This window comes from Sebastes umbrosus, chromosome 2 (assembly GCF_015220745.1).
Source record: "Sebastes umbrosus isolate fSebUmb1 chromosome 2, fSebUmb1.pri, whole genome shotgun sequence".
In the NCBI taxonomy this organism is placed as follows: domain Eukaryota; kingdom Metazoa; phylum Chordata; class Actinopteri; order Perciformes; family Sebastidae; genus Sebastes; species Sebastes umbrosus.
Window position 1 is genome coordinate 35611442 of NC_051270.1, and position 108099 is coordinate 35719540.

The following is a 108099-nucleotide window of genomic DNA, read 5'->3' on the forward strand; positions in this document are numbered from 1 at the left end:
CTCATTAGAAATCTCACTCAAGGTAAACGTTTCTCAAAGTGTTAATTACTTGAGTCACACTTGAGTCTAAGGAAATGTCTTTTGATTTATTAACCCTAGAATGCACAAAGGTGGGTATGTGTTTTTGTATTAACATTAAAAGCTGCAACGATTAGTTGTTAACTATTAAATTAATCGTCAACCATCTTCGATCGATTAACAGGTTTGAGTCATTTTTAAAGGAAAAAAAAGACAAAATTCTTTGATTCAAGCTTCTTTAATGTGAATATTTTCTGGTTTCTTTACTCCTCTGTGAGAGTAAACTGAATTTCTTTGAGATGCTAACAAAACAAGACATTTGAGGACGTCATCTTGGGCTTTGGGAAACACTGATCGACATTTTTCACCATTTTATAGACCAAACATCTAATCGATTAATCAAGAAAATAATCAGCAGATTAATCATTAATGAAAATAATCCTTAGTTACAGCCCAACATGTCATGAAAAACATTGTACTGTATTCCTTTATATTCTGTATTCCACTGTGAAGTCCCTAGTGCCCTTCCTGATGCTCATATGTATCTCACTACCCACACATATCTATAAAGAAGGTCAAAATGACCCATGTTCATCTCCCATGTAATTTCGACATATTTTCTGCCATTTTCCTTTATGTGTGTAAAGAATTTTAAAATCAACTTTAATAATTTCCTTTGGTTTTTTTTTTTTTTACCACCAGCTGATGTTCTTTTGCAAAATATTCTTGATAAAAACAGCACACTTTACTTCATGTGCTATGTATTCCTCCACTATTTTTAAAAAAATTCTGTCCTACGTCTGTCCTCCCACCACTCGTCTGTCTTCTTCCACTTACAGCAGCTGTTGCTAGGCAACAGCTCACGGCTGCATTAGAATATCAATATTTACATAAAAACAATATTCAATAGTCGTTGAATAAAGACTATTAGATATAAGTTGCATCACGGAGTGATTCAGTTGAATTTCAATGGGTAATGCAGGCAAGGACATTTCCACCAGTGCATTAATACCCAAACTATTACAGAAATCTGTTGCACTGCTTTTACCAGGAAATGCAGTGTTATTACAGTTACATATTTTTTAGTAAGGTGTTACTCTGAATATAGAAAAGTAATCACTGTGCAGGATTACAGCACTCAGTTTTTCAAATTAAACTGTCTTGATCATGGAAATAATACACTGCTAAAGAAATGAGAAATCTCCTAAATCCCTAATTTTCTTCTAAAAATGATAACAAACTAAAAAACAAATAATAGCCTATAGACCCTTTAATGCGGTACCCAAGGCTTGTGTTTAAGTTTATCAGTCCCTGAAGTTAAATATGTGAAGCCAGATCAACTTGCTAAAAAAGCTGATTCAGCCAAGTTTCTTTTAACAACCCAGGAACATTGCACAGTTATGTTTTATCTTTGCAATGTTTGACATCCAACGTGGCTTTATGTCATCTTGTCTTAACTTGTGTAATCCTCTGTTCTCCATCCCCCCTGCTGTAGCACAGCAGTGGATTGTGCAGCATGAACTTCACAGCACCATATTACCAGTATCCTGCGTTTGAACACTAGCCGTCTGTCAGGTTTTTGAATTGATTTTTTCTCGATTTCACAGAAGTCTCAGACATTTCTCAAATGTTTTAATTCCTTTAAAAGACAGTCTGCGTTCTTAGATTCTCAAGCAGAGGCCCTCCTGGACATATTTCCTGGCATAAGTCCGTGCACAGTGCGGATGATTGGGCCTTTGTCATCAGTGCCAAACTGGAAAAAACACCTTCAGATTTGAACAGATGAATTTGATGAATGTATTTCAATCCTTTTAATTTCCTTTTCCTTATTTTTTTCTTTTATAGTTTTAGCTATTTTGCATTTTTAATTTTAATCTTAAAGTGGCAATAGACAACTCCCTCCGCCCCCCCCAAGCGATTCCAAGTGGTATTATTGTTGGTGCTGCTGTCACAAATGAATGCAAATTTAGATCATCAATATGCAAATGGTCGTATGACATTGTCTGGTGACTTTTGGAGCTAGTGCTAGCTACTTTCATTGGAAAAATGCAATGCTGCACAGAATGCACTGCATTTTGTTTTACACAGTTAGTTTGGTTGTTCCACCATCTACCATTATTGCTACTCGGGATAGTAACGGCGAATAACTAGTAACTGGGGATAGCTACCAATTGCTACCAGGGAAAACAAAAGTGCTATCCCCTTTCTTTTTTTGGTTGTGCAATGGTTGACGCACTTTCTTTGTACCGTAAATCGAGCCTTCCTTTTACCAGGAGATTGGATTGGATCCGGTGGCCAACTTGATTTCATGGGAAGGCGAATAAAAAGCACGCCATTTAAAGGACACTCCGCATGTCATGATAACACAATTCAAGCTTTTCGCGTGAGATTTCACACCAAGGGGTTAACGTTGTGAAGCGGATTTTGTTTAGCCAACAAAACTACAGTGACGGCCACAGTTATGTTTAGGAAACAAAACCACTTAGTTAGGTTTAGGAACAAACTTATGGTTGGGTTTAAAATAAGTATGTAAACTAAGTAAAATACGTATGTAAACAATGTAAAATAAGTACGGAAAACACGTCACTAACGTCATTAACGTAACTTGAAAATAATTCAACAACACTTTGGGACATGAACGGTCTCTCCTGGTTTAAAGTCCTGTTTGTTGGACCAATCCACCTCCCGCCCCACCCACCATTAGCAGTCTTTCTCACTTTATATATTACGTCACTTTCTCTTCCTCACTTGCTCTGAGCGTAGCATATTCATGCGGATGCATTTATATCGCAGTCAATACAGACTACATGGCGTGAAATGACACGCCAAAAGCAAGAACGGCGTTGTGATTGCACGCAAAATGATCTAATCTAAACACAGATGGTGTCATCACTCCGTGGTCATTACATTGTGCAATCAACATTTACTTCACAATGACAAGTCAAAGCAAAGAACTTGTCTATTGACTCTTAATAACTTAATACTTCGTATATATAAGTGTGGTTTATATTACACAATTATGTGTTGTTTCCTGTGGATCTTTCATGTTCTAATGCCATCCATGACCATTCATATTTGGGCCTTACAAATGTTATTAATATTAATACTGAATAGTAACTTGAACAAGTGGACCCCTGCCTTAGACAGTTGAGCTACTGCAGACCATGCCTCTGGTCAGGGAGGACTGTAAGTCAGTGTTTCTATCATTCTGTTGCTAACCCAGCATGTGACCTATTGGTGTACAGTTTACTGAGCCAATAGTCTGGCATTCATCAAGTATGTAAGAGCAGAAGTGCTGATCGATAATTCATTTTGGCTTCGCCGTCATAACGACATAAAAAATCGGGGGGGGGGGGGGGCGATGTGGTCGTTGGCGGCTAGATTAGAGCTCTTACATTAGAGGTGCCAGAGCGAAGCAGCAGACCGTCATTTGAACGGCTGAACAGTCGGGTAGTCGGCTGCCAGCTCATCAAAGCGCGGAAAAGGGCAGAGAATATTGCTGTCACTGCCAACCGTGTCTGCCAACGCAGGTAAACACATGTTTAGCATAAGACACTTCTGGTGCATTTGAGCTCACTGCAGCAGCGGTCACACTCCCCTGCTGACTGTGTAAGACTCTTAAAATCACAGCCATATACAGTCTCACACATTTGCCCTAATACACGCCTAAGGATGTCAATAACAATTAATGTTTATCTGTCAATTAATCAATTAATCTCCAAAATATTGAGGTTACATTGATATCAAACAGAGAAGAGTTGCAAATCCACATTTAACAAGCTGGAACCAGAGTGTTTTTTGGCTTTTTGTTTTTGGCTGATAAAGGTAACAGTGAATCAGCTCTACACCTACAGTACATACACAGTGGTTATATTTGCTCATAGTGCTCTCCTCTGCAGCTTTTCTTATATGTCAACCTAGATGCACAGTGCAGGTTTATGACTATGTCAGCACTGCTTGAAACTATGCCAGGGCTGCAACACCAGCACGGTGAGACTTAAGGCCTGGCCCACACTAAAAAAGATTTTTTCAAATCTTAACAGATGTTGAAAATGTGAGAGAGACCCCACACATAACCACGTGTTCTGCAACGATTTCGCTCAAACATCACAGCACACACTAACAGATTCCTTTCATAAACAACAAGAGTCCTGACTCAAGAAAACGGAAATCTTGCGAAATCTCTTGCGTTCAGAGGTGACTTTAGTGTAAACAAACATGGTGGACGACAGGCAGGAAGAATTAGCGATGTTAGTTTTTGCACTACTTTATACTGACAATTCACAAAGAAGAAAGAAAAAATAATGGATGAAATCACGGAGACATGTTAGACACTCGTGTTGTTGCCACTAATCAACAAATTGGTCCTCCATTTCTGAGGTCAGTGTTACAACTACTTTAGTTTATTTTTTGCAGTAGCCCATACATTAGCCCGTACATTAGTCGCGGTGGTCGTCCTCCTTCTTCAGTCAGGTTGATTCTCAATTGGCTATCATTTTTCCCACATCGGCTGTCTTCGGGGTTCCCCACACACAACAGGAGATCCGATCGTAAATATTGAACATGTTTAATATTTTGAAACCGGTGCGGCCATGATGGACTTCCGAGCTGAGCGAGATGTAAAAACATTGTTAACATACCTCAGACCACAGGAATATCTGGAAAGTAGGGATGCATCGATACCACTTTTTTTCAGACCGAGTACAAGTACAAGTACTTACATTTGGGTACTCGTCGATACCAAGTACCGGTACGAGTACTTCACTGTGCCAAAAGACCCTCGTTAACAGCCAGCTGGAGGGTGTGAGCGACACATGGCAGACTGGGGAGTCCCGCGTACGAGGCGGTGCGCCGCGACCGGCCCCAACCGCGTTGGGCCGCCAGATTGGGGCTCAGCCCACGTAAAAGGCGTCAGGGGTCTGCGGCGATGTCGGCAACCCACCCGACCCGTCTTGAAACACGGACCAAGGAGTCTAACGCATGCGCGAGTCAGAGCAGAGGGTGCAAGCAAAACCCCGTGGCGCAATGAAAGTGAGGGCTGGTGCGCGCCGGCTGAGGTGGGATCCCGGCCCAGCGGGGTCGGGCGCACCACCGTAAAGTGGTATCGGTGCCGTTGTATTGGAGCTGTTTTGCGCGTACGAGTATGAGTACAGTATCGGACCCAATATCCGATACTGGTATCGGTATAGGTGCATCCCTACTGGAAAGATAATCTTTAGAACCATAGAAAAATTGGGGCTTTGCTGACCATTTTGGGGAGGGGTGAATCAAGCCCAAAATCTGCTTGATTCTTGTGTATTGTGTGCCCTGCATTAACTTCAGTCTTCATCATACAGACTTCTTGATGTGTTTACATATAATCTGCTACTTGACGCTACTTGTCTGCACAACATGTGAGGTCCTGTTTTAGTTTGTCCTCCACCGAATGTTGTCAATCTTGTCTTGTGTAACTCGCTTCCAATTTGTCAGCGCCAATTAGCCAGGCCGCATTCCTTCTGCTCCCTCGCACTCTCAAATAAAGCAATTTTGATTGCGATACAAGCCAGGGAAAATAATTGCCAACGTGTGCTCCATAGGCCATTTAACATTATGCATTGTTTGTTTTGTTGGTTTGCATATAAATACAGCTGAGGAGTAGCTCGGATACGGAGAAAACGAGTAGCACAATATCTCTAATGTGAAATATTCTTTCAATTCCTTTGGAGTTCACTTTATGCTTATCTCTTGAAAAGTCCTAAATAAATAAAATTATTATTATTTTTTTATCAGATGATACTCCGCTTGTCAGATTTTGCCTGCTAGTGTTTTTTTGTAGCAACAACCACACAGACTACTAGAGATTAAGGGAAGCAGATGTCTTCTCCCACCCCAAAGGGCAACATTGGCATCAGCATGTCGCTTTTAAGCTCCCTCTTTCAAGGAGAGCTAATTTCTGGAGCTGCGACACATATTTTAGATTTTCAGCCCACATGAGTCGCACAGGCATGTTGAGTGTGTATCACTTTCAGGCAGCAGCCACATGCCTCTGCTGCTGCTGCCAGTTTGCACAAATCTCCTCTTGGATCGTTTGCTGTTGCGCCGGATGTCTTGTAGTAGGTGGAACTGGGATTGGCTGCTGTCAAGGCAACATGCAGCCATTTCTTTTTTGCCTCCTAATTGCTGTTCCATAGGGACAACTGCCATGATCCGGTCTTATCTGCCATTATAGACCCACATATGTTCCAATGTTGAGGTCTGAAAGTTGTTTCCACTCAGCGGTATCTGTGGTAACAGAAAACATCTAGCTCCTATTCAGCTGTAACTGAACAAAACTTTTAAACGCAGCATAAAAGCTGTACAACTCAAAATCTCTGCTGTGACAGACGCCTTTAAAGTTGGAATGCTGTTACCTTTAATCTACTTTTTTTTTAGCACTGTTTTTTACACTGTTTTTTAGCTGTTTGCTTCTGTCGGATACTGTAATGAATTATCCATTATCTAGCATATTAATCAAACCAAATAAAAAAAGCATCTGGTACCTTACACACACACACACACACACAACTACACACATACCCGTACTGAGCGAGCATTGAGGCCACATGAATGTTTTCCTCTTCTCCATAAAATCATAATACACTTGGCTCCCTCTCTTATCCAGTCTGTGCAGACAAATGTGTGCAGCTACTTTGGGCGTAAAAGCTGCCAAAACTGTGAGAGATGCCAAACTATATTGAGAGGCAACTATCAGCGCCTGGAAACACAGTTTTAGGCCTTGGCCTACATCTGTTTCACATTGACTCCTACTGATAGAATGGTGGCAACTTCAGTTACTGAATACACAACTAGATTTTTCAGTTTATTATCTTCTTATTGCATTTTCTTTTGTATCTCTTTTTCTCTTCTTTATAAGATTATATATTATTCCCAGTGAAAGGTCATGTAACTTGTATTTCTCTCATAAAACAGGATGCATAAAAAAGAGCATTTGAAAGCACGCTATAAAAATCTTATTGGGCAGCCTCATGCCCCCTGATTCCATTATATTCCTTTCAAACTTTTGTTGAAGTTTCTGTTTCATTGGATAATTTATTGTGAAAATAGAGGAGGGATGCAACAAGCATCCCAGCTTCCAAGCCTGATTACAACCAAGATGATGCAGTTACATGGTTTGTGCCTTAGGCCAGTGGCTCTCAGCCAGCGGTCTGGGGAACCCTAGGGGTCCTTGAGGGAGTTCCAGGGGCAGAGTTATTCTAATACCGATACCAGTATTGGAAATGCGTCTGACACTGCCCCAAATTCAGTATCTGGTATTGGTAAATACGTCAGTCTATGTACTGAACCGATACCATAATTTAATAACCCAGAGAAAATGACCTTGTTTAACTTGTTTAACCGGAAATCAATTGTTCTTGAACTGATTGAAAGTAGTTTGTCACGTGACGATAGCAAACAACAACAGTGAGGTGCTGGTGGAGAGTGTAACAGTAGTCAGAGCGGGGCAAATGTCATCCATTTGGCAATATTTCACAGTGTAAAATCCAAAAAACAAAAACAGCGAAATGTCCAGTATATAAGGCTTCTGTTTCAATGGGTAGCACAAGTGTTGCCAATTTCAACACCAGCAATCTTATAAAATTTGCATCACGTGAAAGAGCACAATGACTTCACCAAGGCAAACGGGGAAAAAAGGACAAATCGCAGCAAAGAAGCGACGAAGACAACCGTGAAAATTGTGGAATAAATTGTTCTAAAATGTGTGATTTCGCCGCTTAATGGAGCATTTGGAGCCAGGGTACAGTTTGCCAGGTTGCAAATACATCTCTGAAACGTCCGTCCCTAAACTATACGGGACAGTGAGGGAACGCATTTCATGTAGGTTATGCAGCCAATTAGCTTCAGAAGTGACATTTGGAGCTCCGATGTGTGCCGTGTGTGGTATCAGATCGGTGCTCAGTATCGGCAAATACCACAAGTTCAGGTATCGTAATCGATATCAGGAAAGAAAAATGGTATCGTAACATCTCTATCCAGGCGGTTGACTAGTTTATTTTCACTGTTTAATTACCTCCACCAAGGCCGAAGGCCTAGGAAGAAGATTATCTTTTCACCGGCGTTAGTTTGTTGGTTTGTTGGTTTGTTTGTTTTTTTGTTTGGCCGTTAGCAGGATTACTCCAAAAGTCTGCGATGGATTTGAATTCATTTTTTTGGAGGGGTGGGGTGTGGCACATTGAACAATCCATTAGATTTTGGTGGCGATCCGGATTCAGGATTTTTTTTAAGAATTCCGATCAGCCTGAGCATTTAGACCACAGAGTATAACACATGCGCAGTGTAACTGATGACGCGTTGATGACGCATGGCCCCGCCTTCATCCTCCTTCTTCGAGCAGAGAGATACGTGTGTGGATCTTAATACATCCATGGTGTGGATGTGTGTGCGGGAGCTGCTGGCCGTCCGCGGTGATAAAGAACAAAGCTGTAGATGACGGGATGACAGACAACGTAGTGTAACGTTATACAGACATAACAAGGCTGCTGAATGACAGAGGCATCCGCCGACACGTTACACGGAAACACACCGTGTTAATAATAAGCCGACCACCTCACGTAACCGCCAGCTGTGAGCTGTGATCTGTTTTTAAAGGTCTGCGCTCTCCAAGTGCAATTCTAGTTAACTATAGAAGTGAGCCCAATGTGAGAAAGAGTCATAAGAGTGACTATTTTAATCATAGGTTTCACTTCCTCCATGGTTCTCTCCTCAACCGTAGTCGACAACTATAGAATTCTGGTCTTAGTCATCTAACAACCACGATATTTTCAGATGGCGGTCCCTGAAGAGAAATCTTATCAAATGGGGTTCCATGACCTAATGTGTACCAATGTAAGGGTCCTTGAAACGAAAAAGGTTGAGAACCATGGCCTTAGGCAACTAAGCCACCAACACAGTCCAGAGGTTACAGTATTTTTCTACCCCACACCTTTCAGTATGTGCATGCCACTGGTTGGCAACCTCACCTCCTCTCTCTGTGTCCACCTGTCTTATGTGTAACAGGTGTTATTCTTGATTATATACTATAACAGCAGTCAAGTGATACCATCTGTTTCACAGCTTGCTGGTGGTCCATTTAACCTGGCTGCCTTCTCTTAGAGCAGAGCTATTCTAAAGGGGGCATTTGCACTTAACAGGCATAAAAATCATAGTGTCTGGTTTGGGTATCACGTCTGTTTTAAATACAATAGAATGCAATTTAACAAAAGAGTAAGCAGCAGCAAATAGGTGGTGTATAGAGTACTCCTGGCTACAGAATGATGAATTATCCCTTTCTTCTTCAAGGGACCTTTAAAACAATGTCCAAGCAATATGACCATGCAGCACAATCTCACGGCAAAGCGTGCAATAGACCCGTCTGTCCACCAGAAGAAAGCCTGTCAGTGTCACGTTATATGTCGCCGAGACGTGAATATTACATGCCTGCATGAATTATTTTGTAGTGATGGTTTTCACGTGACGTTTGTCATGTAATGTGTAGTGATGGAAGTCTAATGTCAGAGGTAGTTACATAGTACGTGTGTATAGTATATAAAGTGAGTGAGAAAGAGCGGGTGGGCAGGTGGATAGGTCCAACAAACACATGACTTTTGTAGGACTTTCAAGCGGGATATCTGTGTTGGAGACCGGTGTTTTGTTACGTTAATGGCGTTTGTCACGTTTGTCACGTGTTGTGACGGTTTTCACATTTCTCGTACTGGTGTTACGTTGTTTTCATTCGTGTTTTACTTATTTTAAGACCAACCATGACTTTTTCCCTTAACTTAACTAAGTGGTTTTGATACCTAATCCTAAATGAGTGGCTTTGTTGCCCCCTGCTGGTACTGCACGCTAATACAGGCGTGCAATATTCACGTCTCTGCGAGGCAAAAAGTGACACCGACACGCTGTCCTCTGGTGGACAGGCGGGTCTATTACACGATTTGGCTTGATATCGGGTTGAACTGTGTTTTTGCTGCTTTAAGGGGCTTGACAACTTGGCAAGGTACTGTATAAACCATGTGATATTTTAAAGTTTGATAAGCCTTCAAACTGGACTTACTAGTTTGTATAGCAATATGGCCACAATAACGCAGCAGTTTTTACTACCAAGTCTGTGGCCTTACGACATATTCCCTTAAAGGTATAATATGTAGCTGTTGTCGGTTGCTATTTATCAAAACACCGCATTCAAAGTTGGCCTCCTCTTAGGCTCAACGAGCAAAGGAGGGAGAGAGAGCATCGATGGTAGAGTGAGCTATAGAGTGAATGAAGACGGGGAGCGGCGTTAGTGAGAACAAAGCAGTGAATCAGAGAAATAGTTTCTGATTGTTTCCCGGCAATTACGTTTGAAAAAACACAAATAAACACACAACTAACTCCAAACACCTATGCGGTCGTGTCTAGAAGGTAACCGGCAAACTGCGAAATCTGATCTGAGATCTGCAAAAACTCTTGTGAGACTCGCTGCCTGACGACCTATCCTAACCTTAACTATTTGAGATCAATGCCTAACCATAACTATTCAAGATGAATGCCTAACCATAACCATCTCGCGAGAGTTTCCCCAACTTGGGGGTCCCTTCTAGACACTAGATACTACCCACCTCCGCACAACCCTGCGGGAAGGTGCCAACTCCGAGTTGCTAGATTTTGAATGAATGCAGCCGAAGGACAGGCTATCCTATCTGCTGTTGCTCAGCGCTGCTCTCGCTCAAACTACTGACACACACCGATCCAGCAGCACCCTGCACAACGGACGAGACAACGGACGAGAGATGTAGGAACACAGCGATGTAACAAATCCGTGAAATACGGCCGCTTTGTATCTGACAGAGCTAAATGGGGACTTGTGCTTCGATATCAGACGCCGAGGGGCGTGACAAAGCATCGGTATTTGACAACCTGAACGGGCTGTGCGCCGATATTGGCTGGGATTTACACCCCCATGTGGGGACACAAAGCCACTTTGCAGACGTGCAGAAGAGTCCCGAACACTGCAAAATAAGAAGAAAAGAGAAAATCCAGGGCAGGGTCTCTGTAGATAAAGACACCATCACACACTTCTTGTGGGGCATAAGTGATGATTGAGAGGGATTATTTGTGTATCAGTCTATACATTGTTTTTAGGAAAGTCTTGCATATTAAACCTTTAAGCTACGTGCTCCAGAATAACGCAGTGAAGCTATTAAGTATAAACTGACCTTTGTCATCATTAAAATAGCCCCTAAACACCATTAGTATTGACCAGTATTGAAGTCCTTTTTGCAAAAAAATGATATTAATGCTTTTATCTAAAGACCTTAGACATTTTCTGTTTGTAAGTTGCCCCCTCCTTCTTCTTCTTCACGCATATTGATGACTTCTAGTCTATTAGCATCTGTTATCTGTTAATGGATGTACACAAGGTAAGGCGGCTTTCACTCTCTGCAGCAGAAAAGGCAGGCTCCCTTTCAATGAGAACCGCCGGTAATGTTGCTGATGGCTCATGTTTGTATAAACCTCCACGCAGTATCTTGGTATTTAATGAACCTCAAGTGGACTTGCTGTCTCCTATTTCAGATTATGTTGTTTACCTGTTCCCTGTAGCAACACGGTCACATTAACGCAGCCTCTTGTGTTGTTTTGTTTTACGTCTGAATACCCCTGTTTTCCTTTTATCTGGTTGAAAAGGTCCACTGCAGGCTGCTCTGTGCCTTGCTGACACTTGTTGTGTTGTTGTACATTCATGTGCCACAGGAGCCTCCAACATCTAAGACCTGACTGATAGATAAGTCTGTTTAATGAAAAATAACAAAACAACAAAACTCAGAATATCCTTGAGGCATATGGACCATGCTGTTTTTCTCAGAATAATCTATGAATGCTTTAGATGACCAGTGCTTCACTCCAGCACATGAATGCACCACACACAGCCTCACAGTCACGGAGGAGCAGCCGGGGCTCTGTATTTTTTTTTCCTTTTCTTCTCTCCTTGTCAGATTACGCTCACAAGTACTGAGACTTGCCCTTTCTGGATACAGAGCTGCATCCGAGTGTGACGTACAAACACTGCAGGCTGTTCTCATACACTGTTTGTAGCTATACCTACAAAAGGTAACGCACCTACAAAAGGTAACGCTCTCTATTTAAATATTTAAATAAATAAATAAACTCTAATTGGTATATATTAATTCATATGTAACCCACGCAATTGTAGTATAAAGAGCGATAAAGAATGCTTAGGGAGGAGCTCAGGGTGGATGGTCTGGTCTAAGATGGTCTGGTCTCATACACTGTTCATAGCTATACCTACGAAAGGTAATGCACTGTAATGTGTATATATATCCCACAAAATCAATTTGTGTGTAATTCACGTAATTGTGAACAAAGCGAACGCCGCATAGGGAGGAGTTCGAGGTTGATGGGTGGGTCCAAAAAATACCAGACTTTAGCCCAGGAGTCCGGCGTTTGTGTCTCCTGTGAAACCAGAAGTCAATGTTTATTTCAAAATCATCTTTTCCTTAACCTAATTTAGTAGTTCTGTTGCCTAATCCTAACCAAGTTGATCTTTTCCTAAGCCTAACTAAGTGGTTTTCTTGCCTTAACCTTTTTTTCCTGTGAAGACGGAAGTTTATTTTGAAAAGACTGTATACCTGTAACAATCGGAAACAGACACGAGTTGCTGTACATTTGTAGGAGAATGAACAAAAAGGAGGAATAACTTTTTTGTAAGATATCATACGGATCATTGTGGAATATGTTGTTGAAAAACACTGGACTTTCACTCAGGAGACCGCTATGTCACGTGTGAAACCAGAAATTAACGTTGAATTATTTGTCACGTAACTTCCCAACTGAAGTAACGCCACTCCCGCATTTATTTTAACCCAAACCACAATCTTTTCCAAAACCTAACCAAGTAGTTTTGATGCCTAAACTCTGCGGGGGCTCGTGCAGGTGCATTGATCGCTCCTGTTGGTGGGCATTCGTAGGAAAACGCACAAAGAATAATTAAATAACTTTTTGTAAGATATACAAACCATTGTATCCAGTTCTCATGGAAAGGCGTCTGAATGACACGATAATTTGCAAGGCATTTAGCGTGCAATGAGAACGCCTTTCTTGCTTTTGGCAATTTCCATTTGTACGCCATGTAGTCTGCACTTACTGCGATGTAAACGCATCCGCGTAAATATGCTAAGCTTATAGTTAGTGACGTAGAATAAAAAGTGAGAAAAAACGCTTATGGTAGGCTTTGTTTTGGAAGTTACGTTACTGACGTTTGTGACATGTTTTCCGTACTTATGTTACATTGTTTCCGTGCGTATTTGACTTATTTTACATGCTTATTTTAAAGCCCAACCATGACGTTTTTTTCTTAGATCTAACTAACTGGTTTTGTTGCCTAAACCTAATTGAGTGGTTTTGTTGCCTCAACCTAACTGCAGACGTTACTGTAGTTTTGTTGCGTGGCGTGCAAATAACACGCAAAAAGCCTAAAATGCATCCTTGTGACAATGTCGTGCTATTTATACGTCTTCCTGTGAGTCCTGGTTGGTTGTGAGGATACATCGAACACTGAAATAAGCACTAGAAAATAAAGGAGTGTGAAATAACGTTCACATCCAATTCTAAACCCAGAGAAAATAAACGATCATCTGATTCACTGCATGTGAAAACACTTCCGTCTCCCACATACAGTATAGGCGACGTATAACTGCCTGGAAATGAATGAGATTACTGTTCAGTTTCTGAATTGGATCCGGCATCATTTCATCTCCTGAATAAATTGTTATCAGTTAGCGGATGAATTAATGATCCTTTTGTTGGAATAGACATTCCAGCATTCGAGACTGACCATACATACAGTGAAGTGTCTGAATGAAGCCTGCACCAATTGCCTCACAACATTTTGCTGGGCAGCCATCAAGTACTCTGTGAATGAAATGGAGCAATCCCAAAGGCAATTGTGACTGTGAGCCATTTTGTGCTATTTGAGTAGTGGGGATGTCATAATGAAAAGCAGTCTCTTCACTGAAGTGTTGTATTTTTTTGTTGTTGTTTTTTTACACACATTGTGATTGTTTCCAGCAGAGATTCAGTTTAATTGATTGAATATTAAATGAATTTTGAAAAGCCAGTGAGAGTAGTGTAGGCTGGTATTTTTTTGACTGTAACAATGTTCTCCAAAGTTTTGTGAGGTTCTTTGTTCGACATATTGAGTCAGCGGGGAGAGCAGGAAAAGCCTATTGTGCTATTGGTTATGAAATTCTCAAATTTGCCGGCATGAATCGAACGATTCTGTCAGACAGATGGAGTGATTCAAATAAGATAAAGGAATCCGACTTCCCATGTTTGATACAGAAAGATCACTTCCTTTTCCTCTCGGAGAGATCCACTTCCCTCCTCTGACCTCATAAAATAAGCTACAGTTCATTTCTTCACAGCACATTCTTCTCAGTTCAGCATTCTGGGAGCTGCTTAGTAATCCTTTTTTCGTTTGAATGTTTCTATACAAGTGTTCATGTGCAAATAGGACAAAGGCGGCGAAATGGTGACAACGTCTCTGTGAATAATACATATCTATGAAATCTATTGGAAAAAAAAGAATTGCATTTTTTATTTGTATTCATGTACAGTATGAACTACAATCTCAGGTATCAATAATTGAACATCATCCTCAGAGAAATTAGTTGGACTCCTTACAAGCACAGTCTCTTGTTTTTTTTTTCTTTTTTTTCTTTTTGTTTTTCTTTTTTGTCTTTTTTTAACAATTGAAGCACATGTAAAATTATGATCTGAAGATCTTTTTTTTTTTGCATTATGTTTTTGAAAATATTTTTTTTTTGTAGAAATTTAACCATTTGATGATTATCCTCTCCAAAAATGAGAGAGAATACTCCCACATACAGTAACCCTCCCTATACATAGACAGTTGGCAGAATAACACACAAGAATTTGATCACCTTGGCTTGGGGGGGGGGTTTGCACAAAAAAATCAAGCTCACTCTGCTGGTATTTTCAAGTCCAACATTCTGCAGGTCAGTCTTAATTTCATTCTGGCATTCAGATATCTCTCCACATAAAGCCATCCTGCCCAAGCAAATACCAACACAGAGATGTTCCATTCATTCTGAAGAACTCACAACCCTCATCCCCAAATATATATATAAAAAATCTCAACCTTTTTTTCACTGTAGCCAGCGTCAACATTGAATCATTAAGCCACCAAAAGCATTGAAAAGGAACTGAGCATTGAAAAAGAAAACAGTGGAAAGGGAAAGAATGGTTCACTCCATGACGTTACCGTTGACTGTACTATTCTCGTCATTGATAGCGCTCAATGAAAGGCTGACGATGAATAGGTTTCTGTTTCAATTGTTCCTGCTCCACTTACAGTTTCATCTGTCTCTAAATGTATAGTTTGCTTCCACTATCTTTGTTCACCATTACTGTATAAAATGAAAGAATACATTTAGGGGAACTGATAAGAAGCATATGATTGTGCGTGAGTGATGGTGCTTTATTATGCTCATACTTCAAGCTATATGGTACTGAGATGAAAATCAATAAGGCGAGTAGAGCTGCTTTACAGTCATGTTACATTTCAACATCATTTAAACAACTGAACCAGCGAGTTGCTCTGCAAAGGTGACATCGTATGGTTGTCGATAATGTGTCGCATTTGTGAAATCGCCAGTGGGAAATTAAAATATGCTTGTTGCACGGAGAGACCAAAGCGAAAGGCATATCTACCTCTTCTTACTTTCTGCACAAGGTCACTGTTTCCATGGCGACAGTCTGATGGCTAGTTTTGCCTCCTTATTCCTTATCTTTTTTCAGTCCTCTCCCTTCATATCTGCAATATATCTGTTTGAAGACCCCTCATGACCGTCGTGGGTCTGTCTCCCCCCTTCCCCACCCACTGTTCTTCACTTTTCATCCCTGCCTCCCTCTTCCTTAAGCCTTCCTCTTTGAAAGACTAAATGAAAAAGCAAAGCGTAAACAGGCTACAGGAGAGACAATGTTTTGATGGTCTATAAATGATGCAACATCAAAGTGCGTGCGTTTTTTCCCTGACAAAAATGAGACTGAGCAGGGGTTGCTTCAATATCAAAGGCCTCTACCCCCCGTTAGATGTTGGGCACAGGGAGAGTGGAAAAGTCTCACGCTGTTTTGTTATCAGCTTTTCCTCGGTTCGTCTGCAAATGAACTGCTGATACAGATTAATGAGCTATAACCCATCTCCCCTTATTTTGTTGCAGGTTCCTAACTGCTTCACTGAGTATGTTAGCCCCGTCTGCGTTAGTCTGACAGGGTCACACTACATTACAAAGCAGCCTCATTTGCCTCTTTATCTGTATAACAGATGGACTATCAGCGCCCGAGCACGTGTGACCCTGGGGTGATGGCAAGGTAACGCGACACTGAGTGGACGTAGATCATTACTGGGTTAACAGGGAGGCTACAGACTGCAGCCTTATGCTCCCCTTCATTTTCCCGAGCAATATTCCGCCGTCGTGCCGCACATGCCGACGGATAAAGCGAGACAAATGAGACGTGGCGAGGGGTGAGGAACGTGACTGAGCTAGGTGACAGAGAGACAATCAAAGAAGCAAGAGGACACGGGGGAAAGGAGAGAGCAGAGAGGGAGTAGACAGGGAAGATGGAGAACTCAGACGGAGGAGTTGAAGGAGAGAATAAGTAAAGGTTGAAGTGTAAAGAATAAGGTAGGAGGAGGAGTGGGAGCAAGAAACCTAATCTTAATTAAAGTGAAGGATGTATGGCTGTTGTTTAGGAGCCACGGGGGAAATGCACGGTTACTAATTTGGCTGCTCTGCTCCTCAGGCATGCTGGCTTCACTGTGATATCATCCAGAGCTGCGTCATTAAAAGATCTCATTTGGGTTTGAGTGACAGCGAGAATACGATGGCAATGGAAATAACCCCATTTTAGGTTTCGTCTCTCACAAACCTCCGCCGAATTGGACACGGTATGCTGAATGACTTGCAAATAAATGCTCATGAATACTAAAGCAGTGCCCTTCAACAAAACATATTATTATCAGGTGAAATCAAAATATTAAATCAATGCATTTCTTTTAGTTTAAGGCCAATTTCTACAGTGGTTTCAAATGAGGTGCATTTAATACATTCCATATTCACTTTTTTTGTAAACCATTCTTTCCCTTGTGCAGTATTACACAGAGAGAGAGAGAGAGAGAGAAATAAAATGAGCTAAAAAGCTATCACAAAATGTTTTTCTTCATTTAGCCACTAGACATACTTTTAATAAATAATCTTTGTTTTTGTAAAGACACTTGTTAAAGTATCATATGTCGTCCCTTTTGCCAAATGCTGATTCATCGCCATTATCGACATCAACTCTGTCAAGTCAATGTCATTTTGACTTCTTTTATCTTCACGTTTTGGTCCATTTGTACTCCCAAGTATGAAACTGCTGATACTGGATGTCAAATTCAAAGATCAGATTTGGGTCTCTTGTACATTGTCTTTTGAGCAGGCTTGAATCAGTAAAGGTTCCTGTGTGGCTGAGCTGTGTATGGTACTGAGCATGGGAGCGTGGTGGTACGTGTTCTTGTAGGTGTTGTAGTGGTTGTAGTGCTCCAGAGGGGGCAGCGATAGGTGTCTCTCCATGGCGGCGACACCTGCGAGCTCTTCTTCGACTGTAATGACCTCCATGGAGGAGGCAGGGCCGTCAGGGTCCTGCTGGTTATGCTGCTTCCTCATCTTGTAGAAAATAACCAGCAGAACTGCAGCCATGAGCGTGATGGCCACGAAGCAGCCAATTATAATCTTGGTGGTTTTCATCACCTCATCCAGGCCATTGAGGGCTCCCTCTCCGTCCAGATCAAGGACCGGAATTGTGTAAGTCCGCTCTGTGGTCCTTGTTGAAACAGGAGTACCTTTTGTTGTAGAGGAGGACACCCAGCCAAATGGGGGAAGTGGCGTTTGGCTATCATCCCCCGGGGTCTCAATGGTCTCCACGGTGACTGTGGTAAAATAGGTCACCCCGCTGTTTTCCACAGAAGTGACATTAAGCACAGCAGAGGCAGAAATGTTGCCTGCTGTGTTGCTCACCATACAGGTGTAAGTCCCAGTGTCCTGCATTGTGACGCTAGTAAAGTTCAGTGTCCCGTCATTGAGTACAGCCAAACGCACCTTATAAGCCCCGTGTGTCACCAACGAGCCGTTTGGTGTGAGCCAGCTGATGGATGTCAGCGAGCTCGTACGACATTTAAGCTCCGCAGCCATGCCTTCTGTCACATTCAAGTCACTGGGTGGCTCCACAATGACGGGAACATCACACTGGAAGTAGCTGTGGTCCAATTCCCCAATGTAGCGACCTTTAAAGACTGCAGGAGAATGGCAACGGGCGCAGCAGCTCGTATTGGCGGGGACCGTCTCCTTCAGCCACCAGCTGAGCCACAAGATATCACAGTTGCAGTTCCAAGGGTTGTGATGGAGGTGGACCCGCTCCAGGCGATGCAACGGTGTGAAGAGGTCATGTGGTAGAAAGGTAAGGTTGTTGTGAGCCAGGTTGAGCTCCACCAGTGACTGAAGGTCATCAAAGGAATTCCTCTCGATTGTTTGAATCTGGGCGTGCATCATCCACAGCTTCTGGAGGTTCACCAATCCTAAAAACGAGCTGGGCTTGACAACGGAGAGCTGGTTTCCTGACATTTCTAGCTCTTCAAGCCTGACCAAAGGTAAGATGTTGGGGATCTCCTTGAGGTTGCACATCCCCAGGTTCAGGTAGCGCAGGTTGCTCAAGTCCTTGAAGGCTCCGTCAGAAATGTAGGAGAGGCGTTTGAGCTCACCTAGATCCAGCCTTCGAAGTGAGGGGACCCGGTTGAAGGCATAAGATGGTATACTTTCGATGGGGTTGTTCCGCAACCACAATTCTTTCAGCTTGGACAGGTACTCAAATGCTCCATTGGGGATTGTCGTGAGCCGATTATCAAAGAGCTCCAAAGTGTTGAGACTGGCCAGTCCATTGAAGGCGCCGATTTCAATGCTGCGGATGTGGTTTTTGCTCAGCTGCAGGATCTCCAGATGGCGCAGGTGTTTGAAACTGTCCACCTTGATGACCTGGATGAGGTTGTCCTGGAGGTTCAGGTAGCGAGTGTTGGTGGAAATGCCATCTGGGACGTCCCGTAGACTGCGGCGGGTGCATATGACTTTGCTGAACTGGTTACTGCATGAGCAGACGGAAGGACAGGTCTGAGCGCGAACCAGCCCAGCCACCACCAGGATCTGGAGGGCCAAAAGCAGCACAAAGAGGGGGTTGGACAGCGCCCCCTTCAGCCTACGACCTCTCATTGTCTGGCGCTGGAGGGAGGAGATCATTGTGTTCAGCATTCATAGTTCATCCGCTGTTTGTGTTCTCTGCAACAAGAAGAAAAGAAGAGAGAATGATATTTAGTAACCACATAAAGCAGCAAGGAATACATTGTTGGTGTTGCTGTTGAGTCATAGCGATCAATGGCTCAATACAATATCTTTTTTAGTGCTGGATTGATTAGTTGGTCGAAAATTAACTGACAAAAAAAACAATTTGAAGATACAACTTGGAGATCTGGGAAATCATAATGGGTGTTTTTTTTACCATTCTTTTTACATATAGTCTGAATGATTCATCACAAAATTCTCAGCAGATTAACTGATAATGGAAATAGTCATTACTTTCAGCCCTAATCTACTTATACAGTACAATATGCACAGCATGTTGAAAGAACAAGAGCAAGATGAATTGACAGCTTCAGTTAATTGTCATATACTGCCCATATGTGGAATATAACAAGCCTTTTGTTAGCTCTCTAACCCTGGATTGTCCCAGATTTCCAGACTTCACAGACGCTGATGCATCTGCACTGGAGAGCGAAAATGAAAAACGAGAACTTAGCATTTTGATCAATTTCTTGTAAGCGCTTTACTCATTGGAATCCCAAGCCTGGAATTATTTAACACACAGTCATGAACATTTTTACATTACAATTTTGGCATTGCACTCAATGAATATGGCCCTGCACTGTCACAAAAACAGAATATATATTCATGCTAAAAACAATGCAAAAAGCAATGCAACCTGTGAAATGCATGCATACACTTGGAAGCTTGCAAGAGGAAGCCCAGCTATTCTTGCCTGAAATAGTGCTATTGCTTATATCTTGATATAAAACACATCCCGTGACAAAACAATGAGGGGTATTTTTCATTATTTTGCATTTTTACTAAATTATTATACAGCCTTTTTATTGCCTTTGAAATTATTTATCTGTGTTTCATTTCCTGGGGTTTTGAAAAACAACATTTTTCATTGATTCATGATTAATGCTTGTTTTTATTCAAAGCATTATTGCAGCCCTGTTTACTTTTCATTACGATCCAATTTATTGTCACACCAAAATCCCTCACAAATAGCGTGATTCAATAGTGTGAAGAGGCCTGATATTGCCCTAGCGTAACTATAGCGACATTTATTATCTCCCACGAATCAAGTGACTAACAAGAAACTCGTTACTCTGTTATCTCAGATTAGATTAAATTAGATTAGATTAGTGCATTCAGCCAAAGTGTCTAAGAATATGCCTGAGTGTGCTCGAGATAAAAATAGACCAAGACATTCATACACATACAGTACAGCCTGTACCTCCCACTTCCACACAGCAGTGTTGATGTGCTGCTATCACCCCTTATTATCTCCTGCCCACAAAGATGGTAACCTACGAATAAATCAATACACGCTGCATTTCAAACATATCATACATGCTGTGAAATTATAAAATGTGACAGCATTGTGTCAAGCTGTGCTATTAAGTGATGCAGACGATGCTCTTCAGTGCAGTTGATGCCTTTGCCAAGAGCAAAGCAGTCTTGCCTGGTGAAAAAAGCATTAACCCCGCCAACTGGGTCCTTATATTTAAGTATTCTCCTCGTCTCTTCCCAACTCAAGTTATCTGTTAATCATCTCTTTTCATCAACCCGCGAGCAAGAAGAATCAAGTATATTATGACAGGTGTTTTCTAAACTGTAAAAAATGTTAACTGAGGTGGAAATGTTCTCCGGTGAGGATGAGTGGCTGGCTTAATCGGTAGAAATGAGCCTACATGTGGCTCGGTTTTGCACCAGCCAGGCTGCCGCGCCAGCCGAGGTGTAGGGGAGGCTGCGGAGAGACGAGCCTCTGCTGGGGAATCAGATCGAATGAGGCCTCCCACTGGCAGGAGCTCATTTTGTCTGGCTGGAATTACAACAACCCTGCGATGCCACCTAAGAGAAGAAAATGTCAGACACGGCAAACACACGGGTGGAGAATATCAATAAAACATCTCTCTCTTAGCATTTCCACTGGAATGCTTTAAGAAAAAAATGATAAATCCAGCAATGAGCATGTTGATCTATCGCTCATAGAGTAATTATAGCCTTGGCCACATGCCTTCTTCATAAAACATTTTATCTGAATACATTTTATCAGCACAGAATATGCCTCATTACATAAAAGGATTGCAGAAGAAAAAAAAAATTGCCTCAAACATACTTCCTCCCTTTGTTGCTGCAACACTGAGTGGATTAATTCCATCTAGGCGCGCTCAACATGTATTCATAGCCACTGAAAGCAGTAGCTGCTTACATCTAAAATCCTGCCAGCAACATAAAAACACACCCACCCTTACTTTTCTGCTCCTGCACCAGCCGCCACTGGCATTATGTCTGACACCACTGGGATTTGCCAAATTTGTTTGTTTCTAATGAGTTTGTTGGAAGAAGTGCTCAGGTAACTTATCAATCAGGGTGTGCATAGCAAGGAGACTAAGCAAAGTCTGAGCACTTAAACTACAATGTCAGATGATTAGAGTCTTGTCAGTGTCGTGCACTGAAAGCAACATCATTCCACTCCAACCAGTCAAATGTGTTACTTTGGACATTCCCACACACCATGGAAGCAAGCTTGGCAGTCTATTATGCGAATAACCGAGTGTCTACCACTCAAGAAATTAGGTAACACCTCCACAAAAAAATGATCTCTGTTTCATACAAGCTTGCCAACCCTCCCTATTTTTGCAGGAAACTCCCGTTTTTCATTGCCGTCTCCAGGTTTCCTCCCGGGATCACAATTCTCACGCATTTCTCCCGATTTATGCCAATTTTTCACACCTTTTTTCATTATCTCAACATGTTTCTGGCTCCTTACGGCGTGTATAAGCCCTACTGTCTGCACCCGGACGGCAATAGAGCTACACCAAATGTCTTCCCAGTGAAGGAGAGCTGCTCGCGATACCACGGCACGATTTGAGCTGCGCTCGCTGCACATCACAGCATCACAGAAAAGCTGGCGTGGCGTGGCGCTATCCATTGGAAATAACGGATTTCAGAGCGCAGTGGTGCCGTTGTCGCATTGTGTCTGAAAGGACCTTCAGTGAGTGAGAGAAGGAGAGAGAAATGGAGAGTACTAAGAGAAAGAAATACTCAAGCAGGATCAAACAAATGAATGAATGAAAATAATGAATATCAGCCTAATTTTCTACCAGAGATTCACACTTATTCACACCAGAGGGGCGAATTATTCAGTTTCCTTTCCTGAGAATTAAAAGCAGCAAAAAATGAAGTTGCAAAGTAATTATTATTTTGTTATTTTCATTCTTTAGAAGTCAACAGAATTCAGGAAACAAAGTCTCTGAAACTCAAATTTGGTTTTCAAATCTCCTCTATTTTTGAGGTCTCAAGGTTGGGAAGTATGGTTTCATAGTCTCATCATGGTATGAATATGAGAAAAAAATATGTTAATACTGCTCCACACAAGTCAAATTGACGAGGATGGTACATTTATGAGGATGAAACGTAACAAGACATGTTGCATTATTGAACAACTTGCTTTGTAGTCCCTTTTTGATTTTGATGTTTGTCTTAGCTTGTTAGCATATTAAACATTTCCCCTCAGAGTTCTACGTGGGGATTTGGACTGTTTTATGTACAATGAGATTATTCCCACCAAGCGACACAATGACAAACATCTCAATTTGCACTGTTACTATTTCATGTGTTGGCACGAGACATCTAAACAAAGGCCAAATGAATGAAATCACGTTGTTTATTAGACAATTACTGATCAGTCGTTTGCAGTTGATGCGGTGGGTGGGAAACTGATAGAGAGGGTAAAATATGACGGGATATGAAATGTGGCAAGTGTCTCATCAGGATGGAGAAAGGAGCCTGTGGCCACTTAGAGGGCTGTCTGTTGAACTGAATGTCATTTTGCTAATTCATTCAACACATTACCGATTCATTACATTTGCATACGTTTGTAGCATATCTCGCTTTAAGCTTGTTTGTGCCGATGTTGTAACCTCACGGGCCATCTGGGATTTTACAAGACCTGTGCACAGACAAGCAAGGCGCCTAGGAGGTACAGACGAATAACAGGTTTGTTGTGTCAGTGTTTGAAATTATGACATAATGAATGCTAATGAATATGTTAGCATATGCAGTATATACAATAAATAATGGCCTAAGCTACCTGACAAACAACGTAATACGAGAGGCTGTTAAAGGATAAGGCGGGTGATATTCAACATTTTTCTCATTGTAAGCAAATCCCAGGAAGACACCAAAACCAACGCTGAGTTAGTCCATTTGTCAATACCTACCAACTTTTCCTACTGTGTCTGTGGCAGCTGTGGCAGCCCAAAGCCTATTCGTTGCTATTGAACACTTGCATCTTTAGAAACAGGTCACAAATGCACGCTTTTGTTTTGTTAAAAAGGCTCAATACTGTAGTTGACTCCAGCAGGAGTAAGTAGTGCATTTATAGGGGACTATTTCTGGCTGCAGATTAATACACATTTGGTGTACTAGTGAGTAGAATTGACTCAAAATAAACTACCCATGTTCGTTGTTATGAAAGAATGTGTCACCCAGTACAATACTGTGACTCATTTAGTCGTTTTTGGACAGTAGTGGAGCTCTGTGGCTCAGAGGAACAAGATATATCACACTTTGGCAACAGCAGAAAATACTTTTCAGTAGGATCAATTCATTGTTTGGTCTTTTCAGGGGATGTGCTGACCAAAAGAAGTACAGGAATAATATAGAACAGTGCCAGCATTATCGACTTCAAAATGGTTTGGAGTAAATCAAAATGAAGCTTAAACAAATAGTCAACGAATTGATTAGCTGATCAACAGACAATTAATCAGCATCTATTTTCCTAATTGATGATTCATTTAACTAATTTTTCAAGCAAAAAGTGAGCATTTTCTCTTTTTCTTTGTCCCATGTGGCAGTAAACTGAACATCTTTGGGTTTTGGACTCTTTGTCAGATAAAAGACACAATTTGAATACATCAACTTGGGCTCTTTGTTATAGACAAAGTGATTAATTCATTCATTTGGAAAACAATTTTCAGATTAATTGATAATGGAAATAAACATTAATAACAGCCTTACAAAACAAAGAAAAGTTTTTTTCAGATCAGATGCAGCAGATTAAAGCTCGCGTTGGTAACATTGCAGAAACCAACAAGAGTACGCTAGATTTAAAAAAAAAAAAATGATCCAACTGAAAAACCCAGCCCAGTGTTGCCAACTCTTTTCCAATGAAAGTAGCTAGCAGCACTAGCTCCAAAAGTCTCAAAATCTAGCGAGAAAATCGCCAAGTCGGCTACACTGACAGTCCATACCTCCACAACCATGTCCCCAAAATTATCGTTAGGAACGTGAACAACGAACATGACTATTGTTAGTACTCACAGCTGTCAAGAAGCTTGTGAAAGACTCTGGTGACGTGTAATAAGCATGAGCAGAGTGCGCACAAGTAGACAGGCAGGTAGACAGGCTTATTACAGTCCTGCGACTGCCACCGATTGGGATGTAAAGAGAGTTTCAGCAATATATCATGCCTGTTTGCACGAAAAGGTGTATGAATTACCTGATAATGCGCAGGGCATTTATCGTGCAATAACAATGCCTTTCTTGCTTTTGGCTTGTCATTTGTACGCCATGTAGTCTGTACTGACTGTAACGTAAACACATCCGCATAAGTATGCCATGCTCAGAACTAGTGACGTAGAATAAAAAAGCGAGAAAGACCGCTTATGGCGGGCGGGTAGGGAGGTGGATGGGTCCAACAATCACAGGACTTTTAACTAGGAAACCGGTGTTTTGTTTTGTAACTTACATTATGTTTGTGACACCATGTGTTTTTTAGTGATGTTGTTTTACATTGGTCCTGTACGTATTTTACTTAGCTTACGTACTTATTTTATGCCCAACCATGACAGTTTTCCTAAACCTAACTAAGTGGTTTTGTTGCTTAAACCTAATTGAGTGGCCCGAACCGAACTGCATGAGTTACCGTAGTTTTGTTGCGTGGCGTACAAATGACCTGCAAAAAGCCTTTAATGCATCCTCATAACTGTTGGATCGTCCATGTAATGCCGTGCTATTTATACGTCTTCCCGGGAGACCGGGTTGATCAAAAACAATTTCTAAATCACCCACCCTAGCTTTAAACTAGCATGTACATTGTATTTCAGTTTTCATGTAAGTTTACAATTGTCTTACATTTAGAATGTTAAATGCTAAATGTGGCCCAGTATGATGAATGGAATTTCATATTTTGTTTTTTTCCATGACCGATTAATACAGTGTAATTATTAAGATTAAGCAAATCCAGTAATAAGCAGTTGAATAAAACACAACAGCTGCATTGCTATTAGCTTACAATACAATGTGTGTTGCGGTTCAGAATCTGTGTGCAGCTTTATGTCTGATGTTGGGGGGGTGGAGGTTTTAAAATCTTGCACTGGGGCCCATCATAAAGAGCGGCCACCACTGCTGCTGTCTCATTCTGACATGCAGACCGAGAGTGCTTCACTCTCCGGCTCTGCTCCACCTGAAAAAAAAAGAAGCAATTCCCCTCCCCCACCTTGGCCTCAGTACGCAGAGTGCTGGTGTTAGGGAAATAAATCCAGCAGGCTGTTGGGTGCTGCTGACTTATCAGCCAAACTCTATTCTTTTAACAGGAACAGAAATGATGGCCCTTTCGTTGACTGGACGAGTCTCAGAACAGCAAAAACAGTGTATTTTCTTGAACATTTTTCACTCTCTCGGGATGGTGTTATCCAACAAATATTTATTTATTTTTTTCAGTATTGTCACTGGCTTGCTTGCTGCAGCCAATTTTAAACTGTGCCTGTAACTAGGGTAAGGCCAGGCTGTTTAGACTATACAGACCTTACTGCAGCTGTCGTATGAATCACAATGCTTGTTATATTGTCACGTTTAATGGTTATGGTATAATCACAGATGTAATTTCCTCTCCCCGATACATATTTTTTTATTTGCCTTATCTTTTATCATCTGGTTTGGTTGGGCCAGTTGTTGTAGGAACAAAAGATTTTTAACACTCGTCACATTTAGTGAGTGTTTTAAACGAGATCTGCTGGCAATGCAGCCTCTCTTTGCTCCGGTCCCCTTTGAGAATAGAATTGCAGGCCACTGCTGCAGTGCACTGTAGTCTAGGTCCCCAAAAAAAAGGGATGATGCAAACCACGTTTTTGTCGTTGTTTATTTCTTCAGATGCATCCTGTGTGGAATATTACTTTACTTAGTGGGATGCCCAAAAGAGGAAAGGAGAAATCATTATTTCAGCTCCGAATGGAACCCGAAATTAAACAATTTCTACGCCTTCAATCTGATGATTCAAAGTACAATTGACGGCAGCCACAATATTTCATTTTCAAGGTAATGAAAGTAACAAGAGCGTCCCGACAAAATTACTCCAGTACAACTGTCTGGAGCCACAGTATTTCATGTTCAGTACGTTCAAGGTAACATCATCGTGATTGCACGGGAGATACAATGCATGAAACGTTCTATAACGCCTTGTTGAAAGATGGCTCTGCTATGAAGTGGAAAAAAAATAACATATAGGCAAGGTCATAGGAGCGGGTCACGCTGAAGTGTTTTTTCCCCATCTGTGTGGAGATAAAGTGCTTCATGGATGGATGGATGCCAACGGGGGTCGGTGAAAGGTGGAATGCTAAGCTACACAATGCGGGATGCTTTACGACGATACTCCACATTTCATAAAGCTGATCAAACAAAAAGTGTTTACTCAGTTGATCACACTTCATCACAGAGCCAGAATGTGTTCAAATGACTTAAACATGCAATTCTTAGTCATTTTGGACAGTTCAATAGAACATTGGGTAACATTTTATAATAACCATCATTTATAAATGGTGAATTGATAGTTAATTAAATGTAGTTAATCATTATTTTCATTAGTTTGTGTAATGTGAATACATTATATAATATATCATAGCTGTTAAGAAACGATAACAATTACATTCTGATTACATTAGTAAACTATTTATTATCAGTTTATTGTTACACACATTGTAACATTTTATATACTATATAAAGTACTTGTTAATGATTTGTAAACCTTTAAGAAATCGTTTGTAAAACATTTATAAACATTACATAGATAGATGGACCACAAACCAATTATTAACCATTAGCAAAGTATTAACTATCTATGTAAATAATGCTTATAGATGCTTTACAAAGCGTTTATTAACCATTTAACAAGGTATTATAATCATCAGTAGCAACTTTATAATAGCCATCCAAATAATCTTTATGGCTGTTTACATAGCAGTTATTAACCATTAATAATGTTTTACAAATACCTGTCTATGTAATGTTTATAGATGTTTAACAAACTATTTCTTTAAGTTTTAAAAATAATATCTTAATCATTAACAAATACTTATATATATATATACATATATATATATACTGTATATAAATTGTTATATGTGCAACAATAAACTGTTAAAATAACAATTTATAGCATTAAAAATAATAAGTAAACATTATTAATTATCATTTAGTTGTTTGTGAACAGTAAAATAACTATTGACTAAGTTTAGTTAACTATCAATTTACCGTTTATAAATGACGGTTATTGTAAAGTGTTACCGAACATTGTAACAGAACAGTGTAATTGGATTTTCTCAATGCTTTCACATACAACCCCCTTTGGCTCCTTTAATTTTAAAGCTGCATTAATCGATTTTTGGACACTGGGGGGTACACAACCATGAAAACAAGCTGACTGTATACAGGCCATACAGTTCTAAACAATGAGCCAAAAGAGGCTTAAAAGCTTTGCAGAACTGCAGGGTTGGCTGACACTACTACTGATATCGGCACAATGAGCAACCACTTTCATTTAATACAGTCGTTTGATTTAATGTTATTATAAATTATATGTATTAATTAAGCTTTAGGGTGACATCAGGGTTTATGCTCAGAGTTCAAGATCAAAGCCCAATAAAGGCGTATGGATCATAAATATAGTATGTATAGAAAACTCATCCATCCATTTTCACACCCACTTATCCTGTGAAGGTTCACAGAGGACTAGACTCTACCCAACCAAAATTGCTGCCAGGCATTGCTCTGCTGAATGTGAGGTAAAAAGGGTTTATAACCAGACAAGCTTTGTTTTCTCTGACCAACAAAAGAGAGCAGCCCCTAATCTAGGTCTCTTCATCATGAACTATGAGAGAAAAGGTGGTGTGGTTGACCTTCGGACCTGAGCTGAACCTCCACCGTCCCCTCAGGGCAGCAGCGCTTCCAGATGGCACGATCGCATTATTGAAAATCATCACAATTTTAGATGACCAGGCTCATTTTCTCCCGTCTGTGATGGAACGAGATTAAATTTAAAAGAAAGGCAAAATTGAGAGCAATCAAACTGCCATCTGGAATTATGGTCAGACAGACAATCACTGCGAGAACAAAAACCTATAGACACATTTTAATTTGCTATCAGGCAGTATGCTATGGCATTATGTCTGAAAACGGTACAAAGGACATTAGTTTTAATCAATCTCTTGTTTCTGATGAGTAATGCAATATTATTATCAGCCATCCAGCCACTCAAACCTGATCATGATCCCTTGCTGTTGAATTCTGATGGGTGTATTTTGTTTGCTTTTGTTTATTAAATGGCTTTGAAACTGCCATGACACATACTTCAAACTTTGGAGAAGAGTGTGGAAAGCCAAGTAGTGAGTGGACAACTTGGCAGCATTTTTTATGGAACTGTTAAATGACATCTGGTCTGACGTCATACCACTGTGTAAAAGGTTCTCTGAGGATTTAAATAGAAGAGATGACTAATGTAGAAACAATGCAACTCATTGGCTTTGAATCATGACAAGAGCAAGTGAAATTCATTATACATTGGTAAATCAGTGATGTAGTCAAGACCACCTAAACAGAGACCAAGTCATGACCATAGACTGTATATAAGAAGTGGATGTAGTCACCGTGACGCCACCCATTGGTTTGTGAACTGCCGTTTTGAAGCCTTGAGTTCTGCATTTTGGCCGTCGCCATCTTGGTATTTTGCAACCAGAAGTGACAGGAGAGGGTGGAGATAAGTACGCTGAATACAACATTTTTAGGCTACCAAAATGTTACAATTAATTTTCATGAACTGAAAACACACTATGAAAGGGTTAAAGTTGTAGAACGTGGACAACTCCCACACAGGACAACGTCGTGGTAGCGACCTGTCAATCGCAAGGTAGCCACACCCTAAAGCCCTAAAGCCCTAAAGCATCCCCTGCTTTATGGTCTACTTGACTCTAAATGGGACCATAATTTACTAAATGAACATCATGCTGTATTGAGGAAGACTTGAAGCTAGCGATTGAAACCATAAACTCATGTTTACAATGTCTACTGAGGTAATAAATCAAGTGAGAAGTAGGCTCATTTTCTCATAGACTTCTTTACAATCAGACTTTTTGCAACGACAGGAGTCGCCCCCTGCTGGCTATTAGAAACAATACAAGTTTAAGTCACTTCCGCATTGGCTTCACTTTTCAGAACCACCAGCGGGTATCGAGACCGTGACAAGATCAAGACTTTGAGGGGTTGAAACCAAGTCAAGACCAAGGCAGGGACCAAGTCAAACCCAAGACCAGACCAGTGTGAGTCCCACACTGCATGACACACTTGCAATAAAATGTGGAACATGCAAACCAGATATCCCTGGAGTCGTGGCTTTGACCAGTCTTGAAATAAGATCGAGACAAGGCAGAGTAAAAATGTTGTCAACTCCGAGACGAGTTCTTCAAAAAGTGTTTTCGAGGCCGGTCTCGAGACCAAGAGCAATCTTGAGTACTACAACACCGCAGTGAATTCTAGAAATTGGAGTTATATTAAACCATGTTGAGTAGGTACAGCTAGTGTCAAACACAAATACCTTCGGTGCAGCTGTTTTTCAGGGAATTGCACTTGCATTAGCTCTTGTGTAATGGTGTTAACAGCATCACATTATAGAACGCTCTGAGTCCCTGTATGTTATTTTGTGTGCTTTAATTTCAGGCAAGTAGAGGAGTGTTGCTATCTTGTGCCAATACTGGAGCGAGAGAGTAAAGAGACACCTTTCAAGTGATAATTCAATTCCTATTCACGTATTACCGTATGCTGCCTCCATTATGATAATTGCACAGGCTAAATAATCTGCAGGGACCTCCATGTTCAAATGCACTCTGCCAAGGCTCTGTCTGGTCTCTGCGAAGGGATTAAGACAGGATGCCCTGGGTGGCAGACTGACTGAATGCGCGGGCGCTCTTAGTATTCGTGTCACTTGTCTAGCCCACCAATCTGCTCCCATGACTGCGTTCCTAAAAGGAGATCTGCGAGATCGGCCAATTGTAGGTGGAAGGGTGTCGTGGTGGAGTCGAGGCTGATTGGACTAAATGAAAACATGGCACAGTAAAGTATGTTAGCATGACTCATGGCTGTGGGGACAATCTTGGTAATTGGTTGCACAGATATAAACTAAAGCTCTCACTGACAAACATTTGGGTTTCCATGATCAGAAAACTGTGGAAACACCTGCAGTGCAAAGAAGCAGGTGGCAGCCCGGGTTTAGGTAGGGGAGCACACACAGCCAGCAGCAGTGGCAGAATAATGAGCTGCACAGACCCCCATAAGCTGCCTTCTTACGGTAGTTAAACATATCACTGCTTTAGCAGAGGATTTGTGTGATTGGAGAAGGAGGTGAACACGCAGCTGAGGACCAACGTTGTACTGCTGGAAAAAAAGAAATTCTGAATGAACTTGTGACACTCATTTTGTTTGAAAGATGAATTATTAAATATTTAATTTAAAAAGGTTCCACATCACAGTGATGCCCTTGTTACATTTTATGCCTCATCAGTGGAACTTGGCTCCCTCCAAATGTGTTAATAACATATTGAATGCGATTTCTCTCAGGTTCAGAAGCTGTAGAAAGCGGGCCAGGGAGTTGTGGTTTCATGATGTAACACGCACATTTCGAATTGTCATGGCCAAGGATAAAAACTAGAGCTGTCAATTGATTAAATTATTTAATCGCGATTAATCGCATGATTGTCCATAGTTAGTCGCACATTTTTTTTATCTGGTCAAAATGTACAATAAAGAGAGATTTGTGAAGTATTTAATACTCTTATCAACATGGGAGTGGGCAAATATGCTGCTTTATGGAAATGTATGTATATACTTATTATTGGAACTCAATTAACAACACAGAACAATGACAAATATTGTCCAGGAACCCTCACAGGTACTGCATTTAGCATTAAATAATATGCTCAAATCATAACATGGCAAATTGCAGCCCAACAGGCAACAACAGCTGTCAGTGTGTCAGTGTGCTGACTTGACTATGACTTGCCCCAAACTGCATGTGATTATCATAAAGTGGGCCCGTCTGTAAAGGGGAGACTCGTGGGTACCCATAGAACCCATTTTCATTCACATATCTTGAGGTGACACGTCAAGGGACCCCTTTGAAAATCGCCATGCCAGTTTGGAGTGTCTAGGTATTATGACATGTTTGGTGTCAATGCATTCTTTAGGTTTTCTAGTTTCATATGACGCCAGTCTCTTCAATCTAGCTTTAAAATTGGTCTGCTACAACCTCCGAGAGATCGGCGACCCGTCACATTTTTAAGGGGTCAATAAAAAATTGCAAATTGCATTAATGCATTAAAGAAATTAGTGCCGTTAAAACGATTTTGCATTAACGCGTTATTATCATGTTAACTTCAACAGCCCTAATAAAAACTAAAAAAGGCACTCGGAGAGCGCAGACCTCCGCCAAGGTGCGGGACCTTAAAAACAGATCACAGCTCACAGCTGGCGGTACCGTGAGCTGGTCAGCTTGTTATTAACACGGTGTGTTTCCGTGTATAACGTATCGGCGGATGCCTCTCTCATTCAGCAGCCTTGTTATGTCTGTATAACGTTACACTACGTTGTCTCTCATCCTGTCATCTACTGCTATTTTCTCTCTCACCGCGGACGGACAGCAGCTCCTGCACACACATCCACACACGTATCTCTCTGCTCTCAGAAGGAGGAAGAAGGCGTGGTCATGCGTCAGCAACGCGTCATCAGTAACACTGCGCATGTGTTATAACCTGTGGTCTTAATGCACAGGTAGATCGGAATTCTTAAAAAAATTCCTGAATCCGGATCATGATCCGGATCCCCACCAAAATCAAATGGATTGTTCCCAGACAGACATACAGACAAACCAACACCGGTGAAAACAATACCTCCTTCCAAGGTCTTTGGCCTTGGCGGAGGTAACTATTTTAGTTTGCAATTTATAGGAACCGTTTAGATTTCTCCCTTCCTTTCGCCTATCACTGGTGCAGTGGAAATACTTCCAAAAAAAACAACATACAGTCAGTCATTGTTGGTGCTGAGAAAGACAAAAGTGTTGCATTAAAAATAACACAATAGCAATGTAGCTTCAATAGCCATCTTGGCAGGTTGCCGCTCCCTGCAAAAACGCAGAGTGCTCGGAGGGATTAGTTCACTGAAGTGTCCCCTGTTCAGTCACAGCTATTTGCCAATGAATTCCGGCCATTCTAGTTTGCAAATTGACTGAATAGGGGAAGTTGGAGGCGGTTCTCTCTGGAGCTTTTGTGCTCACATTGGGGTGACAGGATACAGACAACAGATGGCACCATACGTGGTGCAGTCTTTTGTTCTTTTGTATAAGATTGCTGCCCGCCAACGTGCCACTGGCTCTCGGACATCCTTTCTCTGGATTCTTCTACCCTATAGCTATCAGTATGGGAGAAGTCATTCACACGTCTCTAATAAGTGCAATGCTGAGACTACGTATGCAGTCGCATGGCTGACACACCGCTGGAATGTAGTCGCAAAGTTTCACACAATTTCTGAAACAAATTAGATGTGTGAATGTGAATAATATTTAGGTTACGTTTATAATGTATAATTATAGTAATACATTGTGTTAGTCTTGTAAGAAGGTAGGTGATGGGGAAATAGCTCGGTGTAGCTTTAAGGTTCTGTAAAGATTTGCAAAGCTTTTGGCTTTTAGCAGTGGTTGCTATTACTAAAAAAAGAGGGCTTTAGTTCAGTCCTCAAGGTCGATAAAATAAAAACAGAAGTGTACACTCACACACCCACAAACATCCGATCAATACACCTAAACAGGTATAGCAAGACTAAAAAGATGAAAGCTGAAGCCTTTGCATATGATGCCTCCTTTTCTCCCAATCCAAAATGAAACTGGCGGAACATCCTGCTTTGCTTTGTCTGTTGGTTTGACGGGGTTTTAACTTGATATGACCAAATGTCACAGCAAGCAGAGTAAACTAAAGATATCTTTATTTTGGAGAGGACAATGTAGAAATCACAGAAATAAGATGCTCTTCCTGACTTGCCCTATCTGACTGGGTACTTCTGACTGTACTGTAATTATTAATATGTTATGGTGAGCAGAGCTTCTTTCAAAATTTAAAAGTGGATGTTACTGTTCTGATGCAACAGTGATGATTTACGAGGGCTGAGAAGTCTAGTTGGGGTGTATCCACTCTGAGGCCAGACTGCAGCACTCATAATCATGTTTGGAGTCTTAAAGAAATGCCCAAGATGAAAGCTGAGGAAACGGCTTCTGTATAGTTAATGGGCTCCACCATATGAATTGGCCTATATAGTGTAAAAAAGCACTAGCTTTCATAAAGAGCACACAGTGTTTACCTGTGAGACCATAAGGCTGTTTATGCATAATTACCTTCATGCAGACATCAACAAAAAGCATTAAATATTGCACTGAAATCTAAAATTCAGCGAGAAACATTAATATGCCATTAGAGTTTTTCCCCGAGGTTGACTGCTTTGGCCTGGCGGAAATTCACTTCTCAAATTTAACACTTAAAAGTTCCTTTAAAGTTTCTTTAAATATTTATCAGTCACTTTTCAAAATCCACATGAAACACTCTTCACATCGGCATAAATTAGAAAATATGTCATTTTGAAAGGTTGTTCGCCTGTTACTCCTGTTAAGTGGAGTTTTTATTAAAACAACATTTGGTGTGTTAACTGCATGCCAAATTAATCAGAGCACACAAGGCCAAATTGCCAAAAATTACCATATGGCCGGTTGCTGACAAACAATGTAGCATTTAAACAGAGTTTGGCGCAGTGCTCCCTCCACATAAAACACACCGGGGCTACGTAACATCACTTCTACAATGAGGGCAAGTCAGCATCACCAATCTGTTTTAACCGAATATTCTCTGGTCGAGCTCAGCTAAAAATACAAAAACTCAGAATCCGTCAGCATATCATTCACTACCGTGCCTGTTTGTAACCGGTAGGTTACACAAAACATTATCTTCACTTCACTTGTTCAACTGACTTTAGCAGTCTAGGTTACAGACACTCAACTGTCCTGCTGTTATTACATATGTGAACTACGCACAGGCACTTGCCTCATTCAGGGACTCACGGCCAGTGGGAAACCTCTAGGACTGAAAAGTGAAGCCAATGCAGGAGTGCCTTAAAACTTGCATTCTTCCTAACAGCCACCAGGGGGTGACTCCTCTGGTTGCAAAAAGAAGTCTGATTGTATAGAAGTCTATGAGAAAATGAGCCTACTTCTCACTTGATTTATTACCTCAGTAAACATTGTAAACATGAGTTTATGGTCTCAATCGCTAGTTTCAAGTCTTCTTCAACACAGCATGATGTTCATTTAGTAAATTATGGTCCCATTTAGAGTCAAATAGACCATAAAGCAGGGGACACTTTAGGGCGTACCTTGTGATTGTGGCGGGCAGTTTAAGTATCGTCCATGTTTCCGTCCTAGAACTTTAACCCCCTTTTACAGTGTATTTTCAGTTCATAAAAGTTAATTGTAACATTTTGGTCACCTAAAAAAATGTCTTATTCAGTGTTCGGTTGTACTTAGCTCCAACCTCTCGTGTGACTTCTGGTTGCAAAAAAAAAACCAAGTTGTCAACGACCAAAATGCCGAACTTGAGGCTTCAAAATGGTAGTCATCAAACCAATGGGTGACATCAAGCTGACTATGTCCACTTCTTATATACAGTTTTATACAGTCTATGCTCACGGCAGTGCGACACTGCAGAATGACTATAGATGAAACACAGGAATGGATATTTGGAGTTATTTTGGGCATTAAAGAAAAAGATCTTCTGGTGGCCCGCCAGGCCTGTACAATTATCACTGCATTATGCTTTTTCATAGAGCATAAAGAGGTGGATTCTTTGATATTCTGCAACTCAAGATGGAACTAATAATCACCAACTTTTGCTGTGAAATGAAGCCTTCATATCTTGGTCAAGGATTAAATGCAAGCTAAACCCCTTCTGTCCCCAATTGCTTGAAAAAGTGATAAGGGTGTGATACTTCTATTGATCCCTGCAGTGAAACGCTCTTTTCACTTGGCTCCCTCCAGGGAGGTCAGAGCGTAGGGTCATCTTCACATAGAGCGCCCCAGGAGCTGGCAGCGAGTCAGCAGGGAATCACTGTCTTGCTCAAGGGCAGGACAAGAATGGCGTGTACATTACAAGCTCTTTCCCGTGCGGCTACAATGGCAAGATCTTAAATCTCTCCCACTTGGAATATCTTCAAAAGAAACTCCCAACATAAGACACAAAGCTTCTCGAAGTAGATTTTCATTTGAAGTGAATATTAGGAGAGCGCCATTAGACTGTCCTACTTCGAAGGCAATCTATTCACCTAGTCCTCTATGTAGAACAAAAAGAACAACGGGTACTTCTCAACTATTCTACTTAAAGTATATCCCTGCCATGTTGTATTATAAGAAGATCTGATGCCACTAGTGCTAATTAGTATCTCACAATTACCCAAGTTACATATGTGTTGTCATCAATGTGCCGTCTAAGGACACTATAAAGTCCTTTCATAAAGCAACCAGTCTATCCCACTGCAACGATTCACAGCCTGGAAATTAAATTCCCTTCGACCAGATTACTATAATTATCTACCTCACGGTGAAGGGTGAGCAGAGGATTAAGGTCTGTTTAAAAATAACCACCATCAAATATATTTGGACTCAATAAATGAAAGCTGCAGAGCAGACATTTTCTCACTGGTGTGATTTAGATTTTTTTTTTCTCTCTCCCCTCTCCTCTCCTCTCCTCTCCTCTTCTCTTCTCCCTCCTCTTTTCTTTTCTCTCTGTTAATCTGCTTTGATAATTCAGCAGCGAATGCATGACGCTCGGTGGGACACCGTCTTAAAGTCAGTCAGAAATCAAAGCGGGAAAAATGCAATTATTCAAGTGGCAGTCAACATTTTTTTTGTAAAAGATGGATGCACACTAAACAAACAGTCTGTCTCGTAGAGGCTCAGATCTACCAAGAGGATCACAAATCACCACCGCGAGCCGCGTCGTCGTTCTGCTTGTGCAAGGTCATTTGGTCGGCCGGGGATTTGTTGTTTTGTTGCAACACAAACATCATGTGCCTTTTTAAACTGCAATGTACGCTGATGGCGATGATGATCATTACCTCGCGTTATTATGTTTTATGATCGACCCAAAACCAGCTGCTGAACCGACTAGCTGAGGTTGTGCTAGGCAAGGCACTGTGCTAGTTTTCTCACTGCTGATGGCTGATTGATTGTGTGTAGCCAGTGTTGACAGCATGCAGTAGGTAGTCCGTCTTGTTTTTCCTGCATTATTTGTTCATGGTGACAACTCTCAGCTGGCATGCTAATAAGATGTTAAGGATTGGTGTTGTGCTAGAATTTATATCACCCCCAAAAATGGGTTTCCCGGTTCACTTGTCCTTGTTTGTCCTTGGTGTTTGTTGTTTCTTTTGTGTGTGTTTTTGTATTCTTTTGACATTTCACATGACATTATCATACATGACAACTAAATTAATGTGTAACATATAGAGCTGTCAATCAATTAAAATATTAAACGCGATTAACGGCATGATTGTTGATAGATAATCGTGATTAATTGCACCGTTTTTACCTGTTCAAAAAGTACCTTAAAGGGACTGCATTTAGCATAAAAAATATGCTCAAATCATAACATGGCAAACTGCAGCCCAACAGACAACAACAGCTGTCAGTGTGTCAGTGTGCTGACTTGACTATGACTTGTCCAAAACTGCATGTGATTATTAAAAAGAGGGCATGTCTGTAAAGGGGAGACTCGTGGGTACCCATAGAACCCATTTTCATTCACATATCTGGAGGTCAGAGGTCAAGGGACGGTTTTCTAGTTTCATATGATGCCAGTATCTTCACTCTAAGCTGCTACCGTCAAAAGATCGATTGTGTTAAAGAAATTAGTGACGTTAAACAAATGTGCGTTAACGCGTCATTATGAACTTTGACAGCTCTAGTTGTATTCCATAGTGTGATCTCTGTTCACTACAATAGGCCACTTCCAGTCTTTAAAATCCTACGATTTCTTTTTAAATTTCTGTTCATTATTGACCATTTCAAAAGACTGATATGAATTTAATCCACAAAGATGCAAAAGAGAAAAAAAAAAAACATGCTGATGTAATTATTGCACATCATGCCATGGGGGAAGCAACTTTTATCCCAACTCCTGCAACAGCTTCTCTAAAATGCAACTGTTAGATTTTCTAAATAACTTTGTAAATTGAGCATGCCTTCGCAGTACTTTAGTTTTGTGATATATTATATAGTGGTACTGTAAAGTTAATATACATAACTCTGCTACTCAGCATGGTTATGATGAGGGCGTTTGTATATGAAGTTAAGACACTAATTGTGTCTTTGACATTCATTTAACCTTTGTGAATCACGCTGCTGTTGTTGATCGGCATAAATCCAATGCTCTACGGTCCAAACATCATGTTACACTACATGTGTCTTTAACCTGCTAACCTTGGGCTTTAATCCTGATTTAACATTACCCAGGGTTATCTTTACACATTTGACACTGTTTATATTTAATCCTGGTTAGCCCGGGGCGAAGCTGCCCTGCTGCGGTGGTGCTGATTATTGTTCATCTGTGGTGGCTTGTTTTTCTCCCCTTTCATGTGTGGTTGTTCGATTCAAGCATGTAGCTTGCATGACCCCCAAGCCGGGTATTTGTTCCAGCCTTGTCTCCTAAAAATCACGTTTCCATAAAAGAAGACTGATGGTCAATTACATTTTGAGGGATACGAATTTTCTCCCAGATTACGTTTGTTTTTGACGAATCACAAATCCGTTTCTAATCAGTCCGCCAAAGGAGGAGGTCGGGGCGGATGGGTCAAACAAACACAGGACTTCCACCCAGGACACCATAGTTAATGTTTCGTGTGAAACCAAAAGTCAACGTTGACTAATTTGAATTTACGTCCGTAACATTAATAATGTAACAAACATACTTATTTTAAGCCAATCCATGATGTTTTACTAAACCTAACCAAGTAGTTTTGTTGCTTTTTGTTTTGATTTGTTTAAATTTACAACGTTAACCACGTGTTTAAAACTGTTTAAAACTGCGACCGTAATCCTGGAGAAAATTTGTTTCTCTCGAAACGTAATGCAGTTAGGTTGTATGGGAACATATTACATTTTGTAGGAAACAGGGTTGGATTGTTCACAAATGTGCACTTCAGTATACATATATTTTTTTGGCTAAAGCTAATGTCAGTCAGCTATAGTGCTTAAGTTACCATATATATCATGATGCATGCCACATTATGTCAATCTCTGTTGGTTTTATGAATGGATTATGCCATTTCAAACTGATACTATGTAAAGGGACGTGTAGCATTTAAATTTATCTGAAAATCACCACATTTGGATTTTATTGTTAAATACGTGAAACATAACTCAGCAGAAGAGATGCTATGAAAACAGCACTGATACAAATGATCACCTTTAAAATTGATATGGCAATTTTGTTTGAAAATGGTATGTTGTGTTTCTGGACTCTGATGAATATAACTCAAATATTCCACCTCCCCTTATCTGTTTTTGGTCTCCACCAACAACTGCGATAAATATCTAGCTATTTAGCTGCTAAATGCTGCACCACGTTTACCATACTGCTGTGTGGTGCTGGGCAGGAAGTACAGTGGGTTTTTCTAGCTATTTTGCTGAAAACAATGTGATGTTAAAGAGGGCGGTTACATTTAACTGAAACACTAAAGTCGGAAAACCAACACAATGAGCTGAAAGATGCTGAAATGCTCCAAAGAGCTGAGAGGAACTGCAGAGTTGGGTGATAATTCATCACTACGAGTTACACCTTTCACATTACACGTTGTCATTTGAGTAATTGTTAATATAAAAAAATGGAGATTATAGCAGTTTTAAAAGATTAGATATACTTTAAAATGCTTACATTACAGTTAAACTGTCAGCAAATTCCATCCTTCCATTTTCTATATCACTTGTTGCCTTCATTGCCTTTGGGGGCTGCAGCCTCTCCCATCATGCACTGGGTGATAACCACCCTGGACAGGTTGCCATGTCTATCACAGCTCTAACACATATAGACAGACAAACACATTCACACCTACAGGCGTTTCCGAGTCTCCACTTCATATAACCTGCATGAGGAAACTGGAGCACAAATAGACGCAGACATGTGGATGATATGTAAAAAAAAGAAATCCACACAGAGGCTATGTGTTTACGATCCCCCCTGCATGTATGACATATATTTTCCTATACTTGTAGATGCGTGTTTGTAGTTTATTTTCTCTAGACTCCATGGAATCTGAAGTTCTGCACATTGAGCACATAGATTACATTGTCTCTTCTGCGTCTCTCTCTGCATGTCTGCAGCTCCACTGCACTTTAATCCTCCAGCTTTTTCACTCTCTTTCCTCGAAGCACCTATCTCCTTCTCCCTCACTCCCCCGAGAACCGCTATCTGTCTCCCCTCTATCCTGGAGCCTTTCTCTAACTCCGTCTCATTCTCTACTCTCATCACTAAATAATTCCTTACAGAGGAAAATCTAATCAAATCTGAGTGAGAGTGAGAAAAGCAGAGGTGGGAAGAAATTGTGTGTGTGAATCAGACTTGGAGAGGAGACTAAAAAAAAAAAAAAAAAGACAGAATCAGAAAGCAGCAACATTGGCAGTGTGTGAGGGGGTAGTGAGAGAATTGCAAGTGCATTAGCAGTCAGAGCACTTAGTGTGAGGAATCCATTCATTATTCATTAGCTAATTCACCATGTATAGTAATTAAAATCAGGGCCTGCTCCAAAATGGAAAGAGCTATGATAGACTGGTTTTCTATGTACAATATTTAAGAGGGCTGTTTTTCAGTACTCGTGCTCTAGGGTTTTATAAATCATGTTTACCTGTTCAAAGGGTTCAACTTGCTGTCAAGACACTTCGAGTGAACTAGGGTGACATCTTTCTGACACGAGAATGAACCCAAAATAGAAATATGCAAATGTGCAACGTGACCTATAAATAACAAACAAACCGTGACCTATTTATCATACAGTATAGCTGAGGAAATGGCTAATTAAAAGAACACAACATGTCAAGATACATTTAACAATCAAAAGTATTTGTCAAATGATTAAGATGTTATTTGTAAAATAGATTGTTTGTAAAACCTATAAACATAACATAGATAGATATTTGTAACACTTTGTTAATGGTTAATATTTAGTTTGTAAACCGTCTATAAACATTGTTTGGATGGCTATTATAAAGATGCAACTGATGATTATAATACCTTGTTATTTTTTTAATAAATACGTTGCAAAGCATCTATAAACATTATATAGATAGATAGTTAATACATTGTCAATGGTTAATAGTTGGTCTCTGGTCCATCTGTCTATGTAATGTTTATAGATGTTTTACAAACAATTTCTTAAAGGTTTACAAATCATCTGGTCATCATTAACAAATACTTTATATATTATTTAAAATATGATTGTGTGCAACAATAAACTGTTAATAAATAGTTTACTAAAGTATTCCAAACGTAATTGTTATTGTCAGCTATGATACAATATACAATTTATAAACAAATTATTTCATATTACACACACTAATGGTAAAATAACAGAAATTATAGCATTACTATTAATTAGTAAACATCATTAATTATCATTTCATTGTTTGTTAATGGTAAAATAACTATTAACTAGGTTTAATTAAACCTGTAGTAGGCAGAATGTTTTTGGCATCATTGGGCAAATTACAATACGCTGAAAGGTTATTATGGAATTCCATAATATTGTAAGTCAGGTGTTAGGAGAGATAACTAGACCTCTGCACCTCCTCATGGCTCTGTTTTCAGGCTTTGAAAAATCTAAAACTTTGGCCAATCACAGGTCATTTCAGAGGGAGAGCGTTCCTATTGGCTGTGCTCCGGCCGGTGGGCGGTGCTTGGTATTTCCTCAACTGATCTCAACATGGCTGCCGGGTCACAAATTTTGTCATTTTACAGCTAATCAGTACACTACGAGATCTTTCTGAAGACATTTGAGGCGAGAAATAGTCATTACAGTAACAGAATATTGATTCATATTTGATCAGTGCTGCCTAGTTTGACCGTTTGGTCGGAGTTCACGAGTGATTGACAATCATATTTGCTGTATTTGTACCCACTGCAGCTTTAATTAAATATCAATTTACCATTTATAAATAATGGTTATTATAAAGTGTTACCAAATACATATGATACATGCCCCATTATAAAAAGAAAAATGTGTTTATTTGATCCTGAATACACTACGAGACCAAAATAATGTCATGTCAATTAATAGCAAACTAAAATAGGGCGTGCTGATCATCCCTCTGTTCAGTCTGTGGGGAAAAAAGAGGTCCTTGTTTGAGCTATATTTGAACAACAAAGTTTCCTGTTTTGGCCTTGTTCTGACAGCAGTGGTAAAGGTTGGAGTCAAAATAATCCTTCAGTGTGTGAGTGTCTTGTGATGTGCCGGTTTATTCCAACCAATAGACTAATTGTCTCTCTGGCAGGTGGTTCAGATCAATGGATATAACCTCAAGCTTCTTTTTTTAATTATTATCTGTTGACTACAGTTAAAAATCTCCCTCTGGGTAGCTTGAGTGTGTGTGTGTGTGTGTGTGTGAGTGTGAGAGAGATTATTCAGGCTCCTCATTTATGAAACAAGACTAATGTTGTAGGGGATCAATCCAGAATCCAACCAGAATACAGATGCGCGACAAGCCCCATAAAGATACTGAAATCATTTAAACCATCTGCACATAATGTATGTTAATCTACACGTTAATCGCCTTTTAACACAAAAGTAGTCTACATTAACAATACAGCAATACAATAACAGCCTCTGATTACCAATTTAGAAGACATCCTAAGCCTAAAATAACTCTTAATTAGCAACATATATTGTTCTCCATTGACAATGTCTACCCTAGAGTAGCAATTCAACATATACAGGTATCCAGGTCATGAAAACTTTAACATTTTGCTGTGCAAGCACTCAGTGTCTCGTAGGTCTTGTAGAAACTAAAACTCTTGTTCAGCACAGAAAATGATGCTTCTGCTTTTCTTGGAGCAGCAACAGCAGCTTTTTTGGAATAAACAGAGGAATACCTGGGCAGTTGGCATGAGCAGCGACAGCCAGGTGACTGAACAAACACACAAAAAAGAATGCCACCTACAGATAATCAAATTACACGAAATGTAAGGAAAGGGATACATAAATTGTAATACCTTTCTGCAAGCCAAAAGTAAAGTGAAGATTGGTATCGCCATCCAAAGATGAAATACGTATAAAGGAGACGATGATGAACAAAACAGACTCTTTTTTTGGACGAAGCAATGACAATTTATCATCGAAGCTGCCGCCAAAATAAAATGAAGAAAAAACCTCATCACATTTGGAAAGAGGAAGCGTCTCCTAAACAGCAGCAAGCCACTGCTGTGTTAACAGAAAGCTGTATTTCACAGCATTACATTGTCTGCCTCTTTTTTCCCATTTACAGGCAAACAATTCCATCTAATAGAATGGTGCAGGTATAACGTATTTTTGTAGCCAACCCGGAAGTTAGTTGTACGGGTTCCCTTGACAAAAAGCCAATGGGATTTTTCCATTGGACTTTGGATTATTGCAGAAAATAAGCTCTGTGGTAAACAAATGTTCATGATACTTACTTACTTTCGTAGGATAATCTCCACAAATGATCTCCTCTTCTATGATTTTTGAAGTGTGAATGCAATCGGCAACAGTAAAAAGCTAACGTTAGGCTACAAACGACGGTCGCATGAACGCGAGTATACACAACGAGGCTGTAAAGGCGGACGTGTCTGCATGATGACATGTTGTAGTCTTGTGTTAACCACAGACCTTATTTCAGGCATCTCACCAAAAATCCATTCAAAAAACCCATTGACTTCCAGACGAGGAAACAGGAAGTGCTAAAATGCAAACTCATTTCTGGGTTTTAGGACTCATTCCTGCACCACTCTATGGGAAAGAGTATTTGTGCATGGTAGCATCATGGATCTGTCAGCTCTCACATCTTCCCCAACTCCTGAAGAGCATCAGAGAAACAGCAGAGTTTGTTCTTTACAAATTGTTCTGGAGTGAAGATCTGTGTGTTGGAAAGAGCATCCTCATCTTCATCTTGTTTCTGATGACGAAACACATTCTCACTCCCAACTCATCAAATACTGCCTCTTGGTCAGTGCCCCTTGGCACCGGATGCACGGGGTACCCCTCTTATGTTACATTTGGACGTGTCAGGGACGTCGTGTCAATATACACTCGTTACATCCAGAGTGTCCTTTCAAAATAAACTTCTATTTTCACAGGAAGTTAGGTTTAGGCAACAAAATTCAACACATGTACAGTAAAATTTGGTCTGCACTCACCAAAATTTAGCAAATCGCAACGCACAACTGTAGCTCCAGTTACACTGTGCATGTGTCATACCCCAAAGCTCAAGACCCGTGTCTGAATAAGTCAATGTTTTTAGTTTCACACGGGATGCGAACAGCGGTCTCCTGGTTTTGTATTTGATTGATCCATCCACCAAAAACCTCCCGCCTGCCCTTACCGGACTCTCACGCTATCAATACAACGTCATTTTCTCCGACTATGGAATAACGCCGCGGGTGGGTTTACATTGGAGTTAGTTGTCAGTATCGGCATGAGCAGTGACGAACAAACACAAAAAAGAATGCCACCTACAGACAATCAAATTACAAAAAAATGTAAGGAAAGGGATACATAAATTGAAATACCTTTCTGCAAGCCAAAAGTAAAGTGAAGATTGGTATCGCCATCCAAAGATGAAATAAGTCTAAAGGGAACGATGATGAACAAAACAGACTCTTTTTTTGGATGAAGCAATGATAATTTATCATCAAAGCTGCCGCCAAAATAAAATGAAGAAAAAACCTCATCACATTTGGACGGATGAAGCGTCTCCTAAACAGCAGCAAGCCACTGCTGTGTTAACAGAAAGCTGTATTTCACAGCATTACATTGTCTGCCTCTTTTTTCCCATTTACAGAAAAACTGTACAAACAATTCCATCTAATAGAATGGTGCAGGTATATCATGTTTTTGTAGGCCAACCCGGAAGTTAGAATTGTACGGGTTCCCCTCGACAAAACGGCAATGGGATTTTTCCATTGGGTTTTGGATTATTGCAGAAAATAAGCTCTGTGGCGAACAAATGTGTATTATACTTACTTACTTTTGTAGGATAATCTCCACAAATGATCTCCACTTCTATGATTTTTGAAGTGTGAATGCAATCGGCAACAGTAAAAAGCTAACGTTAGGCTACAAACAACGGTTGCATGAACGCGAGTGTGCACAACGAAGCTGTTAAGTTGGACGTGTCTGCATGATGACATGTAGTCGTCTTATGTTAACCACAGACCTTATTTCAGGCATCTCACCAAAAACCCATTAAAAAAACTCTATTTGAAAAACCCATTGACTTCCAGACAAGGGAACTAGAAGTGCTAAAATTCTAACTCATTTCCGGGTTTTAGGATTCATTCCTGCACCACTCTATGGGAAAGAGTATTTGTGCATGGCAGCATCATGGATCTGTCAGCTCTCTTATCGTTCCCCTACTCCCGAAGAGCAGCAGAGAATCAGCAGAGTTTGTTCTTTACAAATTGTTCTGGAGTGATGATCTGACTGTCGGAAAGAGCATCTCCATCGTGTATCTGATCACGAAACGCATTCTCACTCCCAACTCATCGAATACTGCCGCTTGGTCAGTGCTCCCTGGCACCGGATGCACGGGGTACCCCTCTTGTGTTACTTTTGGACGTGTCAGGGACGGTGTGTCAATATATGCTCGTTACATCCAGAGTGTCCTTTCAACATAAACTTCTGTTTTCACAGGAAGTTAGGTTTAGGCAACAAAACCACTTAGTTAAGGTTAAGAGACGGCAAGGAGGATGGAAAGAGATGTCACGCGTCATCCATGCGTCATATTTTTGGGGTATAACATATGTGCAGTAGAATTTGGTCTGCACTCACCGAAATTTAGCAAATGCGACGCACAACTGTAGCTTTAGTTACACTGTGCATGTGTTATACCCCAAAGCTCAAGACCTCTCATTGGGTTGACATTAACTTCACTGACTAGCGACTCATGCCACTCACGGGACTGATGACACCAACGAGTCACGTGACTAATGACACGAACAGCGGTCTCCTGGTTGAAAGTCTTGTGTTTGATTGACCCATCCACCACCCCTGCCGCCCGCCCTTAGCGGACTCTCACATCATTAATACTACGTCACTTTCTCCGACTTTTGAATAACTCTGTGGGTGGGTTTACATTGGAGTTAGTTGAAAACCCGGTCTGTCACATACTGTCAGTATCACTAAAGGGTGCCCCCGTGCGTCGGTTTCCGATGCCGAGGGGCGCTGCCCACTCTGCGGTATTTGACGACTTGCGAGTAAGACCGGGTTGGATGACGTGATAATAGAAAAGGTCAAAACAAAATCAAACAGGAGGGTAGGATCTCTGTTGGCGAGCTAATTATCAAGGTCACTTGATACAGCATTTTCAAATGAGTTGTCGATAAAAACTCAACAATGTCATTGCTGTTCATTTCTCTTTTGTTGCTCTACATGTAATTCTCGTTTCAATACTTTTGCTAAGAAAAAACATCATACTATGTTGTTTATTAGCCACTTCCATAGCAAGTCCCACTACTGACAACCCAACCAACCAAGTTCCAAATATCATGTGAGCGTGAGCAACAACTGCTTTGTCACCTTCAAACCATGAATTATTTAGTACAAAGAAATTATGCAAATCTGCAGACTTGTTTTTCTTTCACCAGCCTTTTGTGTGATTTTGGACTCAGTCTACACCTTATGTTGGAGATGGCAAACTCCCCAGCTTCTTTATTGTGTACATTTGGTAACTACATGTGTTAGAATTTACTAAATAGCAGACATTCTTGAGTCTTCGCTTTGTACTTTTGATTTGTACCAATTTGAACCATTCAAATTTAATGCAATATATGGTACTGGGCCTATATTATATAACCAAATTAATGTAATGAATGGAATCATGTGCAGCCCCGTGTAGTTTTGAAGCTAGCATCTAGTAGGCACACATATTTTCTCTGCCACAAACGTTCATAAATAAATTAATAACTTAATACAAAATAGTCTGCACAAGGGCTGCAACTAACAAATGCAGATACATTTTTTTTTATTAATCAATATTTATCTGGTCTATAAAATGTCAGAAATTGTGAAAAAATGCCCATCACAATTTGTCTTGTTTTGTCTGACCTACTCTCCAAAATTGAAAGATGTTCAGTTTAGGATCCCAAGACAAAAAATAACAATAAAATCATCACATCTGAGTAGCTGGAACAAGGAAGTGTATTTTTCTATAAAAAAAAAAGAGATTATTTCACTATCAAAACAGTTGCAGATCATTTTTCTCCCAATTGAGTAATAATTTCAGCTCTACAGTACTTCGCACCTTCTCCTGGGATCTCTGAATGAAGAGTTCCAGCTTTATATGTATTAATTAAACCTTTATTTCCACATGAAATATTGCATATGTAGATTTTGTATACTGGATTTCCTGCTGTATGCGACAGAGCTCACTCCATAAATGAGGAGGAATAAATTATTTATTGAGCGTTTTATATCAAATGCCAATCAGCGTTCTGTTTTGTAGCAGTTCATGTTACAAATTCACAAACGCTTTTATCCTTCATATTCATTTTATTCAGAGTGAATTGTTTCTTCAATTAACATATCCGGTCTTGTGTCACAATTTTAAGTGGATGAAAGCGACTAGCGGATGAGTGAATGGAAGATAGAGGGAAAGCGACAGATGTTGGCTGAAGTCACTGTTGCTCCTCTCTCTCTGCCCTGGTGTAAAAGTGGGTGTTCATCCCCTGAATACAGATGGCATTACACAAGCAATCCTCTAAACGGCTGAGACACGCGAACATGCTGCTGTCTGGAATGGCCCGCGTCTATCTGCAGCGCCTTCGCAAAGCCAAACACCTTTGTTAATCTCACAGCCAAGAGCATCAGTTTAGGATACGGTTCAGAAGACATGTCATATTACCTTTTACTTACACTTAGTTCTCTAGTAAATGTCTTGCATCGGTTTCTCTATTTCCTGTGATGTCAGTGAGAAGAGGGGACAGGCAGTAAGTTATGTCGAAAATTAGAGCGACTCTTTGAAGCTGCCTGACTGTAGTCTCCACTGAAGAATCAATGCGTAATGGAAAATATTGCTTGAATGCACAATCATCTTAATAAAAATTGAATTTTGGTGTGGCTTCTCTCCTCTGGTCCCCTCCCTTGTGCCTCGGCGGAAGATTGGCCTGAACTTATGACAATTAACCTTGAATACCGTGGGGGAAAGTAAAGGAAGGAGCCCACAAGATTTTTCAATAATTAAATTATCCCTCCTGTTGCACATCTCGAAGTCCACGGCCACATTCTCTGCCTCCCCAGTCGCTGATAGATCAGGTCTTTGTTGTGCAAATTCCTATTCATTGTATCTTACCTTACCATTCAGACATCGTTACTCTACCGAGAGCTGCACATGAATATGCAACTACTTTATAATTTATTATATTTAACATGCTACTGTTATCCATTGTTCCGCTATGTTAGCAAAGGCAACTGCTCAGGCAACTTACTATTATTACATCTGTAACTTGTCATGTGAAATCAGGTGCGAATTGGTTTGAGACTCATTACATGTTGTTGTAAAGAGGGATGGAAACTGTGTGACACCTGTGAAAACATATATATATATTTTAATTTCCTGCACAGTTCCTTTTATATCAACATTATTTTGTATAAGAATATACTTGAACTAACCCAATTGTCAGAAGAAATGTTGGCATTGGACGTTTTTGCAAACCACGGATCCCTTGAATGGCGATATTTCTGGACCAAACATATGTTTCATATCAGCCTCGTATCATGCTTGCAGAAACGCAATGCCATGTGGTTAAAGGTATGAAACGATTGGTTAGGTTTAGGAAAGAAAACTGCTTGGTTAAGGTTAGAAAAAAGATCATGATTTGTGTTCAAATAATAATGTATCAACATAACAACTAATGTAACAACCGCAACAACGCAACAAAACCACCATAGTTAGGTTTAGGAAAGAACTACATGATTGGGCTTAAAACTACTAAATGACAATGAACATTGTGAACACGGGACACAAACTAATAGCTGATGTTAACGCACAGGAGACGAACAGCGGTCTCCTGGATGAAAGCCTTGTGTTTGTTGGACCCATCCATCAACCCTCCCGCCCGTCCGGTGTGTCTCTTTTCGCTATTTAAACTACGTCACTTGCTCTGACCGAATTCAAAAACGTCACCATTCAACATATCCCTGGTTTGCTGAAATGTACAATGCCATTTTCCTGGCAACAGGGCTGATTTAACATTAAGTTATTTTCATTCAGAATTACACATGTATTGCACACGCCAGTAGGTGGCAGAATAAGCCACATAGAGAAAAACAGTTGCAGTTGATAGTCTGAGCCCGTGGAAGTGTGTGCCTGGTGCTGCTGTACTAAGAGTTTGTATGTTTTGGTTAGTTTTGTTGGTGAAATACTAAAAGTGAATGTTTTTCTACACCACTAATGTCATCACACTCTGAAGGGTGTCATGACAGATTTGTCTTAAGAGCAGTGACCATTCAGGAACCAGTGCCTTGGGGCAACCTGCTGTTCAGAGTTGGTGCCTTGGTTGAGGGCAAAGGCAGGAGTATTCATAATTTGACTTTTGATTTGGTAGGAAACCTGGGTGAACACAATGACCGTTCTATAAGCACAGGCAGAGCCCTTTACTTGACTCTATGGGTAATACTCTCCTCCAATCACAAGCACTTATTCTGCCACTGAAAATTTGCATAAGCCTTCCCTTCCATTCAGGACGTTCCAACTTGAATACATGCGGACCCCACAGGCAGCACACACCACTGTCTGCTATCCTACACTCTTTTCAGCGAGCGGCGTAAGAGCGTCAGTGATGAATGCAGGCCCTGCCACAACATAACATCGACCCAATCACATTGATCCTGACGAGCTAGAGGTTAGTCGCCGCAGCCCACCGGCACGGCGGGTTGGTCATCATCTGCGGAAGCCCCGACGGAGAGATGTCGGTGTTGGTGGGCTTCCGCAGGACACTGATGAACCTGATACCGATGAGATGATCTCAAGCTCCAGCTCACATTGAGGCCTTATGCCTTATATACTGTAGGGTCTGCACTTATTCGGGTAGGCACATCCTGATTGGCCGGCTACAATTATGCAAATTTTCAGTGGCCGAATGCGCGCTCGTGATCTGAGAAGAATATTACCCACAAAGCCCAGCAAAGGGCTCCGCCTGTGAGAGTTAGAACAGATTTTGATGGATAATTTCAGAGCTCCAGAACAGCTGCAATGAGCAATGAGAGCCCAGTGAGTGGCATGTTCATTCATTCAGGTTGAGAAGTGCGTTCGCTCAGTCAGGTATATAGGAAGGTTTCATGTTCATGTCTGAGTGAAGCGGAGAGCTGCCAATCATTCTCTGAACAACCTACTTGACAAAACACTTGTCTCAAGCTAATGCCTATTGATCACCATGAGCGAGGCGAAATTGTGGGCCATGCTGGCATGGATCCACTCTGAGGTAAACAAACCATTACAGTACAACAACAACACACACACACACACAATCAGTTGAGGTGGCTGACTCAAAGTCTGCATCAAGCGAAAACATTCCTGTTGTGGTATCGGTGCAATTATTTAGTGTGGGGCTTGTTTGAAAAGGAGATGCTGGATGATTTGTTTTGTGAGGCAGAAGTAAATTTCTGAAGTCAAATTAGTACTTGAGGTATGAAATTAGATTGATTACCTTTCATATTTTGGTCAGTAATCACACCTGATCTATTTAATTTGCAAGCAATTTCAGACAAAGGGTCTGTTCAAATAGATTTCAGGCTCACAAAGTCACTGAATCGTGATGGTGACCTTCAGTTTAGGGATCAACTCTGGAATAGATAAGACCCACCGTTGTGTGCAACACTCTGATCACCTAATGTGCTATAAATCCACACCATTACAGTAATTGACGCATTGTAATCACACAAAAAAAAGAAATACTGTACTTTCCCATTTGGCTAATGTAAATGAAGTGCTTTTAAATGTGATTGTTAACTGAAGTCAAAGGTAATTTTGAGCAAAACTGAGCAGACTGTATTAATTATGTCTGACAGTGACAGTATTCTGTTGGTCTTTTTTTTCTCCCTTTGAACTGACCTCACATGATTCCTTCAGCTGTGATACTATTTACACTGTGCGTTTAATGAATTCACTCTTATTGCCATATATCTGTCATCGCAAAATCATAGCAGGCTTGAAGGTTAACAAGGTTTTCTCTCATCCTACACACTGTTTACACACACACACACACTCACTCTCTCTCTCTCTCACACACACACTGTCAGTTACACATGTACAGGTGTCTCATGGGGCCTCCTTGCGGTGCTGCCCTTTCCTCTGGATATGCTCAAACAGAATATACGAGCTCGAGGGCTTGGACGAGGGCCAGGCTCGTCTCCTCGATTTTGGGTCATAAACGCGGCCTCTGCCCAAGGACTGCAGGGCCTTTTAAAACAGGGCTCAGCTTGATTGGACACACTTCTGTTGCTCCGTCCCGACTGCTAGCAAGCCAGCTGATCAGAGAGGCAGAACAAAGCCGGTCTCTTACAAGCCGGTCGGCTCCCAACGTCTCGTACAGTAAACAGGATATGTTAAAGAAAAAAAGACCGTCTTCGGTTCACCGCTGCTGTAAGGACAGCAAGCCCGGAATTGTGTAAAAAAAAAGAGTGAGATATATTAAGCTTCAGCAGCTCTTTTCAAAAAGAGAACACAGCATCTGGATCAGTGATAGAAACAAAATTTAGAGGCCAGAAAAAAGGTGAGTTTCAAGTGAAAGTCAGGTTTAGGAGCTCCCTAGCATTCTACATACAGCCTTGCTCACACTGGTGTTTTGAACGTCTAATTTGTTCATGAATAATACAACATGAACCATTTGGCTCATGAATATGAAATAGATGGAACCACAGGCTCTCCCCATAATCAACAGTCGACACACACAGTCCGTCGTCAGCTCTCTAGCTCTGCAGCAGCGTTTCCTCTAGTGCATTTAGCCAATCACAGCCGATCATAGCCTTAGCAGAATGTTAGTGTTGGTACAAACTGTCCGTGAATAATGTGTGAATACAGCGTCTTCCGTCGCCAAGGATATTTTAGTGGATCACAAGCGGTCTCCCTCTCCTTCTGTCTCTCCTATTTTCACTCTCTCTCATCTTCATGCACAGACAAACGGTATTTACAGTGTGACAGCCCTAATTCCCTGGAACACCAACTTCCTCTAACATGGAGCAAAAAAAAAAAAAAAAAAATGTGATTGTAATGTTTTATTTAGTGCTGTTGGATAAACAGTGTGCTCTCTGTAGAAACAACAGTGAAACACGATGCGGAGCCGAACAGCTAATGCACCAACAATCTCTGCCCATCCGTTTACCCCGCCTCAAGCCACGTGGCTCTGCTCCAACATGGCCATATGCCCCTTAGCCTAGCTGCTCTACGCTATATTAAATGACTCATGATACAGAGTCTACATATCATCACTACCCAAGAATGAGAGAACACGACTGGGGGATACTGCTGGAAAATCTAGTGAAGGGAGATATGGATGCTTGTCTGGCTCAAGTCATAGTTTCAGTTGAATAAGATGTCAATTTCACATGATTTTTTTAGGGGTGCATTACTGCCATCATCGTTTCGTCTGTTGACAACAGTAGTGGGAGAAGTACTCAGGTCTTTTACTTAAGTAAAAGTACTAATACTACAATGTAAAAAATACTCTGTATACAAGTATCAAAATTGTACTCAAGTAAAAGTACCAAAGTATTAACATCAAAATATACTTAAAGTACCAAAAGTAAAAGTACTCATTATGCAGAATGGCCCATTTCAGAATAATATATATTGTAATCTTGGATTATAATTATTGAAGCATCAATGTGTTTATCTCTTTAATGTAGCAGCTGGTAAAAGTGGAGCTAATTTTAATTACTTTGCATACTGCTATGTAGCTCAATCTACAATAATACATCGTAGTTTGATGATTATTTTGTATTAGGAATCTTAATTTGCAAAGTAACTTGTACCTAAAGCTGCCAAATAAAAGTAATGGAGTAAAACGTACAATATTTACCTCTGCGATGTAGTGGAGTAGAAGTATAAAGTAGCATAAAATGAAAACAACCGAAAAAAACCCCCACAAACTTCAAAATTTTACTGAAGTACAATACTTGATTAAATGTACTTAGTTACATTCTGCTACTGGTTGACTATTTTCGTGATAAACTGATCAATGATTTTGTTAAAATAAATATATCATAAAATTGTGACCCAAAGAGTTGATTTACAATCATATGTTACAACAAAAAATCATAAAATATATACTGACATTTAACAAGTTGAAACCAGAGCATGTTTAGTATTTTTGCTGGAAACATGACTGAAATTTCTTGTCTGTCATTTTTCTGTTGCTTGATAATTGAATGAATATTTTGATTACAGCTGAAACAATGAATTGACAACTAATCACAGATTCATTTTTTAAGCAAAAATGCCAAACATCGTATGGTTTCAGCTTCTTAAATTTGAGGATTTTATGTTTTTCTTTGTCTCATACGATAGTAAACTTAATTGGGCAAAAACAAGCAATTTGAAGACGTCACTTTGAGCTTAAGAATCAGGGTCTGAAATTAACTTTTTTCACTGTCTGTCACTGTGGCAGGCAAGTATTTTTTTTTGTCTGCCACTGAGAAATTTTATCTGCCACTTCTGAAATCTACGCGCTAAATAAGGAAAAGCATTTTAGATCTGCTGTCATTCAATGTCCGATATATTTTACACAAAAAACATTTTATACATTGTAAATTGACACAGTACTGTACTGTACTGTCCTTTGTTATTGTCATCTATAGTGGTTATTTGCATAAAAACACACGATTCAAATGATTATGAATATTTAAATATTTGCTTTGATTAAAAATAAATCTTGGTAAGTTGTTATGAAGTTAAACAGGTCATAATTCTCTCTTTAATATCTATTTTATATTGATGTGAAAACATCTCCTTCAAACAACTGGAATTATTCAAGTTTCTCGCCAAAAATTTAATTTTACGAGATTACATATGAAAACATCATGATAACGTTGTAATTTACATTCGCCCAATAGTCCTTTTTCCTGAGCAGACTTTGAACGCCTCATAATAATAACTGAGTGGCACCTCTGTTAACGTTAGTATCTCCGCTATTTAACCAAGAAGGACTGTGCCGCCCACCTGCTGCTAACAGGTTACGTTATTAACTCTCATCCTGTTGATTTCAACACAGAATTTGTTGTTCACACTGTCGCATTATCAGGGGAAAAATATGGTGCACCCCCTCAGGTTTAGTAGTAGTAGCGTCATGCTGTCGAGTCCTTTTTTTTTTATTGTGCAGCGTAACTGACGTAAAGCATTAATGAAAGAGGAATCGATAGTCACGGAGGCATGCGATGCCAAGAAAGCGGACAACTACGGTTCTCTATTCCCATCACCAGCGTTTTCCCTGCCTGCCAAAGTGGCAGCTGTCCTGATGATTTCACCCGCCAATGCCAACAATTTACTCGGGTTTTTGGCGGGTGCTAATTTCAGACCTTTTTTAGAATATTACACTAAATGATGAATCCATCTGAATTGATAATGAAAATAATTGTTGGTTGCAATCAGGACAGGAATTTCACAGAGGCCATGAGGGAATTAAAATAACTGTTTTATTTGATGGCCTTGCTGCCCTTGCATTTGGCCTTTGTTCCCTCAAATTGACTACACCAAAAAGCCAAGTGACCTCGCCCCTAAAAATGATGAAATGCCTGGCTGCAATCCTCGTTGTGAAACAATCTGTTGAGATTGCATCATTTAAACATCGTGCTACTTAAATGTTTCCATCCTTTAGTTCATTTGAGAAGGAACACGATCGTCTTTGGGTTTGGATAAACTCTAACCCTTTCAAAAGCATTCTCAAACCCATTATATTAACACAACAATACATGGCTGTCAGGCTGAAAAACGAGGCTCTTAGTTTCCTTTTCAGTGCCTGAAAAGTTTGAGTCAAAGCTCTTCCAAGGGCTTTCACCTACACTAGGTTTGAACTTGACGTAACAAATGGCAGAATACTCATATTTGGTGTAGGTTGGAGTCTGCTGTGTAGTTGTGTTTTGAAGCAACATAAGCAGGAGCTGTGCCGACTTGTTGGTGGGTGGCTCACAATATAGATTCATCGTGTTGCACATATACATAAGCGGCATGTGGTCTTTGCAGTGTAAAGATTTGATTATCTCTCCTCTGCGGGTCTCTAATTAGCTCGATGAGTCAAACCACAAAAAGTTGGAGGGAGGTGCAGCCCTGCTAGTGGTATTGGTGATCATCTGAATTCTCCTATAGCGTCATCATGAGATTGCCTTTTGCGGTTTTGAGCGAAATGTCTTGCCAACTACTGGATGAATTGCCTTGAAATACAGGCATTCATTTACCCCTCAGGATAATAGCTGTTTGTCCTTTAATTTTCCATCTAGTGGCAAATTTTTAATTAATCCAATATTGCACATTATGGCCAAATACCTGCAAATCTCTTGACAATCCCATCAGTCTGAGCTGTACTTTGTGTTTAGTGCAGATAAGCAAATGTAACCATGTTAACACGCTAAACTAAAATGCCGAGCATACTGTAGTAAGCATTGTGCCTGCTAAACATCAGCGTGAGCATTGTCATTATGAGCAATGCTGACTTTAGCATTTAGCACAAAGCACCGCTGTGCCTGTAAGTACAGTCTCACAGAGCTGCTAGCAAGGCTGTGGAAATCTTGTTAGTGTTCAAATGCTCAAAATGACTACAATGCATCTGTGGAGGCTGTTTAGGTTGGGAAAAACGTCTTTCAAACCCATTATATTAACACAACAATGCATGGCCGTCAAGCTAAAAACAAAGCTCTTTTCTTTTCAGTGCCTAAAAAGTTGACATTTAGGCTAAGAGATGCAAAGTTTTCACTGAAAAACCAAGGTCAGATTGTATTATATCGGGTATAATGACACTGTACTTTGTCTGACCTTCCTTGCACTCTTGTTGATAAAGCAAAGCAAATAAAAGACTGATTCTGTAGCCTGACTGGACAAACAATGTGTGTATTTCTGTATCCAGGACAGCGATGCATCCCCATCCAATCAGATGACAGGACCTGCTAATAAAACAACACTGCAGGAAGGATTGTCAAGCAGTGCTACTGTCTAATATTATTTACTGGCCCTTATTATTAGTCGTGTTCATTACCGAAGGTGTGAATGAGGTAAAGACTCTGGGACTCCCCCTCATTTCGTGTCCGTATTCCCTGCCTGGATAATTAAAGTCCAGGCAGCAGGTGCTAGTTAGATAAGCTTGCAAAATGTAGCTTCAGCTGTGTATTTTTTTATATATTCTGTGAGCTTCAGGTGTGACAAATAATGAAGTGAGAAGTTTTTGCCACTTTTGATGATTGAAGCACTTAATAAAAAATATATATACGTATATAAAACACATTTCAGAAACAGGTACTGGTGAATTTTTGGTAGTTTGGTCGTTATTGTAACCTAACTTGATGGTTTGTTACACAGAACCAGCTGAGAAGCCGTCATTGGAAACTGAAAAATACTTGGCAGGTGATTGGATGAACCATCTGTCAATCAAACTCTTACCGAAGCCAGTCAGGAGAAAAGAGAAAATACTCTCCATTTCTGACATAACTGATGCTATTGCAGCATCTACGCTAACCTCTTTAGGAGCTACCATTGGTTTGTTTTGCGCCTCGTATCACACACACACACACATAAACCAGCTCCTCACAGGATGCTGATTGGTCCGTGAACTGGCTTGTCGGACACAAATGCATTATTTGAAGCCTAACAAGATAGATTTTCGCATGATATGTGATCCAGTGATTCTCGTGTGATCTTGTGACATTGCGATAATCCAGCTGCTGTTCAAGGTAAGCATTATTGAGCCATGCGCATCATTTTAGATATACGTTATGTGATGAGGTTTGGAGATCTGTGTCTGCGTTTGAGATTTCTGCCGCCATCCAGTTTAACTGGAGATAGATGGAATTTCTTTTGTAGTTTTCGAAGCATTGAAAGAGTGCATTAGAAAGCAATGTGTCTGTCCAGAAACAATTTAGTCCTGGATAACCTATTAACCTATAACATATTTCTTTTTCCAGCCTGTAATGTGCATGCTTTCGTCAGTATTGAGATATTTGTTTCAAAACTGTTATATTGAATAACAAAGTTGTGCCTAGTTGGGTCTTTTACCATCCTGAAGTTAGGGATTGGATGATCTAGACATTTTTAAAGGAACAGTGTGTAACATTTAGGGGGATCTATTGGCAGAAATGTAATATAATATTAATGTTTTCTATCGTGTATATAATCACCTGAAAATATCGTTGTGTTTTTGTTACATTATAAGTTTAGGTAACTGTGATGAATAAAACATGATCAGACTCTGATTGGAATTAGCTGCAACAAATGTTAATGAGACGAGTAAAAGATCAAAATATTGCAACTGCCCTTTAAGTACTCCAGCTGCATTAGATACTTAGCCAAAGCTTAATGCATTTCCCAACAAATGAAAGGGACCTTGTGTTATTACTGAGAATACAAGACACAAAGAATAGCATCGTAAAGAGCTTTTCTCTTTCTTTTCCTTTGAATTTGAAGGACAAAATGCTCTTGTGGCAAACAATGAGGTTCACCAATAATGTATTAGTACATGGCAACAAGGGAACAACATGTTCGAACAGCCTTGTTCAAGCCCACAAAAAACACTGTGGTTGAAGAAAAGTGTTGTCATAAAAGGGGAAAAATGTAGCAGAGGCGACTCTGAGCCACAAACTAAAGAGGCAATCTTGTCAGACTTACAAGATTCCCTTCTCGGTTTAGTAGTGTTTGACTTGGCGCCAGTTACTGGGGTTTCATCTTTGCCAATTAAGCCAATCTAATGTATTCCAGCAACTAAAATCTAAGCTGTTTGCCAAAGCATTAATGATGAACTAGATATTCATGTCATTCTTACACTGATTTGGTAACAACTTTCAATGTATATCATGAATCACTCTCTGTTCCTTCTAGTGAGTTGCAACATGAAAGTCCTCTAAGTAATGTCAAGATATTCTCATCAAAGACTATCTGAGCTAAATGAAGTGGCAGGAGATAAAATGTATATTAATATGTGGGGAATTAGATAAATAGGGTGAAGTTAGAGAGAGGGAGACCGAAAGAGGAGGGGGGGGTACGAACATGAGAGAGATAGAGACTCATCATGACCGTCATCACTTCAGCTATTATCCCTAATTCTCTAAGGGAATATCTCAGTAAGGCGGAGTAAATTTGAGGCTGATAAGCAGAGACAATGAGATTTGCCCGGGCTTTGTGGCAAAGCTCTTCCAAGGGCTTGCTTTCACCTACACAAGGTTTGAACTTCATGCATCAAATGGCAGAACACGCATATGGCTCTCTTTGGTGTGGGTTGGATTCTGCTCTGTAGTTGTGTTTTTGAAGCAACAAAAGCAGGAGCTGTGAAGACTTGTTGGTGGGTGGCTCACAATATATATATTCATCGTGTTGCACATAAGCTGCATGTGGTCTTTGCAGTGTAAAGATTTGATTCTCTTTCCTCTGTGGGTCTCTAATTAGCTCGATGAGTCAAACCACAAAAAGTTGAATTAGCAAATGTTAGCATGCAATCGTTTCAGATGTTCTTCATATTCAGACTGGCATTGTGGATTGTCGAGCTAGTCGTGGTGAAACGTTGTGCCTGGGGCGTGTGTAATAGTGATACTTGTTACCTGGAGAGGTTGGAAGGAGATCTAACGCGCTAAACTAAGATGTTGACAACCCAGTTGTCAGAAAAAATGTTGGCATTTGATGTTTCTGCAAACCACGGATATGTTGAATAGTGACGTTTCTGAACCAAAAATGTGTTTCATAAATATGTTTCATACCACGCTTGCAGAAACGCAATGCCACGTTGATTGTGAAATGTTGAACATCGGCATGTGCATTGTCACTGTGAGCATGTTAGCATGCTGACATTAGCATATAGCACAGGGCACTGCTGCGCCTATAAGCCTCATAGAGCTGCTTGCTTGGCTGTGGACACTCCATCTTCTCAGTGTTCAAATGATAAAATGACTGCAATGTATCTGTGCAGTTATTATCTGAACACACATATACTGTACATCTCGTGTGGAAAAGTAGTTTCTGTTTCATATTTTTCCAATAGTATATATTTATATTACTACCAAACACTCACTCCCCGTAGGGTTGAAAGCAATATTTTAGAACGATGGCTTTGATTTGTGGTGGTTCCAACATGGATGGCAACAGTTTGCCCAGTTGATTGTTACAAAAAAGTATCAAATTGTACACAGAGACTTTCGAAGTCCCTCCTGCAGCCTAATATTATTCTTTTCACTATTCATCCATATTATCAGTATGTTCCAAACTCTTACTAGCTTCATATTTTGAAATAAAAAATGACTGTTTGGAGCATATTGACCATACAGATGGACATAGGAGAAACAGATTTTTCTGCAGGAGTTTTGATGTTTCTTTAGACATTTTGTTATTTTTTCCCTCGGTGATTCTGTTTTTTTTCTAATGTAATTCATTGTAACAGCTGTAAATCCCAGCTGTGGCCCTCCATGAAAGAACAACAGCCACCTTTCAAGCCTACACTGGGAGACTGTGTGATATTCAAAACATAGGGTTACAATTCCCTTGTTGGAGATTAGATTGACTCTCACTTATTTTGTCAGTTTCTTGTTCGTCTTAACTAGCCTCAGAAGAGACATTTCAGTCTAATTAACATTTTCTATGAATATTGCATGTCATGCAATTGGTAGCGTCAGGCTTAGTTAACTGACCCTTCCCTAAGTCTCGCATTCAAATGCAGACTGGCCAATCATGGCGTAGCATCGGCCAGCTCAGATTTCAAGCTATTCATGGCTAAACGTTGTGGCTGAGGCACGTGTAATAGTGATACTCGTTACCCAGAGAGGTTCGAGGGAGATGTATGTTTCTAAAACGTTACGTTTCGACATAAAAACCTGCGGAGCTAACATTAGCAGAGTAAGTTAACACATCATAAACTAGCATTAGCCCTCTGTTATGCAAGCTACTGGAGGTATACTGGATGTATACACATGCTGCTTTTGCTTTTTAATGATTGGAACAGTGAATAAAAACCTACCCGGCTTCACAGGAAAAGTGTTGTTCCTTAATTTTATTGTCTTTTGTCTCAATCGCTAGGTGATGTGGTGTTTCACTTTTACACTGTGATCTGTAGGCTTTAGATTCTTTCTTTATCTTTTGAACCTGTTTTTCAGTTTGACATCGTGGATATGTCCTTGAAATGCATATTGTAGACCCTTCTGTCTGCTTCTCTCTGAAATCACTTTTCCAAAAATTACACAATATGTATTCAGGGAGTGCAGTTAGTGACAGTGACGGGTCCATGGTAGCTCTGACAGCTTGACGGGGGCAGCGGGGGGGCAGGGCTTAGCGAAGGGTCAATGTTACATTCCTCAAGTTGGGTATTTTTTTCTGAATCTGAATCCAGTATTGAATCTCATTATGAACTCAGTAGTTGTAACAGAAGGTTTTAACATAAACCCCTTAAAAAATGTATTGAATGAATATCAAAGACTATTAATACCAACAATTAAAACACGTTGTTCCATATAGATTACATCCCAGTAAGTGTTTACTTGGTGTTTTGCAGGTCAAAACGCATGTAGATATTAAAACTGAGCCAAATTTTGTTAAGTTTTCTTAGATGTCTGAGTCACACACAGCCAATGGTTCCACAGCATTTCAGGGACTATATTTGAACTGGTGGTTATGAACTGCTTTACACTGAAATATAGCCGTTGAAATGCTTTTGAATCAACAGCTGTGCATATGTAAAGATGGTAAAATGTAGCCCATCTTTATAACCTGGATGTCTTGACATCTTTTGACCTGCAAATCAAGACCATACTTCATGGGAGATGCTAACCTTTCCTGGATGTTTTCACTGTTTTTGCTAATAAAAATAGAGAGGACATAAAAAGATTCAATGAGAGATTTGTTTGACTTTGAACTTGACTATTATCAGAGTGTTTTATCAGCTTGGGATCAGATCCAAAATGAAATGAGCTATCAAAAAACACAGCCCTGCACATTCCCACGAATCATTCCCATGATGCACAGCTTTCTGTGCTTTCCTGTTAGCCGTTGAGCCGTTGTGATGTGTCTTGATTTTTATTCATTTTACCACACTCGGAAGAAAACTTTTGAAATGGTATATAAAAAGCAATGGAATTGCTGTATAAAAGCCATAATTGCCTTTAGGACATTGTTTACTGTGATTATGCATTCTTCAGAGCAGCGGGCGGTACTCAGCTGTGCATCACATCACAGCACCACCATACCTATAATCACAGGAGATAATGTTGACTCAGGCATTATTGCTAAACTCTACGTCTATGTGTAGGTTGTTGGGAATCTGTAGAGGAATCTATAAAGGGCATTATGGCATTTGCAGAAAGTGGCTGCTTGCTGAAGAGGCAGAAACATGGTACCCGTAGCCTGAGCATACTCTTCCTATCAGAGGCTCTCACTGGAGTTGATGGCTGGTTGCTGCTGCAGGCCACGGCAGACACATAGTACACAACACAGATGGTGAAATAAGGCACCAACGGCTGCAGTCAAAATAGTGAATGTGTCATAATGACATTTGGGCCATAAGTTATGATTTTTTTTTGCAGGCATCGATGCTGTCACTCCTCATAAGACGCACTTAGCGGTAATGAACCGTAGTGGGTCGACAGGCACACACGAGCCGATACAGCCTCTTCATACATCCCCACATTAATATTTGTTGATTTAGAAATGCAGACTTGTGAATGACACAGAGCAGGATTCGCTGAATAATCCCCTTTCTGGTGCACAAAGGCATAACTTAAGCTGCTACAGTGAATACTAAGTCTCTCCAGCCTGGCATGCATTGGACTCTTTCACACCCGAGCAGTTCGACTCGTTCAGATCGGCCTGTCTCTCGACTCGACACAAACACATGTTTCGTGGAGGTACCACTGGAAAGATACAGAGTGCCATCTATCAAAATGGAGCCAGCTGGAAGTCGGCTTTATCTCGAGCTGCATCCCCACTCGCTTATTTATGTCACACAGAGACGTACTTTACATATACATATACAGGAATGCACTTAATCCTTCTGTATTAGTTAAGATAAAAAAGGGCAGGCCTGGAGGGACTATTTTCACTTCGTCCAGACGGAACCTCAGCCATAATTTATCGCCACTCCCAACACCAATCCTCATATCGCACAGAGAGAAGTATGCAGAAGGCCAAGACGACAATATAAATTGATGAAACAACAAAACAGTGCCCCCGTATTGTAAAGCATATCCCTCAAAAACATAGACTGTCCCCATCAATCGCTAAAAAGGATAAGTACAATGGAGAAGATAGTAATTTGGAAATGAATCAGCATTTTTGCTGTTGACAGATCGAATCCCAAGGATTTTAAAAAAAAAGGCATAAATCTACCCCAGTTCATAGTTTCAACAAAGAAAGGTCTGTCGTAGTTTAACACACTGGTTCCCAAACTGGGGGTCCTGACCCCTGCTAGGGGTCGTCAACAATTCGAGGGGGGTCGCGAGGCCATCTTGATTTTAAGGGGTGTAAGAAAACCTTTTTGAAAATACACACACATGGCCTATATCTCAGCATTTCATTAATTTCTGTGAATAGAACTAAATGACATTGATATTTTTTGATAGTTTTAAAGTTATAATTAGGGCTGTCAATTGATTAAAACAGTTAATCACGATTAATCGCATGATTGTTCATAGTTAATCACGATTAATCACAAATTAATCACACATTTTTTTACGTACCTTAAAGGGAAATTTGTCAAGTATTTAATACTCTTATCAACATGGGAGTGGGCAAATATGCTGCTTTATGCAAATGTTTGTATATATTTATTATTATAAATCAATTAACAACACAAAACAATGACAAATATTGTCCAGAAACCCTCACAGGTACTGCATTTATCATAAAAAAATACGCTCAAATCATAACATCCAAACTGCAGCCCAACAGGCAACAACAGCTGTCAGTGTGTCAGTGTGCTGACATGACTATGACTTGCCCCAAACTGCATGTGATTATCATAAAGTGGACATGTCAAGTGGAGACTCGTGGGTACCCAAAGAACCCATTTTCATTCACATATATTGAGGTCAAAGGTCAAGGGACCCCTGTGCAAATGGCCATGCCAGTTTTTCCTTACCAAAATTTAGTGTAAGTTTGGAGCGTTATTTAACCTCCTTCACAACAAGCTGGTGTGACATAGTTGGTACCATTGGATTCCTGAGTTTTTCTTGTTTCATATGATGCCAGTATCTTCATTCCAGATTTAAAACTAAATGGATTTTTAAGAGGTTAATAGAAAATCGCAGGTTGCGTTAATGCATTAAAGAAACTAGTGGTGTTAAAACAAATTTGTGCTAACACGTTATTTCGCGTTAACTTTGACAACCCTAATATAATATGAAATATCGATTAAATATGCCACTTAGTCAGGGGTTGTCAGTTTACTCAGTGATATAAAAGAGGTCCCTTATGGAAAAAGGTTGGGAACCACTAGTTTAACAAACAGCATCATAATAGGAAGAGAGGTTTAGGCTGGTCAGAAGGTTACTCAGTCATTCATTAAATAAAAGGGTGAAGCTGGACAAAAGCTAAATAATTTCATCTCCATATCTGTGTTGTTGGAACCAGATAAAATTTTGTATTTTGCTTGTTGTGCATTCTTTTTTTGTCCATTAATCATTTGTCGACTAATTGTTATTGTAATTAATTGTAATGAGTTTTGGAAATGAATTATGCATCCTAGTTTGACTGACAGGTAATTTGACATGTGAAACATGCAGTTTATTCCACGCAGGCGTGTGACTGGTCCTTAAAATTACTCGGTGATTAACATCCCACCATGCTTAGTGTTGTGTGTAAAGTCTCTGGGCAGACCCAGTTGCTCATTATTTTGGCTCCTGTGGCTCGAAGAAGGAATCCGTGACTTTTATAGAGGGCTGATTGTTGGGAGTGCGTTTCGCTGGAGCTTCCGTGATGTACATTGTTTGACTTAATGATGTTAAACGATTGGGAAATGTGGCTAAGGGGAAAACAAATGGCTTGAAAATATTGAAATGACATAACCACCTGGGAGGAACAGGCGCATAGTCCTCTACTGTGATGTTGTGTGCATTATTTCTAGATGCAAGAAAGAAAAAAAAGAAAAACCAGACAAGGCACTATGAATCAATTCACTACAAATGTTTGTCTGAGGTGTAAGAAGGCAGCTTGTCACAAGAAATTTAGAGAGCAATATTATGGTGGAACTGCATCACGTTAAGCCCTTATTATTTGTAAATTACCCCTTTTGCGCAGCAGTTTGTGCAAGAACAAAAGCAGTGATTTACTGAGGAGGAAAAAAAAAAAAAAACCTTGGATGGTTAGATGAGTCACCGTTCACCCTGTTCTGAGCCAGTGGTTGACTACATGTGTGTCACGCATGAAAAGAAATCTATTCGCCCAAGTGCTTATTTCCCACAGTGAAGGCTTCTGTCAGAGCTGTTCTGGTGAGTGGCCCTGGCACGGTTTACATCCATTTGGTCCCCTTAGCAGGCAGGTAAATGCCAGAACTACAACACCTGTCAGAGGGAACACATTTATTACGCTTTGCTGTTTCTGTCCTGATGACTGAGGGATATTACAAGGTGACAAACCCAAATCCACAGGCCATGATGGGTCCCTGGGTTGTTTGATGGAACATGGAAATCATGTTTACCACCCTGGCAGTAATGGACACCAGTCCTCAACCAAGCAGAACACTATACACTTACTCTACAAACCATCTTTGAAATTCAAATCGTGGAACTTCTGGTTAAAAATACTTCTCCAGTTGAGCTTCAGTCTTTTTTTTTCCAGAATCTCAAAGCCCAGTGTAGCAGCTCAGGTAGCTCATGTTGACCCAATGCCCTATTGAGACACTTCTTGGTGTGTGGCCTTAATTTTAGCAGTTATCAGCGTGTTACGGTGCACTGAAATAATCCAGACCTGGAAACATAAGCTAGTCATACTGAAAAATGAATTATTATGGTGCAGTGATTTTTTTTTTCTGCATATCATACATTTGTGAGAACATCACTAATGACTTGATTTAAGACATTTTTTATACTTCAAATTATCATTTCTCTCTGAGTTTTCAGACATTTAAAGAGCCCACTGATACTAAGGAATAAATGGTGTGATGTGTAACAGACACTAATCTCCCTACTATTAACAGAACCCTCTGCTAAAATGCCTATGCGGTATTTAAAATGATTCAATCCACCATTCAATCATCAAACTCCCAAACCCAATCAAGCAGACTATAGGTGAAATAAAATGGGTATGGGTTATGCTTATGAATGCAAATATTGTGCTAACCAACCCCTAAATGGCAGACCCAGTCTTAAACACTCCAACTGTGTCCTTGATTTTACAGGCAAGGCTGTAAAATCGCCAGATGTGCTGTATGAAAGTGTACACTTGAGGGACGAAACCGGTTCAGGTTTAAGTGGAAAGGCTTTTGCCTGCAGCAGCAGCAGCAGCACTAGCAAATTTCAGATGGGATATGTCTGCTCCAAAATGCAGCCTCCCTCTTACCCATTTCAGCCAACACACAAGTATTTTCAGCATCAAGGCATTTCAGCACCTCCCACTGATGGACAGCTCCTATTCACATTTTTCTAAAAAAAAAAAAAAAAAGAGGCTGTATTGCCAAAGCAACAACTCTAAGAGTTGACAGTTTACATTTTATTTTTAAATGCACACAGTAGTTTCTGGTTAACCTGTGGTAGAGGGGAAAGATGACAACCTCATTTCTGAGTTCATCACCCATGGGTGGCTTTACTGGGGGTTTTGCAGACGTACTGGGTCAACAGGCAGAACCACAGAGAGAGAGAGAGAGAGAGAGAGAGGAAATGCATGATCAGATTCTGTAAAATCCAGCTTGACCTGAAGCTTTTGCTTCGCCACATTCCCACTCAAAGCGCCCTTTTCCTCAGGGCCATGCAGCCTGCCCACCTGGCCAATCCGGCGCTCTTGTTGCTGCAAACGTGTATGCTGAGAATACCTGAACTGAATTTGAATTACCATATGACGTAGGCCCCTTTTTCTAGCAGTAATGTCCTGCTGGCAACAGGGACTACCACAGACAGACACATACAGGCTCTATACCGAGGCGCTCAAACGCACAATTTGTTGCACCAGCTAAAACCCACCCACCTCCTCGACCCCCTTTTCTGTCCCTATCCATCTTCATCTCCATCTATATATCTCACACACACACACACACACTCATTCAGTAGCACACGAACGAAGGATGCGACAGCTATCATAACCTTTACCTATATAGAGATGAAAATAGGCATAATCAAACATTAAAAAGTATTTTTTTCTTTTTGCATTGAAGTCCTGTGAGCCATGCAGCCTGCAAAAATCACGCGTTATACATGGCGATGCATGGATCGGTGAGGTGCATAGACGCGCATATCACACTGAATAGGCGCAATTGGACTGGATTCAATAATAAGAAAAAGACATACTTACGCATTTTCTCGAATAAATGAAATCGAGGTTGGAGGAGAAACCAGCAGGGCCCCGGTGGTCCCCGTTTTCAAGATTTTTTGCAGCAGGACGAGCGAGGCGCAGATCTCCATGTGAAAGAGAAGAGGATCGGAGGATCGGAGGATCGGAGGTGCTGCTGCTGCTGCTGCAGTCCGCGCGTCTCTCTCGATCACAAGTCAAGATGCTCGCCTGCGAAAAATGCCAAACATTCAGGAAGAGTTGCGTGGAGGATGATGTGGTGGTGGTGGTGTGCGCCGGCCACCATTACCCCCCTCGGATGATGTGATGAAAAAGCCCCCCTTCAGAGGGACCCAGCAGTATAACCCCCCCACTGGACCTGAAGAGATCCCTCCGGACTGGAGGAGGAGGAAATCCTGCAGAGTTTTTGGATGGGGGGATCAAGTCTGTGTATAGGCCTCCTTCTTTCTCCCCCCCCCCCCAAAAAAAAAAAAACAGTCACAGTCCAAAAAAAAAAAATGACTCCCACCGGTGGTTTCCTTTTGGGAAAAATCAAATCCAACAAATTAAAAAAAAAAAATACAACCAAAGTGGATCTTTTGGATTTCAAGCTGTGTTTTTTTCCTTCATTCACTCCAAATAACCAGTGTAAACAGACATGACAATTAATTACCTATGTAAAGCATTGGTAAGGTCAGAGCAGAAAGGGGGTGCAGAAGCGTCCTATACCACCAAAAAAAAAAAAAAAACACCCTGAGAACGCCTATTGGATAGAATTAAGGATATCCGTCCCACTGCAACCATCACACGCGTCGCATCAGGACAAATGGGTTGCCATGGATGGGCTGCTCTACAAAAAAAAAATAAAAAATCGCAGAGCATATGGCAATACACTGTTTTCTAAATCAAGTATAGAATGGAGAAGGAAGGATCCACGGGATGCTGTGTTTTTTTTCTTCCAACCCCCCCAAAAAAGCAATCCGGTGTATTGATTACATAAGCGCACAAAGCTATTAGTAATAATTCCGCTTGTCAGAGAGAGAGTGTGTCCGATCCGGGTGCTGGTGGTGTGGCAGCAGCATCAGCAGTAGCATCATCCGTGTGTTGCAAATAAAGCGCGTTTTTGTGTCTGTGTGTGTGTGTGTGTGTGTGTGTGTGTGTGTGTGCCACCGGCTCCTAATGGTTCCCCCGCTCGCTGCAGTCCATGACTTGAATAGCGAGCACGTTGAAATCACGGTCTCCAGGCACAGATCTGCGAGTCACGTGTGTGTGTGTGTGTGTGTGTGTGTGTGTGTGTGTGTGTGTGTGTGTGTGTGTGTGTGTGTGTGTGTGTGTGTGTGTGTGTGTGTGTGTGTGTGTGTGTGTGTGTGTGTGTGTGTGTGTGCGTGCGTGTGCAATAGGTAGGTGCGCGCGTGTGTGTGTGTGTGCCTGTGTAGGCGTGAGCGTGCACCCCATATCGCCCAGGGACCACTTTAACTTTGACCACTTTTGCCTGTGCGCGTCCATCTGCCCATTTAAATCGCCCAGCGGTCGTTAATTATCAGGGATCAATCGCATTAACGCATAAAGCCCAGATCTGATGTCTCTGTGTGAGAGTGTGTGTGTGTGTGTGTGTGTGTGCGTGCATGTGTGCATGTAAGATTCAATTGTTGATGAGGTATGGTTGCCACCTACAGGCGTTAAGTCTCCATCCAGTCATCCAAAACGCACCATTTCTACTGTCTGCATCCACAAATACATTCAACATGTATAGAGGCTCTTATCAGCTCTCCACATTAAAAGCACAGCTAGAATAATGTGTGCATGTGTGTCCACCATGTGTTCACATCAGCTACAAAATAGTAAACCATGGTTAATTCTTTGGACTTACTGGATGGAACATTACAATCATTTGACCACCTGCTGTTTTTTAGTGAGCATTTTTTTAAATGCAACTAATTTATTCCTTTGACAAATGCTGTCAGACAAAAGTAACCTAGGCAACCCCCTGAAACCTGCTGGTTTTCCTTTACTGGGGATGCACACATAGGGAGTAAACTTAATTTAATACAATGGGCCACTGTGGAAGACAGGTTGGCACTTATAGGTAAGGAGGTTTAGTGACATGCAGACCTTCAGAGGGGACAAGTGAGTGTGCATTCATTTCATCCGAGATGAACAGCGTGTCTCATTAGACGGGCATAATGGACCACAAGTCGGCGACGTGACAGAGTGGCTCCTGGTCACTGAGGCCACGCTGCTTTATGAGATTGAGGAAGACAGAGAGAGAGAGAGAACAAAGATGAATATAAATGAGTCATAGTGGGGTTGTATTAAAGGTTGTTTTGATTGCATAAAATAATAGAATGAGAGGTGAGTGAGAGAGCTTATAAAGTACCTTAAGTAAGTAATTACTGGTTAAGAAACTGCATAGATATGAAAAAAACAGAATAGGTAATTGGATAAATAATGAACACAGATGCTTCCAATGAGAGGTCACTGAATGGTTTGATTAGTATGAAAATGATCATATGATAGCCTTAACGATTACCAGATGTTAACTAGGGCTGACTCGGATGCTTCAAAGCTTCGACCGTTGCCATGGTAATGGACCTCCTAATCATTATTCGAATGCTTTGTTTTTGCTTAACGATTTTATATTATAAGTATGTAATAATAATGTATAAATCCCCCAAATAGCCCATGAAATAAGCAATAATCCCACAATATGATTCATTATTCATATTCATCATGAATTATTAGTTATTTTCAGAGGGACATCACTGTTTGTTATGTGTAGAGGTAAGTGTGTGTGAACAGTAGTGCGGCAGCAGCATCTAACAATGTTTCTCATTATTTTCTTGATTAATAATTTTGCCTATGAAAGGTCTGAAAATAGAGAAAATATTACAATATCCCAAAGCTCAAGTTGATATCATCAAAATCCTTGTTTTTCATTTAATTGGATTAAGAAAACCAGAAAATATTGTCATTTAAGATGTTGAAACCGGTGTATTGTTGGCACTCTAGCCACACTAGCAGCTCTATGAGGCTGTAATGGATAAATTCAGAATTTTGACCTTGATAGAATTTCAGGGGATCAACAAACTTTAGAAAGGCCATATATGTCTGCACCAAATTGCATCGCAATCCACCCAACATTTGCTGAGACATTTTGCTCAAAACTAGGGATGCACAAATACGACTTTTTCAGTCCAGATACCGATCACGATACCTGGGCTTTGGGAAAAATCAAGCCTTAACCTATGACTGCAATCATTCTTTTATGTGCAAGGAAACATCAGGCCTGAATTAAACATTGCTTTCCTAACTTAGAAAAATAAAATGTGACCAATAAATACAGAGATATACATTTATTTAATTGTTCTTTATTATTGAAATTATAAATCGTACACCAGCGACTTGTAACTAAGGGGCGGCTGTGGCTCAGAGGGTAGAGCGGGTCGTCCCTAACCTTAACCCTAACCAATCGGAAAGTTGGTGGTTCGATCCGCGGCTGCTCCGGGTCACATGTCGATGTGTCCTTGAGCAAGACACTTAACCCCAAATTGCTGCCGAAGGCATAGCCATTGGTGTGTGAATGAATATTAAGATTAGATCCTGATGTGCAAAGTTGGCACCTTGCATAGCAGCCTCTGCCATCAGTTGGCGTGTGTGAATGGGTGAATGCTGACATGTAGTGTAAAGCGCTTTGAGTGGTCGGAAGACTAGAAAAGCTCTATATAAATACAAGTCCATTTACCATTTAACTTTGTAAAAATCTTCAAAATTAACAGGAATTACAATTCATATGTAAACCTTTTTAATGCAACAACAAATTGTATATGAACATAAACTTGAATTGAATATATCAGCCCCATTGTCACCCTTATCCGATCCAGCTATTTGAATCAGTATTGGCCCGATATTCGAGTATCCAGTATCGGTATCGGTGCATCCCTACTCAAAACCACGACTGTCAACCTACTAGTGCCACGAGAGAACCACTAGTAGGTGGGAACATAAACATCTAAACCAACATTTTTGACAATTTATCTAATAGTTGATCGAGAAACAGACCAACATAGACCAACCATCCTTAGAGCTTCGCCTAGCGTGGCTAAAAATGACTTGAATGATTATTCGTTTTTTTTAAATAGTTGCAGATTAATTTTCTGTTGATCGACTCATCAATTAATCAAGTAACTGTTTCAGCCCCACATAGGGAATATCTTTTGGGAGAATGGCGTTCAATCGTAGTTCAGAATCTAGTGGCCCCACACCTCAATACGACTTCTTTAATCCGTCATCCATATCTATCTTTCGTATCAACACACGTGATTCTGTGATTTGTAACGTAAATCCAGTCCCTCATCTACTATACATCCAAATTAAAAAGAAAATAAAAGCTGGAAGAAATAATCGAATGCATTTATTCACTGTTTAATGAATAACTTTGAACTTCGTTTTAAATACAGCTGAGATGAAAAAGTGCGTGTGGGAGGATCATAATGAATAAAACTTTAAAAATGTGATTTCTGATCGAGTCAAAGTTTCAAATCAGAGTCTCAACGTTAGAACTAAAGCTCAACCCTGTCCTTGTGCATCTATTTGTTGTTGTGAAATTCCTTTTAAACAAAACAGACATAAGTATGCACTGAAAAACACATTACTCATGAACTGATGCGCCACTTAATATGGTGGACAATAAACAATCTGACTCTGGTTCATAAATTCTTAAATCCCCTTTTTAATCAGTTATTTTGTTATCTTCAAGTGAAAGCAGTTCCTACACTCCTATAAGATATTTTAGTGCTTTTTCCACATCTGTGAAAGTCAAAACTTTCCTCCTCATGCATAACTAAAAGGGTAGCTTGTCAAAACAAAAGCCAATTTCACATAGATTAAATATAATCCTGGTCTAAAAAGCTAAATCAGTGGAAATCTCATCTGAGAGTATTTCCGTTGCCTCGGATGAAGTCAGATCCAGGTGCACGAAACTGGACAATTGTGGGTTTCACATTACCTATACTGAGGCATAATTGGACTTTTACTTCAATATATTTTTCCATACGCTGCACTAATATTAATGTGGTAACAGTTACGTAAGTGTGGGAGACTTTCACAGTCTCCCCTACAAACATTAGCAATACATTTGATATATTTTCTGCTATCAGCATTTTATTCACGCTTTGATGAAATATGAATTTTAATTCCTCGAGATCTCCTGAGCAGAAAAATTAAAAATAAAAGCGCATGGAACAAGGAGGGAGGGATGCACACCCTGTGTTGCTGTAAATGAAAGCCTCAGCAGATCTGCACAATCAAATCAATGTCAACCACATGCTGCTCCAACAGAGTACTCCCTCATTACAATGTCTTTCATGCAATGACAATATGAATATACTGTATTTCATATTTAGCCCTATTTGAACCCATACAACAGCAATACTCAGTGTCAACGCCAAAGATTTCCAGCCCACAAATGACTTCTGGGCGGTAAATCAACACATGGAGTTTGAAGCACATTTGACAGCTTGACAGCTTCTATTACTTCTATTTTCGATGCAAAGGGCGAAGCTGGGAATGGTTTAGACCAGGCTCGTAATTCTATGCACTTTTCTAAAGGAATCCATCAAATATATTTGCATGGAAGAAGTTTGATTAACTGAATCATGATGCATATTAATAACATTTTTGACAAGATTAATTTCAGTTTTTTATAGATAGATAGATCTGCAGTTAGCTTTAGGCAAGAAAACCACCAACTTAGGTTCAGGTAAAAAAACAAAACAGTTAGGTTAAGGAATATCGTCATGGTTGGGCTTGAGAAAAGTACGTAAACAAAGTCAAATATGTATGGAAACAATGTAATGCGACTACGGAAAACATGTAACAAATGTCACAAAAAACATGGGAAATCGTCATGTGACAAATGTCACTATAACGTTACTTACAAAACACCTGTCTCTTGGTTAAAAGTCTGGTGATTGTTGCGTCATTTGTACGCCACGCAACCGTCCACAGTTAGGTTTAGGCAAGAAAACCACTAACTTAGGTTCAGACAAGAAAAAAACACTTAGTTAGGTTAAGGGAAAACGTAATGGTTGGGCTTAAAATAAGTACGTAAAAACTAAGACAAATGCGTACGGAAACAACGTAACACAACAATAGAAAACACGTCACAAACGTCACAAAAAAACACGTAACAATTATCACGTGACAAATGTCACTAACGTAACTTGCAAAAAAAAAAAAACAGTTGCCAAAAATGGTTTTGAACATCACTCTCTTGGTTAAAAGTCCGTTGTTTGTTGGACCCGTCCATCTCCTAACCCGCCCACCGTAAGTTTTCTTTCTCGCTTTTTATACTACGTCACTAACTCTTACCGAAACATTTATACGCGGATGTGTTTACATTGCAGTCAGTACAGGATGGGGCTGGGCAATATATCAATATCATATCAATATTGTGATATGAGAATAAATATCTTCTTAGATTTTGGTTATTGTAATATTGTAATATGGCATAAGTGTTGTTTTCCTGGTTTTAAAGGCTGCATTACAGTAAAGTGATGTAATTGTCTGAACTTACAAGAGTGTTCTAGCTGTTCTTATTATTTTCCCCCACCCACTTAGTCATTATATCCACATTACTGATGATTATTTATCAAAAATCTCATTGTGTAAATATTTTGTGAAAGCACCAATGGTCAACCCTACAACATCGTCGCAATGTCGATATCAAGGTATTTGGTCAAAAATATCATATTTGATTTCCTCCATATCACCCAGCACAGGATACATGGCATGCAAATGACACATGGGAATCAAGAAAGGCTCACTATCGTGGCATTCTTACACCTTTTTGTGCAAATACGCTGGATAGATAGATAGATGTTTACTTTCAACCTTTATTCAGCCAGAAGAATGAGCCCAGAACAGCTTGAATACTTGATGAAAACACTCTCAAATATTGTCTCTGTCTACCATTTTGCTTTGGTCTTCTAAATGCAAATGCAGCCAGATGGATTTTAACTGAGGAAGCATTCTTAACAAAGGACTCTAACATGATTAGCAAAAAGCACAATGTGTATCACGTTTTGTTATCTTCAATGAACTTCAAATAGTTTTCACAAAGAAATGAGAAAGAATGTTGGAAATATGAAAAATCTGCTTTATGCTTCATTCAGTCTTTTGGGAGGAAGAAGGTTCTTCTCGCTGACTTATTTAGACATCCTGTCTTTAAAGTCTGTCAAACAAATTGAAGGACCCAGATGGGAAACGCTATGCAAAAGTGTTTAACAAATTATGGGCAGAGATGGCTTTAGTTGATTCTTTTTATCCCTCATTTTGGTCCATAGCCATTTTTCTGTCAAAATAGATTTGGCCTCTATATTTCTTTCTCTCTGTGAGACATCTCTTTTCCGTCTTCCTTCTTTTCTATCTTCTTCCATCAGCCTATTGGGATCGTTGGATCGGCTGCTGTTGTAGCACATGTCCCAGACTGCTTTCTGGGACAAACTTCAAGAAGCCGGGCTGGAAAAAAGATGGAAGGGGAAATATGGTGGAGAGAGAGAGAGAGAGAGAGAGAGAGAGAGAGAGACGGAGAGAGAGGATCCTCTAGCACTACTGAGCCTCTTCAATTATTCAAATGGCCGCTGTCCCTCTGCACTTGTTCTCTCTGCTTGGTTTGAATATTAAAATGGCCGCCCCCAAAGAGACAGATATCCAGAAGATGAAGCCCACGCAGAGAGCAAAGGCTGAGTGTGCTTGACTCCTCGCATCCCCGCCACAGCAGTCGATGAACGGGAGACTATCTGTGTAACTGACTGCATGACTTTGAAGAGGGAAGTATTCCTGTCACGTTTGGCCTAAATTCCATTAAAGACAGGCTGAGGGACTGCATTATTAGCATCGAGTATGGCATTCTACCTGTCTCCCAGCAGACAGGCAACACCCACTCCTCTCAGAAGTGCACAGTGAAGTGGTGACAGAGGTCCTGATCCTTTCTTTGGGGGCTTGGCCTGGTCAGCATAGAGTCAGATGAGATTTTGTGACATGATCATGAACTTTGAAGATTGTGAGAGTTTATGATAATCCTCACGTGCAGCATTGATTGGACATCACATGTCTTAAATACATTTGTTAGAGGCAACTTTGCTAAAAAAATATTTGAATAAAGTGCAACAATTCCTTTCATGAGTTTGAATGAATTAAACCCAGATAATCAGGCTGCAGTTGAGGGTGGCCGTAGTTTAGGTGGTAGAGTGATTTGGCCAATACTGTTTTGGAAGGGTAGGGCAATGAAGGAAGACGTTCAGATCTTTTTCTTTAGTAGTAATATATAGTTAGATCTGTTGTCCCGAAGGGAGGGGGGGGGGGGGGATTTGTTTTCACAGCCAGTACAACCCAACATACAGACAATACATACAATCTTTATTTCTCCTGTTTTGTTCGTTTTCCTACGAATGTCCAGCAACATGTGTCAATTTCCGCTCGTTAAATGCATAATCTTTTCAAATTAAACTTCCGTTGTCACAGGAAACAACTTCCTTTGGTTTAGGCAACAAAACTACTTGGTTAGGTTTAGGAAAAGATCGACTTGGTTAGGATTAGGCAACAAAATTACTTTGTTAGGTTTGGGCAACAGTACGTAGTTAGGCTCAGGAAGAGATTGTGGTTTGGCTTAAAATAAATCCGGAAGTGGCGTAACTTAAGTACGTAAATTACATGACAAACAAATCAACGTTGACTTCTGATTTCACAAGGGACACGAACACCAGTCTCCTGGGCGAAAGTCCGGTATTTTTTGACCCACCCATCCACCCGACCTCCTCCCTACGGGGTGTTTGCCGCTCTTTATATTTCCTGGTTCACGATTACGTGACTTACACACAAATTGATTTGTGGGATATACACAAATTACAGTGTTTACATACATTTATGCCACTGCCAGTATCCCAGCTCACAACAGTGTCCGCGAGGCAGTTTGTTTAAGGCTCCTATGACAGCCATACAACAATGTAAAAATGCTTATATTTTATAAAAGTATCATATGTTTTGTATGTAAAATCTGAATCTGCAAAGTAATAATATCTGTCAAATATATGTAGTGATCTAAAAATTACAATTTCCCTCTAAACTATAGTGAAGTATAAATTAGAATAAAATTGACATACTCAAATAAATGACCTTAAAATTGCACTTACTGTAAGTATAGGACTTGGGTACATGTACATAGTTATGTTCCACCACTGGGGTGGTTAATTCCCTGCCTCCTCCTGTCAGTGTGTCGAAGATGGCACTTATTTCAAATACAATGGACCCCAGACAGTAATGAAATGGATTACATGGAATTATGCAATTGAGACACAAAACGGTGACTAATGAGAGTGTCTTAGTAAGGTGCTGTTGGGCCACCGCAAGAAACCAGAACAGTTTCCGTGCAGCTTGGCATAGACTCTCCAAGTCTCTGGAACTCTACTTGAAGGATGATCATCATTCATCAAAATGATATTCCCTCATGTGGTGTTTTGTTGATGGCGGTGGAGAGCGCTCTCTGAAGCTGGGCAGACACTCTACGGATTAATTTCTGCCAGATCGGCTGTCGTATGACATGCAGTCCGAGGGGGTTCACGCACCTGATGAATTGCCTGAATGATCAACGATCTGGATCTCAGATGATCGGTTGGACTTCTGTCATGTCAGAAATTTTGGTTGGATGTCTTGGCAGTTTGAGCAGTTTAACAGTCCAATTTCCCACACGACTAATGTCAAAAGACACATTTTAAACTGTAGGGAGCTTGTTTTTACTGGAGTAGTATTTTACATGTACAAACTGTAGTTTTGACTGAGACTACTGTGACATAAAACTAAACTTCACTGCAGAACAGACGGACCATATTGTCTGCATCGTTCAGCAATCTGCGGCTTCATATTTTTCCTTTTTCCTCTTTTTGTTCATAGTAGAATTGCTTAAAGTAATGCTGCCTTTCTCTCTTTTTGGGGAAGGCACTTTAAAAAAAAAAAATAAATTCTTGGCAGGTGATTGGATGAACCATCTGTCAATCAAACTCTGGCTGAAGCCAGTCAGGAGAAGAGCGAAAACATCGTTTCCATCAAGAAAAGTCTTCAGCGCCGTTCTTTACTCTTCCTTCAGTGTAGAAAAACTCTCCAGTTCTCATATAACTGATGTTATTGCAGCTACGCTAACTTCTTCAGTAGCCACCATTGTTGTTTAAAACGAACCGTCGGCTCTCCATGTCGCTCGCGTCTGTCACACCAACCTAAACCACGCCCGTAGCTGCTAGTAGCACCTCACAGGACGCTGATTGGCGGTCACTGGCTGGCCGGACACAAACTCATTACTTGAACCCTGACAAGATGGATTTTCATGTAATATGTGATTCCGCGATTCTCACGTGAAATCGCGATGATCCAGCCGCCGTGCAAGGTAACCACGCCTTGGCAGATCAATTGATCCGTACCATAAATTGTATATAAAAATGGACGACGCGTTTCCACATCCTCCCACTGTACAGAAGTGAAGCCAAAATATCCCGGATACGGGAGCTGCCATCTTGAGATTTTGACATCATTTGGAGCCAGAGTCTGCGCACTAGTGATCGGGTATCGAGGTCACCCAATCCCAAGCCGAGCAAGACCGCAGCTTGTCAGCAAGAGAGACTCACTGCTGCCAATCATGACGTCTTATCCCCTTTTTATAGCATCAAATAACTAATTATAACTAATCTTATTAGAAACATTAACACTTGAACATACATCAGCATGATAAGAACTACCTAAAATGACAGAAACCATCTTTGGAAAAAAAACATTTGACTTTAATTTTTTTAGTTTGGCCCATGTCCCATCCACTAACATGGAGGAGGCAGAGTTTATGACCTATACTGCAACCAGCCACCAGGGGGCGATAGAGATGTTTTGGCCTCACTTTTGGGGAGCTGTCATGATGTCCATCTTTATATATACAGTCTATGATCCATACAGTGAGAGCATAAAAGTCTCAACTTTTGGCTGTGCAAAAAGGCAGGTTAAAATGTGTTGTGTAAGTTAACACGTCGTACATAAAACACTCAGTGTCTGCTCAGCATAACACTCCCAAATTTCCCACAGGTGTGACTGTGAAATGCATAGCATATGATTCACATCATTTTCACGCCCATCAGACTACTTAATGTCCCCTTGCTCCCTGTATAGAAACATTTGCATTTTTTCTCCACTCATTTATTCACGTCATATGCATATATTAAGGCTCAGAGTACAGGAGAGAGGGAAAACAACAACAACATAGCCTGCTCTATACCTTACCACTTTTAATTTGTTTGTGCATGTGGCTCAATAGAAACTCCCACCCCAAGGCATTTTATTTTGTATTTTTTATTCTACATTTCATTTTATTTTGTTAGTATTCAGTGATCACAGTGAGCAGCGTAGGAGGATGAACCTTAATGGACCGTGTTTCCTCTCATTACAGCAGTTCCAGATAACTGAAGTGGCATTTCTGTGTATGCATATTACACTAAAGCCCCTTTGTGGATTAAAGAAAACAATAACTCAGCTGGTGAAATGGCTGTGAAGGCTGGAAATGTTTCCACTCTGAAGTGAATGGAAAGGTGCCAGTTTAAGATGCTTCTGGGGGCAACAAGACCACTTACGTTTTTTTAATGTGAAGACAAACAATCCTGAGAAAGGATTATAATATGAGTAGCAAAAAAAAATTATGTAAATATGTTTTTGTTTCATTAGTATCAAAATCAGGCTATCTGGCGTTAGTATGCAATACAAGTGCATGATAACGGTGTGTAGTATGCCACTGCAGTACTCTTGAGTCTTAAGAAAATAGCTAATATCTTTTTCTTTTAATGGTTTATAAAGACTCAAAATGATCTTTATGCAGGTCAAATAGAATCATCTATTCATACTCTTTGCCATTGAAGTGGGACATGGCTTCCATATTGACCTTTGTATCCTTGACGCCTTTGTGACTTGTGGAAAAAAAAAACAGCTTATCATTTCTTTTATGCGCTGAATTAATTTGAAGCAAAGATGGAAGCGGAAACTAGAGTGAAAATATATCAGTATATCAAGACTGAACAGCTTAAGTCTGTTTGTCAATTCTTTTCACAGCACCTTTGTACTTATACGATTAAAGACATTGTCAGTAAGGAGTCATTCAGAGGGAAATTTTTCATTCATAAATGCAGCAATATCTGCAGGAACCGGAGCTATATGCCTAGTGTGCAAATTGTTTGTGACACATTTAGCGAAAGGAAGCACAAACAATGTTGTAGCCTTTCTCGTAGGTTCCAGGCCAGATTATTTTGGATGCAGAAAAACAATGAAGACTTATGCAAAGCTGCCTCCACTCCCATGCCATGCTAATATGGATACCTTGGCTCACAGTCAAAGACGCTCCGTGTTCCCCTCGCTGTTCAACACTGCTGTCCAACAGGCCTTGTTTTTCCTGGATACATTATTTTGATTAATTACACCAGGTCCCCATTGAATTTGAATGACCTCCAAAAGAGTGTACCAAGTCCTCGTCACGTGACTTCCTGTGCGGGCCTGGATTTCTATAAAGCATCATAATGAGGCTTATTAGCATAAACATGAAGACGGAGAGAGGCTTCTAAAATGGGCTGGGGTGTTATATCTTTTATCTGGTGACTTTCTCGACGGTTTTACCGCCTCACATGAACCTCTGCAGCACGGCTCAGGAAAACACTAAATGCATGAGGATGGTGATTAATGCAAATGCTTTAGGCGACGAGGAGTGCACAGAGGGACCGCAGTTAAGGGTAAATTTAGTGTGACCTGTTATTTTGTAATAAATGCTGTAGCGTGTCATGATAAAGCAAACCAAAGTTATGATGCTTCCGTTTGTGTACAGCCTCATAGCGGTGAGGAATTCCAAAATCAGCTCATTACATGCATGCTGTCATTTTTGATCTGCCGGGTGCAGTCCTGAGCCTGATGCATGAAACATCTTTACACTGCAAAATGCTCTCAAGGGTTAAAATGATCAGGAATGAAAACGAATAGCAGATGAGTAATGCATTGAATGATTTGATACCCTAGAAGATATTAGTGTGGAAGGTTTAGAAAATTATAATATCCCGGATCACACACAATATCCCATGCCATCAATTAAGTATAAGGAGGAAATTGTCCACTTCCACATTCAGTATGGGCAGACGAACATGTGTATCTATCACAGTAAAGATGGGACTGCAGGTTAAGAGACTGCTGGTGCTCCTGCAGTGGCAGTTCAATGTCTTTCTTAATCAAAATGGACATTGGGTGTCATAAAGGACCGAAGCAGTGACCTTCCATTTTGTAGGATTCCCACATTACCACCCGAGCCGGTCTTCTGCAACACTGATCTCTGTCAGTACTCACATACTGAATTTGTAATCTTATCTTTCAGTAAAAAAATGTTCAGAATGTCAGACACATTTGTGTACAAAATAGGACTGCACAATTAATCGAAATTGTATCGAAATTACAATATGACGTATACTGCAATTCTCCAATTGCAGCAGGCGCAATATTTGTTAAAGGCGAAATGTGTGTCAAAATATCATTTCAAATTAAATATTGTGGTGCTGCAGAGATGTCCTGGCCTACACATCATATTCCACAGACTTAAGAAAAGATATTTTTTTTGGTACAGATCCCTGCTCGTTACAGGCATACAGTCTTTTCAAAATAAACTTCCATCTTCACAGGAAACAACTTCCTTAGGTTTAGGCAAGAAAGCTACTTAGGCTTAGGAAAAGATAGATTTGGTTAGAATAAGGCAACAAACGACTTAGTTAGGTTCAGGAAGAGATTGACTTGCTTAGGTTTAGGCAACAAAACTACTTAGTTAGGTTTAGGAAAAGGTTGAGTTGTTCAGAATTAGGGGACAAAACTACTTAGTGAGGTTTAGGAAAAGTGTGACTTGTTCATGATTAGGCAACATAACTACTTATTGAGGTTTACGCAACATAACTACTTAGGTTTAGGAAAAGATCGACGCAGTTAGGTTTACGCAGCAAAACAACTTAGTTAGGTTCAGGCAACAAAAGGTTTAAGGCACAAAACTACTTAGTTAGGATTGGGCAACAAAACTGCTTTTTTACACTTGGGAAAAGATTATGGTTTGGCTTAAAATAACTCTGGAAGTGACGATACTTATGTACGTAAGTTAAGTAACAAATAAATCAGCGTTTACTTCTGGTTTCACTCAAGACACAAACACCGGTCTCCTGGGCAAAGTTCTAGTATTTTTTTACCCTCCAATCTACCCCGACCTCCTCCTTATGCGGCATTTGCTGCTATTTATATTTCCTGTTTTACGATTACGTTAATTACACACTAATTGATTTTGTAGGATATATAAATTGCAGTGCATTACTTTTCGTAGATATAGCTAAGAGCAGTATATGAGACCAGCCTGAAAAATCACACCATAAAAATGTTAATATGTTTCTCAATAAAAATTAGAATAATGATGTCAAAATGACCATACCCTCTAATATCGCAAATCAAATCGCAATTGCAATATCAGTCAAAGTAATCGCAATTCAATATTTTTTTCCGGAATCACTCAGCCTTAGCACAAAATCAATGTTCAGAGAAAGAAAAATAAATATCTGGGAGTAGTGAGTGCTCTTTAGTTGCCTTGACGATAAAACTTTCAGCGTAACAAGAGCATTTTCTCTCCTCTGAAATCCTATGAAATGGCTGATAGATGACAGATATGATCAGGGGCTTATATTAATCAATACACAGAATCTGATGTTACAGTCTTTTGTGCCATAATCCAAGCTGAGCAGCCATACAGGAGCCCAATTCAAATGTAAGAAGAAGAAGGATATACTCACCTGCAAATGATGACTGGGGCATAAATCTATGTGACAATCAGACAGGCGGCACAATTCATTATGTAACCAACTAATCTAACTGCTCCATTCACCAGACAACTAATTTAATTAATAGAGGCTATGTCTCCTGGGTTCCTCGATTCTTTCTAAATCAGTATTTCTCTGTGTCGGCAATAGGTGAGGTTTGTGGAATGACTAAAGACCACCTGGAGGCCTCTTCACGAATCAATACCAACCTCATGGTCGACGTTATCTCCTAAGGAGGGGGTTAAGATTGATTGTCGTTAAGCACTTTACAGGATGGAAAGAGGATGAGGACGGATCATAAAACGCCCACACACCACCTACCCATCCCTCTCAGCTGCAACAGAGTGCAGCCAATCGATAGGAGCAGGATCAGCAAAAAAATAAATAAATAGAAAACGGTAAAGAAATAAATATCTAAATAAACAGGGAAGCAATAGTAAAAAAAAAAAAAGAAAAAAAACAGACAAGATGTTGCACAAGAAATTGATCCAATCTGTGGCAAGACAATGAGGAAATACCTTCTTTTTTTTCAGAATCGCCAAAATAAAGTTGATTTAAATGTTGTTATGTTTATTTTAACTCATCCCTGTAAGATGGATTTGGTATTTTTTCTTTTAGTTTATGTGACCAATGGAGTCTGTGTTGTGTGAGACAAAGAGGTCAGAAGATCTCTTTAGAGCTAACTCTGTCTTCCTGACATGAAAGGAGAAAATGGCAGTATCTCCAAATTAAATAACCGTGTCCCTCCTAGCTCCTAATTGATAAAGGCAAAGTGGAAGTATTAGCTTAACTCAGTCAGGAGTTAACAAAAATATGCACAATGGGTTATTATTAGAAAGCATGTGATGGATTGTTGGCAGTATATTTTTGGCATCATTGGGCAAAAATTCCATAATAACATTTCAGCATATTGTTATTCAAGTGTTTTGAGAGATAACTAGACTTCTGCTCCTCCTCATGGCTCTGTTTACAGGCTTTAAAGAGAGCGTTCCTACTGGCTGTGCTCCGGTAATGTGACCGGTAGTTTGGTGTTCCTTCAAAAGAATTCACAATGGCTACCGCGACACAAACTTTTTCATTTTACAGCTAAACAGTACACTACAAGATGATTCTGAAAACATTTGAGGCGAGAAATAGGCATTAACGTAACATAATATTGTTTCATATTTGATCAACGCTGCCTAGTTTGACCGTTTGGTCGGAGTTCTACTGTCACTATATAGCGACCGTTTTATAAATATAACTTTTTTTAATCATATTTGCCTTAATCTCGCCTACTTCAGCTTTAAAGGTAGGAGGTGAAGAGGGAGGAAGTTTAGTGTACACACATTAACTGAGGAGAAGCAGTCAGGTTATTATTACAGTATGTACTGATATGAAACTGTATATAACTGTACATTTGCACATCCATAACTAAAAGAACATTATGTTTTAATTCCTTTTTATTGCAGCCCTTTCATGCCTCAGTTGTTAATATGTGGCTGGAATTATTCACATATGTAAATGCTTTTTTATAGGCATACGCAGCTCATTTGCTAAAACACCTGAAGAATCAACATAACATAACCGCACCACCCGCATCATCATTAAGTCACAGCACATTACACTTGTCGTTCACATCCCCAGTAAACATATCTGTACTGATGCTTTAGGGCTGTAGGGGTCTTAATCTCAATCTGATATCTAAATGTTGTTTTGGACTTGACTTATAGTCATGGCTGCGTATGAGTAATTTATTTACATAGAGATTTTAATTGCAACACTAATATATTCATTAAGCAATAGCGATGTCTTAACTACACTTTGTACATTAAGTCAGAGGTTCTCAACCTTTTTGACCCCTTAAAAAAATTAGCGATACTGATTCACAACCATGTCGCAGCCTGCAAATGCAAATTGGTTAACATTACTACCAAGGAATAACTCTCCTTTTAGCTCCCCCATTCAGTTTCACAGTAAAAAGAAACACTTCCTTGGTTTAGGAATACAATCATTTAAAATATAAAACTGTTCCAGTTAAAACCTGCTATGACGAAATAGATTTGACTTACTTGGAAACAGACTAATGTGGTATGTGCAAAGCTTTGATGATGTTTCTGTGTTTTGTTGTCTTCATGCTGTGTTTCCTTAGTAGTGCGTTCTGTGTGTGACATACTGTTTGATTTGCTTGTGGATGAATAAACCCACAGATTTGACAGCGTTTTCATCATCTCGGAACGTGACGATGCCTCTAAAGTAAAATGTGGATTGTTGCCATTTTGTTTCTTTTCTAATTATCGAACCCAGTCGATTTGGCTTTGGACGTTTCTGCAAACTTCAGATTAGTTGAATGCCGACGATTCTGAACCAAAAATATGTTTTATAAATATCTGTCATATCAGTCTTGTATCACGCTTGCAGAAACGCAATGCCACGTGGCTAAAATCATTAAACGACTGGTTAGGCTTAGTTAACAAAACTACTTTGTTAAAGCTGAAGTAGGCGAGATTGGAGCAAATATGATTAAAAAAGTTATTTTTATAAAACGGTCGCTATATCGTGACAGAAGTACATGAAACAGGTAACCTAAAAAAAATCACGTGCCTCTGTGTCCTCCGGTGCTCCTAACGGCATCTGCAAGATTTCACAGACCGGAGGAAAACAAGCAGTCAGAGCTGATCTGAGGTCTGCTGTCTATGTCTCGCGAACTCCGACCAAACAGTCAAACTAGGCAGCACTGAGCAAATATTAATCAATATTCTGTTACTGTAATTCCTATTTCTCTCCTCAAATGTTTTCAGAATCATCTTGTAGTGCACGGTTTAGCTGTGAAATGAGAAAGTTTGTGACGCCGCCGCCATTGTGAAATCGGGTGAAGAAACGCTACGTTCCGGTCACATGACCAGAGCACAGCCAATAGGAACGCTCTCTCGATGAAAGATTTTTGAATAGATTTTTTAAAGCCTGAAAACAGAGCCATGAGGAGGAGCAGAAGTCTAGTTATCTCTCAGAATACTTCAATTACAATATGCTGAAAGGGTATTATGGAATTTTTGCTCAATGATGCCAAAAATATACTGCCTACTGGCACTTTAAGGTTAGAAAAAAGATCATGGTTTCCGTTCAAATAATTATGTAACAACATAACAACGTAACGTAACAACCGTAACTACGCAATAAAACCACTATAGGTGTAGGAAAGAACTACATGGTTGGGCTTAAAACTACTACGTTTGTACAGTGAAAATGACACAGAGCGTTGTGAACATGAACAGCAGATTGTAACGTGACGCACGAGACACGAACTGCGGTCTCCTGGATTAAAACCTTGTGTTTGTTGGCAACCTCCGGGTCTGAAAAGTGAAGCCAATGCAGAAGTGCCTTAAACTTGCAATATTTCTAATAGCCAGCAGGGGGCGACTCCTCTGGTTGCTAAAAGAAGTCTGATTGTATAGAAGTCTATGAGAAAATGAGCCTACTTCTCTCTTGATTTATTACCTCAGTAAACATTGTAAACATGAGTTTATGGTCTCAATCGCTAGTTTCAAGTCTTCTTCAATACAGCATGATGTTCATTTAGTAAATTATGGTCCCATTTAGAGTCAAATAGACCATAAAGCAGGGGATGCTTTAGGGTGTGGCTACCTGCGATGTACAGGTTGCTACCACGGCGTTGTCCAGTCTGGGAGTTGTCCGTGTTTTTGTCTTACAACTTTAACCCTTTCACAGTGTGTTTTCAGTTCATGTATTCACCTAAAAAGTCACCTAAAAATGTCTTATTCAGTGTTCGGTTGTATTTAGCTCCACCCTCTTGTGTCACTTCTGGTCAGTCACTCTAGTGCTGCTGTTTTTCCTCCATAAAGTCCATGAAGGACTGCTTTGCCATTTAAGAAAAAAAAATCTTTACCACTGTTGATGAAACCCTTTAAAAATTCACCGGTTAAAATGCTTTGTCACAAAGTATGCTTTTATATGTATTGTATTGTATATATTGCCATGAAGCAGTTGAATTTGTTCCAGAAAAGTTGCTGTTTTGTAACCACAACATTTCATCCTTTTCCATGTCATTTCCCCCCAAACTCTGTGGGAAAATATGAAAACTAGGGCTGTTAATCGATTAAAATATGTAATAATGTAATCATATGTAATGATTAATTGCATGATTGTCCAAAGTTAATCACGATTAATCACAAATTAATCACACATTTGTTATCTGCTCAAAATGTACCTTAAAGGGAGATTTGTCAAGTATTTAATACTCTTATCAACATGGGAGTGGGCAAATATGCTGCTTTATGCAAATGTATGCATATATTTATTATTGGAAATCAATTAACAACACAAAACAATGACACATATTGTCCAGAAACCCTCACAGGTACTGCATTTAGCATAAAAAAATATGCTCAAATCATAACATGGCAAACTGCAGCCCAACAGACAACAACAGCTGTCAGTGTGCCAGTGTGCTGACTTGACTATGACTTGCCCGAAAACTGCATATGATTATCATAAAGTGTGCATGTCTGTAAAGGGGAGACTCGTGGGTACCCATAGAACCCATTTACATTCACATAACTTGAGGTCAGAGGTCAAGGGACCCCTTTGAAAATGGCCATGCCAGTTTTTGGAGCGGTATTTAGCGTTATGAGGCCAGCATGATATGGTTGGTATCAATGGATTCCTCAGGTTTTTCTAGTTTCATATGATACCAATATCTTCACTCTAGCTTTAAAACTGTTAAACTGAAAAACAGTTAATGTGTTAAAGAAATTAGTGGCATTAAAACAAATTTGCGTTAACATGTTATTTTCTTGTGAACTTTGACAGCCCTAATGAAAGGAGAACAAGGCTTTCCTTGACTTTTGCACAGTTTGTTCTCGAAGCAACACATCACCATGGTTCCCCGTGACATGTTACATTAAATTAAGAATATAATAACAATGCCGTATGAAGGAGCAGTCTTATGACTCTCCTATGATACATTTACCTACTGGAGAATTTTAGTCTTTCCGAAGACTTCTAAAATGAAATTGAATTGAAATCATCAAAGTTTAGAAATAGTTGCAGGACTGTGACACTTTTACACATAAGGGGATCTCAGGATTTAGATACCAAGCCTTGTATACAAACTGCTATGGTGATTTTTAATCAAAAAATGTCACATAATGTCTATTTTTAATGTTAAACGCAATTTTATTTTGTTTGTGTTAAGATCAAGAAGTGACTCATCCATATTCATACACAGTACATGTACAGTAATTAAACATCACTCTACTACTCTTTGTTAGAGTTACTTGCTGTCATCTTTTACATAAAGAAGTACCTGTGAAATCTGCTAGTTTCAGATAAATGAGGCGTAAAGCAAACATATTGAATATGAAACAGGCTTTGACAGGTGTGCCGTCTTAGAAACTTTAAAATAACTTTGTAATTTCCCTGAAAGCAAATGTGAACAAGGTGTGTCTACACACTGTGTATCTCATGGCTTCTTAAGAGAGATAAATCATTACAGCTGTCAGTTGCAAAAAAAAAAAGAAATAATTAAGGTTATTTAAAAAGTAGCGAATGATTCATGACATATTTTCTCATAAAAGTCTGTCTGAGTTTGACTTTGCTGAGGACATTAAAGTAAAGGAGCTTTAAATACTATAAAGTACAAAAAAAATACAGGCTGTTATGACTTTTCTCCTTTAAAAGAAAAAAGATCCAAAACATTTCTGACAGTCATTGGCCTAAACTCAACTGAATTAAACAGCAGTACACTCAGTCTAGGCTATATACTTCCAAAGATGATTTCATGACAGATTACAGTCAAATAACCGTGATGCAGATCTCACTGTGACTCACTATTTTAAACTTTTTTTTTATTATTTTCATGCCGGAAGGAACATTTTAATATGCTAATACATGTTTTTCCTGCTTAATGGTGCCAGCTCTTTAAAACGGCTGCACCCACTTTGACAGCGGCTTCGAGATTGGAGTCGCAGAAACAAATGTGAAAATGGAGCCGAGTGTTGCCCTACATCTGTCTGCATTTGTTCATGAAACTGGGCTGGATAAGGACAACACTGGGGTCCACCAGCCAGACAGTGCTCACTGGTAATGTTGTAGGTGTAAATGGAGTCATGCTCTGTTGAAAGAGTACGGCTTGTGTGCTCGCTCCCCTCATCCATCATATTTGAGGGCGTTATGTGTCTGTCTATGTGGGCAAGGAGAGACGGAGGATGCTCTCCAGCCGGGCCCAGGAGATGGGCTGAAGGGAGGACGACAGATGACGGATGAGGTGCCGTCATGGTTTCCTAAGAGCTCAGTAAGATCTGTCTTCTGGCGGCACGTCTAAATTATTACCCCGGCTTCGCTGGCATTTGTAGCGCTCAGCCCTTCTTGTGTTATCCCAGCGAGGCTGCGGACCTCTGGGGTTTTGTAAGCTCGTGAATTTGCTTTTATTGTTCACCTTCTGTGGGAAGTAAGATAATCATCTGCATCCTGCTGTATAAATTAACAAGTGCCTGCTGTTTTTTTCTCGAGGCGGTGGTGATAGTACCACATTTTGAGAGTATGATAAGTGATGTTCAAAACCAACATGTTCTGACTCCTAACTTGTCAAATACCGCTGCTTGGTGCGCCGCGGCATTGAAGACCGACGCACGGGGTACCCCTCTTGCGTTACTTTTGGACGGACTAGGGACCATGTGTCAATATACGCTCGTTACATGCATAGTGTCCTTTCAAAATAAACTTCCATTTTCACAATAAGTTAGGTTTAGGCAACACAACCACTTAGGTAGGGTTAGGAAACAGTCATGGTGGACGTTAGCTTCAATGACTAACGACTCACGTGACTCACAGGACTGACGATACTACCAGCTTACGTGACTACAACTCATGTGACTCACGCAAATGACGATACCGACGAGTCACGTGACTAAAGACTGACGTGTCAAAATAAGTTAGTTTAAGTTTCACACGGGACACGAACAGCGGTCTCCTGATTGAAAGACCCATCCACCTCCCCTCCGGCCCGCCCTTTAGCGGACTCTCATGCTTTTAATACTACGTCACTTGATCCGATTGTTGAACAATGTCGCGGGTGAGTTTATATTGGAATTAGTTGAAAGCTCAGTTCGTCACATACTGTTGCTGAAGGGTTCCTCCGTGTGTCAGTTTCCAATGCCGAGCGGCACTTACCGAACGGCGATATTTGATGATTTGAGAGTGAGAACGGGTTGTTCGAGTGTATAATATCTCGTAGTGATGTTCAAAATGTCAAAGCAGAGTTGGTCAGTCCCATCATCCGGAAGCACAGATGCTTTGCATAGCTTCCTTTTCACCAGACAGGTGCAATGACATCTCAGATCTGACAGGCATCTATTTTTTATTCCCACTCTGACTGCTGTAGGACATGTAAGCCTACGTGTTTCATGATGCAACGATCACTTGCCAAGTTGCATAGCAATATGGACTTAGTATATGTGAAGAATATGAATATGTGAAAGAAATTAACTTTCCGAGTGTGTCTACATATTCCTGGAGCAGCCAGTCTCAAGCGATCGCTGCTATTATAGAATACTTGACACAAACAAGTCCTTATGATGAATCCTGCGGCATCCTCATTAATTCAAGAGTTAAAAAAACATGCGGGCAGGGAGTAGATCACACTCCAGATCTCGCTGTGAGCTTGGATAGGGAGGGCCCCCGTCCCTCTGCGTTTGACTGCGGCCCTAGAAAGCGTAACTGGCAGGGAGGCTCACAGAAACGTGCACCAGACACATGTCTCTGCCAGACGCTGTGGGCTAGCGCTGAGTGCTCCAGCATGCCAAGTTGGTGTGGAGGAAAAGTAGGGCAAACAATGCAATCCAAAATACAACAAAGTGGACATTTTCTTTTCGAGCGGAAATTACACAAATACAAAGTGTCTAGAGGATTTGCATACATTTGCAAATGAAATAGCAACAAGAAGTCATTGTTACAGCGAGTGCAGCTTCTCTGCAGTCCCATGGCACAGTTGGGGTTTTGCGAGCTACAAACAGTCTTGAATCACATTGCAAATCTGCAAATATAATCAGCCATAATGTATGTGATGTATGTATTGTGTGTTTTGATTGTGCATGGCAGATTTAGTTAAGTAAGATATGTATTTCTAATAGTTTTTATTAGGGCTGTCAACGTTAACGCAAATTAGTTTCAATGCCACTAATTTCTGTAACGCATTAACGCAACTTGTGATTTCGGAGGTTGTAGTGGGCTCTTTTATAAAGCTAGAGTGAAGATACTGGCATCATATGAAACTAGAAAACCTATGGAATCCATTGGTACCCTCTATGTTATACTAGCTTGTCGCAAAGGACGTAAATTTATCGCTTTGAAAACTGTCATGGCCATTTTCAAAGGGGTCCCTTGACTTTTGACTTCCAGATATGTGAATAAAAATGGGTTCTATGGGTACCCACGAGTCTCCCCTTTACAGACATGCCCACTTTATGATAATCACATGCAGTTTTGGGGCAAGTCAAGTCAGCCCACTGACACACTGACAGCTGTTGTTGCCTGTTGGGCTGCAGTTTGCCATCTTATGATTTGAGCATATTTTTTTATGCTAAATACAGTTCCTGTGAGGGTTTCTGGACAATATTTGTCATTGTTTTGTGTTGTTCATTGATTTTTCCATAATAAATATTTTAACAACATTTGCATAAAGCAGCATATTTGCCTATTCCCATTTTGATAAGATGATTTAATACTTGACAAATTTCCCTTGTAGTTACATTTTGAATAGATAAAAAATGTGATTATTTTGCCATTAATCGCGACTAACTATGGACAATCATGCGATTAATCGCGACTAACTATGGACAATCATGCGATTAATCGCGACTAACTATGGACAATCATGCGATTAATCGCGACTAACTATGGACAATCATGCGATTAATTGCGAATATTTTAATCGATTGACAGCCCTAGTTAATATATAAATCGGTTTTCGCACATTGCACTCATAGATGGAGAAGATGGGATGAATTATTATGTACGAGATGAGGCATATGTTTGTGAAAACTAGAAATAGAGCCTTTGCTTCCTTTTATTAAAGGTGTAATACAGAGATGTCCCTCACCCCCGTGCTCCTTTGGACCCGACCTCTGCTCTGCAAAGCTGTCTTCCTCATCTCTATTGTGAAAATGTTACTTCAGTATTTTCCATTAATTACCCACACTGAGGTTCAGACAGGCTAATGAAGACGCAGTGCTGTTGTCTCGTAGCACAACATTTCTTCCTTTTTGTGCAGCATTTTGTCAGCAAGCATGATTTTTATTCTCTATTCGTGATTAAAGGGACACTCATTCAGTGATGTGTCCAGAATTGCAGTTTGTGATTGGAATCAGTAGTTGTTGTTTTGGTTAGATAGTCTGAGAGCTCCTTGTCCCTTTCAAAAAATGCATGTGATGACCACCTTCCCAAACCAGTCTATCACGACAAACCCTTCATTATGAAGTAGTGTTACACTCGCCACCGAGGAAAATCCATAATAAGGCTGCAACGAACAACTATTTTCATTATTGATTAATCCGTCATTAGTCATATTGTTCAATTTACAATGGTATAAAGCAGAGAAAAGCAGTTAATCCTCACATTTAAGAAGCTGAAACCAGAAAACGTTTCGCTTTATAAATAACTCAAATTAGCTGTGACTTAACCATTAACACAACACTGACATATTATCACCTTTTTAAAATTGGTGAATGTGCAGTTGCTTAGTTACACATCCAGGAGACATGAAGCAACAATGGCAACAAATATCTGTCTCTTTAGAAGCTAAATGCTCCGTTATGTTCACCAGCTAGCTGCGGCCTTTGTCTGCCGTTCTTTTGGTGCTGGAAATTAGATTTATGAGGGCAGTGAGAGGGAGAACCGAAACAGTAAAGTTGCGGGCCGTAAAAAGCAAAACAATTAGCTGAAAGAACTGAAGAGCTGAGAGGAACTTCAGAGTCAAGTGATTATTCTCGTGGGTTCATCACTACGAGCATCAGCTTTCACATGTCTATTTTTAATATGAAAATATTGCTTAGTGAAGCTTTAAACAATTAATTGATTAGGACATTTTTTCTCAATCCATTATATGTCGACTAGCTGACTGATCTACTATACTTGTTTAAGCACTACTCTATATAAGGGGGAGGGGAATTATAAATGAAAAGGTTAGCTGTGGGATGCGCTTGGCAATGTAAACAGAAAACATCCATCACTATGGATACGGATAGATGCCTTGCTTGCCCAGCTGTGGTGTTCAGTGTTCATAGCTGATTTATTGTCATTGTACCGACAAAGGGTTGCGCAACAAAATGCAGTTGTAGTTTCTCTATGCTACATAAGAAGAACAAAAAAGGAAAACAGTTCTTATGGTGGAGTGTGGAGGATGAGTTGATGAGTCTCACAGCCTGAGGAGAGAAGCTGCTCTGGTGGTACGTCAGCGGATACTTCTGTATCGCTGCCAGACGACAGCCGGGTCAACAGGCTGTGACTGCGGGGGGTATTGTCTTTAAGTATCCTTTGGGCTCTTCGCAGGCACCTCGTCTCACCACCTCTTCTGATGCATGGTAGATGGGTACCAATTTATTTTCTTGGCTGTTTTAATCACCCGCTGCAATGTCAGTTTGTTATGTCTCCAGTAGGGCTGTAAATCAATTAAAATATTTAATCACTATTAATCGCATGATTGTCCATAGTTAATCGTGATTCATCACAAATTAAACACACATTTTCTTTTATCTGTTCAAATCAATGTACCTTAAAGGGAGATTTGTCAAGTATTAACATGGGAGTGGGCAAATATGCTGCTTTATGCAAATGAATGTATATATTTATTACTGGAAATCAGTCAACAACACAAAACAATGACTAATATTGTCCAGAAACTCTCACAGGTACTGCATTTAGCATAAAAAACATGCTTAAGTCATAACATGGCAAACTACAGCCCAACAGACAACAACAGCTGTCAGTGTGTCAGTGTGCTGACCTGACTATGACTTGCCTCAAAACTGCATGTGATTATCATAAATTGGGCATGTCTGTAAAGTGGAGACTCGTGGGTACCCTTAGAACCCATTTACATTCACATATCTTGAGGTCAGAGGTCAAGGGACCCCTTTGAAAATGGCCATGCCAGTTTTTTCTCGACAAAATGTAGCGTAACTTTGGAGCATTATTTAACCTCCTTCGCTAAAAGCTAGCTAAGCTAACATGCATGGTACCAATAGATTCCTTAGGTTTTATAGTTTCATATGATACCAGTATCGTCACGCTCGCTTTAAAGGTCCCATATTATGCTCATTTTCAGGTTCATACTTGTATTTTGTGTTTCTACTCGAACATGTTTACATGCTGTAATGTCCAAAAAAACATTTATTTTCCTCATACTATCAGTGTGAATATGCCTGTATTTACCCTCTGTCTGAAACACTCCGTTTTAGTGCATTTTGATGGAATTGCAACGGAATTGCAACAGAATTGCGTTGCTAGGCAACAACTTGGGACCATGTTTACTTCCTGTCAGCTGGTGACATTCACATACACTGCAAACAGGAATAAACTGGGATACATTTAGAAAGTTTACGTTTAAAACTGTGTAAAGGGTCTAAATATTGTATATTTGTGACATCACAAATGGACAGAAATCCTGACAGCTTGTTTCAAATGCAGAGTTTCTGAATACGGTCTGTGTGTATTTCCCTGTGGATTGAGCGTTTTGATACTTTCACAGTATTTATATAGGACCTAAGCCTGCTTTATAATAAAAAAAACATGAAAGTATCACTTATTTATCATATGGGACCTTTAAGACTGAGCCTGCTACAACCTAAAAATTGCATGTTGTGTTAATGCATTAAAGAAATGAGTGGTGTTAAAACAAATTTGCGTTCACGCGTTATTATTGCCCTAAGTTCAAGTCATGGTGCTTTCTATTACCCTGTAAAAGTTAAAAAGAACTTGGCAATTTTGCCATCCTAGGCTTTCTGAAAAAATACAGCCATTTTTGGAGTTTTTTTTCATCAGGATGGGGATGTGTGATGACCATGTCAGTTTGTTTGTGATGCTGATTCCCAGGAACTTAAAACTGTTCAGTTGTTCCACCTCCGCTCCACTGATTGTAGACAGGTTTGTGTGTGTCTTTGCCTCCTTTTCTAAAATCAATAATCAGCTCCTTGGTTTTGCTGAAATTGAGCAGTAGGTTGTTCTTTGAGCACCACGATTGTTGATTTCCTCTCTATACAAAGTCTCATCGTTGTTTGTAATCCGGCCGTCGATGGTGGTGTCATCCGTAAACTTCATAACAGGGTTCACTTCATGTCGGGGGTTGCAGTCGTGGGTGTGCAGCGTGATCAGGAGGGGGCTGAGCACACAGCCCTGGGGGGGGGGGGTGCTCCGGTGTTCAACACTAAGAGTGGAAGAGGTGTGACCACCAATCGGAACTGCCTGGGGTCTGTTTGTGAGGAAGTCCAATATCCAGTTGCAGAGTGCGGTATCCCAGAGTGCTAAATGTGCCACTCAGTTTCATGTGGGAGATTGTGTTGAATGCTGAGCTGTCTCTGTGTACTGTTATGTACCATCTCTCTGTAAATGCATAACATCACCACCAAAATAGTAGGGATGTAATGTGCTGTTCCAGTCCCCACTTACTGGCGTATGGCAAAACAAAAGCTGAGCAGATAAGGTGTTGTGGCTGAAATGAGGCTGAACTGATCTCCCCAGCAGTCACTTCAGGTGTTATCGGATCTAAAAAACAGATGATCTTCTGTATAAATAGGGGAGAATATCAAGCTATTTTGTGTTTCTCTTCTGGCTTTTTACACAATGGGTTTATAATAAAACAATTATTACCATTAAAAAATACATGTAAAATGTAAATCAGTTTTTATTGTCACACATAGTTTTTTTCTACACAGCACAGCACACAGTGAAATGTATTCTCTGCATTTAACCCATCCTAGTATTAGGAGCACTAGGAAGCTACTATATAGTGCCTGGGAAGCAGTCAAGGGCACAGCAGTGACTTGGTCCATGCATGGACTTGAACTGGCGACACTCCGGTAGTTTAGTTTTCTTCTTAGCTAGGCTGCAACATGTGGTCGCTAGCAAAAATATCTCAGTTGGGGATGCTTGTCACGTTCTACTTGGGGTTGGTTGTCACATGTGACTGATGGTGAGTGACTGACATAAGGTTGAGTTGGTTATTATCATTATTATTATTATAAGGATAAACATTGAGCCTATAGGAATGATTATTCCTGTTTATGTTCTCTCAATGCAGGCGATGTGTTAGATTGTTGCATTTCAATTGAAATTAATTTATTTTAAATTTTTAAGATTGCCTCCATGTTTTATTTTTTCCCATTAAAATAACATAGGGACAACCAACCCCATAGCCCTATAGTGTAACAACCAACCCCATAGCCCTATAGTGTGTAACAACCAATCCCATAGCCCTATAGTGTGTAACAACCAACCCCATAGCCCTATAGTGTGTAACAACCAACCCCATAGCCCTATAGTGTGTAACAACCAACCCCATAGCCATATAGTGTAACAACCAACCCCATAGCCCTATAGTGTGTAACAACCAACCCCATAGCCATATAGTGTAACAACCAACCCCATAGCCCTATAGTGTAACAACCAACCCCATAGCCCTATAGTGTAACAACCAACCCCCCGATGGGGATAGTTGTCACAAGAGCACAAGACGTATTTGACGGTCCATGAATTTTTAACAGAAGAAGCTTAAGAAGAGTAAGGTCACTCCATTCCTACCTGACACTTGAGGCTTCCATTACACATTGAAAGGAAACTTATTCAGGATACAATTTTTGAGGTATTCAAATGAAAGCAAAAAGTGTGACGACCAACCCTGTTCTCCCCTACTTTAACCTCAATATGGGCATACATTGCAATTAATATATATCAAGTATAAAATGATTCTCTGATATGCTGAAAACAAAGAAGTTTAATAATAGTCGCCTTTGAAAGGAGTGAAGATTCACTTTTGACTGCCTAATTATGCTCATGATGCCACTCTGCTGAGGCAACAGCTCTCTGGCGACGGCACAGCCGAGTTCAATTTCATCTTAGTTATGATGAGTGTTGGATTAAATGAACAAATGTGATAGCAAGAGCTCACAAACACCTCTTTTCTCTTGCCTTTGTAATAATAAATTATATATTGTTTCTTCTGTTTTTTTTGTTTTGTTTTCATAGTTTTCCAGTATATTTTCCTTTGAATCACAGTATTATTAATACGACTCCACAAGCATCAATTAGCAACAACAAGGCACCAGCAGAGAGCATCAAAAAACCATCATGTTCCCAGCCAACCATTTGTAGGGCACCCCCAACAGCTACATTAAACAAGAATCCAAAGGATGCAGCGAGGACAACCAAAAAAAAAAAAAAAAAAAAGGCGAAAGCTGTGGGACAGCCACACGCTTTCGGGACCTTCATGTGACAGCTAAGCTGGGCTAACATATTGCTGTCATGTTGTGCTGCAGAACAGTAGTGAAGCTGTCAGCTTGCTCAAACCTTAAAAGTATACCCGCCGTGCACAGCTGGGCAGTACCGGCTTCCTCAAAAAGCTCTGACTGTCACAGTCCGCTTTCTATAAACAGTTTGAGATGAGGAGTTGATTCTGAATCAGAATAAGGTTTATAGCCATGTAGGTTATCACGAGGAAGTTGCGTTGGTGTTTGGTGCTTACAATAATCATATTAGGAGGAAACACAAATACAAGCAAAGTACTGCAAATGTCAAGTACAGAATAGAAAAAATTACAATATAAATATGAGAGAGATACTATAAAATGCTATAAACACATGTACAATATAACTGTAATTTTTTTAGAATAATAGAGCTGTAGCCTACAGTTTTGTGCAGGAGGGGGAATTATGATAATAAACTTTATTTAAACAGCAAAATTCATGCATTAGACAACACAAAATGCTTAACATAAAATAAGATTTTCATAACATTTTTTTATTTTGTTTTTTTACAGGGACTATTTTTTAATTAAATTGTATTTTATTTTCATTATTGGTGCAATATAAGATTACAAAAAGACATAGGGCAGTTGGACAGTGTTAAAACATACACACATTAGGACATTAAGACAAGTACAGTACACTGCAACAGTTTATATTGAACTGGGAGTTCAGCCAGTGTTGTGACGTGACATGTAAGATTATGTGAGGTGTGTTTGCATCGAGGAAGGCTATTGAGTAATGATAAAGAAAAGAGGGAAGGAGACGAGGTAGGGAGGATAATGAATAATGAGAATGATAAGTAGTAGTAAAGTTTTAAATTGAGGATGTGGATGTTTTGTTGTTTTTTTCCCTTTTTGTCTTGTGGGAGGCCCCTGGCCAGCATGCCGGAGGGCGGGGTGACATAGGGACATAGGGCAGGCTCGGGGACGGCAGCGGGGGGGCTGGACAGCTGGGTCCACCATGATTTTATTATTATTGTAAAAAGGAAACAGGAAAAAAAGGACGTGGGCGTTTTTGTGGGAATTGTCACGTTGGGCCACCCCAGACCCATCGGCGGGGATCGGTCCACCACTAAACCTCCCATCCGGGATCGCCCGCAGAACCATAGGAGGGAGCTGGTCCAATGTTAGTTGGTGGAGATTTTCTTTTTCCTTTAGTTTAATATCTCAACCAGCCCATTCTCTGTCCTTATTATTTCATTTTATTTAATCATTTTCACCACTGGGTAAGAAAATCCAGCTGTCCTGCCCCAACGCCGCCATGCCGGCCAAGCCCACAGGCGCACCCAACATCCGCCGGCCCCTAGACAGGGGCCTACACATCAAGACTTGGCTGTCATATTTTATGTAAGGGACAATGTACAGCGAGCCAGTCATTGTTGTGAAAGAAACCCCGACAGGGCGATGGCGCACCCTGATGCGGAGCGGAGGGTTCTCTCATCACCCTGAAGGGGGTTTCTTTTACAACAATGACCTGCTATCTGTACATTATCCCGCTTATTACATGGCTACTTACTGAAGAAATCAATAATTAGACACAAAAACGGTCCGCCGGAGTCCTACATCAGAACTGCGCCCATAGCAACGGTCTGTTATACATAGCAACGGTCTGCTATAAAGAAATAACAGACCTTAGAACGCCATGATTGACGAATCAGAATCGAGTACTCAACACAGCCGTGTAATAATAATAAATAATTAATATTGATAATTATTTGTCTTTCTAATATTATCACTGTCCTCCTTATTGTTACCACTGCCACCACCATCATACCATTCATTACCAACATCCTTTAAACTCGAAACAAGGAGAAGAGAGGAAGAAAAAAAAACAGGAGGGAAGAAAATAAATCATATACACATCATACAATTTATGATAAAACAATAAAAAAACAAGGAAAATAATATGAAATATCAGGTAAAAACACTTTTTATTTATAATTAACAGTGGCTGCCTCTCTGTGCATTTTAGCTCTGACCTCAGGAACAATCGAGAGGTTGGAGTTATAGAGGATCTAAGGGACCTATAGCAGGCACATTATGTCTTAACCATGTCAGACAGATTAGACAGGACGAAGCCATTTAGTCATTTAAAAAAACAATAAAATAATTTTAAAATTGATTCTGTAACAGACAAGTAACCGATGTAAAGATTTAAAGATTGGAGTGATGTGGGCTCTCTGTCTTGTTTTCTTCAGAACACATGCTGCCGGTGGAGGAGGTGAGGCTGCTGCAGGAAGTTCATCCTCTGCAGGAATTTTTTTTGATGACCACAAAAGTCCACAGCGTCGACTGGGGAGTCACACAGCCTGATGGGGAACGGGTGGGCTTGTGTTTTTTTCGGAAATCCACAACCATCTCCAGTGTCTTTAGAGCGCTGAGCTCTAAAGTTCTTCTGACCGCACCGGGTCACCAGATGGTCAGTCTCCCACCTGTAGGCGAACTCATCCCCACCGGAGACGAGTCCAGTGAAGGTGATGTTCATGAACGTCAGGAGCTTGACAGCCTGATCACTTGAGGTGCAGCTGTTGGTGTACAGGGAGGGAGAAGAGCAGACAGGAAATCACTTGTTAAATCACTCACACTGCAGCTCTTTTCTATGAATACATTTTACCTTTGAGGTTCAGAGTAAGGACTAATGTAATAATGTAGTCATCCAATCATTTCCCCCAGAGAAAACAACCTCCATTCCTCAGATGTCAGATAAACAGGGTTCTGCTTTGATAATAAAATATGTGTAAAACAATGTATCATCTTCCATCTACTTGGCTCGCAGTTCATTTAATCCAGATGTGGCGGTAACTAGATTAGAAGCAAGTCTGCCAGATCTCCACTGGATGTATCCAATCATGTTATGTATGAAATACACGGCAGGAATACAAAATATTTCAACTGTGATAGCAGAGATGCGCGGCGGCAGCTGCATAGGCACTCTGTCTTGTGGCTGCTTCTTGAAGCAGGGATGTGTGCCAAGAAGGAACTAAGTCCCTTGCAAATCCATTCACTGGGAATGGTTGTCATCCCTCCAATCCATTCAAATTTGATTTGGCAAAAAGTAGTTTGCATGACAGAACCTTGAGCTCCAATTGGGGGAGGTGATGAGGGGGAGGTGAGTGACGCTCATGCCCAGGAGGCTAAATTAGTCAGGATGAGGATTCCCGAGGCTCAAACAATACACTAGGTTAATAAATATAATGCAGCTAGGACATATGCAAATAGATTTAGTCTATAGTGTACAGTAGATCCATGGGTGGTGCCTCATAGCAAGAAGACTCCAGGTCCGTACCCGCTGGCTGTCTGGTGCCTGTCCATGTTCAGCTTGTATATTCTCTCCCATGTCTGTGTGGGTGCTTCAGTTTTCTGGTTGTGATAGATAATGGATGGACAGAAATAGGAAAAAAAATGGTTATTGGAAAATCAAACAATTTGTTTTCATTACTTGTTAATCTGTCTATGATTGTTCTGATGAATCGATTAATCGCGTAGTCTATAAAATGTCAGAGGTCTCCATAGTGTCATAATTTTCCAGAGTTCAAGGTGAAGTTTTGATATGACTTTTTATGACATACTAAACTGACTTTTTATGACATACTATACCATGACTTTTATATGTCTTTTTATGAAACACTATACTATGACTTTTTAATGACTTTCATATAACTTTTTATGACATACAGTAGGCCTACTATAGTATGACTTTTTATGAAACATTATACTATGACTTTTTTTGACATACTATAGTATGACTTTTTATGACCTACTAAACTATGACTTTTTATGACTTTTATATTACTTTTTATGACACACAGTACTATAGTATGACTTTTTATTACATACTATACTATGTCTTTTTATGACATTTTGGGATTAGCAGGAGACTCAGACGGAAGAAACGATCAGGAGAACTCGTTAAACTGTGACAGCTAGGATTTCAAACTGTGCTCCCATCAATACATCTGGTGAATGTCCCCTCTCTGGCCAACAAGATGGACGGATGCTGACCTGTTACATCATTCAATACAGTATTTATTCCAGCACATTTTCACTCTGCATCATTGCTCTACTGTATTATTTTTTATAATTTAGAATCAGTCTGACTTAGACATTGTATGTTGTTGTTCATTGTTTTATTGTTTATATGCATTTATCTCATTTCACCTACTTGTATTTACATAAGAGAAAACATTTTTATGTTTACTTTTGTTCAGCTTTATTGTCCATGGCTTTTAAGCTTTTTATTTCTGAATAAGTAGCCTACTTTGAGAGCAACAAAAATATGAAGTCATATTCCTTGAATGTCTGCACATAGGCCTACTTGGCTTATAAAGCTGGTTCTGATTATTTTGAGTTATTTATTTATATTTATCTATTCATTTTTAATGACTCCTTATGACATACTGTTGGAACCATTTCATTGGTAACCAAGGAGTGGCGCTGTGGGTTGCCATGGTAGTCTAATTGGAGGACTAATTGGATTCAGGTGGTGAGCACAGCCAGGTCTGTGGTGTGAGTCAGGTTCATGATATATATGACTGTAAGTTTTGGCTTTTTTGGCAAGTTTTTTGGTGACAAAGAGCCACTGGAGGCAAGCCATCCACCCAGGAGCCGTATGCGCAACGTTACTGACCAAAACAAACGGTGCGTAAACAATAAGTCATAACCTTCCTCTGTATGAGTTCTGTAAGTTATAGCAACATATTTACCCGGATCTGTACGTTGTCCATCATCACAAGGAAACGGATGGGCAAACGGAGAGACCCGGTGAACCGCAGTGGAGTGGTCAGTACAGGGCAGTGGACCAGCATTGGAAGATGCGGGCGACTGGCTCCAGTTCAGAGGCTCAACGACGGACAGTGGAGGAAAGTTTCTTTTGGACCGAGGCCAACAGAGGTAGGCTGCTGGTAACTTTACCATTAAGTATGAGTATTAATAAAGGGCGAACACAAAACGGAGAAATCCCACTGCACTGGTGTTCAAAGTGACTTTTTTAATGTTAAAGGTTGATATAGAAAGTTAAAGTTTACAATGCTTCATTTTTGTTGTATGCCCACATATTTGAATGAAAAGCAGTTTGGTGTCAACAAAGGGTAAAAGTGATGAGAAACAAGTTACTGAGGTTAATTTGGGTGAAAAGGCAGCACATGTAATGATTTGAGTAACAATCAGTGAAACGTACAGCAAAGGTATTACTTCATAAAATAAATGAGAAATTAAGAAAATCTAAACTCAATAAAACTGATATCTTCAAAACGACTCCTTATGAAGCTGAAATAGAAAGCAACATCAACACATACCAATAGTCTGGGTTGGTTGGTATGAAGAATAATGCTCAAAGTGATTTTTGGCAAGGTATACATCCCTATATTTAGAAAATAGATGTAAGCATTGCACCAGTGGTAGGTTGATGTGTGCTGTCATGCATTTTATAACACTACCCTAAAATAAACATTTCTGAAAAGTGGCCAATATAAAGTACAACATATTCATATTAAAATATAATATATTTTGTTATCCGTAATCCTGTTATCCATGATCTTTAAACATTGAAATTTGTCACAGTAATAGTAGTTCAAGCATGTTTTCAAATTCTACATTGAAAACTGTCATTCCTGGCATAGCATCTTTAGAAAAAAATAAGTATGTTGAAATTTTTTTAAAAAGTCATATGCTATGTCAAAAAAAAGTGATAGTATAGTATATCGAAAAAAAAAACCTCATAGTAAAGTATGTCGACAAGTCATAGTATAGTATGTCGAAACAATTAAAAAAGTCATTATATAGTATGTCGAAAAAAAGTCATAGTGTAGTATGTTGTACATTTTTTTAAAAGTCATAGTATGGTAAGTTATAATATAGTATGTCGAAAAAATAAGTCATAGTGTAGTATGTTGAAAAAATTACAAAGTCATAGTATAGTATGTCGAAAAAATAGAAAAAAAGTCATATCGAAAAAAGTCATAGTGTAGTATGTTGTAATTTTTTTTTTAAAGTCATAGTATGGTATGTTGCCAAAAATTTCTATTATAGTATGTCAAAAAAATAATAAAAGTCATAGTATAGTATTTTGAAAAAATAATGTCATAGTATAGTATGTCGAAAAAAATAAAAAGTCATAGTGTAGTATGTAAAAAATATAAGTCATAGAATAGTATTTTGAAAAAATAAAAAAGCCATAATATAGTTCATCAAAGAAAAGTCATAGTATAGTATGTTGAAAAAAGATTAAAAAAAGTAATATTATAGTATGTCAAAAAAAGGTCAAAGTACAATATGTTGAATTTTGTTTTTTAAATCATAGTTAGGTTGTTGACAAAAAGTCATAGTATAGTATGTCAAAAAAAGTTATACCATAGTACATCGAAAAAATTAAAAAGTCATAGTATAGTATGTCAAAAGTGATAGTACAGCTTGTTGAAAAAATGTAAAAAGTCATAGTGTAGATAGATAGATAGATAGATAGATAGATAGATGTACTTTATTGATCCCAAATTGGGAAATTATCTTGTTACAGCACCAGGTTATCCAAGCAATGCACAGGAACAGTCCATAAAATGTACATGTCAACACTAACTAAATATATCCATAGAATACAAAAGAATATTGGAATACAATATAAATATACCTGACTACTACAAATAGCATAAAAAGGATAAATAATTGCGGTAGTGAATGTGCAAATGTAGCTGTGCAAAATTCAACATGTCCAAGAATATTACAGACTATAACAGAATGGAGTGTGGTTGAGACAGAAACTATTGAGGTGAGGGTTCTCTGATAGAGAGAGATGAGGTGTTGAAGAGAGTTATTGCTTTATACAGGAAAGATGTCCTGTATTGGTCCTTGTGACAGTGAAGCTGAATCAGTCTGTTACAGAAGAGCTCTGCTGTCTGTCCAGTAGGTGGTCAGTATTATCCATGATGGATAACAGTTTGGTCAGTGTCCTCCTCTCCACCATACCATCAAAGGTGTCCGGTTTGCAGCCAATTACGGAGCCAGCCTTCATAATGGGTTTATTAAGTCTGTTGGTGTCACCGGCTCCAATGCTGCTCCCCCAGCAGAGGACGGCGAAGTACAGTGCACTGGCCACAACAGACTGGTAGAAGATTTCCAACAACTTGCTGCACACGTTGAAGGGTCTGAGCTTCCTCAGGAAATAGTCTGCTCTTCCCCTTCTTATATACAGCCTCAGTAATGGTCTTCCAGCTCAGTATGTTGTCGATGTGAACGCCCAGGTACTTGTAGTCCTCCACCACATCGGCCTCCTCTTCCACAATATGCAGGGGTTGTGTCTCTGTCCTCTTCCATCTGAAGTCCATCACCATCTCCCCTGTCTCTCAGTCCACTCCACAAAATCAATATAGTGTGTCGAAAATAATTAAAAAAAAGTCATAGTATAGTATGTCGAAAAAAAAGTCATAATATACTATGTTGAAAAAAAACATAGTATAATATGTTGAAAAAATAAAAAGTTCATAGTATAGTATGTCAATTTTTTTTTTTTAAGGCACAGTATAGTGTGTTGAAAAAGGTCATAGTATACTATGTCGAAAAAAAGTCATAGTATAGTACATAAAAAAAAGTAATAGTATGTCGAAAAATAAACAAGTCATATTCTAGTTTGTCAAAAAAAAATTAAAAAGTCATAGAATATGTTGAAAAAGCCATTGTATATTATGTGGAAAAAAATTCATTGTATAATATGTTGAAAAAGTCATAGTATAGTATGTCGAGAAAATAAAAAATTAATAGTATAATATGTCAAAAAAGACATAGTATAGTATTTTGTAAATAAATTCTAAAGTATGTTGAAAAAAAGTCAGTGTAATATGACGAAAAAAAGTCATAGTACATTATGTTGAAAAAAGCCTTAGTATAATATGTCAAAAAAATTAATAGTATAATTTGTCGAAAAAAAAGACATTGTATAGTATGTTGAAAAAAAAAATTAAAAGCCAATAGTATAGTCATAGTATAGTATGTAGAAAAAAGTCTTAGTATAGTATGTCAAAAACAAGTTATAGTATAGTATGTCGAAAAAGTCATACTATAGTATGTCGAAAAAATTAAAAAAATGTCATAGTATAGTATGTCAAAAAATAGTCATAGTATAGTATGTTGAAAAAAAGTAATTGTATAGTGTATTGAAAAATTAAAAAAAAGCCATAGTATAGTATGTCGAAAAAATAAAAAAGTCATACTATGTTGAAAAAAAGTCAAAGTATACTATGTAGAAAAAAAGTCATAGTATAGTATGTCGAAAAAAAGCCATGGTGTAGTATGTTGAAAAAATAAAAAAGGTCATAGTATCGTATGTCATAAAGTCATACTATAGTATGCCATAAAGAAAGTCATAAAAAAGTCATTGTATAGCATATCATAAAAACGTTATAAAATGTCATTCAAAGGGTCATACCATGGTATACTATGACATATTTAATGACAAACTATACTATGTCATAAAAAAGTCAGTGTGTAATAAAATGTCACAGTATAGTATGCCATAAAAAGTCCTGGTATAGTATGTAATCAAAATAAATGTCATAGTAAAGTATGTCATTAAAAAATCATCAACAAATCATAGTATACTATGTTATAAAATGTAATTAAAAAGTCAAAGCATATGTCATAAAAAGTTATAAGAAATGTTATAGTATAGTACGTCATAAAAAGTAATAGTATAGTATGTCACAAAAAATCATAAAAGTGTTATAGTATAATACGTCATAAGTCATTAAAAACACCTAGTATAGTATGTTGTAAAAAAGACATAGTATATGTCATAAAAAGTCATAAAAATGTCACAATATAGTATTTTGTATAAACAATAATTAAAAAGTCGTAGTAAGTAATACAAAAATGTCTTAAGTATAGTATGTCATAAAAAGTCACAAAGATGTCATAGTATTGTATGTCATAAAAACTAAAACAAGTCACAGTAGAGTATGTTATAAAAAGTAATAAAGTCAAAATACAGTATATGATGGAAATATAGTAAGTATAGTAATTCATAAAATATGTCATAGTATAGTATGTAATAAAATAGTATGTTATGTTCTTAAGGTCATATTATAGTTTGTCATAAAAAGTCGTAAAAAAATCATAGGATAGTATGTACAAAAAACCCACCTAAAATGGTCATTGTATAGTACGTCATAAAAAGTAATAAAAAAGTCATAGTATACAGTATGTTTTAAATAGTCATAAAAAGTCATAGTATAGTATGTCAGCCATAAAAATAGTAAAGTGTGTCATAATGAGTCATAAAAGTCATAGTGTAGTATGTTATAAAAAGTCACAGCATAGGCATGACATTTAAAGTCATAAAAAGTCAGTATAAAAGTCATAGCTGTCACAGTTTAATGAGAGCTCTGGCTCATTTCTTCCACCTGTGTCTCCTGCAAATCTCAGAGATCTGCTGCTCCTCCAACTAAAAGCTCTGCCAAACTTTTCCGGTTGGATGGAAAAAGTTTGACAATTGAATTGTCAGATGTTCAAAAGTTCCTCCCTTATATGTAAAATATTCATAAATTCTAATCCTGGTCTGAATAAAAAAGAAGTAAGAAGAGTATTGTTAAAGAACCAAACCGATAAGGAGTCACCAGACAGAGTTGTTGGCCCCAGTACAGCTGGGGTCACTCTCTGACTAGGGAATCAGACATTGGAGGAGCAATAGGAGCAGTAGGAGGAGGAGGAGGGGGGAAGGCAGCGGTAAAAGAAGAGATTAGTCGGGGAGGAGTCCCTCTTCTCTCTGCATGGCACACAAGACACATGGATCAAGTTTATTACAGAAAATACACACACTACAGAGCGATAAGGACACAACTCAACAAGCAATCAAGATATATTTTCATCTACAAAAATAAAAGGCAAAAATATTGACGTCTTTCTGCATACCTTTGAGTAGAGGACATCTGATACACATTCACAATCCTGAATTAAAGACAAAGACATGTTAAAGTTTCACCATCTCTCATTTCAATATACACAGGGTATCTGCAGGATCTTAAAAAGTCTTAAACACCGTTTTCTGAGGTTTTCAATATATTTGTCCAAAGAGGTTGCATGCTAAGGTTTGCATGAATTTAATCATTGCGTAGGCGCGCAGTGGGATTCTGTGTAGTTTATTTATGGATAGATTTGACGTCATCTGAAAAAAACAACAGCTCACTGATTCACCCACTGACTGCTGTTTGATCAAATTATGAGCGGGTCTTTTTACACCTGGGTGTTCAACTACTGTACCTAGCTAATGAGGAAATGCAAGTGTAAATGTTTATGACATACTATACTATGACTTATTATGACATTCTTTGACCTATTATACTATGACATTAATGACATTTTTTTTTTGACATACTATACTATGACTTTTATATGACATTTCTATAACATATTATACTAGGACCTTTATTATGAAATTTTTTTTTATGAAATACTATGCTATGACTTTTATGACATTTTTTAATGACATACTATACTGTGACTTTTTAATTATATTTTTTTATGACATACTATACTATGACTTTTTTAGGAAATTTTTTCATGGCATCCTATACTATGACTTTTTTATGACATTTTTATAACATACTATACTATGAGTTTGTATGGCATACTATACATGACTTTTTATGACACTGCACTGGCAACCAGAAGGATAAAATATAATCTGGAAGCTATGTTTTACATTGCTTTTGAATAATTGCATCTTGAATAAAAAAAATAAAAATAAAATGGGTATCGTCTGCACTATTCTCTCATATTATCATTTGATCTATGTTAAGCATGTAATGAGGTTTGTTTACTATAGATATATGCAAGGAGAAGTCAGAAGACATGGTGTTAGCTGTTTTATACTGGGTTACATATGCTTTTGTAGTGTTAATGCTGTGCTTAATATTTTTTATACTTTTATGATGCCCATTGTTTATATTATTATTAAAAGCAGCAGTAGTAGTAGTATTTTTAAATACACATACTATAAGGCTCCGTTTGTAGCATCTAAACTGTTTTTTGAGGATTAAGGTTGACTATGCTTATCATAAAACTCCTACAGTAATTGAAATTGAAATTGAATTCAGGACTAATGTAAGATTTGCATTTGTCACATTTTCAAACTAATACCATGTAAAATGTCAGCAGGGCTACTCATACGCACATTGTGACAGCAGTCCTGACTACACTTACATGGGACATGAAGGATGTGAGAGGATACATTACATTAATTTATGATCATAATCCATTTGATCTTTGTCAGGTAAGACATATTTTTTAATGCTTTCATGGACAATTCAACATCATAACTTTGCCTCTAGGGGCTCTTGATAAAATGACCTATACGGTGTATTGGTCTGTCAGACTAATTTAACCCAGGCTTTAACATACCATCAACATTTTATGAGATTAACACATTGTTCACCGATGTGCTTCTGGAGAACAGTGTCTGCTTCTATCAGCATCATTATCCAGTGCCATTTCTTTGTAGAAATAAGTTCTTCCGACTTGGATTCAGAATGAAATGTATCGCCTGTTCTGAAGTCTGCAGGATCAACATAATTCATGACTTTGGGGTCGTCCAGGGCCTGGTTGTCGCTTGGAAATTAGGATTTAGAGGAATTACTATCAATCAATGATAAATCTGGCTCGTAATCTGTCCCACATTCTCATTACTTCTCCTGTATGCTCAGTGTCTTGCTCTTAAATAAAGGAGAGCTGTCTTTCATATAATTAAAATAAAAGGGCAGATATGCATACACATTTGCACATAAAAGGTAATATTAATTCAGAGTTTTTATTGATGATAGTTCTTGTCCAATCCATCTGTTTGAGGATCTGTTCAAGGCCCTCGGGGAAAAAAGTCCTCTGCCGAGGAAAGAAAACCAGAGCTAGAGTCAAAGCTGTGTTCTCAAAGCCAAAGTTATAATGAACTCCGTGTGTTTGAAGTCAGACATGCAGGCATCTCCTCAAAGAATACTAAACTCAAATATAAAATGCTACTGTATAAATGCAGTCCACTGATAA

The 108099-nt window shown here is 39.6% G+C and overlaps 1 protein-coding gene across 1 annotated transcript; it reads right to left on the reverse strand.

The window, feature by feature from the left end:
- Positions 1 to 16068: 16068 nt before the first annotated feature.
- On the reverse strand, positions 16069 to 67898 carry lrrc4cb (leucine rich repeat containing 4C, genome duplicate b). Its single transcript, XM_037754642.1, has 2 exons — positions 66694 to 67898; positions 16069 to 19418 (listed from the first exon to the last, which is right to left on the reverse strand). Exon 2 carries the CDS (start codon positions 19389 to 19391, stop codon positions 17496 to 17498), a length of 1896 nt encoding a protein of 631 aa, XP_037610570.1. The 5' UTR covers positions 19392 to 19418; positions 66694 to 67898; the 3' UTR covers positions 16069 to 17495.
- Between the last annotated feature and the right edge of the window lie 40201 nt (positions 67899 to 108099).

Excerpts from the sequence above, each read along its gene's own strand:
- lrrc4cb (XM_037754642.1), bottom strand. The coding sequence starts at position 19,391 with ATGCTGAACACAATGATCTCCTCCCTCCAGCGCCAGACAATGAGAGGT.